Here is a 122,146-nt window from a genome sequence, read left to right on the forward strand (position 1 = left end):
CAGTATAACCACCATCTCTTCTTCCAGCCGTCACGGAGGAAGAGGAAAGAGAGCTGTTTATTTCAGCCAGGCTTTCTGGACAAGAGCACATATCGGAATAATCTATCCCCCATCTCTGCGATGCCCAATTTGTCAGACCACTGATAAAGCACAAATGTTTCTCACTTGCCAGTTTTGATGTCAACAGCTGTGTTTCATCTGCAGCCAGATCCCCTGTTAAGTTAAATGGAGCTGCAGACAAAGCCCAAATGGCCACATGTACACAACCAGTAATATAAAAGTTGATATCTGGACAAGGCACACTTTTCATGATTAAAAAAAATGAATTTGTAGCCTACTTCGGGCAGCAACACCTGAGCTTTCCCCTCTAGAGTTTCTTAAAAGGATCTGGAGGAGAATTGTTTCAATAGACACAGAGCCCACATGAAAGGCTCCACAGAGACTGACTGCATCAGCTAAGCAGTATTCAACCTTTGAAGGCTGTCGGTTGATAGATGCACTGCAGACTGTCATTACAGCTCTGAAATAAAAGATGAACAACAGAAAATCCTTGAGAACAGAGCAGAGGCTTGAGGGAAAATCCTCATCAAAACAACACTCCTGCCATCGGGAGTCGAGCAGATTAATGGAGCTCCGCTTTGTAACTGATCGGCTTTGATTACAAATTCAAATAACGCTTTTGCTCAGTGCCATTTTCCAAAACTCTGCCTGATTAAGAACACATTATTACACCCTGCCATTCTCAGTTTTCTATTGTCCTCAAGGGTAAGGCGTGTTCAGTGCAACTAACACTAATTTAATTCAGGCGCAATTAAATCAAACAAAGAATCATAGCTGTAAAATGTCTTGAGTGTTTCATTTATAAGGCCATTTTTAGATGACGTGATGGATACTAAATGGCATGTGTTTCTATTTATAACACTGGTGTAATTACATGCCAGGTTCTTCCTTTGGCTATGATGTACATTTTTAGCTGAGACATTATTCATTCTGCCATGGCAGGCATTTTATTATTGTCATGACTGGGCTCAAACAGAATGGGAAAATGATCTTTCTCTTTAGAATTCAGAGGCTGAAAGCCTAAGAGAAACCTGTTGTTTTATCTGCTTCAGGTTAACACTGTTTTCCTCTTATCATTCACTAATTATTCTGGTTTATAATGCACATTCACAGCCACCTAACTGCCTCGTCCTCACAGCAACAAGAAGACAGCACTGAGAGCGAAAATGGCAGCATCTCAGGGAAAAGTGAAACGACTGCCTGCATTGTTGGAATTCCGGCTTAACTTCCTGAGTCTGTCCACACCTGGATGACCGCCAACATGCGCTTTTCTCTCATTTTTTGCTTTCCTTCCCTTTATCAAGATCATATGTAGACTAAATTTTACTATAGAGAGACAAAAATATGAGTCTTTCCAACCTCAAAGAGGTTTTCAACCAGAGGTAATACAAAGTTGGATTGTGTTCCCTGTCTCTGTTACATCATTTAACAAGAATTTAAACCGCTTTTTTTTTTGTTGCTGGATTGGTTTTGATCTCAAACTGTGCTGAGAAGAAGTGTTTTTTCCACGTTTTTGATTTAACCTTTATAACTGCAGTAATGCACACAAAATGGTACGTGATATGTTTAATAATTTGTATTTGACAATTCAATCTTACATGCACCATAATTAAAATCACTCGCACGGCAGTGTTTGTGTCAGTGGATACGTTACACTACTACACGATACTACACGATTTGATATGATCCGATGAAATATACTGTACATTACTATCCTCTAGGGAGATTTGACTTGCACTCAAAGTGTTGTACGCATTTAGCTGACCCAGAGTATCATTAAAAAATAAAAATGAACAACAATCCACATGTAAAACAGAAGCACATACCAATGACATTTAACACCACATACTACACAACTCATACAGCCTCAAGAAACATTGTTAGAAAAATAAATTGTGCAAGGCACAAAATAGTTTTTAAAATGGTTCAGTTTGCATCAGGGAAACCTGTATCGTCTGCCTGATGGAAAGTGCACTCTGATACATATATGCTTTAATGGTGGAGGATGTGCAATGCATCAGACAAACCTCTCTGGCTAAACTTAATCAAACCTAATAAAGGACATGCTATAATGTTATGTTTCCCCTGTTTTCATGCAGCGAACACTTCCTTCATTTCTTCAGTGTCATTGGCAGCCAGGGGCGTGACAGACACTTGTCCCATGTCCAAGTGCACCTCTGTTATGAACTGGCAGTGGCACAGCAGCGCTGGAGCTTAGCGCAGTCAACCATCTGTTAGCTTGCATGGATTCATGCAGAGAAAACCAGAGTGGACCTTGTATGGACATGTACAAGTATGACTGTCATGACATCAATGTTCGCCATGAAACGAATAAAAAGCACCATTCTTGTCTTTCTGTAATGGAAAAAGCATGCGAGCAGAGTGTGATTCACAGCCTTGGGACATGATACAACATATATTATATATGTGCGTAAGCACTCACATATGGATCACATTTTGGCACTGGTGAGGCTTTTCAGACAAATCAGACAGTTAGTCAGCCTGGATATTTACTTTTTGATCGTTTGCCACAACCTCGACAGTAACTGATAAAAACTTGTGCCTTGTACAGATGAAATCAAGTCAAGGTGTTGTGGATTTTTTTCAGTATGTTATTCTGAAATGTGAGATAAATTTTGGCAGCTGAGAAGCACTCTGTGATGAAAGCCAAAGGGAATCAAAGGGGTATTCTGCCAGCATGGATATGGAAATGACATGTCAGCTCGTCACCTTTATCAAGCAGACCAAAGAAAGTCTGTCCACCAGTTACTGGACGTTTTCTTTGACAGAGGGATTGACATTTGATCCTGTGGTGAAGATAGTGCTTTCTAGCGAGGACACATAAGGAATTTCTTTCTCTTCTCTCAAGGACAAAGCCCCTTTTGGCTGCAGTTTTTCTCACTAAGTGGCTGAGCCATAAGCCCAGAGGTGAATTGCTGCAGCTCAGCCAGCTCAGATACGTCTCTGCAGGAAGTGCTGAGCTGGACAGACTTGCACTGCTGCATGTAATTTTAAAAGCCTGGCCAGTGCGCTGTCCTTCAACCACAACACTATCTTCCCGACCCTTTGTCCATTGCATGATAAAGGGCTGTAGGTACGTGGGATGGTTACAGTGTTCACTCCCACATTCACAAGATTTAGCAGGAATGGTTCCCAGGAAAATCTGCTGGAGGGAAAAAAGATTTTCCGGGAAAAGGCCAGGAAAGAAGGACAGGGGTGTGTATGGGTTGCCATAGTACTATAAGGGAGGACGGAAAAGAATAGCAGCATTTTCAGTGGGAGAACGGTAAGGGGAGGGGTTCAGAAGAGTGCAGCACCCCCATAAATAAAGCTAATGAAATGGCAGTTGAGTCTGGAGAGAGGTGGAATGGCTGGTTGGGTCTTACCCAGTGTCTGATTTATCCTCAGTGTCCCTGCGAGCACAGCGGGGAGATCCATTACCTCACCTCATCAATAACATCCCATGGACAGGGAAAAAGGCCTGCTTTCCACACCAACTCCCACCCCAGGGACCAGCTCAGAAAAGGCTCACTCAGTGGGGGAGAGGAAGCAGGCGTAATGTAGTCACACATAGAGAGCAGAAATGTCTCAGGTGGGGGATGGGTTTGCTTTAGGGGAGCAGTGCAGGGGGCAGCGCAATGTACAGAACAGAACATACTCAGCACATCGCAGCAGCTCATGCTCACATGCATCCCACAGGCTGTGGAAATTGATGCATTCGCCATTTCCGACATAGACATGGTGCCTTAATTCTCATTCTGTGGGTGGATGGAGTAAAGATAAGCATTCATTCTCCGGATCAGATGACGCATGGAGCTATCTTTAAAGGAAATGTCGACACAGACTGATAAATTGTTGATTGTTGATTCCTCTAATTCATATACATTGCTTTTGATGAACTAGAGCAGGAAAGGTGTACGCATGCCTACGATTATGATGTGCTATAAACAGAGCTCTGAATATAAACGCTCCCATGGGGCATACTGAAAGAATGAAGGAAGTGTTTTCTTCACTGAAAAAAAAGAGAAGTGGATTAAAACGAGGTTTTTGATAGAGATAATAAGGCCTTGGAAGTATTTTACACCAGAATCGAGGTGAAATGTCAACAGAGCTTATGGTCTACAGGGAGTTGATAACGGTGTAGAGATAAGAATAGCGTGCAATAGCAGATAGCGTGATTGAAGTAATCTCTGTCACACACACTCTCTCTCTCTCTCTCTCTCTCTCTCTCTCTATCTCTCTCTCTCTCTCTCTCTATGTTTGGGAGTGATCTTTCTTGTGCTTTTTGCTGTCAGATCACAAGGTAGTGGCAGAGTTGGTGTCAAGGCTGAGTAAGACACCCTGAGGGAAGGGCTTTTCAGCAGGAAGGAGGAGGCTTGACACTCAAACGTGCCACAGAAAGACATCAAATCAAATGCTTGTCACTTTCTATCTCGCAGTCCATGGTTCTTTTATTCCAACTCCAAATGTGAGCCCAAGTGCTGCTTCCGTCCCAATTTCCCCCTAAGAGAAACGTTGCTGTTTGGACTTGTGAAGCCCAGTGATTTAAGCATTCTAGAGAGTAAAATGAAGTTGACTGGATCTCCTCAAAGCTAAGCTTCTACACCGTGCTACGTCATTCACTTCTATCTTTTCTGTGTTTTGAGACGACACTGTAAGCCTTAGCGGGGTTATTCAGAGTTTAGTTCCCCACTCAGTACTCAGCCGTGCCTTTCAACAAACAGACAACCTGATTAGGCAACGTCTGACGATGAAAGCAGGAAGAGTCTCCAGGCATAAAACTGGAGCTCTCCAGTGAATTGCAACAGCCCGAGACTCAGACCCTGACAGGACAATGGAGGATTGAGCTATTTATAAGCAGTTCTGCTGCTGCACAGATTTAGTAGTTTTACTCCCAGCTGTAGGTACATCTTCAGTGCTGTTGCTCCCTACAGACTATCTATTTATATTGTTTTTAAGCGCCAACAGCAAACAAAGGACAAAGAAACCTAAATGTGATACACACTCTTCCAGTTGTTTTGTACTTCAGCCACTTGGGGCAGAAGACACATGCTATAAAACACAACAGTGCTGTATTGTCCCCTCTTACTATAAGTTCATTTCAGATTCTACATAAAAATGTAGAATTTTTACACAGGGCCCGTTATTATATATGTGACGCGTTCTGGTTTCTGCTTGTACTACATTTGTAGTCCGAGCTGTTTTGACCAATCACGTATCAGCAGGCCTTGGTGTACACAGGTAAAATGGGCTTTGTGGATAACAATAAACAGGCGGACTGTTATCCGCACTAGTGACAATCATGTCCCATCGATGGTATTCTTCTGATGGTTTATTTGTCTCTGTAACCAAATGTCATAAATCATTTAAGCCACACTAGTGTTTAGATTCCCTGACTATCGCCATATAGTTGATTTAATCTTTAGACAAATTAGACAAATTGTAGATCAGCATGTTTCTGATTACCATTACTTACTATCAAATTGATTACACATTACTGTAGCTGTAATAATGCAAATAAAACTATTTAGAAAAAATGCATTTCATTGCATCCTTTCAGAATCGTCTGAAGAAACACAAAGGGAGTGTGCTGCTGTAAGCGTCCTTGAGGAAGAGGGAGATATCCTATTCAGCAGCTTCTGTCTGGCTCTGCTGACACCAAGGTCAAAATGTACACAGCCCTGCTAGGGAAGAAGGGGAAATAGTCTATCAAATGAGCAGCGAACCACGCGCCTGCATCCTGGAAAGCGTCGATGCAGGACTACAGGGTCCTCTGAGAATAGAGGCCGCTCTGTAAGCATCTACAACCCTCCCTGAGTATTCACAGTGTTTGTTCCGTTTTTCCACCTGACCTGCACCTTTGTCCTCTAACACAGGGGAAACAACACTCGAGGTGTGTTTGCAGAAACCTCTTTGTCATGCTCCTGCATGCACATGCTCTGAAAACAAGCGTTTTAATAGAATTCATCACTGATTTATGTGAAATAAACCACCACAAGCTGTCAGATGGTGCTCATGTGAGTGTAATCAAACCCTCATTTTAGCACTCGGGGAATTCCTGTAAAACAGTGTGTTCTTCAATATGTCAACACACATCTGAGGCCGGACTACAGTGTATATGAAAAAAAATCAAGGCGGTGGAAAGAGCTGAGTGGCCATCTTAGGAGAGTAACAGAAGAAGAATTTAGCCCTCGACTGCCAAAGCGTGTGAGTCACATCCGATCTGAGAGATTCTTGTCAGATGTGGGAGAGTGGGAGGTGTGTGTGGGCTGCAGAAATATGATATAGAAGCGCTGATCCAGCCTGCGAGCATTTTTCTCTCCAACACCCAGAAATTAATCCATCCACCTTGAAGAGTCCTCAAGGCTTTTCACACTAAAAATGAAAAGTGTTTGTAAGAGACCTATCACCTAGTTTTTCAAATCTGTTTATGTTAGTAGAGGAGACCGTGGAGGAGCCCAACAATAAACCTTATGTGTTGAAAGGCTTGCATTCAAAGCACATTCACCATAGGTTTTTTATTATATATCAATGTTAATGATATTCCCTGTCTCTGTGCTGGTCTGTAACTCGACAACAGCAGATCTAATTGCTGCCTTGAAGCAGCTTTGCACTCAGCCTACACATCAAACCACTAAAGGTACGGACTGTAGACTGTATCAAAGAATTGGATTTACATATGTGACTTCAACCCATGGCCTATAAATCCCCCTTTTGAAACCTCAACTTCAGGATTCTTGTCAGTCACCAGCTTCTCTTCTTTTAAACCAGAAGCATAGCAGACACAGCTACAGAAACAAATGAATAATATTTAATTTAGCCACAAAACACAGTTTTGGTATATTGGTTATTCTCAAATGTTTGCATACTAAGACGCTTAACAAAGATGGTGAACATGTTCAACAATTTACTTGCTACATATTAAAAATGTGAACACTGTCATTGTGAGCATGTTGGCATGTTCCTATAATGTATCCTCCTGGACGTCCCCCTTTGGTTAATGAAGTTCCCCTTTGAAGCCATAAGTTCTGGGTGTCACCATCTTTGTTTTTGAAACAAGAATACTTATATAAGGATGACAGGTTGAGTATATATTGTTATGTCCTCTTGCAATGGCACTGTAACAACTTCTCAATTACATGTAGCCACACCCTATAGCAAACGCTGCTTTATTGTCGGTTTTACTCTAAATGGGACCATAACTTACAAACAAACACAATATTGTAAACAAAAGACTTAAAAATATGCATTGAGAACCAAAAATCTCACTGGTTAATGTTTGAGATAAAACGATTAGCACAGTAAATTTAAATCTGTTTCCTTACAAAGAGACTAATCTTTGCATTTAAGAGTATCCCCCTTGAGACCTTCAGAAAGAATGCAGGATTAAGGCATGTATAGCTTCCCTTTTAAAACAAGGGGCTATGTACGGTCTATGCTTGAAATATCAACCTTGCATGTGCCTAATCTTAATTATCAAGTCCCCCTCCCCTGCCAATATCCTCTCTCTCCTGTCATTGTTATGCAGAAAATAAACATAAAATGAATCTCTTTTATTCTCTTTTATCCCGCTATTCACTGTCTTCTCAGAGGAACAGTCCTCATTTTGATCCTGGCAGTGATTGGTGCCCAGCCAGGTGGCAATAATGTGCCCATTCTACTATGTTTCCTTCCAGGGTCAGGGGTGCTGGCTGATTAACACACAGGATGTGACCTTTAATCCACTGGCAGCTCCGTGCAGCATTTATCTCCCCCCGCCAGCATTCAGCTCTGATAATGACATGTTAATTAATGACTCTTTTGAGGTGGCTTCAGCCGGCACTGGAAGCTCCAAGAGCTGGTTTTACACTTCACAAATGTTCTCAAGCATTCCAGTCATCTCCTGAATATCAAATACACACATGCACACACAAAACTCTACATGTGACACACAGATGATATTAGAATTTCTTCCCAGGGACCAGTTTGTCAAAGTGCAAACTGCAAGTGCAATTTATTTGTTATTTCATACAGGCAGCATCGTTTTGAATGTACATTTTAACAGGCAAAATGTCAACCCAATATCTCCCTGATAAAGACACTTCACTTTCAATCACACATTCATGATCAACCCAAACGGCTCTCATGGTCCCTGCTTATACAAATTTAATATGAACAAATATGAACAATTCCTTGTTCGTTTTTCCCTGTTGGTGTTAGAAGAAAAGACAACTGGCGAGGTGCAGGCCTGGCCGCAGTTTAGTGTACACTCGATGAGTCAGGGCGAGGAGGAAGAGAGGCAAAGGCCAGACCTGTCACTGTCTGGGAGCTGTGACAGGATTTATGGATCTCTTAGTGCCTCAGAGGGGTGTGTGTGTGTGTGTGTGTGTGTGTGTGTGTGTGTGTGTGTGGTTTGGTGATGGCAGCAACCAAGGCACTGCCCATCCCCCGCACTACTTTTGTTGTACACTTTCTGACTTCATTGCAATGACTGTTCATCAGCATTGTAAAAAGCAGAGCAGACAATAAATATTAAATGTTCACACTTAAAAGATTCCAACCTCAGTTGACCCATTAAAACAAAATCACGTATGCACTCGTAGTTGATTTGTCTGATTAAAACCACACATGTCTCAAGAGATGTATTTTGGCATAGTAGTGCTTTGAGCTAATGCTAAGACACTCATAATGGTAAAATGGTCACAATGACAACATTAGCATGTTAATATTTAGCAGCCATAATGATGACCATGTTCTTTGTTCAGTGTCTACACATGCTAATGTCTGAGGAGTGCCACAAGTTTAGTTGAAGGTCAAAGTATTGGATTTATAAAAAATGTCCTGATGATGACGATGTTTGAAGAATGAGTTAAGGCGTCACCATATATTTTGATGACTCATTCAACAGGTGTTAATAAAATAAAAGACAAATCAGAGCTTGCCAGTGATATAACAGAGTTACAAAAATGTTCTGTGAGCAGCTGAAAGTTAAATGTTTACACTTTTTAAGCATTTGACAAAGTGAAAGAAGATGTAGAGACAGTTGAAGTACTTTAAGAGGACAAGGATAAAATGGCTTTTAAGGTGTAAATATTAAGAGAGGTTGAAGCATTCGTTAAGCACACATTATATATTAACACCTAAAAAGCCATTTTATCCTTGTCCACTTACATTACTTCAACTGTCGCTACAACATGTTAATTTCCTCCAATGGCTGATCACTAATGATCTCTCTCATCTCATCTCATCTTTTCTCATCTCATTTTATTTAATCTCACCTCGTCATCTTATCTCTTATCTTATCTTTAGGGAGTTCATGATTTGGTCAAAACTGAAGCACTGAGATAAATTGAAGTTGTCTTATATTGTTCTGAATTGAGCTGCAAGTGTCAGCTGAAGAGTGAATTTGTATTTTCAGTCAAACACTAAATAGACGAGAGTTGTTAAATGATCAGTGATTGAACAGAATTACTTTATTTGACTATCTAAAGCTGCTTGATTTATTTAATGGTTTTAAGATGGCTTACACATAAAACAAACATTTTTTACCTCCTACAGTTGAAAATAAGTAATGCAGAGGAATCAGAGGACATGAGATCACTGCTACTGGAAACAATACAACAGCAGAAACCAGGTCAGACACACAGTCTGTCTTTATAAAGAGCATGTTTACCACAGAATGCAGAAGAAAAGCTCAATCATAAGATATGACTCATAAAGTATAAATCAGAATAAATGATTCATTCATTCATTTGGGTAGGCTATAAACATTTTCATATGAAACTTCATTGATGATTACAGAAATAACCAGCCTGACACATCCTGACTGTTCCAGACAACACAAATATGATATATCCTTCCTCCATCAGAGCCTCCTCTCTTCCCCTCCTCCTCCGCAGCTCCTCTCCCCCCTCCTGTCTCTCCCTTCAGTGGTTTGAGAGAAGCCGCTCTTTTGGCTGCTGGATCTGTTGGCCTGTCCTTCATCTGTAACTTCCTGGCCATGGAGCTGCTCTCCTCTGAGTTCAGATCTGGTCCCCAGCTGTCGTCTGGTCTGTGGCTGAGTCTGGCCGCTTCTACCAACACGGGAGTGATGGAGCAGAGTCAGTGAGGACAGCTGCCATGACACACAGGTACAGTATATATCATTTTTGTTCTCGAAGAAATTTTGAATCAGGTAAATAAAATGAAATATATTCTTCACCTCATAGCGAAAAGAAAAGTCATCCCCAGGTGCAAAGGAACATTTTCTTGGTGTTTATAACAGCAGAAAAACACTTACTTTACTTATGCATTAATGATTACCAGTACCTTAAACACCCAATTTAGACTTTTCCTAGTTTTCTGTTTAACCTGTTTGCATGAATACTTCCCCTAGTTGTTGCATCAGAGCACTGATTCTCAAGAAGCAGTAACCTGTTCAGATAGGTGTTGGCTATACTGTCAATGAATACGTGATCAGACAAGAATGTATAATCCATCTACACCTTCAACTGGCTAGTCAGTGCAAGTAATGAAGGCCAGATAATTAGTGTCTTCTATGTGTCACTGAAATTATTGTTTTTTATATTAAAGACGTCAGGTAGAGTGCTAATATCACAGAGAATTTGCTCTGCAGCTCTGAAAAGCGTTTGAGCCCGCTGATGGTTCTTGTTTTTATTTCATGACACCGTATGGTTCAGTCTTATAGCATTCAATCATTAGATTTTTCTGACTTTCTGGGACGCATTAGAAATCAGCTCCTTTTAACAAACCAACGTTTTAAAAGTTGCTGTCTTGTCCTCTAGCAGACCTGAATCTTGATGTTAATTCCGCAACATATGATTCTTTATTTGTCACTATATCAAAAGACCGCTGTAGTAACCTAGAGTGAAGCTTCTGTGTGACTCACTATTTACAGCACTGAAATGCCAGTAGGCCTGTGTTTGGATTCTGTCAGAGATCATCACCTCTGGGGGATTTAATGAACCATGAACTGACAGCATACACATTAGCGACATAGACAACAAGAATGTGGCTGATTTTGTCTTTGCGTTTGAGTTGAAAAAACAGAAACAATCCTGTGCTTAAATTTGCACAACTAACACAGCATATTTATTAGTGATATTTTGTTTTTTATTGTCCGTTTTTTTTTTTTAACACATCTCGTCATAAATCAAGTAAAACATCAAACATAATTGCTAGTAGCCCAGTCTGATGGCTTCTAAAAACTAGTTTAATCATTAGTCCTAATCCCAAAGATATTCTGTTCCCATTGAAGTATATAGCAGTTTATGGAGGTTCACACTAATAAGTCACCCTTCTCCCTCCTCTTTTTCTTCCTTGCCTCTCTTTTTTTCCACCCTCCTAACATTTAAGTCGAGAGAGGAGGCCCCTGGCCCAGATACCAGACCCCCATCTCCTCATGACATAGCAGTACTTGCATACACTCTTGCGTGTGTGTCTGTGTGTCTGATTTATGTGTCTTGTCCAGACTCAGTGGGAGCAGTGAGTACCGACCCCCCCATCCTCCCCCTCCTAGCCAACAAAGCTCTCTAAAAATGTGTGTGAGAGGTTTGGGGGAGGTTCCCCTGAGAGGCAAATAGAATTAAGGAGCCGACTCGAGTCAGTGAAACTATGCTATAGCTCCTCAGCTGACAGCAGGAGCACACACCCAAACCAGAGAGTATTCCCTCTCACACACAAACCTGTGTTTTTCTTTCTCATACCTGCACATTTAACACCACACTGCAGTATAAACTGTGAGAACACTCTATCTGGATCATTAATATGACCACTATTCCAGGCTAAACATCCAGAGAATATATCATTTGATACACTTAATTATTATGCCTCTAATCTAACATGCTGACACAGGCATTGAATAAATCAAGCACACAAACACACATACACACACACACACACACACACACACACACACACACAATAACACCACCAGAACTTCCTCCGGCTTTAATCTCACACATTTATTCTGGTCAGTCTTCTTACAGCCAGGAATCCACCAGGACATCTCATGTTGCATATCAACACTTCCATTTGTGCAGCGTGGGGCTTAAGTAGGTTAGAGGCAGGCATGCACACTCCACTTTCGTCTCCATGCCCTCGAGGCAGTAAACGATTCTGTCAGAGAGGCTGCTGCTCGTTATCGACATGCTCACAGGCTGAAAGTTGCGGGCGCCAAGGCAGCACCCGCACATTTTAATGCAGCCTATGTGTGCCACACAGCATCCATGATCGAGTACATTATGGATCAGCTATAATACCATGCATCGAATCATAGACAAACCCGTGGACCTCTGCAGTACAGTGAATGTGTATTGATTCTATTGTAGAACACAGATATTGATGGTAGAGGCTGCGTGGCTTTGGGCTACAAATGGAAGGGTGTAATGGTCAGAATTGCTTGTAATCAATGCTTAATGCAGAACAAACATTTAGCAAGACTCCACATCCATGCTTATATTAGCCTAGCAGATCTGTGAGGTTGTACTAAGTGACTGGGGTGTCATGCAAGTCAAAATTGCTAATATCAGCAAGCTAACGTGCCTCTGCTCATATTGTATGTCAAAGCACTTTAAACACCTGTTTTTTAAAGTTCTATACAAATCATATTATTATCATTATGATTACTATAATTATTAATGCTATCATCCTTACATTTGGCACATATAGTGAGCATAGACACCATCTCAGTGAGCTTTTTAGTATACTAACAGTAGGTCGTAGACTATTCATTTTTCAATGTTATGCAGATGACATTTGATTGTACTTATCAATGAAGCTAGGATAAATAACTATATCACTATAATTGGATGGGTTTATTAATTGATTGTTGGATAGTTGAGGGCTACAATTGAGGCTTATGAGAATATTTTTAGTTTTGCATGTACATAAGTGATAAAAACAGTGTGTCTAAAGGCTAGAAAATCGAGTTGATACAATAGATACAATCAGGGGAGCATGAATGTTTTTATCAAATATTATGGTTATCCAATCAATAATTTACTATATATATCAGGAGTCGATGTCAAGCTAGTGCGTGTTGAAAAGACAGGCTCACCAAAATCACCAGGATGTGTCAGATTGCTTCAACACTGTCAGATAAAGTATGAAGTTGATGAAGTTTGAAAGAAAACAAAAAGTGCCTAAAAATGGTCAATAGAGGAACCATAAGTTAAAATGGCAGCTACCAACACAAACATTCAGTAAAAACACCTTCCGCAATTCTCTTGGCTACCTCATATCCCTTCACAAAATGTCTGAATATCTATATGCTGCACAGCGGTTTGGCTGTGCAAGAGAACAAAAGAGGGAGTGATAGAGAGAGAGATCTGCCAACAAAAGCCATGTAGAAGTTTGATGATGCTAGTTTGTACAGAGTAGCTGTGATTGGCTTAATTACGCACAAGCTAATTGATTGATTGGTCGTTTAATTAGGACCAAATCTGTTCTTTTTTTCTCATAGACACATGTCAGAGATACATTTAGAACATTTCAATTTAAAATTGTTAAGCACTTTTCCCACCGAGCGATACGTTTCACTTCAGCTCGGTACGGTACACATTTCTTGACGTTTACACAGTCAGAAGTTGGAAATGATACCAAAATAACCGATCTGTACCATCCTACTTTTTTGCTACCCTTTTGATAGGTTGCCAATCATACCAATCCCACCCTAAAGGCTGGAGCTAGACATAGTTAATTGTTCAAAAAAATCATCACTTGTGCACCATGTGCCAATTATAATAAAGGACAAATACATATCGTGTCATGTTTAAATATCTCGTGGATTTCAAGAGAGTAATTTCAAGGCTGTTTTTTGCACATGATATGAAAAGTAGTACTGAGAAGTATGCTGCAGAATGTGGAGTTGTTAAACAGTTTGATGGCCACAGGTAGAAAGACTCCCTGTGGCCATCTGGGCTAATACTTTGTGGTCTGGAATATCAGGAAAATAAAACTTTTACTTTCTGGTGGTGCTCGAGGAAAAGTCAAGGGACAACTAAATTCATTACTATAAGTACCACTAATTTTTGTGTAAAATTTAAAATGTTCATGGCATTGCAGCCAACAGTTTATGTGATATTTTAGCCTGTACCAAAGTCTTGGATGAACTGACCACCCAAAGTGGCACCAGTGTGGCTGAAAATGCTAATTTCTGCTGCAGCTAAAGCTACTCCTCACCTAGCCCGAGGCCTTTTACTGTATGTGCATGCTTCTCAGGCTGTAATAACAGGGATGTTATTAGATAGTTTGTCTGCATTCTTGAATCCTCAGTACACCAGCTGTCCAGGGGGCTGAGCTGAAGATTTGTGGAAGCTGTTGGACCAGAATAACAACAGTCAGATTGATGACCCCTGTTCCTCTGCAATGCACTGACTCGTTGTATTTCACCAGAATTTGTAGCCGTGATGTGTGTATTTGCAGCCTGTTTGTACTGTACAAAGGCATAGGTTAACTGTAAAAGGGAGCCTCATCACACACACTGTGGCATTTACACAGAGGAGTGCACACTGTGAATGGGGGTTGAGGTAGTTTATGGGGTAAATGCAGCTGAGTTGTATGATCAATGTGTTGCACCTGAGTTGTCTGCAGCCCCCAAAGGCATACATGTGACAGTGAACCCCATTATCTCCCACCAACCTCCTCATCAAACACACGTGTTTCCCATCATAGTGAGGACATTCCAGGCGTTGCACAGCATTCCACAAAACACATTTATCATGAACCGAACACGTCCAGATAGAACAAAGATAAAACACACTTAGGAAATATCCTAGATTTCCATGTTTCTGTACAAAATGTAGAGTGATAAAAGTCATTCATAAGGTGCACTGGTAAGAAATTTGTACTGAACACATAATCTCCATGGAAGCAAATTTAAAACTATCTCAAACTGGAGGTAGGAGAGTTTCTTGATGTGATCTCTATCCCAGCTGTGTCTAACTGTTTTCTAACATGATGCTCATGAAAGTTAAGTGCCAAGTGTTTGACAATTAATTTTCATTTAATTTAAGGTGAATATGTCTAAAAATAATTTGATATATCAAGAACCCAGTAACAGGTAAAGAGGTTTAGAGACCATGGCGCTCTAAAGGCCAAAGCTCTTCTGAATTCAGTTGTTTGGACTCAGACATTAATTTTAGGTAATTATTTAAATTTTTTCTAATTTACTTTTGCTCTATTTTCAAATTAGAATGTCTTTTTTTAAGTTGAAATCATTGAACAGTTCATTTTTCACAACATTGTAGAATTTCTCATTCTCATTGTTTTGGGACATAAGTGCAAAAGACTAAGTACAATTGTCTGCGAATTTGCACAACAACCACTCTGACCTAAATCCTGTTCAAAAATGATAAGTGGATTCTCTTAAACTTTCAAAGTCTTCACAACTTCTTAACTTTCTTTCATCATTTGAACCGTCGTGTAACACGCTGAAAATGCTATTTCATATTTTCATGTTTGTTTCTGTCATTTTGTTATATCAGTGTGTCTAGTTAAACTAATTTAATTTCCAGAAGTATATAAGTTGATTTACATTTCTAAGATCATTAGTAAAAGAGAACAAGTGATAAACAGTAAATACTGTGTGTTTTATCTACCTTTTAAGATTACGACACTGGCCCTTTAAAGTAGGCTCAGTGAAGAAGACACAGAGGTGTGTGTAGGCTGAAAAACGAAGCTTGTGTAAAGCTGTGGGCATCTCTTTAATAAAAGTTGCTAAAAGTGAAGATGGACGAGTTCTGACAGGTTCATCTCAAGGGTGCAACGGTCGCAAGAACAATGTCCCATTCAGTTGTCAAAATCAGTCAGATATGTATATTTCATTAATATCCAAAACATGGGATGCTTATGGTCTCTGCTAAATTTGCAAGTGAGCCGCCAGCTGAGAGTAAGGAACGAGGAAACGCATGGGAGTCAATTTGTGGCAAATTTTCTGTATATGACTTTACATGAAAGAGCAAAGGATATTTTCTGTATACAGTACATCAAACACATTGTCACACAAACTGATTTACTGCATACATACAGATGTACTGATCTCTATGTGTACTGCTGTATTGTACTGTATGGATTTTTCCCAGTAAGCTTTTACGAAAGTAAGAAAAACATGATGAAGTGGCTTCCTATCGAGTTTGCATAGGTTCAACATTAGTGAAATGAATTGGTAATGAGAGTATTGTATTTTAAGGCCAGTGTTTCTTTTCGAACAAAGTGTGCTAAATTATGCAATTTGTGTTCAGAGATTTGCAAAACTGTGATCTGGAAGGGTATTTGAGTGAGAACAATGGGATTGTGCTTCAAGTTTTCAGGATTGTGTGCATAGTTACAGTTTTTGTGTGTGTAAAAAGGGTAAACTGTTGTGGCCAAGTAGTTGTAAAATAAGATTTAGGCTACATGTAGCAGAATAATATATAGGCCTAATTGCTGTATTATTTCTGATATAGAGCCTGCATGCCATTTAAAATAGGCTACTATTTAAATGCTTAATGTTTCAAATGTGCACCTTAATAATAAATAATATATACTGTAAAGTGTTCCCAAAATGCGTACAGTCCTTTTTCCCAGAAGAGACATCTTCAGCACTCTAGTGATCTCCAGTCATTTTTTCTAGTGTTCGTTGCAACATGCTAATCTGTGTACAAAGTGAACAAAACAATTGCTAGCATCAGCATGTTAGCATTATGATTATGTCCATGTTAGCATTAAGGTGTTAAGGTTTAGTCTACAGCAGCAGTTCAGCCATGTGATGAAGACCAAACAGAAGCACAGAAGTCACTCCTGCATGTCTTGCTACTCTCTGTGGCCATAACAACAATAATAGTAGCCTAAGCTAGCAGAAGTCTGTACATGCTGTTAAACATATCTGTGTGTCATTTTTAACCATTAGTGTAGCTTCTAGGATCCTGTGGTTACAAAGCAAGAAATCAAAGCAATAATTCATATATATATACATGTGTATATACATATATAAAGAGAAAATTGTATATACATAATAGACAAAAGAATTGCAAAGAAGCTAGCTAACAATGCAACAGTTATGTAGCTAGAAGTGGAGGAGGTTATAAAGCAAAATAAGTTGAGGTCAAGCCGGTCTTTTCTATCTTCTGAATACATAAATGAATCCTCAGAATTTTATAAGACTTGTTTCAACATATTGATCTATATAGATCAAGGTTCATATATGAATAGCCTACTGTTTTTGGGAAACCTGCAATAGGGATTTTCTACTTTTTTGCTTCAGGCTTTCTTTGTTCATTTTGGGATAATATAAGACACAAAGACTTTTCTGCTTTTAAGTGTATTTATAGGGGAAGTCAATCCTTTTATATAGATTTCTCAGTGGTATAAATAGAGAAAAATCGTGAAAGTGTGATAGTGGGTTCATACCTCCTTAAACCTTGAGGTCAACACATATTCAATCTTTTTGCCACCAGGTCAGATCCCACTGTTTCAGCCTATTACAAGCCGTAAAAAGTTATGACTTGTGAACCTACACACACTTTTCTCACTCAGTGTTCACAGCAAAGCAGCTTATCCCATGACAAAGCTAGAGGCCATGTCTGGTATGTAAACAATGACTCAACTTTTATAACCCTAAACATATAAATCCCCCATAGTCAAGGGGGCTAAAATAATGCTAAAGCACTTTCTCAGCTCCCTATGGACGTCGAGCCAGGAGCAGAAGGCTCTTTACATGATGTACATCATAGGAGGAGGAGGAGGAGGAGGAGGAGGAGAGACGGCCATCAGTGGGGGCGGATCAGGAGAAGATCAATGGGAGTGACAGGGAGTGCAGGAGGCAGCAGGAGTTTCAAAATAGGCCAATAAATAACATCCTAGAGAGACAGAAACTGCCTCCTCCTCAGCCACCACTGCCCTGTTCCTCCCCAGCCCCCCTGGCCCCAAAGACAGGGCCCCCTTGATTACTGATCTCTGAGGGGGGGAAGGGGCCCCCGGCTGCACAATACAGCTCTCATATGGGGCCCTCACTCACCCCTCGCCTCCATTTGTTGGACATTCATCTTTCAGCATGTGTGTGAGTTTGTTTAGGGGGTGGGAGCTTAGTGAAAAGATGGGAGGGGGTAGGGATATATGTGCGTGTGTGTGTGTGTGTGTGTGTGTGTGTGTGTGTGTGTGTGTGTGTGTGTGTGTGTGTGTGTGTGTGGCATTGGGGTCTTCCATGTTTTTTACATCTTCTCCCATTTAACATACCCTCCCCCTAAACACCATACCATATTCTATCTCCCTCACCACTGACGTCTGTGTTGTGGTTTCACTGGGTGAGCTGGGTGGTTTAAACATTAGCCACTTTGTATTTTTTCTCACTCCAGAGTAGCCAAGAAGAAGAAGAAGAAGAAAAAGAACCTCTTCAGCTCTTCAGTCTGGTTGCCATGCAGAAGCAACAGTTCTTTCTGAAATATAAGCCACTTTGAGTTCATAACAACGTGTACAAATAGCCCTGTGATGTTTTCGTCTCATTTGAACAGGTTGCAAAAGTCAACCGAAGAATGTCATCAGGGTAATCTCCAGTGTGGCTCAAGATTAAACATGTTTTTAGCCATGCTACTTGTGTGGATGAAAATGTATGGATGGCTAGCTGTCGGGTATGTTTTACATGTGCGCCACTTTCGTCTGGACTGACATATCCAAACTACTACTGGGTGGATTGCATTTTGTGCAGACATTCTTTGTCCCAAGTGAATGAATCCTGAAGACTTTCGTGATCTATAGACTTCTCCTGTAAGTTGCATATGTTCTTTGTAGAGAAAGGTCTAACTAATTAGTGATTGGATGCCATGACACTTGGAAGACTTTGATGTCCTCACACTCCTCCTAATACTTCAGTAATGAAGTGGACTATAGATTATTGATCCTCATTGGATGATTTTCAGTGTGGCTTGTACTTGCATGGGAAGAGTTTTCTTCAAACAGGAGAAATGTCATTCAGCCTGTTTTCTGACAGACGATACAGATTAGGACAGATTAGGACCATTTTTTGGAAAAAGGGGAGCAGGTAGCATAGTGGTTAGTGTTCACGACCCATGTACGGTCGTGTATCCCCCTATAGTCTTTCAAAAGGGCGGCCCAGGTTCGACTCCGACCTGTGGCTCCTTTCCTGCATGTCATTCCCAAATCTCTCTCCCTGATTTCCAACTCTATCCACTGTCCTATCTCTACAATAAATCAGCCCCTGCTTTATTTAGTATAATGAATCTCTCAACATTTTCCTAATTAATCTAGTTTGTGCAAGTAGGACACATGCAACAACTGAATAAAATTCAACACACTACATGAGATAAAAATGGATATGAAGCACATGAAAAAGGGTTGGTAATTTTCAAAAACTCTGTCATCGGTGGCACGCTTTGAGTGTGGGCTCATGCACGCAAGGGGTAGAGAACGAGCAGGGAGACAGGGAGGCGTGATCGGTTCATCAGATTGGTACCTCGTGGCAGACATTGGTCAATGTTTTTACATGCTTCCAACTTCTACAGATGACGGATTTTCTTTGTCCCTTTGTCAGAGCACATGAGTTAATAAAGACAAATTCAACCAAAACCAAAAAGAGAAACTCAATATTTTTTTTTGGTTTAGAATGTTTTGAAATGTGACGTCAAGTCAAGAATTTTCCCAGAATTTCTGAGTTGAAGTTGTCAATATAGAGACTCGTCACATAAATGTTCCCATTCATTAACCACATTAATACAGGGGTAGTCTTGTGAAAAGAAATCCTGTGTTGAGAACAGAGTACAATGTCTAATGAAAGATTCTATTGAGTTGTGGGAACGCAGGATCCCGTGGTTTTGATACATTACATACTAGTGACTGAAATAAAGAAAATCTGCTGCTTCTGCTCGACCATCCCTCAGAGCACTCCCTGCAGAGCTAACATTTATGAAGTGCCTCTTTAATATGTATGCAGTGTAAAAAAACAGGGGAATATGACTCATTTTTCACAGCATTAGTGGCAGTTTGCCAAATTCAGGTCAGTGTTCATAAAAATCTAACTCTTCATCACGCTATACAAGAAGCGACAGCCTCAGACTGTTACACATCCTGAGTGCTAAAGAGGAGATTATGATTTATGCTCCAAACCAGGATAGTGGATACGTTTAATTATAGTGGAGGACTGAATTTGGCACCTGGAGAAGGAGAAACTCACAGTGAGGAGTGCATTTCAGGTTGACTTTCTTCCTTCGCTTCAGTGAAGAGAGTCTAAATATTTGACAAGCACACACTGTACAGGACACAGGGGACAGACAGTAGCAGGTTGAGGAGTGGGTTCTGCAGGCAGGCAGAGTGGGGCCACACCTCAGCCAAGGTTATCGCCAGGGCTCAGAGGGGGGACTAAAGAGATCCCCTTTGTGGTTCACAGCCACTCGCTTACATGACTGTCACACCACGAGGCGTGTGTGTGGAAGATGAGAGCAGCCGAGCGTACTGAGCTGACAGAGGAGCGAGAAGGAGAGAGCTGTGAGGAAAAGAAGGAGAAGACAGGGAGAGAGATAGGAAGTGAGAGAGAGAGAGAGAGAGAGAAAAGAAGTGGGATGTGGCAGACATGTACTGAAGACCTCCTTGGTACCTTTTCAAAGTGCTGCATGACACTTCCTATCACTGTGTTGGAAGAAGTGGAGCGTGTCAGCTCTGGTGCTCTCTCACCCATCTTGCCTGCAGAGCAATTACCATGGCACCCCCCTTTTGCTCTCCCCCCAGGCCACCATCATCACCATCATGGCCCCCCTCCCTTGCAATTCAGAGAAATCAGTGAGCAGACCTGTGACTCATCATTTAGAGTAATAGGCCTGTCCTGCATTCGCCTCAGGAGTCTCGTAGGAGGCTTAAGGAGCTCAGGGAGAGGACTAACCAGAGCAAAGTCATGTCACCTTTTATCCTTATTAGTATGATTCAGAATGGAAGTAATCTCTAGATTCTTAATCTGTTGGTGGAACCAGATTTAACAAGTCTTCTGGTTACTGTTGGTAGTAGTAGGATTATTGACCAGTAGTGTTTCTTTAGGGAATAGAGATATGCAGGAAAACAGTCCATGTGGAGAGGAAAAAGGGCTGAACACAATACACTGTTGTGCAATCCCAAAACACATTGGTGGTCATCTGAAAAGGATTAAGCTTTAATTAACATATTTAAACAGATATCTTTATACAAGTGCAGCTTCTAAACCCTTTCAGACTGAATTTGCCATCACCAATTTTCGCTTCTGATGTTGCTAGTCAGACTGAACAATGGCAACATTAGGGGAAAAACAAATCTTGGAAGTCTTTCATGGCGAACAGCTAGCTACAGTGGAAGCCCCAGAAAGCTGGGCATGGCTCCCAGAGGCTTTACATTTGTCAGTGTGATAGCTGATGGGTTTCAGTTTCGGAAAAAAAGTCAAGTCAGCACCATTCAAAAAGCAAGAAGTACATTCTAGAGATGTTCAGAAACCGATAATAGTGTTGCTATGGGTTTATGATAAAATGCAGGACTGTGGATATCGCAGGAATGTCAGTCATCGCACAGCACTGATAATATAATTCATTAGAGCCACAAAGAAATTAGTTTCAGGTAAATTATCCTGAAAACTGAAAAACCTTGTGGAAAAGAAAACGCTTAGCAATAAATATATAGGTTTAAATATAAGGTAAGATTGATATTAGTTAGTACTCAGGTCTAGGTATTAGAAGGAATACTGGAAGGAGAGAATGATAAAGATTGTCTCTAGTAAATTCTAATTTGGAAGATATTGCAACTAAAACATTCCACTGACTCCCGCAAAGCATCTCAGCATGACTACAGGATGCTTAAGGTCACATGAGCAGCATTTTGACGTCAAATCAAATGTGTGTTTGCTAACGCTCAATAGCTGTTTATACACTGTGATTCCCTTATTTACAGAGAGACTGAGCCGAGGCATGACTGCAGAGCTGCATGTGTAATTTCTGTGTGTGCTACATAACACTATTGTTCCACCAGCACTGTGGTTTTCACTAAAGGGGTCGCAGTGGGTTTCCATGGCAACCTTTCAGTATAGATGGCCTGCTGCTTTTCCAATAGCGGTGATCATGAGCATCATTGGAGCAGCATCATTAGCAGGGCGCTCCCCAGGGCGGTGTGATCAGCACCAGGCCGGGGCATTAGAGAGCGTGCACAGGATGAGGGACGGAGGATTTGGCCTTTATCGTCCAACTGATGAGCGAACCTCCACTGCTTTTGTACCTGGGTGTTTATGTTTTTTTTCACCTGCATCTCTTGCCTTTTAGCCCCCCTCGTCTCTGCAGTGACAAACAAAGCCCCCTCCGAGTTGATCCCCTCACTGTTGTCGTGTCGACACACGCAATAATTGAATCATCCCTGCTTCCTGCGGCTGTCATTCACATGGCTGGTCTGCTCTGCGACATGCTTAGAGGAAGCTCGTGTTCACGGCTCTCTGCAAAGAGAGGAAAACACACACGGGAGTGAAAAATCCGCCCTCACACATTTGACTCTGCTCAGAGGCTTTAAAGACCCTCCTGAGGTAAACACTCACATGGTGGGAAAAGCTGCGGGTGTCTGAGAGGGAAGATGAAAACGATTCTGACAGCCACAGCCACCCTCCTAATGCATGACTTTTTCTGTGGAAATAAAGATATCCAAATAAAAGCCTGCACTCCAAAGAGCTGCCATGGGGGCTCCTAACACAGTTTTCCTCCAGCTGTAAACGTCTCACCGTCAGTTCTTGGATCAGAGTTTGTGTTTCTTTTACCTTGGTTTGAAATCAAAGTACAAACACTGAATGAATGCATGTTTACACTTGTGCATAAAAGGTACACTTACACCCACCCCTACCTGCTGTAAAGTGACATTTGAATTAACGGTGGCTGTAGGGAGAAGAGGAAGAGAAGACGTTTCATGAGTGCTTGAATTTCCTTTTTTATCTACAGCACTTTCCATCGAATACACACATTCACAAAGGAGGAGGCGTGAAGCATGGTAATCTATGAATTAAAGTGTGTGATTCATCTCCTCTCCTTAACCGCAGCATGACAGCTCCTGTGCTATGAAGTCTGCCAGCTGTTCCTCCCTGCAGATTGAATAAAAGCACAGGACTATTTTATCTCCCCTCATCTCTGTCAAATGGTTAAAAAAAGTCTCCATTCACAACTCCTGTATACAGTAGTAGACGTTAAAAAAATAAAAAATAATATACATAAAGGATGCGCACAAGGATGTAGGGATATCTGAGCAAAAGAAAACCAGCCCTGCCCATCTGTTCATCCCTCAGCCCGCTCTTCCACCTCACCTCCCTTGTCTCCCTCGTTTAGTGCTGAATGTGGACGCATCGAGTGCCAGCGGAGACAGAGGAGACGCAGGGTGATCTCTGAGGAGCAGATGGAGAGTTTCAATGAGCTGGAAAATCCAGAGTAGTAGTAGGCCTTTCCTCAGAGAGGACGGAGCTTGATACTGGTTAAACAGTGCCTCCCCGTGGACAAATACAGAATTGCGTCAACTCGTCGACGCAAGTTCGAAAGGATTTTGTTTTAAATTTGGTGTACTAGAATTTAAGAAGTCCTATCTAACTTATTAAGAATGTGATTTTGCAAAGTTAAATATGTAAAAAGAAAAGTTGATTTTGTCAACACTGTATTGCATATTAACACCTCTACCTTTCTGTAAAGTACATTTTGGATATATTTAATACTTATATTTTAGAGTGACTATTTTTGAGGCTATTATTTTGGACTGTAGAGTAGAATTTTTTCTCCAATCTTATGTATTTACTTTTGTGGTGCTTATTTGCTTTGATAACCTGCTTCTGTCACCTTCTGTCACGCTATATATTTATGTTTATATGTCCATAGAGGCTCAGGCTCAACAAGCTGGTGAGGAAGGCACACTGTGGTTGGCCTGGAACTGGACAGCTTGGAGACAGTGGCTAAAAGGAGGATGAGGGACAAAATCACAGCCATCCTGGACAACTCCTCTCATTCTCTCCATGATGACCTGTGGCAGATGGGCAGCAAACGTCTTATACTGTATCTAGACATATTTCCTTTGTTGACTGTGATTTCTAAATGTCCTGTGTCATTAACTAAAATCACAACTACGCAGTTATTCTTGCCGTACTAATTGGCAATTTAAAAGAATTATAAGAGCCCTTTAATTCATTTGAGTAGTGTATTTGCAGGAATCAGCAGCCAGTCGGGCCAAGCAGACAGTGCTGAGAGAAGCTTTCTCGTCTTTAAAGCTACCCTCAGACTGTCTAAAGGCAAAATGTCTTAAATGCAAGATCAACAGCACACCAAACCTAAACATTAACTGGGGAGCCAGGAATGCCCTGTGACTCACATTTTTGCTTCATTAGGTGCTTTTGTGTTTATGAAACCTACTGATCCAGATTCTGCCCTCCTCTGAGACTTCTGGTAATTAATATCAGGAAAAAAAGGAAAAGTTATTCAAACAGGACTAAAAAACATTTAGATCTATGAAAGTCCTAGTTCACTGTTCAGGCTGCAAATACTACACAGCAAACATTTAAAATCAGGTCATGTGTTTTAAGAATTCACAAGATTTCCAAGTACTTACATCGGATTTAATGAAAGGAAAAGATGAATTTGTGTATAAAAACAAAACACTTTATTACAATTAGGCTGAAAAAACCCAATGAAAACACAACTACTTTACAAGTACAAATGTTTTTCATTGATATTTACATTTTTTTTTCCTTGACATCAATAAAAAAAGACAATTTATGAGAAACACAAAATACTAAAGTACATGTATACAGTGTATTTGCTGCAATAAAAAACAAAGGACTAAAGGAACGTGCATTATTCTCCATTCAGTATCTATAGACAACAAGGGGAATAGACATAAAAGGGACTAATTATGGATACACTTATTCTAACGGACAGCTGCAAGATTTCCCATGAGCTTCAGCCTCAGATATCTGGTGATTCAGTGATAATTGTCACTTAGAAGTCATTGATGTTGTCTCTGTTGCTTGATCTATCGGGGGACAATTTTCAGTTGTGGTATTTTCAAACATTCCACATTACATTAAACAAATAAAGAGAAGGAACAATGTTGACTGTAATGCAAATTTATGGATCCCACCAGGAGTTACAGGAGTGCTGAGATTGAGTTGAAAGTTTAGAAACAACCACTGACATGTGTGTCATGTTGAACAGTTAGAATCAGATTAGAGATGGCTGCAGTGTGTGAGGTAAAGGTTTTCTGTGGTGAACAATGTGACAGGATCCGTAAGAAAAGCTTCAGCACAACGTCAGAGCTGTCACATCTGTACTGCAGGAAACAATCGCTCAATCCATTTCATTAGCTGCTCCCCCCGCTGGGCTTGGCGGGAGTTTTGGCCCTGATGCCACCCTGGCGAGCCTGACCCTTGGTGGGCTGTTGGGTCTGAGTTGGCTGCTGCGCGGTGGACTCGGCAGCAGAGGTCACTGCAGGCTGCTGGGCGGGGCTGTGTGGAGGAGGAGTCTGGATCTGAGGTGACGTGGCAGCAGTTACCACCTGCTGTTGGATGATCTTCTGCTGGACCACCTGGGCTGTTGCTGTTCCAGCGGAGATCATCTGCACCTGAGCAGGAGCGGACGTGGCCGCCTGGGTCAGAGTCACGGTCTGAGGCTGGGCCTGGATCTGAAGAGGAACATGAGCAAAACCTTAAGTTGGCTTGTTTTATCCATTCTGTCATGCATGGCGCATGTATAACGAGCAAAGAAAGTAATTGTTAAATCAGAATATACCTGAAAATTGAAAAAATTTATTGAGTCTATTACGTTTCCTTGATAAAGACATTAGATTAGGACAAAGTATAAAAAGATAAAAGATGTAACATAAAGGCATCATTTCGAAAAAAAGATGAACTGAAAGTGAATTTCTTAGTCCTCTTTCCTCAGCCAGTTCCTTGTATGTCCCTAAGACTACAGTAACATTTTTAAACTTGGTTGTAAAGACCGCCTGAGGATACGAGGCTCATAAAGAGGTTAAAGTCTGAGATAGAGAACAGACACAACCTCACATGGAAGTGATCAGCTACACAGACCTTCAGGAGAAACACTCTTACAAAGCTCCTACCTGCTGAGGAGAAGACACGATTTGTTGGAGATTTGCCACAGTGGTTTGCTGCTGCACCATTTGTGGGAGCTTAGCCACCTGATAAGAGAAATAAACAAGAGATTGTATGTCAACACACAATATTTATGTAACACTATACATACTGTGACTCACAAATCCATTCAATGATGTTCCCTTTCTTTCTGCCTCTCCCTCTGTCCTGTCACAACCTCAGCACAGTTTTAGGCAAATGGCCGTTCACCATGAGTCTGGTCCTGCACGACATTTCTGCCTCTAAAAGGCAATTTTTCCTTGCTGCTGTAGCTTTGATAAATGTTGCTTAGTGCTCTGCTCATGGTGGATTAATTATGGTTCTTTATAGATACTATAACAAAGAGTATGGTCTAAGCCTACTCATTTTGTAAAGTGTCTTGAGATAACAGGATGATTGATTAATGTGTAAATATTGATTTCTAGACTTCCACTGATGGTGTACCTGGATTTGTTGGGCTCCAGTGGGTTTCTGAGCCTGAGCGATGGATGTAGTGAAGAACTGGGTCTTGATTCCAGGTTGGAGTTGGGTGGTGGCAGCGTAGGTCACCTTCTGCTGCTGCTGAGCCGGCTGGGCTGCCTGCACCGTCACCTGCTGGGTGCCGATCTAAGGGGAATGACATAACTACAGTTAATAAAATCTCTCACCACACTTTATCTTTCTAATAGAACCATACCAAATGAACAACCCTGAACATAAGCATTAAGCACTAACGACAAACTTGTAACAAATCATGAGCTAATAAAACATGAAAGTTCATCGTCCCTGTTTGTGTACCTTTTGTTGCACAGTGGCCTGCCCTTGCTGCGGCTGCCCTGCTTTCTGCTGAGCAGCAGCTGCTGCCTGAACTGCTGCCGCCTGCTGCTGCTGCTTCTTCATCTGAAGCAGCTGCTGGACCTGTATCTGGGGGTATGACTGCGTCAGCACAGGTCCACCTAAAGAGAGGAGAAAGAGCAACTAATTAGAACTTCAGACGTTTGTCATGATGAAAAACACATGTTGAAACAACAGCATACAACAAGAGGAAATGCAACACAAACCATGCAGGCCAAATCACAAATGAATATAGCTTGATTTGTTTCTGGCTCAGTGAAAAAACTACAGGAGATGATTCTTCACATAATTTAAGAATTAGTTCAACAGATAATTTGTAAAGGCCACATGGACCTGAGAAGGAAAAAAGGAAAGGTTGCTCACTGTCAAAGAGATCTTATGAGTAAAGCAGTGAGTATATATTAATTTATCCAACACTTTTAAAACCTACAGTTGTAAAGTGCTCCACAAATACCAAAGATAATACTCATTTGTGAAAAAATAATTCATTACATTATAAAAACATGTCTGTAAGATGGCTTTGTCTACAAGGCTGAGTTTGTAGAAATGTTTACCTGTTTTCTGGGCCTGACTGATAGCCATACTGATGCCAGCTACAGTGACTGGCAGCGTTGTGACTCCAGCTGATGAGACCACAGCTGGCACAGAGACCACAGGAGGCTTGGTGAGGGTCACCTGGGCTGTCTGTCCTGCCTGGGCCTGAATCTGGCCCTGAGTGGGTACTCGAGTCTATGAAAGTGAACACAGACAGAATTAATGCTAATACAACCAGAAGAACAGGACGAGAAAAGAGGACAGGATTTTAACTGGACAATACTTTTCAATGTCTGTCATACCTGGTCTCTGGATCACTGTTGTTACACACCAACCATGTTTTGAGATGCTTTTCTCTAGATATATTTTTAGTAATATGACCAATCTTCTCTTTTGACTCATACGTTTAGGACCCATGGCGAGTTTTTTTACAATGTATTTACTCCCAAAAAGTGTGGAAATTCTCTGTCTATAGACAAACAAACCATTATCTGCTCAGTCTTACCAGTCTGGCCACTTGCAGGCTGGCCACCGTGGTGCCAGTCAGCACCGCTCCAGGTCTGGGTGCTGCCACAGCCGTCAGCTGGGGATTAGCCTGTGCAGCCTGTGCAGGTTGTACCTGAGCAGCCTGCTGAGCTCCTGCAGCCTGTTGGCCCTGAGCTGCTGCTGCTGCCACTGCTGCAGCGACCTGCTGCTGCTGTTGCTGCAGCTGCAACTTGTGCTTGTGCATCTTCAACAACTCCTGTAAACACAGATCAGCAGTTAAAGATAAAGTAACTGTTTTCACAAGCCGTTTGTAAAGCCCTTACATTGTTTGACAGTATTGTTTCATGAGGTCATTTGAAGTATTTGTTCCATTTGTATACACTCCAAGCTTTAATACCTAAAGGTCAAACCCAGATAAGAGGGTTTTTTTTTCTAACTAACAAAAACGGAGGTTGTATTTAGGGGTGACCCTTCCTTTTGAGCTTTCTTCAAAGTTTTGTTCGACAGAGCCACAGTGGACTGCCAATCTCAATTGAACACTGCTTATGACACAAGGATCATTCCATTTCAGCTTAATGGGGGTGCTAATTTTACATAGATTTGTCTGTTTTCTCCAAATAAACCATGGCTTATAGCCTATCTTGGTATAAATGTCAACTTACAAATACATTTAATGCATTTCTGAAAATATCTAGTACTTTGAATTGATCTCCTTAGTGTGTGCATGAATAAATCACCCGAAGCAGCATATCCACCTCTTCAGAATTTAATTGGCTACAAGAAATGACAGTCATCTGCACTGTTGCGTGCAATTGGTCGTAACAGAACAGGGGCAGGCACCTCCTTTCAACTCAGGCTCTCATTGGCTTTTAAAGGCCGGGAACAGTGAAAATGATTTCTATAAATGAATAAAATAAAAACCAGCTGTAGAAAAGGTGAATCAGTCCGTGGATCTTTTATGGTTATAATTTGTTCAGATTAAATCTTTCAGTGGATTTGTGCGGAAGACAAATAAGATTCATTACATGCGTCTTTTCTTATGTTGCAAATGAGAATATGGGTTGTATCAAGAGGGCTCATATATGGCCCTCTATATCTATGCTTGTATGTTCTTTATCGACCTGAACAACTGAATCAAAGAAAAAGGAGAAAGATTCAAGACGAAACACAACAATGTTATTATCTGATTCCCCTGCACCCTAATATTGTGCATGTAAAACAACCTTCTCAAATGTTAGTTTGAAACAGATCCAGAACTGTGACAAAACTAATACGCAATCTCAAAGTTACAACTGCTAGTATTTTCCACTTTATCCCACGTGGGAGAAATTGCAGTTTGTGTAGCTGTTGTGTAAAGATTGAGGTGGTGTACCTGGGGTTTGCCCACTGCTTTGATCTGTGGTGAAGCACCCTGCTGCTGCTGCTGTTGGTGCTGCTGAAGCTGCTGCTGACGGAGCATCTGCAGATGTGCCGGGGTGAGAGGCTTTCCTTGTGGCAGCTGCATACCTGTGGCTGAATGGAGAACAGCAAACACATCAGATCAATAAAACAACAGTACATGTGCATGAGGCTTTTATAAAAAGAAATGCTTTTGTTAAGTCCAGTACCTGGTGTGACCTGAGTGACCAGAGGGCGGGTCTGTGACTGCCCGGGGCTCAGAGTCGTAGAAACGACTGCAGACGCTGTCACTGGGGTAACCGCTCGAACACCTTGACCTGTAGCTATGGCAACCACTTCTGCCGGGGCAGCAGCAGCTGTGACAGCCCTCTGTTGTGCGTGGACCACCTGGGCTCCGGTTGCACTAGCAGGCTGAACAAACAACAACAACAACAGCAACACAATGAGAAACACTCAAACAGTAATAACTAAGCTGTGTACTGAGTAATGTGGGTGTGCTCTCTGCTTCATCCAAAGGCTATTTGCATCAAGAATTCCTGTTAGTCAGTAGGTGGCTGATTTCTGCCAGAGCAGCAGTAATAATGAGCTTGACTCACAGACAGGGTGCCTGGGATGACTGGAGATGCCAGGCGTTTGTTGGCCTGGAAGGGACTTGGAGGAACTCCAGCTACTGTGTTCACAATCACATTCCCCCCTACAGTGGCTGAAACAAACAAAGAGAAATGAATCAAACACTGGAACACCAACAGATCTTTAATATGAACCATATGAGTGTCATCGTACCCGCCTGGATGGTTGTGCCCACGGTGGCATTTTTTATGGCTCCCGCCTGAAAATCACAACAAGTATGATTAAGAGCTTTGGCTATGTAAAAGGCTTATTCAAGATCTTAGTATATGTAGAAAAATATCAATGGTGGATGCTTTGATTCTAACCAGAACTGCTGCATTAGGAACAGCAGCGGTTCCAGCCACTGCGGCAGTCTGGGGGACCTGAGCCTGAATCTGACCAGCAGCAGGAGCCTGAACCTGGCTGGTTGCAGCCTGAGCCTGGGGTGCTCCGGTCTGCTGCTGTTGTGCCAACTGAGCCTTCTGCTGCTCTGCAAGGGCCTGCAGACACACATACACAGAGACACACATTACACTAAATTAAACACAAATGCTGTTAGGAAGCGAAAAACAAGAACTTCTTTTGTCTGAAACACAAAGCAGATGCTCCTGATTGCTCTCCATAACAACAGTTTGGGCACAGAGTTAAATACCCTCATTGTCAAAAATAACCTTTTTCTCCTTAGCAATCCTCTCAGCACGTTGAGATGCCACCTGAATGGGAGGTAGAGGCTTGTCGTAGCTGATCCCGCTGAAGTAAAGAAAATCACATGTAAGAATTGAATCCTAATTGGAATTGGAAGAAGTCATTAGTAAAAAAAATAAAAAAAATAAATGGAAATATTAAACACACCTTTCTGCCAAGACTGAGGCATGTTTAGGATTCTTCTGGAATGGATTCATGCCAAGCCTGTAATCAGTCAAATTTAAAGAGATATACTTCAGTGGTTGGAAGAGAAAACAAGACGTTTATGCAAAATGCAGCAGCACGACTGGTCTTCAACCTTCCTAAAAGAGCACATGTCACTCCCACACTGGCTCCCAGTTACTGCTCGCATCAAATTTGAAACTCTGCTGCTCGCTTACAAAACAGCGACAAAAATGGCTCCTCCTTACTTTAACTCTCTCATCCAGGTCTACACTCCCTCCCGCCTACTATGCTCTGCCAATGAAAGGCATTTGAAAGGCAACCATCACAACAGGGTCCTAAGATGCTGACTAGACTCTTCTCCTCTGTTGCCCCCCGGTGGTTCAATGAACTTCCAAACTCCATTCGATCTACAGAGTCCCTCTGCACCTTTAAGAAAAAGTTAAAGACCCAGCTCTTTCATGAATACCTACTAACTTAATGATGATGGTCTCCATATTATTGATGATGATGATGGTAATGACAATGGTTTTTGTTTGACAACGACGACTTATAAGATGGTTTCTATACTGATTAGAGCTCTTAAGAACTGCCGTCAATGTTGTGCTTTGCCTCTGTGCACTGCATGTCAGCACCTGTGTGTCCAATCAGACTCAAAGCTGATCGTTTGCTCTTACTGACATTGGTTCCTTTTTTCTAGATCCTTGCTTGTGTTGTACTTACTCTCTGATGTACGTCGCTTTGGATAAAAGTGTCTGCTAAGTGAATTGTAGAATTTATAACGTTTCCACTCCTCAGCTAGAAACGACTCAAACTGTGGATTTTAACATCATCACTCCATGTCAAAACACTTCTTCATAAGTTGAAATAATGGATCACATCCGCTATAGGCTTACACATTGCTACATTTCCAATAAAAACAGTAGAAGCAGTTGGAGCTGAACCTGAAACCTGAACTTTCTTATTTAGAAAGTGCTTTTAAAATCTGAATACAGCTGACAGTAATATGAAAAACCTGCATCATTCTAAAAGCTGTATTTATAATTCCACATTCAGGGTCATCAATTTTACAAACACTGAATAGCCAATAAAACTTTTGGTGAATCACAAGTTTGCTGTAAACTACAGATGTTTTTTTTTTGTTATCCTGTTTACTTGCACGAGCTACAACATTGTTGAACATGAAAAAAACATTTGGCGGAGGTGTGGTAATCGCAGACAGTACTCACAGTGGTTTGATTGGTGGACTCCTTTTACTGGCGATGATCTTCATGAGCTCAAAGCGGCTGTTGTAGAGCTGAATGTGAGTGGCATTGTCATCCTGTGTGTAGATCTGAGATGTTCTTAGAGGACGGCTGTTCTTAGACTGAGAGAGGACACAAACAGAAACACACAACACAAAGAAACAGAAGAAAAGTGAGATCAGGGATTCAAGGGCAGGACACATTGATCACAGAAAAATGAGCAGGTGAAGGTACCTTGTATATGCTTTTGGTTTTCTTCTTGGGGTTAGCCTCATACACCAACTGAAAAATAGAAACAGAGACATGCTTTAGGTAAACAAGCACAATCAGAGTGAGTTCTTGTTTGAAAGAAGGTTGACTCTGTCTGTTACCTTGCCCTCTTCTCTGGGTATGATGACATTCTCGTAGCGGTTGCGACACTGTTTGGGCGAGCGGTAGATGCGGCTGCAGGAGTTCACAACATCGCTGACAAGATCCCAGTTCGGAGTGTGTGCAGGAGACACGATTGTCAGGTTCAGAGGCAATTCCAGCAGCTGCTTCACAGCCTGTCAGACAAACAGCAATGATATTAGTATTTTAAATATAGCTTTAGTCTTGCATGAGGATGTGAACTTCAAGGTTTACTCATATGTATTAAGAAAGCTCGGAAAGTAAGAACATCATAAGAGCAGGTGAGAGGGGCAAGTACCTGAAGAAGAGCCCAGTCCTCACTGATGAGCCATTCTGGGTTGTCCTGGCCAGCCTCCATGGCAGGTTTAACCAGCGAGGGGAGGGGCTTGGCAAAGGGTGCTTGCTGCTTGAGGGAAAAGTTCTTCTTTTGGTCTTTGCACTCACGTCGAACTTTAAGCATGCTGGCCTTTTCAAACAGGGAGCGTGGAGGAATGACAGTCTCCCCGTGGCCCTTCTTCTTCTTCCTGGCTGCTACTGGACAAAAAAACCCAAAATGTTTCTATGCAAGTCAATGTATATGTAACTAAACATGTAATCAGAGAGAGTGAAGGGCTCATACATTATGGTAAAGAGGCTCATGAAAAATGTTCTCTCACCTGAGGGGTCCATCTTGAGTCTCTTGTGCTCCTTGCGGACGTAGACCGGAGGCAGTTTGGCCTCTGGCATGGGGGTGGTGTCATACATCAGCATCATCACAGAGTCGATGTAAATGTCGTTGTCATCTTGTGGAGGTGTGGGAGGAGTCCAAACCTGTGACGAGAAGGGAAAAGACAGAATGTGACTTTATGATATGTCTCGATACAAAAAATGTTGATATGGAAGATGGGAGCATATCCAAATTCTACAAAATCCCACAGAAAATAGAATCATTTTCCAGACCATAAATGTTAGACTTGGAGATTTCTTGGACATTTTTTGACAGTAGAGCAAATAGCAAACATGTTGTCACATAAATAAATGTTATTAAATATAATATAAACTTCTCGCTATGTTTATTTTACTGTCTACAAAAAACAAAGATGAACACAGTTACAAATAAGTAAGTGTTACTTTGCTGATATACTACATCAGAACTCTCAAATGACCAGAGAAGCTAATATGGTCATTTTTGACACCATTACAGTTGCAAAGAAATGGGTCAAAGTGGGAATCTAGGGGCTTAAGTATTTTAATACTAATGAAGACCTAAAAATTACTAAAATACATAAAACAAATAAAAACGCTTTTCATACTGTGATGAACCCTGTCTCTTACCGGCATGATTTCTGTGTGGCCGTCCTCTGCATCAAACACATACTCCTGTTAAATCACAGAGAAAAGATTATTGTCAACAAAGGTGCAATACAATCCACACACCACTCCTTGTTTGATTAGCAGAGATCTCAATGGCCACCCACCATGTTGTAGGCATCCTCTCTGGTGTAGGTGAAGAGGTCTTCATCTCCCTCTATCATCAGCCGCTCGTCCTCCTCCTCTTTCAGCTTCTGCAGCTGCTTTAGCTCCCAGCCTCTCTTAAAGCTCTCTAACTGCTCCTGAGGGGGGAAAAAAAAGGCACACAAAACATTAACAGTCAGATAATGACACCAAAGGGCAAAATGTACAATGAAAAGCCATCATCTACGGGCAGAAATGATTTACACGAAAAAGAAAATGTATTTGTTACAGTAGAAGTTACCTTGAGAGCAGTTTCATCGTCACTGATGTGGAGGTACTCAAGGTAATGCAGCGCATACTTTTCAATAGGTGTGAGCTATTGAGGTAAATATAAGACAGGCATTCAATGTATGCTTGTACATCCAATTTTTAAGTAACAGTGAACAAATTAAGCATAAAGCTACCTGTTCCATGACTGCGTTCAGCTCCTCTTTGTGAGCGGGCTCTCCTTTAGCTACACTCTCTGACTCTTGGTCCTCCTCTGTCAACTCCTTGCCTTCTAACTCCTCCTCCACCTGCTGCTGCTCTTCTTCCTCTGCTGGAGCATCCAGATTGATGCTGTGCAGAGCTTGGATGTAGGGCCGAGCCACTCTGGGAGAGATGGCTTCAGAAGATGACGGTTCCTGATGAAGTACCACAAACTCCTCCACCTTCTCCCCTGAGCCTGCCTCCACCTCGAACAGATCCTGGATAGTCCGCTGCAAACACAAAATATTGAGACAATTACTACACCTCATGGGTTTATTAACCTTTTCTATCTGTTGGTCTTGGTGTAGAAAAAAATTAATTATTTTCTTATATATGCATAAATAACCTTCAAAGTTTGAATAAACGTAAAGCAATGACAACAAATAAAGGTGTGCGCAGTTTCTGAAAGTCTTACTTGTGTGAGGAAAGCCAGGGTGTAGTCAGTACCCTGAGCAGCCACCTCTCTGATCAGATCCTTGGTGCCGTTCTTCAGCAGCTTCTCTTCAATAGAGTTCCCACTCTCTAGCCTGGGCAACACACAGAAAATGACCAAACTAGTATCAAGTTTCTTGGGTTTTTAAAAAAAGGTTCAAAATGATAGCTAGAGTTTTGACACACAAAGTAAAGCAACATAGAAAAGGGGACGTCAAAATTGACTTCCCTGTGTTGACAATATTACCTGTATATGTGTATATCCTTAGAACGGCCTATTTTTTCACACCACTCCTGTGTGCGGGCATCCATGCTGGGATTGAGGTCTGTGTCATAGAAGATGATGGTGTCTGCATCAAACATAGTCCCGACTGCAGAACAGCAGCGGTTTGTCAGGATACTGCAGAAAACCCTCCTGTTCCTGTTGAACCTTTTTATATTCTCCTGCAGGGACATGACACCAACACATGAACAAACTGAGTCAGAATTCTGAACAGTATGATGAACTTTCATAGATCATGAAGAGAAAAGACAAGGAACCCACACACACTGCCCATCAAGGCGCATGCTCTCCCACGATTGGTTAACCATCACGATAACAGAATTCATGACTGTAACTATATAAATCATTTACAGCCTCTCAACAAAAGATTTATTGTGAGGCTGTGGTGTTTGTAACACTGGCTGAATTACAATTTAGGAGCTTGTTATAAATATGCCTAGTCAGAACCACTTTAAATAGTATTCATTTTACCTGTCGTTCATCAGGAGTGAAGCTTTCATCCACTCGCACATAAGTCAGCTGCCTGTGATCGAGGAAGGCTTCCAGGATGTCTAACATCTTCACCATCTGAGTAAAGATGAGGACACGACGGCTCTCTGATCTTAACTTCTGCAGCAGAATGGCGAGAGCCTCCAGTTTACCTGTGGAAATGAAAAATATGTCAAAGTGTTATTCTTGGCAAGGTCAGTTGTTTTAGCTTGTGGTGTTTCAACAAGGATTATACTGGCTGCAGAGACTCTGAGAATAGTAGATCTAAAGACCAAAAATGAAAATATTTTCATCTGCCAAAGGGGGACCTGGCAGAAAAGGTTTGGTCTGGTCTAAGAGATGGTTGGAAATGGAGGGCCGATTACTCTCATACTTGAGAAAGGTAAACTAAGCAAAGTGTGAGACGAGTGATTGAACATGTGTGTGCAGACTGATTACAGTGATGTTTTTACATGTAAAACATTTAAGTTTTTTCTCCTCTTGCCAGTCTTAGCGTGCTAATAAGAAGTAATGAAAACAGTAATTATGCTAACCTGAGTCCATCTGCATCAGCTGCAGGTCAGGAAAATGGATGAGACTCCTGGATGTAAATTGGTGGATATCAGCACCTAGGGGTGCAGAGGCCTCTTGTAGCCGACGTTGAAAGGATTTCTGATCCAGCCGGTAGGGAACCGGTGGATTGGCTGCATACAGTTGAGGAGGTGGGGCTACAGCTCGAGGCACCACACAGACCAGTCTACAAGATGACAATTGTAGTCAGTGGTTGATATATACAATATATGTACATAAGATAGTTATAACAGGAGTTGATAATAAAATATCTCAAATTGCACTTTAAATAAAACTATCTCAAGTTTTTAATATCTGCTTTTGTGGTGCATATTCTGCACGTTTAATATTGCAATGAAATTGTTTTACCACACCCTCACAGTTCTTACTATATGGCTATTTAGCCAAATATAACCCCAAAGAGTTGATAAGAAGAGTGTTTAATGATGGTTAAAAACATCCGCAGTACAGGACAATGGAGATTTTGTGTTAAAGTACCTCTTGGTTATGTTGTTTGCAGCCTCCAGGCGGTCCTCCACAGAGAGCAGAGTGGACTGCAGTGTAGAAGTGCTAGTCATGCAGGTTCTCTTGGCCCTCAGGCAACTCTCTATGCCCACCCACCTCCAGCCTCCAGCTGTCAGGGCCGAGTGACCCGGCTCTGAGCTAAGAGTGCACGCCTGCAGCAGGTCGGAGCCATACAAAACTCTGCGACTGCAGCGTCGCTCATTCGCTTCAAACAGGCGGCCCAGACGCTCTTTCAGCTGCTGAGTCTTCTCTTCTGATGACTCCTGAAGATTACGGAGGGAGATGTTACACACAAAGGTAATTAGTCATTTTTGTTGAAGGCATAAAAAGACTTCAAATTGAAAGCAAACGTTGTCAACATGATTTTGACTGAGATTTAATGAACTTACCTGAGAACCAGCATTAGTAGCAGTAGTGAGCTTGGTTGGGGCTGATGTGGCATTTGTAGACACACCCAGAGCTTAAAACAGAAATATACAATGTCCATAGATTACTTACTTGTACTGACTTACAAATACAGTACTATGATATTTTCCCCCCAAAAAACAATCCAAAATAAAATATGTGTGATTATACAGGGAAGGTAGTATTTAATAGCCTTATTAAATGTATATCTATTTTTCATTCTAATAATACAATGGAACTGGATGATGTTACTAAATAACTCAAGAGAATTCAGTTAATCATACATAGTAATGTCATCACTATAAAAGGGGCACCTTGTTGGCCTGCTGACAGCGCAGGATGAGGTGTGCCAGGTGTAGCTGAGGCATTGGATGCAGGAACAGCTTGTGGCATTGCTTGCATCACCATCGATCCCTGGGGCCTGATGAGCTGCTGCCCGGGAGTCGACATAATCTGCAGGATGTTACCTAAATAGACAACACATACTATTAGGCGTACAATATCAGATGCATTTTCTCAAAACCTAACACTAGTTTGAATAAAATTTGAGACCTGTTTGGCCATCAAAATAAATGTAAGAGAACAAAAACACATGAATGAAGATGAAAAAAGTTTACATGACAAGGTGGAAACTAGTGGATACTGTGGATGAATTCGATGCTGTTGTAAAGTGGTTGTGTATTTGTTATTTCTTAACAGATACTTGACTCTGTCTCCTGCCCAGGGACTACAGAGGTAAATTAGCTTATAGCGAACGTCTAGTACAGCTAAGTGGCTGTACACTGTCCCTGTCAAAATAAACAAATAAAAAAGTGTCTCTTTTGTTAGTTTTCATGAACTTTGCTGAGTTGATTTTTATTTTTTTTACATGTAAAAATCACAAGTGAGTCACAATTAAAATGTCATAACTGCTTTTTGTTTCTCACTGTTGACATTGGTGATGTCAGTGTGGATATGCATCATTGCTGACTACATATTACCTTTCTTACACCAGATGTGCATTAATTACTTTTAATGAATGTCTTTTTAAAATGCAATAATGTAAAGAATTTACAAAATTCATATTGTGCATCCCGATATAAAAGTCTTCAAAGTTATCACAACTGATAATTAATAAAATGCGTAACATGCATGAAACTGAAAAAAGAAGAAGAAGAAAGAATGAAGAGAATTAGAGAGTATGAAAATGGGATGTACATTACCGAGGGTACCTTGGATCTGCAATGGCTGCCCGGTGGTGAGCTGACGGAGCTGGCTGGGAGACAGAGTGAACTTGTTTCCCTGAAACTGCAGAGTGACTGGAGTCTCCTGCTGTGAGATACGATTCTGTGTGCCGGCCATGTTGGCCAGTTGGGCAATCTTCACCACATCTCCACCTTCAGAGGAAAGAAAGAGCAAACACTTCATCAAAGACGGCATTAATACGTCTGCAGAATTTTTGGGACATTTCAAAAAGTAACACTTTTTTTTACTCTGCATCAGTTAGTTGAAGGGTGAAAAGAGACAAAACATGCAGACCCAGGGTGGATTAATCAGAGAGTGAGCACAGCCGCCCTCCACAACAGAACCATAGCAGCCTCTTACTTTAAAATGAAACTAATCCTGAAGGGGGGGAAAGAAAATGTCTAGAAGGCAGTCCTCAGGTGAGACAGAGAGCCTAAAACATGACACAGGTAAATCAGAGCACTCGTCTCCCTACACGTTACTGCTCAACGGGAGGCCCACATTAGAGTCGGCATCCTGAAATTTTTAATTCTGAACAACCTCTATCATTTTTTTCTCATCTCTGATATGGCTTTCAATCAACCTAATTTGATTTAAATAAGACAATACATAAGAAGTAATTTAAATGTTGTAATTAAAAATGACATGATGTCTCTCAGATCTCTAAGGCAAAAGAGTATGTTTACAACACAAAAGTATGAAATGATGTAAGATGTTTAAAATCTTCAGAGCTAAGCAGTAATCAATGGCAAATGATAAAAATCTATCTTTGATTAAATAACTTTTGGATTAGCAACACTTTGTGCTTTAGGAAGGGTTCAATTTTACTTTGAAAAATTTTAGCTTTTATGTCTTTGCTTCAAAATTACACTTAAAGGGTTTAACAAATCTTTAGTTCTGCCATTCAAAACGCAATTATTTCATCTTATACATCTTGTTGATAAGGCTTCTCCGTACATGTAAAAGCAGAAAGGGTTGGCAACTTCCACATGCTTTGCAGTGATGTACAACTTCAAAGTGAAATCGTAACATTGGCAAGAAAAAAACAAAACAACCAAAGCGTTGGGATTTCTTCCTGCAGCTGGGCTGATGCAAGAGACAAAAGAAAATTAGTAAACTGGGAAAAAAATAATTAAAAAGAAGGGGGAGGAAATAATAACTCAGTTAAACAGTGTAGTGGTGTGCGCTGAGTCGGCCACAGTGTTCATGCAGGTTTCGAGAAAGAAACTGAAGAATACTCAGGCTGTGGAGATGCTGCTGATATGGCTATTATGTAATATTAAGGGATCCTTTGTAGGTTTATTGTTTTATGCTATGTTATTTTTACTTAAATCTTCTGTTACAACAAATTCTGCACAAGTGCCATTAATGTCGAGCCCAATTACATAGCCAGTACTCTGAGGGAATAAAGACTGAACACATATCAGCAGTTCCCCAAGTGAAGGCCTCAGTGAAGAGCAGCCCATACTGTTGTGCCAGAGGGTGGAGGGTAATTCTGAGAGGGAGGGAGGCCACTTACTAGGCAACCGTGCCTGGGCCTGGGATGTTAGAACCAGCCTCTGGGACAGTAAGCTTGGCTGGATTGCATGGCTGGGGGCTAGAGCTGGCCTGGGGACCTGTGTTAATCCAGGCTGGTTAATGGAAGCTAATGAGCCCATAACTGTGCCAGTTAAAGTCTGGCCCAAGGCCACAGACGCTGGCCCCAACACATGCTGCCCAACGCCAGTGTTCCCAGAGGAGGCTACAATGGAGGCGGCAGTGTTGCTGCTGCTGATGACAGGAGGGGTAGTCAGGGCTCTCTGAGAGGCTGTCCCGACCGCTGTGAAGTACAAGGCACCGGGGTACGGGGCTACATGTTAGCTGTGACCCAATATTTGGTCTAATTATCAGTAAGGTCATTGAACATCCTTCATTTATTCAGCTGTTGAGGACGGACTAAGCAAGCAGTATTAGGGATGTAATAATATGAACCATGGTATTGATATACTGGATAATATAAATACATATTTAACCTAACATTGAATTAAGTGGGTGTGTCTGTAGAATAGCAGGCCCTTCTGTGGGTGTGCTCAGTGCCAACAGAACTTCCTCCAAGCAGTAATTGGTTTCTTTTTCCTGCAGCTTGTCATCTTAATAGTTTACTTTGAGCATTGATTCTTCTATAATACCCTCCACTATTACATTCCCATTTGCATAGCTTTAGTATTTATTTGATCAATAAGCTGTTACAGGGGATCACAGCATGTAGTCAACAAACAAAGTAGTAACATGGAATCTGTAGTTGCCTCATATTTATTCTTGCCATAATTAAATGCAACCTTTAAAGAGGAAAATGGCAAGCCCACCAAGTATAAATGTAAACAAATGTAACCTCCGTAGTATGATTTTATGATGCTATGTGAGTCTAATTGGTGTTAATGTTTATATGTTACTAAAGCCTCTAACCAAAGGTAATTTTCTGTCACTGAGATAGACAATACATTTTTTTTAAATTTTGAAACCTGCAAGTGAAGGTGTCTGTACTTCTCCATGAGGTTGAACAAGTACCTCACCTTTCAAATTTACAGCACTGTTTTTAAAAATGTACAAAATATAAATAAATGCACATGTCCATTGTCTATGTTTTCTTAAAGTCCCTTCAAATACATGTGTTATACACATGTACATTCTTTAACGCACACAGTGCAAGCACATTTTAAACCAACACAACAGCTATGGGTGTTTACATTTGTCATATTAGGATTCCATCTTGACTCCTTTGCCCAGTGTAATACAAACAATCCTGTCATTTACTGAAAGGGTCTTACCTTGAGAAGTGGCTGTAGTAGTTGCAGAGGTGACAGGGGACTTGCCTCTAGCCTGAGCTGCTTGGTTGGTTGTTGAAGCAGAGGTGCTTGTAGCAGGAGAGCTTGTCGGTGGGCGCTGGCCTGCTGTACTCGTTATTGTAGCAAGGCGGCCCTCTGGCTTCGTCCCATACTGCACCGGCTGGAACAATCTGATGCAAGAATATCAATGTTATGATAATAAGTTAACATTTAGAGCAAATCAAAAGATCTCCACATGAATCCTGCATTGTGAGATTTTTATCACATCTTATAATCTGTAATCAACTCTGACTGAACATTAATGCTTGTATCATTTTTACTTTTTATTCACTTCTTCAATTGTATTGCTTTTACTTTACTATCATTTTTTTTTTTTAGATCTTTTGTTTCTAATTTAATTCTTCAATCTCAATTATTCTTGCTGACCTTTTGCTTTTGCATGTTGTAGACACAATGTTTGGCTTGACTATTGATGCTTATTCTTTTATATTCCTGAATTCTTGCCTTTGCTTGTCTGTCAAAGCACCACATAAACATCTGTTTTTAGAGGTGCTATGTTAATAAAGTTATTATACTGTTCTTATTGCTGACCTCATGGGTTTTATTGGGCATGGCTTTGGTCGTGGTGGTGGATCTGGACCAGTGTAGATCTCCTCGATGAGCTGCTGAGTGACCTTCAGTTTGGGTACCGCCTCTTCAGTCTGATACCGAGTCAGTCTGTTCTCATTATTGATCAGATCGAATATCGACATGCTGGCGATCTAGGAGGATAGAAGACAACAGCAGAAGTGGATAAAGGTTGATTGATTATTAATTTGTTATTTGCTAATATTCACATTTTAATCATTGAAAAATATTTGACATATGCACAAGGTTCTTTGCTGTAAAATATTGATGATAACAGGCAGGTTCAAAATAAGAATTTAAAAATTTGAAATCCTTTTCATCTAAAAAACAACAAACACTAATCATTAATATTAGTATTAATAAGTGGAGCAACATTTTTTTCAGTTCAATTTATAATAAAGTCTTTCAAAAGTTTAAAAATATAATGACACGTGTCCATCCCATGTTGCTGGAATCCAAAGTGATTTCTTAACACTGCTAGTTCTTTCTGTATAATGTAAACTTCAATCCATATATAAGTTGCACCGGTATATAAGGCGCAGTCTGTTTCTGATTTCTATTGCGTTCAGTGAAGTCTTCAACGTGCAGTTTGTGTACAGCTGTGTCGCTCTTTTAGTTCAAATTGTTTGCGCATTGTGGAGATTGCACTCCTACTAGCTACAGTACTGTAGTTGAGCTCTCGGCCTACAGGGAAAGTGGACACTCGTTAACTTTAATATAGGACTTCTTTTAATCAAAAAGTGCTCCTTTACTTAACAATATGCCACCGCTTGCAGGAGGGAGGGAGAAAAGATGAAAATATGTTAAAAAAGTAGCACAGCCAGTCTGCTCTGTGTTGCTATGTTTCCCAGCACAGCAGCAATCAGCTTGTATTTCACAATGAATGGGGATGAATTTTTTAATTGCTTCACCTCTTGAGTAGTGTGTGATGGTGGCGCATCCAACTTTTTAGATTAAAAGAAAAAGGTATTAAATGTGCGTCCTATACATCAGATTTTAAGGTAATAAAAAAGAATGGGACAATCTTTAAATTTTATCAACACCACGATCCTTATGTTTCAAGCTTTGACAAATTAACCAGTTTGAAGAAAGATCATGGATGAATTCTCTTCATCCCCTCACAGACTGATCCTCTTTGCAATGCTGAGCAGGTGTTTGCAAACATTTTTGAGTTTCAACAGTTCAACATCTTGTTGCTCATCCATGATGCAAAGCACTCGTGTTTACCTTGCTTGATTCCTTCTGAAGAGCTCCCAGCACCTGTGATGGGATGTTGTATTGTAGGGAGGATCCAAAGTAAGAGCTGTTGTTCTCTCTTCGCACCACCAGCTCAGGGTGGTTACACACTCGCTGTAACTGCATCAGAACCTGAAGCACACTGACAAAATGACCCGTCTTCAGAGCCTCCTGAGATCTACAAGAACAAACCCAGAGAGAAGACATGGTATTAAAAGCTTCTACATTTGTACAGCTTGACAACTTTAACCATTTTGTTTATATTTCTTTCTACACAGAGAATTATAAAGGATTTAGTCCTTAAGTATTTCTTCAGTGAACATGAAGTGTTTTTGATACTGTGGAGAATAAAAACATTTGTAAAAGATTTATTCAGAAAAAAAAGGTAATAAGTCACAAAGTAGAGCATTAATTGCATTTGGTAAAATACATTTGAGGACTGTCACACAGCAGTAATACCACTTTTGATTAACATTATATAGATCTCTGATTTACAGCTTTATGTCTGGATTGTACTTTGTAAAGCCTGATTAGTTTGTGATCAAAACATCAGATAAGCGCGATATAAAACTGTATTCTGACATCACAATAACTAAGTGCAAATATCTCACCCTGGTTGAGTGAGGATATCCTCATAAAGGCTCTTCTGTCTGCTGGAGAGACGACACTTCAGGATGTGCTCATACTTCTTGGGCAGCTGTTTCTCCACGTCCCTTTTTGAGCGTCTCAGGATGAAAGGCTGGATCATCTACAGTTAGGAGTGATACGATTTCATGAGTAACATTCATTTAAGGATAGCATGTGAACCAAACATGGTCTTAACTTTAACATGGCACAGTTTAAAAAGCGGGGGAATTTGCACGTGTAAAACCCACCCTGTGTAGGCGGATGACCAGTTTGTGGCAGTAGTCCTGGTTCTGGTCTGTTCCTGCCTTAACAGGGAAGTCTGAGTAGGGTCTGGTGATTCCTGGCAAAAGGAAGTGGATCATGGTCCACAGCTCCTTTAGAGTGTTTTGTAAAGGAGTGTTGATGAGGAGAATCCTTTGCTCGCTGCAAGATACACATAAACCTCACACTTAGTTAAACAAGCTTTTTTACAAGCAGAATATTAAAGAATTACACTTCAGTAGGGATGTAATTAGTCCTGAACCGTCATGGTACAGATGTCAGGGTTCTGTGCATGCAGTTATTTCACAAACACGTCCAAACTGAGAAAAAAGGCAGTCTAACATAGCAGTGTCAACCCCCCAATTCATATAGTGTTAATGTGTGTAACTGCCAACCACTATAAAACAACGCAGGAGAAGAAGCAGACACAACAAAAGAACAAGAACAAGGCAGAGCTAGAAAAAAATCTGCTTCTTTACATCAGCTGTGTGGGGAAACTTCAGGTTCACAGTGCAGTAAGTCATTGGAGACACTACCAGCATGCTAATGAATATTAGACAGCATCAACGTGCAAATCAAAAGAGCTAGACAAAAGAACACAGGTGTCTAACAACTTATCCCCTGCTGTGTTTAAGACAGGACCCCGGCTTCAAGTATTTGTTAAAAGTGCTCAAAGAAGTCAGTCTGTGGTTGCTTCCTTTACTGGTGTACAAAAACAATTATTCATACTTTCAGGAGTATCATCAGGAGATGTTATTCATTTCTGAATTTTATTGAGCATAATTTTGATGTTAATGTTTAATAAACTGAATAACACAAGATGAAAAAAACTGTACCTAGCTCTACTGTTGGTTCAAAATAAATTAGAGAAACAGAATTATGCTTTGGGGACTATTTTTTCTAGCTTCTACCCTGGCTACACCAAAGCTGTACAGAACTGTGACTCCACAATCAGGTATGAATGGAATTGTGACCTCTGTGTACAGTTACACGCCAACCATAGAGACAAAAAGTCCCTCTGATGGATCAGTCAAGTGATTTGCTTATACTTCAAAAGAATGGTTAGTGTTTCATAGAACAGATGAAGAATTGATAAAAAAAAATGTTCCCAAAATCTTCTTCCTGAGATCTGTTCTTCATATTATATTGATGAGCCAGCTTACCTTTTGAGAGCAAAGACTGTTTCCCAGTGTTTCTCAGTCATGTTTTTGAGAAGTTGCACCTCATCCAGGACCATGTGCCTCCACCTTCTCCTCAGAAAATGGCTTTGGTCTTTCATCAGCAATTTGTAGGATGTCAAACAGACATGGAAGCTGTTGGCTTCTCCCCACCACTGTGTTAAGAGATCGAACAATATGTTAAAGCATTAACCACCGTCTAATTAGGAAGTTCATCAGAATGTGTTTGTTCAAACACAAAAACTACCTTTCTCTTAAATCTTCTCTCCCGCCTGTTGCCGAGATAAAGGAGGATCTTCAGGCCAGGACACCAGCGCTTGAACTCAACCTCCCAATTCAGCAGCTTGCACGTTCTTACCACAATAAGGTGGGGTCCCCAGATGCCTGTTGAGGAAAATTAAAACATTTTAATGACATTAAAAAAATAATACAAATATTAAAATCTTGTTTATTTAAATAAACAGAGGTATACCTTCTTGGCCTGCTAAGTGGGCCATATATGCGACTGTCTGTACAGTCTTGCCGAGGCCTGTCTCATCTGCCAGGATGCCGTTGAGGTGTTTCTTGTTGAGGTTTACCAGCCAGTCGACACCGATTTGTTGATACTCACGCAGGGACCCATGCAGTAGAATAGGAGCTGGGCTGCGGGTCTATTCAAGTAAGAGAGCAGTTAAAAAAATGATTTCAGACATTTTTAATTTGTTCGTTTTGTAGACAAGTGTGTGTCTTACAGAGGAGGTTGTCCTGAAGCTTCCTTTGGGCAGGATGAGCTCTGTGGTGGCAGCAACTTCAGCTATGTCTCTGGCAGGCTTCCCATCAGAGTCAGAGGAGGTGGATTTGTCAGCTCCTCTGTACTGGTCTACACTGAGCAGAGAGTCTATCTTCACTGCCTCAGGTGGACTGCTTGCAGGACATTCTAGATAGATATCGATATACTTTATTAATCCCAAACTGGGAGATAGTGGTGTTACAGCAGCAGCAAATAAAGCAACAGAAGAATAAAACCCTGACAAATATAAATACTACCATATTATACTTGAGGAATATGAAAAATATCAACTATTTTACAGTCATATTATACAAAAACATCAGACAGAAAACCTGAGATAGATAGAACAGGTATCGAGATGAACATGTTAATACTTTTCAATTAAAAACGCACCTTCACTCTCCTCCATGTCTTCCTCCTCACTGTGAGGACTTGGCTGAGGCCACTCAAAGCTGTCAGCGTAAGCGCCTGCATACTGCTTCTTTAAAGCATCCAGAGTCATCTCAGCTAAAATACAAAAACATTTGAGTTAGCAATGTAGACACAAAGGAAGGGAATTCTGATGCTAGTGTGGCATATTTCAATCAGCATACAGGAAAAAATGTTTAAACAATTTGATTTGTGATCTGTTGTTATTGCGACACTATCAGCCATAACAAATGTGAGGACGTGCTGCATACCTCAGTGAAATGCCAGAATTAAAAAAAATGATAATCTTTTCAGCTTAGTTCGCTGACCATGTCATACAAATGAGGTTTAAGAATAAACAAAGTTCTCCTCCAAAATCCTTCATCTCCATATACACAAAGACCAAGAGAAAAAGTAAATGAATACCATCTTTGGCAAGGTCAACCAGCTCTGCTTTGTGGTCTGCTTCCCCCTCCATCACCTCCTGCTCTTCTATGGTGCTCTCTTCATCTGGGACTAAAAGACAAGAGATACATTATGAACAGATGAAAATAGTTTGGGGTGATGCGTGAAACTCACCCTGTTGTTCATATGTCAGCAGTTTTAAGGCTACTGAGGAAGGAAAGCTGACTGAAAAAGACACTGTGTCGAGTTGCCATATTTGTCCGTCAAGTAGTGCTCCCAGTAAAGAAGCACTTTATTTTACAACACTACCCACTCCATTTGTGCTCTGAGGGAAACGGAAAAAGGTTTTGATACTTTTTAATTGAAACATTTCAGATTTGATGAGAAACAAAATTAATTCTTCAGGACTAAGAGAGCCATGTCAAGCTTTGTGCCCTCATCCATCAGACTCTTAAATAGCTTATCTATCTATTTATGTATTTATTTATGTTTAACACCACTCTTTTGAACCTTTCTGAACATTATTCATGACCTATTTATCATGGGTTGAATATATCTCACAACTTAGCTTGAATATTTATTCATTTTTAACCTTTAAGAAACGTAAGCTTTATTTGTTGCTAATCTGTCATGCCTCATTTTGTATGGCTTTACAAGCTTCACTCACTCAGGACTCTTTGATTGCACTTTGGATGTTGATATGTGATACGTGTGTGTGTGTGTGTGTGTGTGTGTGTGTGTGTGTGTGTGTGTGTGTGTGTGTGGGGTTTGTTTTTGTGCTGGGCTGTCATTCCTGTGAGCTCTGTGTGACTGATGCTATTTTACATGACTGAAGTTCCTAATGGATAAATAAAGTTATTTGAATTTGAATTTATAGGCACATTAAGTTATGAGCATAATGACAAGAGCCCAGAATGGTGACTGCACGAACATGACAGATGCTTTTACAGCTTAGGTAATATATACAGGTTTACATATAAACTAGTTTTATGCTTTAAAAAAAGATTGTAGTATAAAATGTTTACGTTAAATGGTGTCTTCTTTTAGAGATGTTTTTACCCATATTTGTTTTGACAGGTCTATAAATGTAATTTACAGACTGAACACACAAATCGTTTCATCTCAGTTGTTGTGAAATTTTGTGAAACTGACCCTGAATTGCGGTGGATAAATTAATTAAATCCTGCACTTTTTAGGGGTATGTTGTATTCTTTAGTTCATCAGGAATCTGAGGCGTCATGTATTGCTATAAACTGATTCTTGCTTTATCGTGATAATATTGTTATTGTGTGTCATGCATTGCATATCAAATCTATACCCTGTGATCACCAACCCTAGTGTAAAGCTTTAAAGACTGTTTTAACATCTGCTTTATTTTTTTATGTTTGATTCTTTGGAACTTACCATCTTCATCAACAAAAGATGAAGTTGATTTCCTTTTTTTAGCTGAAGTTCCCACCTCCTATAAAAAACAAAAATGTGTATTAATAATATAAATAAGATGAAAGAGTTTCATTTTGGTTCTGAAAGTGTCAGCGCTGCACTTACCTCTTTATCACCTTTCATGACTGTTGACTGACCAGGCACTGTAAGACAAGGAAGATGAATTCAAAACTGTGGTTAATAAAAAGGCAGTTTAGGTTGAGTAAGATTAGCGGAGTTTAGCTTTAACCCAGAGTCAATGGTTGGGTAATTAAATGCTTTGTGTATAAAAATATATATATATATATATATATATATATGACTTTAGTTTTTGATAGCTGATTTGAGAGACATACCTTTGGCTGAGGCTTTTTGTAAGCCGAGTGCTTTTAGTCTCTTCTCATAAAACTCAAATTGCAATTTGATTTCGACAACCTGACAGAAATAAATACAAAATTAACACTGTTAATATATGCAAATCATTAGAAGGTTAAACGATAAAGAAAATGTATAAATAATTAACAAACCTGCTCAATGTTTGACCAGAAAAATTCCACCTCTCTGGCAATTGTGCTGGCAATGTGGCGATGATGAATTTCCCTTTCTCTCTTTGACCTCTCTTCACTTTTCTTCTGCTCTTGGTGGTGACGGGCACAGGTGCGAACAAGCTGTAAGGAGACACAGATGAAAGATAAACATGACATCTGTTTTTTAGGTTAGGCTAATTTGTAATTTGAATTATTTAATGAATCATTCAATCTCTGTCTTACCTTCTTAGCTGCCGCGACTTTCCATCTCCTCTCCTGAGCAAAATCAGCGGCCATCCACTGCATCTCCTCCAGGAGGTAGTCCCAGTGGGACTTTGGACGTGACGCTTCAACAAGCTTTGGGAGTCTACTGGCTGACCACTGGCCCTCCTTCCGAAGCTCAGAGATGCGCTGATGCACTTGACTCTCCTGGGAAAATAGAAACAGCATGTGACCTCAGTGTAGAAAGCATGATTACTCAATTCAATTTAGTTGCTCAGATACAAGATGGCTAAATTCTAATGTACTGAAGATATTCAAGCCAAGTTTGTTTGCAGTAATCTGTTTGCAAAGAAAGGCCCTGATTGGCACCAGACAAAGAAGCAGGAGAGCATGTTATACAATCCAGAATTATGAATTTATCCTGAATAATCACATCCCTGGTTTTCACCTTGCCTTAGCATGGGTCTCCACATGCATCTTAATGCCTGCTCCATGTCTCATTTCCACCCTATTGAACTTCAGTCAGCGAGCCTTGTTTACTCCAATCTTATAAATTCATTGTGCACATTTGGTCCGACTGATAGCATTTCAAAAGATAATCAAGACATTTTACGTGCCTTAACACCTTTGCTTTGGTCTGTCCAGTTGTGATCCCAGTATTAATATTAATACCAGGTGTAAACAGGGCCTTATTGTGCTTATTGAACTTACCAGTTTGGCCTGCTCAACATGCTTGTCTTGGGAACCCTCCTGAGAGGTCTGCATGGTTGCACTCTGACCAAAGCCACCCACTTTGACAGTGGATATGCCATTGGTTCCACTCAGTTTGGACTGGGTGCTTGGGTTGATGTTAGCACCATGAGGGCGAAGTGGATTGGCAGTGTGGGGGGTTGCGACAGGATTGGTAGAAGGAAGGGGAGCAGGAGAAATGGATGTCATGGATATTGGGTTGGTCATTATCCTCTGAACTGGCTGGTTTGACTCTGTACCAGGGCGAGCAAGTGTGACCGTCTATAGAGAAGAGAGAAAAGTACATGTTTAAAGGTCACCTGCAGTCTTATGATCCAGTAAAAAAAAAACATACTTGAAAACTGTATTTATACTTTTTTAAGTAGACTGACCGCCTGTCCTGACTGAAGAACAGCCTGGGATTGTTGCTGCTGGGGCTGCAGCTGGATATGAAGACCTGGCTGCATTTGTTGTTGCAGTTGGGCCTGTAGCTGTGTGTGGGGGTTTACTGTGGTCAGGACAGGCCCACCTGCCTGCACCTTCACCTGTGCCAGTTGACCACCAGCCTGAGCTGTGTTTTCCAGTAACTGAGCCTGCTGGGAGAGTGTCATTGACAGGCCTGCCATAGGGAGAGTACCTTGGGGCAACCTGCCAGGTAGCTGGGGAGGAGGTGTGTGTAGACTGGCTGCATTCTGCACTGGAGGTCCTTTGGATGGGTCATATTGTTGCTGGTTCTGCTTCTGTCCTGCAATCTGGATTGCTTGAGGAGTAGGCGGCATCCCGCCTGTACACATAGTAACCAAATTATAGGACAAACAAAGGGGTGGTATAGAGAGTAACACACAGAATGATATTAAGATCAATCTTGTCGTCCCAAGTCAAGTGTTTTTCAATGTCCATTTGTAATTTTAATAAGATAAAAATGTTTTGAAAGTGCTTGATAGTACTCCTTATATCTTATAGAGAGACGACTTTCAAGAATTATATATTTACGCTTCTAAGTAGATAATTAAAAAGATGTTTTAAACTTTAAACGATGGTTTAAGTTTCAGCTATTAGATCTCATTGGGTCCTTTTGCCTAAATGAACAAGATGTACTGTATGATTTGACAGTTGTTTACTACTTCCTGATGATCAGAGCAGAAACTAATGAGTCATACAGCAAAATGGTCACAGAAGAAATGAAATCAATGTGAAAATCTACATGTCTCTCAAATAAAATACTACTTTGATTAATGCAAAACCAAAACATTGTATTTCAAATGTTGAGAGAATGTGGTTAAAAACATCAAAGAAATTATACATGCAATAACAGAGGTTTTTAGAGAAGAATATAGAAATCTTACAAAGGAAAATTGTATTAAAAGAACAGCGGAAACAAAGAGACAGGGAAAATTAAGGGAAAATACATATAGAGCAGACACTCACAAAAACACCATGTTTGGCATGCATGAAGCAATGTCACTCTAGCGGTAAACCAAGGCATCTAGATGCCTCATGTAGCGACAAAGCACAGAGGTGAGCAAAAGGACACACATGGGGTCTTGCAGACAGCAGGCCCTGAGCAGAGCTGTGCACACTAAAGCAGCACCTGCCTTACCTCCCTGCACGTCACACCACCTTGCCTAGAAGCCATCAGCACCTGGCCCTGACTCACCCACACCATCGCAAAAACCTGTGCCGTGAACGCAACTCCTCCACATGATCCCCCTCCTACTTAGACTGAGGGAAAGAGGCCAAGTCAGAACAAAATGCCATGAAATAACATGGAAGGAAATCAACTAAACGAGAACATGACACAAAGAAAAGACACTCTTGAAGATGTAAACGTATGAATTTAAGATTGATGATGTTGAATCCTTGTTGATTATACAAGGAGAGACACGCGGAGAGAGGGGAAGACTTGAGAAGGAATGCAATGGGAAACCAAAAGGAAGCATGGCACGTGGATTCATAAAATGGGAAAACAAGCAAACACCCATTGGAGAGTGAATCTATTCACACAGGGCTCCCACTTTCTGTGATCCACCGCCACATTAGATGAAAATCCATCTGAACGGACAAGAAGGTCGGTCCAAACAAAGATGACGAACGGGAACAAACTTCAGAAAAGAAGAGATGGATAACGACTGGTGAACGATAGATATAACAAAAAAGGGAAATCATAAGACATGGCATCTTCCCATTGAGTGGCTACTCTTCTTCAGACTTGGATTGCCTTCTTCCCCATTAATCATGACAGAGTGAAAGAGCTGCTGCTGGTACAGCTAAGCCTGAACTTCCTGTGGACTGCTGAGAACTCCAGCACACGGATGAAGAGCTGTTTGCTGATGCTGCTTGAAGTTTGTTTGTAGAAGATGAAGTTGTGATTCACTTTTTAAAATCTCCTTAGTTTGATGGAGGGGATAAGTCCAGCAGCATCGAACAGAACAAAGAGCGGCCTGGTAGTAGCACTCCTACCTTGCGCTGTTGGCATAAGCTGCTGGAGTGGAACGCCAGGTGATCCTAAAGGACCTACACCAGGATGCTGGAAAATCAGCCCATGGCGACCAACGTCAATCCGGGACCTCTTAGCCTGATCTGGGATTTAAAACACACAATACCCTCATAACGCAAAACAAAAGCACTCTGCACAGAGCAATGACCTTCTGCAGACCTTACAGGTCACCTCTCCTTCCTCCGGTAAAGACTTCAACATAGAGCTCTAGTAGAGGATGCCAAATATCTAAAAGCAGAAGCAATTAGAGGGAAAAAAGAAAACCAACAGAAAACAAAGCAAACGGGGAGGAAACAAAGCAACATAAGAGAGGCAGCAGTTTACGATCCTTGCCCTACCTGCTTGCACCATAGCCTGCTGCCTCTTAAAGGCATCCATGTCACCAGGGTTTGTAATGGTGCCAGCAACCCCTTGGTGTACCTGCAAAAACAACATCTCAAAGAATTAATGAAGGATTTTCTTTAACAAAAGATTTTTTAAATACAATTAAGGAAATAAACTAATGAAAATGTTATCAAAATGATTGCTTAAAACAGTGTTGCGACTATCACCTGGAACTGCTGCTGGACAGAAAAAGCTGCAGAAACATTGGGAGGAAGCTGTGTTGCTATGGCAACTGGTGTTACTGCTTGGCCATCCTTTCCAGTGACAACCTTTACCTGAAAAACATGCAGATTTTAAATAAGAAATAAATCAATATTCAGTTTTTAAATAGTAAAAATCCAACTTGGTTTCACAAAGTGAGCTAGACAATGTATTACCTCATCATTAATGACTTCAGACTGTTCTTCTTCTTCCTCTTCATCTTCCAGGTCCAAGTCATTCTGTCTCAGATAAGTATACAAGGGGACACAGGGCTTCTTCTTAAAAGCTAGGTAGTCCATCATGTTACCTTGGAGGTGCTGCAGAAAGAAGAGCTCAATCAAGTATTCTTTGAACACTTCTTTCAGGCTCTCCATCTTCTTGTTGTGGTGCTCCAAGCACTGTTTCCTAAGCTGGGCAATCTCTGGAGACGAAGGAGCAATTTCTTCTAACTTCTTGGGAACCTGCTTCTTCACAGTGCCCACAGTCATGCTAGTGAGTCCAAGGGGATTGTTGGTCATCCCTTGGTTTGGACTAGTGAGGGATGGGCTAGAAGGTGGAATGGAGGTGGGTATACTAAATGATGCTGTAGCTGTGGTTCCTACTCCAGCAACAACACCCTGTGACGTCTTCTCAAATATCATGGGGCGTGCCAGCTGTCCTTGAATGATACTGCTGATCTGTGGAGGTAGGTTGGATGTGGTGATGTGACCAGGACTGCTCAGAGTGGGGACAGCATTACCAGTGGCCACAGGACTTTGAGGTCCATGATGGTGGATGGTGCCTCCAGTCTGTGAGTGAGGCTGAGACAGCCTGCGTTCCCTAACAGAGCCTGGTGCTCCTGGAGAAGCCAGCTGTACCTGGCCAGGTGTTGCCTGTGCAATCTGAGCCAGTCCCGTCCCCTCCTGGTAAACAAAGTGGCCGCTTCCTGAAGGACTTCCTAAACTGATTTGCCGCACCAACATACCGGCTTCAACAAATCGTGTTGGACTCTGTCCACACAGTGCTGATGTAGGTGCTCCTGGCCTTGTCAAACCTTGCACCGGGACTGGGCTGTGCTGCGTGGGACTCTGGGGCTGCATGGGCTGGGGCACAGGTGAGGTAACCTGAATGTAGGAGGATGGAGCATGCTCAAACCTCCACTGAGGTGTAGTATGCTGAAAGCCAGGAGAGGCTGGGTTCTGGATGGGCAGTGGGGTTAGGGTGATCTGCTGGTTACCGGTCACCATCTGTCCCATATTTTGTAATGTGATGTTCATGTTCTGTCCGGTGACTGGGCTGCGACTCATGATTATTTGATAATTGGGTGACTGAGGGGCAGAAGGACTGGCAGCAGAGGAGAATGTGGTCACAGGCGATTGAGGATGGTTAATTGTAGCTTGCTGCTGTGTGACTGCCATGGTGGGCTGCTGCTGTGTCTCCTCTGCTTCAGACCCACTGACAGATTTTGATCTCTGGAGCTGTCGTTGCATATTCTGCGATCCACTTCCATGGTGCATTGCGTGACAATGTTTCTATGCCTAAACACAACAATCTGTGGAAAGAGCAAAGCATATCAAAACAATTAGTGATTTTTGATGACTAAACATGATAGTAGCAATGCAAGGGTTATTATTATGGTAGTTACAAAAAGTTATACACCAAAATTCATCTGATTAGGCATAAGTATGTAGGCAATATTTATATTTTCAGAGATCATACTATTTTATATCTTTAATATTCCTGTGTTGATTAGGTCGTACTTGAAGCCTGTAGTGTTGTGAGTTGAAGAGCACGAGATATTCATGCCTATTTATACATTCAAAATAAATTCTCAAATGGCTAACAATTTAAGTCATCCCAAAATATCTATTGCTGTACATAAAATGATTTGCTCTGTCTCATAAAGTCTTCATCATCATCATCAACCTTTATTTAAGTTGTCGGAGAGATCACTGAGGGCGACCCTCATTTACAATGATGCCGAGAAAACATACATAAATGATAAACAACGAGAAATGAGATAAAGCCACTGCAGAAAATTAAATCAATAAAAGAGCAATAAGAACAATAAAATACAGACACTAAAATACTTAAAAAGCTTGAAATGACTACAGTGATAAGTCAGCAATTAAAATCAAATAAAACAGTTACAGTCCAGTTGTTGGGCAGTTAAAAATAATATTTCTAAAGTGTCCATAAGGGATAAAAGTGCTCAAGTTCAGGTCCTGTTGTAAAATTCTCCAGGAGTTTGCAGCACTAACACTAAAAGCAGTTTTCCCAGGTCAGACCTGGAGAACCAGCCTCTCTCTCACCAGGGTTCACATGAAACAATGAGGTGATATATGATGGATCTTGAGTCTAGTTCTGGTTTATATAACGTATTTAAATAAATCAAACCAGGGGTATGTACTAGAAATAAAGAGGGCAGATCAGAAGTGACAGCTGGCACATTATATTAAAGATATGATAATGAAGAGATTTCATTTTATTGACAATAAATGGTTTCGTTGAGCCAGAATAAACATCTTGCATAATTATAAGATGTTTTAGCAGTCCATCTTTAACACTCATCATTACATCCGTGCACATTTAAGATGAACAATGTTACAGAATATGTTTTATAATCTCTCATCCTGGTTCAGTGATCGATACAGCTCATTTATCGATAGTCTATCGGTTTCTATATTTAACAACATAGAGAGATAAAAGATGTTTAGGGAGAACTCGTGTTAGTTCACACGGTGTTGATGTTATATTTGTGGTTCATATAACTAATTTAAATCATTGTTTTCAGGATGTAAATGTTCATTGTTTGTAGCTCCCACTGGGGCGTAACGTCGGCTAACGCTAGCTAACGAAAAGCAATTCAAGAGAATATAAGACAAAGCCTTAGAGCTGCGGTGACATACAATACAAACACGTAAATACGATAGTATTGTGTTACTGCTGGCATGCTGTTACATGTGTCGTTACGTTTAATAAAATCAATCTTAACACAGAACGCGTGCTACTCAATGCTAATTATGTTAGCTTGTTATTGCTAGCAGGCCGGCTGCTAATGAATAAACACATTTTATCCCCTCAATTGGGTTACTTACAAGGAATGGGGCTTCTGTGGTAGCTTCATAAATCCTAAGTCATAGTTACAATAAGTCAAATAGGGTAACAAAAATTATTCCGCGAAAAAATAAAATATCGATATTGCTAACGGCTATTCAATGTTTTGGAGCTAATTTCATTCAGCAACATGGCGACCGCGGCGACCTTTAGCGTGACCCGGATGTAGAACAATCTCCAGGAAGCCGTGAGCCCGGAGTGCGGTGTGGTGTTTAATATTTACTGTCTTGTTCTAACCTCATTATTTACAGTCTATGGTTTTGGTTTTAACAAACAGCCTCTCAGCATTAACAATCGTCCCATTTCATACATTCATTTTATTTGTTTTTGAACACACTAAAACGTATTGTTTAAGTTATAATTCAATGTGTGTGTGTATATATATGTATATAAATAAATAAAAGACAAACTGATTAACAATGCAATCTTTCACAAAAAATATACAGTATTTTTCTACAATAAATATTTATTTTTTATCAAACAGTGTGTAACAATTAAATTTTGCAAATCTCAACGGCATTCACAAAGTCAAAGTAGAAAAGAGCAAATTCCAATCCTAACAAACTTTTGTTTAACCAAAAAATGTACACAAAAATTAAATGTGTAATTGTATTTAACAAATGGACTATCAGGCAGAAATTATGTGCAAATTCATTTATAAACTATCTAACAAAAAATACAAGATCTTAACAAAGATCTTTTCCAACAGCTACAATATAAAAAACCAAATTTGCGATCATACACCAAAACATCAGATAACATGAGCTCTTGCAGTTGATGTACCTCCAGACTGGAAACATTTCAAATGACAGAGGACATCAATGAATCAGTTTTAAAAAAACAAGATCTCAATCAAATGTCAAATGTACTTATTAAAGGCTATGATGTAAGACAATCTATCTCATACTTACACCACCTTTACTTTCACCCTGTGCTGTGATTAAAAACTAATTGTAGAAGAAAAGCAGGCACATTTTTCCACTACTTCTGCTCATTTGTAATATTTGGTCATCTTATCCAAAACAATCTGGCTCTCGATGGCTGGTGAGCTTTTTTACTCTACACATAACACATATGCATCACAACTGAACAACCTTTGTTTCAAGTAAAACCCATTAAATGTCAGTTATATTTAATCTGCTTATTCTATGTGCAAACACAAAACACACTAACATACAGTCTTTAACAAAACACATACTGAGAACTAATTACCTGATCAAAGTGTCCAAACAATCATAGCACAATCTTCCAGTCTTTTCTGTGCATTTATGTAAATATTACAGACTGGCTGGGGGGATCAGAGCAGATCCTCTACTGGTCATTTCCCTTAAGACGGATCAAAGTGCTTTGTGTATTGACAGACTAGAAGAGTCCATCAGCATTGAAAAGATGAGGAAAAATAATACAGTTGCTTTGGACGCTTTCCTGGGGGTTCATGGATATTGTTAAGACTGCAGAGCAGAAAGGCGTCGCTCAATACACTGTTTACCTGAGAACAACAGAGAGATTGAAAGTGTAAGATTAGAACAACATCTTGTGAAGACTAAGGCAAGATTCATGTAAGGAAATCCATTTCTGTTTGGTAACTTAGTTTTTACTGCCACTTACATTTATCAACGCTGTCAATGTCTTTTTGCTCAGTGATGATTCGAGACAGACCCTCCATTAGCAAGAGGGCTTTGTGGTAGCGCTGCACTGATGCTGTGCCATAGTGGAACATCTCATCTAAAGCAGCAGACTGTACCTGAATACATCAAGAACACAGCACAGATGCATTAATATAATGATGCCCAGTGGGTAGAATGTAATTCGGAGTGAATATCAGTGTGACGTGGTGTGCTGTGCGCTCACCATGTGCATGGTGTGACTGTAGATGAGTTTCTCTGCTGTGAGTCCATTGAAGCGCTCCATCAGTTTCTGTTTGTCGAGCAAGAAGGTCTGCAGCCGATGATTGAGTGAGCGACAGTATGTCACACAGTTCTTGTACAATTCGTTCAGCTTCCTGATCACTGCACACCAAAAGTAAAGTATTTAAAAGAAATGTAATCAGAGCCTTGTTATCAAGCTTCAATATGGAATCACTCTCACTTAAAGTAGAACAGAAGAAAACCCTGAAAGGGTCAAGCTGTTCTCTGTAAATTATCATTAATATTTTTTAAGACCAAAAAGAAAAAAGTCTTTATCCGTCGTAAAACAAACTACAAGTATAACTAGGTAGTTGTAGATTCTTGATATACAAAACCAGAGTTTACAAGTCTCACCTTGTTTGACTGTAGCAGAGGGAACGAGTCGGCCTTGTTTGATATTGTCTTTAGCTGTGTGCAGTGCCGATGACAGAAACTCCTCAGCCTTCATGTACAACACTAACTCTTCTGCATAGCTGGAATAGGCACATAAAAACAGAAAACAGTCAGTCCCATTATAATTAGTGAAGAAAGGGACAAGCTGAGAAAATACAAATAGCTTCATGCCTCTTACCTCCATTCTTTACTCAGAAGGCTGATCTGATCAGTCACTAAGCTCTGCTCTAGAAAGGAAACATCAGGACTGCTTATGGTTTCAAGACTCAGGTCCTTAGAAGAAGCCAACTCCATGACACAATGGACAAAAGCCAAGATGAAACGCAGTTCACTCAGGACATCTGTATGAGCCTGCTGTGAAAAGATGAAATCTGAAGTCTGAATTTCTCTTTTTTTTTGGTCATTTTCATTCTGTCTGTAATTTGAATTCACCTCAAGGCATCAATATAGTATTTGTCTGTACCTCCATCAGTGTGTCTTCAGGGAGCTCCGGAGGATGAAACACCAGACTGCTGTGAGGAGTAGCGTCCATAGATTCAGTCTCACTGTTTCTGCGGCTTCCTCCCTGAAGCAGACGACCGTTGAGAAGCCAGGCTGAGTTCATGTAGCTGGGAGAGCCTGCATTCACAAGAGTTAAACACAACGAACAAACAGAGAAGGGGAATACACGATTACACATACAGATTTGCAGTTACCAAGGGACTGTTATTTTTCGTTGGAGTAAATATTTTTTCATGAAAAAAATAAAAACAATAATTCAAATATGCGTCTCTGCTTCTGGTGCCTGTTCCTGATGGCTTCTGGTCTCTCCTGTATTTTTTATCTAGCTAATTAGATGTGTGTCTGTTATTTCTTATGTAACAATTGTGTCCATTTTCTGTGTAAAACTGTCTGTGAGTTCTTTTGTGTGCTGCCCTGTAGACTGTCCTGTGAGATGTCCTGTGAGATGTCCTGTAATTGTAAATTTCTTTTGTATTTTTTGTTATTACCTGCATTAGGACTACGGATGAAATTTGGCTTTTGTGCTAATTCCCGCATATTTACATAGATTTGTATTGCTTATAGGTTGATTGATTTTCACTGTCCTTATTGCACTTTACAGAATAAGCTAAAGACACAGCTCTTTCATAAATACCTACGACCTTAATGATGATAATGGTTTTGATATTATTGATGATGATAGTGATGACAATTATTTTGTTTGGTAACATGTTTTAAGATGGTTTCTATACTGATTAGAGCTCACAAGAACATCTGTTAATGTTGTGCTTTGACTGTGCAATGCCTGTCAGCATCTTTGTGTCCAATCGGACTCAAAGCTGATCGTTTGGAGTTACTGACATTGTTTCCTTGCTTGTATTGTACTAACTCTCTGATGTATGTTGCTTTGGATAAAAGCGTCTGCTAAGTGAATTGTAAAATTGCAATTAAATCCATTAAATGCATAAATAAATGAAATGCTTTATCTAGCATGTTAAAGCACTTTATAAATACTCGATTTTAAGATGCTATAATTGAGTTATTATCAACATAATAACAATCACAGTCTGATCTTTAACCTACCAAATGTTCCTATGGTTTATCTCAAACAGATTTGTTCCACCACAAAGGCTCTCAGTACTTGTAGTTAGCAGTGTTATTTTGTAAATGCACAATAACTTACTCTTCAAGATATATCTTAAAAACTATACACTGAAAAAAACAAACAAAACCAGAAATCCACAATCTACAGTGAAGTCAATATTGGGACAATGTTTGGAATACTAACCTGAAAACATCCTAGATACCACAGCATCAGGAGGAGTGTTTCCTTTGGAGGGAGAAGAACCCATTATGAAGATTGTAGGAGGGGGGCTGTCTGTGAACTGCAAGCCTCTGTGATAACCAGTAGGTGGAGCTGTTGCAGAAAATAAAAGGAGTTTATGTCAGATGGAAAGATGTCTTTGGAAAATATACTAAAATACCTTGAATTAGGTACTATGTTTCCAACATTTAATCACTGCCTCCCAAATGATATGTGTTTATTTCTCAAAATTGTTTTCATTGTAACATAAAGGTCTCCATTTACATTATGTTCTGGTGCAGTTCTAATACATGGCCGATTACTATAGAAGCCTTGCTACTTTTTGCTAACAAATATGTGCCGATCTTTCTAAATCGAGACTAGCAACATAGTCTCAAACACGTGAACAAAGACACACAGTATCTGTAAATAATTCTAATGCTTTGATGTATCCTACTTTATACTGGTACCTGTTATATCCATGCTTCTGTCACAGTTGAGGCTCTCGACACTTCCTTCTTCAATAAGATGAGCTCCAAAGGCGGCTTTAAGTAGCATGTCAGACAACCTGCCTGTGCTCAGCGATCTAGAAATCAGATACAGACACAGACACCATTGATAGCACTTAATCATTTAACAGATGTAAATCATTTACACTGTGTGACATGACTACATGCCAGATGGCAGGTTTACATATGAATGAAAAAGTCTTGATTAGGTGTTGATTACTTACATAAATTCCCATTTTATATAAAATTCATATCATAATTATTACATGTATTCTAATATATTAGGAGTATGCTGCTCATACCTTTTAAAAGGGCCCTTCTTATTGGCTGACTTCCTGCTGAAATTGGTCTGGGAAGCAGGAGATGGGTCGAGGGATTTCAGGTCTGGGACTGTCCTGGTTCGGTTTGGCATCCTTGATTTAACCTAGAAATAAAAAGATATTGAAGTTCTGCCCACATGTACAGGATTTGATTTCCCCTGCATTAGCAGAATGTATTTTTGCTATTCTTAATCATAAAGAACGAGCCACTTGTGATGAATTGGGCCAGGTAATGTGTGTGTCTGTAATAGAGATCTTTTTAAGGCTGACCTTTGGGCTGCTGGTGTCCTGCATGTCAGGGGAGCCAGTGAGCAGTCCAGTTCTTGTGCTGAAGGGGAGAGTCTGCTCTGAGGTCTTTGGGGTCATTCCCACTGAAGCACAAAGTATCATATCATCAAGATTATGCTGTAAGAAGTCAAAGTGATTTAGGCATGTTTGAAGTGAAGCAAGCTCAGACATGTTCTCTAGGTGTTGTCACAACACTTATGAGTCATCAAGAGGGAAAGTTGGTTTGGAGAAAGTAAAACTGCAACACTTCATCAAAAAACATCTCCAGGAATACAGCTAACATGACATACTTCAGATAGTGGAACTGAAGGAGTTTGACAGATAGCGTTGCTGTAGGTGACGTCTGTTTTGAAAAACTCATTGGACAGAAAAAAACAGCCATAAAAAAAATAAATGAAAAGAAGCCATATCAGATGCCTACCTAGTGGGGAAGACGGATGTGGTCGCGCGCCTCCAATTGCCAGTCTTGGGGAGTCGACGACAGATCCCACACCTGCAGACCTACAACCTCCATATTGGGGGGAGTTTTCCCCGCTGCTGCCGCCACAGCAGAGTGTAACCCTAAAGGACATGAGACACAGTCAGACACAGGCAGGAAAGAACAGGTGATAACTAAACAACACCAGTAGGAAGCAGGTGCTGAGAGGAGACAGCTGAGCAGCTGTACGTGCCTGGTGGAGCCGTGCAGGCCGGCAGGGTGCAAGTTCTGCTCCATACGCTGGTAGTTTTGGATCTGAGTCGGGACAGGAATGGGCAATGAAGGGCTGCAGTTTGGGCCGACTAATTTAACAGGTTTGCTGCATGGTTTAAGGAGGAAGCAAGAGAAAAAGAGACAACACAGGAATGTGCAGTTAGGAGGGATTTTAATGCAACTACAAAGAGCAGTGGGTAGCATCATTTCACAGATTGTACTTTAACGATTAAACATGCAACACTCAAGTTAATAATTTATCACAGATATATCTACAAGGAACCAAAATCTGAGCCTGACTCTTACCTCGGTTTCGGGGGAGAGTGTAGCTGGGGAGAGGCTGGTGGTGTCTTTCCTGCAAATCCAGGGCTTCTTTCAACCAGTCGTGAACTCCTAAAAATAGTATACGTTAGCTCTATCTGTCCAGCAAATAGAGCGTTCTAATTTTACTCAACACTTTATAATAAGAACTCAAGTAATAAGTCTGTTTAGAAAATAGTTGTGGAAAATCACGTTTATTATAGTAGTTACTTACCCACTGTAAATCAGGCAACTCTCAATAGGTGACCCGACTTCAACATCACATGTGTCCTCATCTACACAGCAGTGAAATAGAAATAGTCAGACACCGAGTACTGCTGTGAAGAAAAACCAGCATAATAAAAAAGATAAGCATATATAAAGGCTGAGGCTTAAAAGTCTTACTTGGAAACTGTGCAGGCACCATGACATAGTCCTCTGTGGAAGAAGAGGTGTTCCTGCTGTGCTGATTGGCTATTTCTTTTATCATGAGGACAGGGGAGTCCTGTGGAGGGAAATACTGCGCTTTGGGCTGCAGTCGGTGCATCTCTCCATCGGAATGCTAAAAGAGTGTAAAATAAAACACTGCTTAATCAAACATAGAATCAATCACAGCAGGGAAAAAGATGTGCTCTGGGTGTGCATTTCATATATTTTACAGAGGGATTTTGGAGTTTTAAATCCACAAAAGAAAGTGTCACGCACTTGAGGGGAGGCCAGATGTGATGTGGAGGAGCTGCTGGAGGAGCTGACTGAGCCTGAACTGGGGTAGGGGAGCGTGGGAGCAGGAGAGCCTGTCCAAAAAAACACAAACGCTTTAGTCTTGCACCATTACTAATTAAAAGACATCCAAAGACAACATATAGTCCGTACATTTCTTTGTGGTTGAGCTTGTCTCCAAGAAAGGATGGTGGAAGAACTCATCTGCAAATGCAAAAAGAAGTTGATGTCAGAGTCTTTTAAAAATGTACTAATTAGAAGAGCTTCTGACTATTAAAAGAGTGGAGGTTTACCGAAGCTGATCCGTTCTTTGTGGTTTCTCTGCAGCAGCCCCAACAGAAGGTGTCTGAGTTTACGAGAAGTCTCCTTTGGGATGCTGGGAAGATTAAAGTTTCCAATTTAAAATAATAACAAGGTAGAACACTGCTCAAATAAATCATGTGAGACAGAGATGGGTCATCGATAATAATCTTCTATGAGGGAGACTATGCTGGATCATTCCAAGAATATAAGAAAGAAAGATCAATCCAGGACAAACTGGAAAACATTTGGTGTGTTAATCCTTACTCGCAGCTTTAAACAGTGTGGCATAAGTGCATATAGCATTGTTGCCTGTGTGCATTCTGTTGAGGTGTTAAAATAAATATTGAGGTCACTTACATAAACTCAGAGTGAGCTGTTAAATATGTGGATTTTTAATCTAATTTACAGCTTCAGTGCAAAACCGCAGGGCATCATGACTACCAGAGCCTATACAGGTTGTGTGTGTGTGTGTGTGTGTGTGTGTGTGTGTGTGTGTGTGTGTGTGTGTGTGTGTGTGTGTGTGTGTGTGTGTGTGTGTGTGTGTGTGTGTGTGTGTGTGTGTGTGTGTGTGTGTGTGTGTGTGTGTTTACGTCTGAGTGGAGCTATTTGGGTCATGTGGAAAATGATAGCAGTGCAGACTGCTAGCTGGCAGTGCAGAGCAGGTTATATATAGAGTGACAAGAAAACAACAAACCATGCCTGCTCATATAAAAACAGGGGCCTGTGTTATAACCTGGCTTTATCACTGCCAAAGATAAGCATGACCACGAGCGAACACACAGGCTGGCTACAGCAGGAAAACGACCCACAAGCCCTTTTGAATGCTTGTTTGGTTCAAGTTCTGAATGTGACAGATCCAGTGTTTAAATCACTCTCATTAGCAAAACCAAAGCTACGTGCTGAGTGATATCAGGGCAGAGACATTGGGTTTGACGTTTCACAGGGACAACACCTCATGGTTAGATTGATCAAACCTGGCACACTGGATTTGGCGCAAATACCAACCATGTTAAAGGGACTGATTTCAGAAAATTCAGGTCAGGTGTCTGTGTGTTCTTCCACATTAGGATCATTTCTCGTCGTCATTGCGGTTCATTCAAAGAGTTGGGTAAACCCTCCATGTGCATACGGAACATCTTGCACAAACTTAAGAGCGTTTACAGTGTAAATGAACCTACAGTAAATAATCAGAAGACAGAATCCAGAGAAGACAGATCTATAAGTAAAGCCTGTTTACACTTCCTTCTTTCATCCGTCTGTGTGTAACGTGTGTGCTGAGTGTATTTACTGTACATGTGTGTTTGCGTGGGTCCGTTCAGGTTTGTACTAACCTGGGTAAGAGGGTCATGTTGCTTTCATAAAAAAAGCGAAGCTCCTGCGGTGTGCTGGCCTGTACAAACACACACAGAAAAAAGGATTAGTGTACCAGTCGGACACACAGTAACTATATTTATCAATAAATCTCCTGATTCTTTTCATGGCTTATCAATTAATCATCTTTTCTATAGAATTGTACAAAAAAAATTGGAACATGCTTAGCTCATCTTCTGAAAGCTAAAAGTGATGTAAAGTTTATTCTGAGGGGGGGAAAAAAAACCAATACTCGTTCACTATCATGAATAACAGAGAACTTCAAACAAGCCAATCTTTAAGATTTTTGCTTGAAAACTGATGAAACAATTAACCATCCAGTCATAAAGAAAGTTGGCAATTAGTTTTCTTCGACGGACTACATGTATATATATATATATAGTAGTTATTGCACAGTGCATACAATCCAAAGATGAATAACAGGTGGGAGTCTAATGATCACATTGAATGCCACGTGGAGGGCTTGGAGACTCCAGGTGAGCCAGCTATGCAAACATCATCAGCATCATCATCAGCCAACCTCATGCTGACCCTTGGACTCTTTTCACTCACTGCCCTGTCAAGGTAAAAATAGAAGCCCATCTTCCCTCTCATCACAGGGAAAATGCTTTCAAGGAAACTCTAATGTGAATAACCTCAGTGGGGCCAAAAGGTTTGAGACACGACATGTTTTTTCTTCTTTCACTGCTCATACAGTGGAGAATAAAATGGGTTTCAGAAATAAAAAAGGGCTAAACTAGGAGACTAAATCATTAGCATGTGTTATTCGGAAATCACACCTGAGTCCTTCTGAAAATAACTGCTCAGGTTTCATCTGAGCAGCCACGTGAACAGTAGAAAGTAATACCCAGGGTTGTGAAACAATATTTACCGTGGGCTCAGAGAAATGGCTGACAGCCACTTCCGCATGCCCACCTCAGTCTGTAAACAAGGCTCTTTACAAACAAGTAGTAGACAAACTGTTCCAGCATTTTCCAGCAACACTGGAAACTAGGCTAAGTGTCACCCACCAGGCAGGTGGTACTTAAAAGAGGTTTAGTGTATCATGTTGTTTCTCTGAGTTGTGAAAGGGAACCATCATGTGCAATTTCTCAAGGTCGTGGTTATGTAAGGGGCCTTAGTGAGCATTTGATGGTTGAATAGTTAAATCCACTTTCCTTAACACCTAAAATGAGATTATACTCACATGAAATGGAGCCTTCCCAGTCAGACACTGGTACACAATAGTACCGATGCTCCACAAATCTGCCTTGGCATCGTAGGTCTTGGACATGATGACCTCAGGAGCCTGTGACCAGACAAACACAGCTTGACACAATGGCACAATGACATGTTGGCACAAGAGACTACAGCACAAGATATTAATGCTCACCATGTACATGGGAGAGCCGCACAGTGTGGCTGCCATAGTGTCTATCTGGAGATGACGTGCAAAACCAAAATCAGCTGCAGGGTGAGAAACTAATGGTGAGCAACATACAGAAGAGTACATGTACTGCTAGAAACAAAACCTGTCATACCTCAACATATTGAAATGTATACAAGTAGTACCTAATTTGATGCAGGTATTTGTGGGACTGGACCTGCGCCCCTCTGGTTGGCAGAGCAGGATATTCTGGGGTTTGAGGTCTCGGTGGAGGATGCCTTTGCTCTGCAGGACCTTCATGGCCTGAGCAATCTGCTGCAGGAAGACTCGGATGGTGTCCTCGCTTAGAGTGCCCTTAGCTGGGGATCAGAGGGATAAAAGACGATCGAGAAAGACGTTCGCATGTTAGGGTTTAGATTCAAAAGGTTATTACTGTATAGATGTTATTAAAGAAGAATCAACCAGGTAACTAACAATCCAATAATTAATATTAACAAATCCTTAGTTACAAATCTCATGCACTTTGTTTGTTTTTACACTATCATCCAAAACTTAAATATGATGTAAGAAGATCATGCATGACTGTAATCACACCAGCGTCACGGCTGTCAGGATTCATGGAAGAGAATTTTGTTTACGATGTTGCCTCATTTGGGAATTATAGTCAAAGCTGTCTGACTTGCTAGCACCCCTCACCCTCCCAGTACTCCCAGTATTTATAGCTGCAGTGTTTTTCCACCGGAGGACAGGGGATAAGTGAGTGACAGATGGGTGAGGTCATGTGGGTGCTCCATGAACCTTGCCAAGTGTGACTGTGTGTTGTGCTGCAAGAAGCTGGATGAGCCTCCTTGGCAGAGACACAGAGCGGGCTAGAGATGCTGCTGGCACGCTGGCAGAATTACACCAGCATTTAAATAGACACATTAACAGTGATTGGGTAAATTTAACCTGAAAATAATCAGCTCCATGGGCTCAGATGCGTCATCATCTTTTGAAACAGGAATTGGAACTTGAGGAGTGGAAAATGTTGTCATGTGAAAAAGGTTTATTTATCACTATGAGAACTTAAAAGTGGAAAAAAAAAATACACGAAAGCCAACAACATAACAAAGCAGCACCAAAGCTGGTTTCAACATCATTTGTAGGTAAAACATATTTTTGTATTTTTTTGGCTTTGATTTCATCTTAGTTAAGATTTTTGAAGTATTGGTTAGTATTTACCCTGTGACCTTTCAGACTTTTAAACCTGAAATTGCATTATGTACTGCTGTTTCCTCAAAATCCTATTACTCCTACAAAATACTAAAAAAGCTTAGCCAAGCCTCTTCTAAATGAAATAGCCCTGCCTGTAAGTAAGCAGCTCCAACATTTTACATTAAAGCAACAAGCTAAAAGTTTGATCTGGTGTAACAGTGAATATTAGAAAGAAAGAAAAAGTGTTACATTAAGTCTTCCAAGATGTAGCAAACTTACAGTGAAGATACTCTGCTAGGTCACCTCCATTGCAGTACTGAAAAAAAAGAGAGACAAGTTTAAAAGGAAACCACAACAACTCTGCATTGTGAGTAAATGGGATCTGTATTTGCACAACATACCTCCATGACAAGATACACACATCCCCCAATTTCCTGTATAAAAGAGCAGATAATATTCATTTTATTTGCAAAGGAATAGTAACAAACTTAAGCTGAGAATATGGTCAAAATTTGTCATGAATCACATATAGGTCATGTAGAAAAATAGAAATAACGCAGATTTATAACAGAAGTCCCTTGGTGTATTTTCAGATGTACCCTAAGTTACACAACAAATGTCACCAGCTCATTTCTAAAACTAAGTTGACTCTTTTTTGGCCCTTCACCAGAGCCTCTTCTAGAAATTTTGGACCTCCTGACGACAGTAGACTCAGGGAACCTGAAACTTTATCCAGTACTGACACCTGTCCAGCTCCTCGCCCACTGGATCATCCTGGACCCCTCCCCTATTTAACACTATTGATATCAAAGGAGTCACAAGAGGTGACATGAGGTGGGCTAAAAGAATGGGAAATTTGAGGTGTCACTCAGTCCCAGCTGACTTACATGTAGTGAAGCAAGTTCCCTCTTGTTTGTATTTTACACAATCAGGTGAAGCCAGCAGGGTTTGTCAGTAAAAGAAAACGGGTACAACTGAATTAATAACACCCTATAGCTGTTAGTGTTACTATTACAGATCATTGAAAGCATGGTTTGTGCTGATGCAAGTTGGAATTAACACATTGCAGTATATGAAGGCTTCACCAGCCTGAGTCAGAGTGTATGATCTGAGTTCATTAGCCCTGCAAGCTGGTGTGTGTCTGAGTGAGACTCTGTTTAGGATCTGTGTTTATTAAGTCATTATTAAACCTGCTGCTCCCTGCCATCTGTTTGAAACACAGTGAGAGATCAGTTCACCCCCGTCTGGATGTCTGACAGGTGTTGGTAAGGTGAGAACAGGAAGGAACCCATACTATCACGCATACTGACATGCAAGCAAATGGTTAATGTCCTGTGCCATGTGTGACCTGTGAGAGGGTTTTATCTAGTTTAGTGCATGCAGTAAACACAGTGAAACATTTTCAGAAAATGATCTTTCACACTACACGTTTCACTGTTTTACTAAAGTGAGAGTGAAAGATCTCTACATAAAACCTAGAGCTTCCACAAAAACTACACCTCCTGGTCACTGGGTTCGCATGCTTCATAAAAAAACTACAATATCCTTCAGCCAAATCTGTAGTCTATCACATGAGCCAATGGCGCTCAGTATTGCAGGAATATGTACACATTTGCAACATGTGTCAGCAAAGTCGACATCATAGTGTGTTCAATCTTTTGCGCTTACTGGCAATGTGTCATTTGTATCAGACAAAATAAATATGGAAAAGGAGGTAATAATCTTTACCTGATAGTCAAGTAGTCTGACGATGTTTTCATGTTTTAGTTCCTGGAGAAGTTGGGGGGAAAACACTAGTTTAAGGTACACAGAAAGTCTAACACGGGATGTATAACATTTAAAATAAAAAAAATGTCTTACCTTTAATATTTTGATTTCTTTACCCAGCAAACACTGTGACTTGGCCAAGTTTTTCTTGTTGATGCACTTCACAGCAACTTCCCAGTCACGTTTCTTATTACAAAAAAAAAAAAAAGTATAGCCTATAAATACACAACAATGAGCAGGCAGATATAACAACACACCTATATAAAAAGTTACCTCTTTATGTCTTCCTTTGAACACAACTGCAAATGCACCGTGACCAATCAGGTCTTTCCTGTTGAACTCAAACTTCCCAACAGACTCCATGGATAATAAAAAATAAAACTCGTTAAAGTGTCCTGAGCAGGTTCAAGAGGTTTATTTTAAACAGATGTACAGTCCCACGAGACTTCCCTCGTGCCGGTAAATCCCATTTCATTGATTAAAAACACCGTCCTCGCATGTAAAATGCTCCATGGACGAAGATAATAACGATGACAACGTGACAAAGTTTGTCAACACAGAAACTTTAAACAGCGTGGGAATATCTGTATGTTAACAATGTATTAGCGACCAACAGCGCTCACTATACGGTAAAAAATAATCATGTAAACCTACTACGACCGGTAAAAGTTAAAAAAGTTCACGTTGGTCTTAGTCGCTGTTTATATTTAGACACTGAGCTAAGATATTATTGTCTTCGTCACCTTTCTACCCATACGCTGGTGATATTCATGTCTCACGGCGAGCATGCGCAAACAGTGTGGCAGCTGTTCGACGGTGGGGCATTCAGGGACACACTGTAAAATTGTAATTCAATGTCTTCATTTGTGCTACGACTTATTCTAAACGCTATATCAAGATGATGGACCAATTTCTATAAGTAGCATTATGGTCGCTAGTGTTCTAATTTTAAGTGTCGCACCACACTTCAGTTTTTCTCTGAAATATTTTTATAGTTCAAAGGTGTATATGACAACCACTTAAAGCTCGAAGACATTTGAAGAAACAAATGACCAAATGCATACCAAACGAGTGGGATAAATTCCAGTTCTCCTTAACAATAATTAACATATTTATATACATTTCATGCTCCATATCCAAAGCTCCTGTCATCAGTGAGTCAAGACCAGTTGAATCCCCAAAAAATTGTGAAAATGCTCAGTTAAAATTCCTGATGACAGGAACTTTGGATATGGAGCATGAAATGTATATAAATATGTTAATTATTAATTATTACAAAAAGGTCACAGCTTAACCCTAAGAAATGTTTGTTATTCTCAGCTCCTATAGTAGCCGTTAAGGTCTATTGTTTTGTGTTAATACAACAATGTACATAGGCCTATGACAGAAGTCTTTGAAACCACTCTTCATGCATTGGTATTAGTCAAAGCATTTTTTGTTTTACAAAAATTACATATTAGTATAATCCAATTCACGATCACATACAAGTTGGACCAGCCTGCAATCGATATTAATTTGAACAAATTGGTTTAAAACATTTGAAAAAGGATGACACAGATTTCTTGTCATAAACGTTTTATAATAAAGATAACTTGAAGCAAAAACACAGTACCATAAGACAACAATCAGTAAAGGAGCATAGAAAAATGTATACAAAATTAAAACTGACATGAAAAGTGAGCACAGAGTGACATACAGTAAATTTAAATCCTGTTTTAAGGAACCGAATGTTGGTACAGTGTAAGATCAATAGCATTTTAAAATATGTCATTTCCCTCCATTCTCACAGTATGTTTAGAAAAAAAATCACCCTCATCACATCCTTCTATTGTTGATATTTCATTGTACAAAAATGTATGAAATGTAAAAGAAATAAGCAACAAAATAAAACTTCACAGAATTGTGTCTGGAACACAATGAATATTCACTTATCCTCAAAAAGCAACACAGCATACTGCAGCTTACAAAGAAGTGAGGTACTGCAAATATACCAGAAAACACAGTCACAGAATTTAAAATGAGAACATACTGATTGTTAAGCTGTGACACTCTAGAGAAGACATGATACGGATCTCAAAAATCACAAAATAAATAAATACATTATATCAGAATTACATAAGGTGAAATGCACTGTTACTTTACTAATTATTGTTGTGGTGAAGTTGTGTTGTGCTGTCCTTAAAGTTGGATAAAAGCTGTAGGAATCATGTGAATGTTGAAAAAGTTCATTCAGGTAAAAAAGTAATTTTTCCTCTGTGATGATAATACTGTAAAGAGCTGGTGAATTGTTTGTAAGGCATACATCTAACACTATATTCAAGGAAAAACTCCCCTTGGTCTTTTCTATTCTAGTAATGCATTTTTACCCAACCGTGCTCTGAAAAGACTGCTTACCACCTCAAGTTTAATTTGTCATCTACAAGCAGATGTAATGACACAACTATTTTGTGAGACAAATTGCATCTCTAACATGATGCTTTGATCAGAGGTTACTCTTGGGAATTTTTGGGCGAGAAAACTTGTTAGCTTGCCAAGTGTTAGATGAAAAAAAATTGCTTCACAAATAATTTGTGCACGCTGAGTATGAAGCAACAGGTCAGCTACGCTTGGCACAAGTCCTGGAAACAAGGAAATACCTAGTTTAAATAACTGTTTTGGGTTTGTTTTGCCAGAAGATATAGCTTAGCAAGTTATTAGAAGGAGATAGCTTGGCTAGATTTGAAAAATGATCAGCCTTAAATTAACATGGCTAGTTATTCAAAAACAAGCAAATGACCATGAAACAGTAGCAGGCTAGCTGTTGCCTCGAATTCAAATCTTTGTGCTAAGCTAAGCTATAACCAAGTCATGGCAGCCACAGTAACCTAATGTTTGAAACACACTTAGCAATGGTTGTAATTGTTTTTTATCTAACTCTTTGCAAGACAGCAAATTACTCCTCTTCCCCCAAATCTTAAACTGTTCTGTTTAATATATTCTTGCCAGTTCGTAAATCAACAAAAATGTCAAAGGTGGATGGTGTATGCTATCCTCAAGGATCTCTAAGTAAGTCTGGTGACCTCCAAAGAAATCCCTAATCTTGATTTTGGGAACAGTGTGTTTTTTTCCAAGACAATACAAGGCACAGTCCTCAGAGTCTGTTTGTCTTAAAAGGTGAAGTGATTATTTAGCCACACACCTCCTTTGGTATCATGTTCACTCGAGCGGATGAGTGTCCAAATCTTTACATAACATAGTGGGAGAATATTCTGGCCAGTGTTTGTCAGTCTACACTAAAAGATTTCTCTCCTGTCACGGACAGAAAGCGAGTGCGATTCTGTTTTTCTACACGGCAGAGAGGTCGATTCTATTGGCTGAGTTGGTGCTTTTGTCCCATGTGTTCATCTTGGTTGGAGTCACACCCTCCTTGTTTCCATTCATCTAGAGGTGGAGAAAAAGTGTTGTGAGATCAGAGAGTTCGGCTCAGTTTTTGTTTCAGTAAATCTTTAACCACAGCACTCACAATGTCAGAGTTGAACGGTTTCACATTGATGTTTCGGATGGAGCTGCTGGTAAGAGACCACACCTTGGTCTTGTGTTTGAAAGCAGCTCTGACCTTCAGAAAAAAAGGAACAGACAACGATGAGAAATCTTTGGCAAAACATCTTAGCACTCAAAATATTGGATATCCATTTTGCATATAAAAATAAAAGTCTGTGAAGTGCATGCACAATTCAGCATAGTACATACCTCAGAGTTGAGCAGACAGTGAAACAAGAAGACAAAGAACCCCTTAAGAAAAAAAAAAAAAAAACAACAACAACAAAACTTTACTGGACATACTGTACCTCATAAATTCCATGTTTGGAAAAGAAAAGGTCGAGCAGTAAAGAACTTACTTGTAATGAGTTGAATACAGCAAAAATGTACAGGAATGGTAAAGAGTGTTTGTTGACAGCGAGAACGCCAAAGATCCAGGATATACCAAGTATAGGCAGGAGCACTGCCACTGCCTTTATAGTCAGCCTGGAAAAAGCAGGATAACAACATGTGGTATTAATCACCTTTGTTGGTAGGTAGGTAGGAAAGTAGGTAGGTCGGTCGGTAGGAAGTTTGGTACATAGGTAGGTAGGTAAGTAGGTAGGTCGGTAGGTAGGTAGTTAGGAAGTTTGGTACGTAGGTAGGTAGGTAGGTAGGAAGGTAGGAAGGTAGAAAGTTTGGTACGTAGGTAGGTAGGTAGGTAGGTAGGTAGGTAGGTAGGTAGGAGGTTTGGTACGTAGGTAGGTAGGTAGGTAGGAAGTTTGGTACGTAGGTACGTAGGTAGGTAGGAAGTTTGGAACATAGGTAGGTAGGTAGTTTGGTAGGTAGGTAGGTAGGTAGGTAGGAAGTTTGATACGTAGGTAGGTAGGTAGGTAGGTAGGAAGTTTGGTACGTAGGTAGGTAGGTAGGTAGGTAGGTAGGTAGGTAGGTAGGTAGGTAGATAGGTAAGTAGTACTAGGTAGGTACGTTATTATTGTTGCATGTCCAATAATTACATTTTAGTTTGGCAGCAATCCACTCCATAGCAGCATAAAGTTGTTTATATGAACTAACACAAAAGGTTGAAACTACAATAACAACCTAAAGAAGTAACCTAATAAACTCACTTGACTGCATTGGCGTCTCCGTGAACTTTGTAACTCTCTCCACTGATTCGAGATATAATCCTGGTCACAGATACCAGAATGCCAATATTCACCTGGATATCAGAGAAAGGGTAAATAGTTTTTTATAACAGTGTCACAGAAGATTTGACTTTTTGTCATTCCTCACAAATAGATATGAAGACAAGTCTGTAGATTAAATAATGCAACAAACTGGGAAATGTAAAAAATGACAAATGCTAATGGATCCTAATTCCTCACCATGATGACAAACAGAGCCGGTGCCACAAAGGCCCAGATGGCTCCGTTCTTCAGCGACAGCCAGCAGCTGAGAAAGCAAAGGAAGGGGCATAAGAGAGAGAAAAAATCACAGTGGGTTCCCTTCCAAGTGAAAAAGCTATAATGTAAATATGAAATGACGTGTGTTATTACAGTTAACCTAAAAGCTTTTGCTCGCTGGTTCCAATTTTATTCCACAGGTGATGTAACTCTCATGCAATGCCACCAAGATTTGATGGAACAAAATCAATTCCACATTATTTCTAAGATTTTTTTTCTTTCATGCCATACTTACTTGTCAACCTCGCCGTAGCTATCCAGAGCTGATGTCATGGACACCGCACATATTACCAATGGAGAGCCTGATAATGATGACAGAAAGAAACACACATGTTACACATTAACTGAGAATGTCATACAGTACCCATGACTAGATTTATGTGTAATGAGGACCTGAAGCAAAAAATGTGATGTGAGGCCCTGTTGAACCCGTCTTTCTTTTTTGTATTGCACTGTTCATGAATCCTGTTGTGTTTGTGTCAAATTCAAGTGCTATCATGGCGGCTTCACCATGCATGCTGTATTGATAAGTTTATGTTTTTGACAGTTGATTCAACACATAAGTATATACAAAAGTGCACTAGGCCAAGCTGGCCAAGTGGGATAATAAATAAAGGAGTTAAAAAAAGGAATAAGCTAAAAAGCACTTGTCTTGACTCAGGGCCCGTATAAATGTCATCTCCTCAAACACAAGTTATTTTTGGATGTAAGATCATCTAAACAACCAAGAAAACGTTAAATACTTTGACTAAAGCAACAGACACCCAGTTCATGACGGCTCTAGGTCATATAGTGAGTAAACATACTATAATTGAGAGGGCCTTTATTTGAATCAGGAATATATTAGAATCAAGGGTTTATTTAACATACAAAAATATATAATTTGTACATAATTCCTATCTTAGTATGTGGCCTTGTTTTTAGCCGCTTATGTTTGTCCAGAAAAAATACTTTCAACTTAAAAGCTGTCTATAAAGAGATCATTCAATCTTCAATAAGATTTGCTTTGATCCATAAGGAAGCAGAGTAAGATTTTCTGGCACAACTTCACCAACTAGCAAGGTGCATGGAGAGTGAAAGGCTCAAAGAGGTCAATAAGCTCCAGAAACACTTGTACTATGAAGCTCAACTTCATTAACTTTATTAGACCGAGAAAAACGTGTCAGTCTAATAAATATCTTCATACTACAAGTGTTGCTGGAGCTTTTTCACCTCTTTCATCGTAATGGGCAGTTTGTTGCACAACTCCTGCTGAGAATGAGAGTATAATAAATAATAAACAGGCAACCGCTGTTAGAAGCTTTCTTAGCATTTCCTTTTGTTATTTCGGCTACTTTGGAAATTCATCTTCCTTTTTGAAAGAAATAAAAAAGATACTGTTTTTACTTTTTTTTTTTTAAAGCTTTTTTTTAGAGATTTTGGGGGCTTTTTTTCCCTCAATATTTGACAGGACAGGAAATCTGGGAAGGGAAAGCGGGGGATTACAAGCACTAAACAGTGTCCGGATTTTGAGTTGAGCCAGTGCCCCCTAAAAAAAATGTATTCACTGGACTGTAACATCTTTTAGACAATTGAATGTCTCTAATTATAATAGATATGGTTCATGGAGAATAGTCAAGGGGAAATAGATGTGTGTGTTTGTGCACACAAACTTCCCTGCATAAGTCAGTGCCCCAGTTGGGACCCTGTCCACATTATTCAAGCAGTCTGGATTTGGGCCTTTTCTTTTTGTTAGGGTGAAATCAATATAGCGTGGCTTTTATTTGAGGAAATTTGGTATTTCATCTTTTTAACCTCTATGTCATCATCTAGAATTACAGTATGTCTCTTAAAACAGCCTCCTGGCCTTTGGTGAACTTCTCCCAATGTGCCATGAGACTTTTCATACGTTCAAACTCAGTGCTGGTCAATTTATCTGCTTTTCTGCTAATTGCTCATTTCCCTGAAAGTGACACTTTTGTTCTTTCTCTTTGCTGCCTTTTTTACGAGCATTAATTTGGCATGCTATACTACAAGGAAATAGAAGACCAAGTGTTCCGTAGCCTTTATCACATCTAATAGCAGCAGCCATTAATTACAAACCAGGTATTTACTTTTAACGTATAACAGCTATACCTCTGTCACACAAAGTCTCCAGCACATCATTTGCAGTTGGCCACACAAAATGAAAAATTACTCAAGCCAGAAGAAGGAAGTAATAAAAAAAGATCGTTTTTCCACTAATGGGTCCAACATGTGAAGGAGAGACTTTGCATTCCTTAGCAGCCGAAGACACTATACGTAAGTATGTCCCGGGTTGTTTTTCCTCTGCCCATCAAACTGTGGGTCACTGAGATCGGGGGGGGGGGGGGGGCAATTGTTTTACCAGGAACTGACTCAAAGCAGATTTATCTAATAGGTTCAGAGTTCTTTACTTTTTAAAAAGCAATATTTTAGCAGAAAGGTCACCTAAGAAACGCAAACAAGTCACATCATATTTACAGTAATGGACTAGCGTGAGGTAGAACCAGGACATTGGGTGAAATCAGGAATGAGAAAATATGATGACATGAACAGAAAAAAAACAATTAAGCGAGAAAAAAATCTCATATAGGATATAACAGGTAGCAGTGTTATGTTCTAAAACAGATTTCCGATGTAAGTGTTGTTACTAAACCGTGATGGTCAGACTTACCCCAGCCTATGCCGTAGTAGTAGAAGTGTTTGCTGCCTTCAGAGCCGAACACCTTGACCACCATACTGTAGAGGTGGAGGCCCTCCACCAGCATCCAGGCGAAGGCACTCAGAAAGAAGAAGTGAAGCAGGCCGGCCATTATCTTACACGGCAGCTGGGAAACAACAAAATCAGACTTTAATACCGCACATTCTCTTTACTGTTATTACATGTATCCTTTAGTTTAAGTAAAAACTTCTAGCTGATCAGCATTTTAAGTTTCTTTGTTTTGCTATAATAGATTTTTCATCTTTCATTCCTGATTTTTATCATTGTGTGGTTGTTGTGTAACAAATTTTGTTTATTTTTATGTATATTTTCTAAAAGGTTTTGTTTTGGCCTTTAGGGTCCTACATCCAAAAATAACTTGTGTTAGGGTCTGAAAACGAAAACGGGGAGTACTATAGAACTCCTTACATTCAATTCAGTTCAATTCAATTACATGGCGCACACACTAACCACAAGGCTACCGTCAAACTATATATTTGTATTTTAACTTTTTTCCTAAATCACTTTGAAGTTACACAAACATTCCCTGAATATTTATTTTTATAATCTATTCACTGTCACAATAAAGAACAATGCCTTTTACTCCTTATCATAATCATAATCCTAATCATCTATTTTACCATACTTCATTATCCTCTCTTACTGTTATCATTATTGCAACCATTAAAGTCATTACCAACAACATGATCGGTACTGTGTACCCACCGTGCCAGGGTCGAAGCGGGCGCTGATGAGCAGTAAGATCTCAGCCACCAGGATGGCGAAGGACAGGTTGGCGTGGATGTGGTAGCGTTGGTTGCGGATTGTACTCACTGACCTGCAGAGCAACACAAATCACACCCTGTGGTTTTATCACTTAGTATATAAAACATAAAAGGTTGTGTGTTTGGATGAAGTTTACATTTAATATTTGGCACAGAGCAAAGACTTGACATGTAAATCTATTTGTAAAAAGTGTGAAATACTCACGACAAAACTGCAAAAGTGACCAGAGTAATGGCAAGACAGACAATGGATATAGAGCAGCCAACATAACCAATGGTTGACAGTGCCACCCTGTGGCCAGTAGTGAGCTGTGGACAGACACATCATCAACCATGGACAAAACAACATTGTGAAAGATTTGTATTTTGTGTACATCATGGGTGAGATGATTGTGTCACCAGTACATCTAAAACATCTATCCAGCTTGTTTCATTGAACCTGTTTCATCAGCCAGGTGATTTCACTCTACAGGAGTGCTGTAGAGTTTTTAACACAAAACTGATATAAACTATCTCTCTGAAAGGTCATTTTTCAAGTCTGGACACATCAAACCATGGGAGATATGGTTCATTTTATATATTATGCCTCATTTGAAACATTTTATAGTGATAAATGACATCATCTTTACATTTAACTTGTAGCACTCTAGTATTTCTTCTATGTATATTCTTTATTCTTTATTAATATTGTGTTCTCATCTAGCAGATCGTGATGGATATCCGTGCTCTGTAATTTGTCCTGCGATCACAAATTGATTGTTCTGCCATTAAGCGCAGTTAAGTGTAGTAAAGATATGTGTATCTGTTGGCACTTGTTCTGAGGAGACAAGACAAGAAGCAACAGTTTTTCTGATTGTCACCTGTATAGTAACAGGCAACTTGTTTCTTTTTTTGTGAGTAAGTTGACAGTAACAAGAGCGGTTTGATTTTACATCTACCGTGTACTGTTTCCTTTTGGATTGTTTGGAAGTCAGAAACTTTACATTTTTTGACCATACATTGCTTTTTTCCCTGACATGGAGTTCCTGTAATCAATCTAAAGCATGCTTTTTTATGATTTTGAGAGGATTGTCTTTATTTATATGCACATATCCTTAGTATGCGACCTAATTCATTGATGTTTTGGAGTTCAGGCTATTTTCAGCATTCGGGTTAGATTCTTCATTAACTGTCTTGACATGTGCCTTGTCATTACGAGAGCAGAAGAGTCTCAGCCTTCCAGAAAAAAGGATATGCTGGATGCTCCCTTGCAGCTGAGCAATGAGGCTGACCACTAATTAGAGACTTGCTAAGGGAAAGTATAGCATCAAATAGACTTCTGCTCCTAAAATACAACACTGGCCCTTTTAACTGCAATATGAAGTCCTCTTTTCTCTTTCTATTCAAGCCATCAAAGATGCTGACCATACTCTGATTGTTCATATTCTTCGATAACAAAGATTTAGACTTTGGTGACAGTGAACACGGGGTAGGCATTTTAATTGCTCTACCTGTGGAAAATATAACTGTCAAACACTGAGCGGGAGAGAGGAGAAAAGGATGTCCAGATGTTTTCACAAAACAGTTTTTGGTCTCTTGAGGTGCTGTGGTCTTGGAATAAATGGACCACTGACCTTTGCAGCGACCCAAAAGAACCACATTTAACCATAGTTGTCCAAAGTACTTCTACGTAAACCACCAGTGAAACCGACATTGTGACAATGGGAAGGTCTGCATACGGTTGACCTAATGGGAACAATAAACTGTCCAAAGGCTGCAGGGAGGCGGGAGGGGGGAGGGGCTTTTGATTGATAAGTATGTGGTAAACCAAGGCTTCCTGTCCTATTGTGCTAAAAAAATAAAAACGTCTTAATATGTGACAAATACTCAGAGAAAGGAACAAACTTATTGAGTATGATCAGAGGAATAAACCTTCCTCTAAAAAAGTAGCTGAGTGGGAGCTGCTTCTGAGGGCGTTTTCACATTAGATAGCTACCGTGCAGCTCAGAGGACAAAACAGGCCCCATTCTGCCCGGATACAAGGGACAGGAGCCGTTTACAATTATGTCATATAGCGGTCCACTTCCTTGTTTGAGCACGGTTGTGTTCACATCTCCTGTAGACTGTACTTGGGTACAAATGAATCGTTCATGAAACCAGCTCTTCAATGGGACTTGGGCACAGTAGGTACCTGAGTACAGTATCCTAGTATGGTACGTTTGTGATCAAACTGATCAAATGAAACAGAGTTTGGGGTTAAGTGTACTTGGATCCGGGCCTGGCTCCCTAGCATGAAACTACCTTTAAAGTTTCCCTTCAACAGATAAAATAAAAAGCACTGTAGGGAAAATCATCATTTGGCTTTTTCACAGCACAAGTTCAGACTTTCATGACATAAAAAAAGCACACAAGTAAATGATAATTACAATCTGTTCTATTTCAGTACATGCCGTGATCCTTCGACAGAAAGCTAAAATTCAAATCACTAGGACCAAGGATGATAGAGATGAGGAGGTGAAGAGGTGTCACATACGGTCAATGATTTGAAGTAGTGTTTTTAGTGACGCATATTCACTATTCATTAACCTGTTAGTAGTCGCCACCAAGGAGAAACCTCTCTTTTTTTGGCTTTTAATGCTCCACAGTGTTCACCGGTGAGTTACTATTTTGGCCTGTGCTGATTATTTTCCCTGAATTAGCTTCCTGCTTGGATCCATTGTTAGAATAAAAATAATAAACGAGAGGCTTTGAAAGGGTATCCAAAAGGTCATACCTTTAAGGGCACCACTTGCATGAGAATGGCAAAGTTGGTGAGGTGGTTGCACAAACACACAGAGTACGACGCGTTTCCACCTGAACGTACACAACCTTGGTTGGACCACACGCCCTCATTTGAACTGAAAAGGATGAAAATCAGGTATTACATTCAAACAAAAGTATATGCAGAGGTTTCATAAAAGTACTATCAGGAAGAACAAATATAAAGAATATGAAATGTTTTCATAGGAACTGTTGGACGGGATCGCTCAGTGGGAGGTACACAGAGAAATGTCTTTGCTGAGTGTAGCAGAGCAATCTGACAGGGCAATCACATAATTCACATTTCTCTTAAGCTTCAGGGCAAAGGGGAGTAAGAAGAGAAGTCTTAGAATCCAGCTGAAACACACTCCCTTTTAAAATGAGTTATGCTTTCTAAACAGTGTTTTGGCCTCATTTATCAGCATATCACCATATTTTTTTTTTATGGAGGGCTGTTGCTCAAGACAGTCCAATATGAAACATCAACACATGTAGGGCTGGATGTTTCTGATTTAAAAGAGTAAAGGGAGATACACTTTCTCCAAATCATTGGTCATTTCTTATGATTTAAAGCCTGGAAGAATACATTCAAGTCAACAATGAAGATAAAAATCGTATTTGGCTTTGCGTCTTAAATCCCAAATACAAACCCACCTGTAGTCCAAGAAGGCACAGTAAAGGAAGACTTTATTGCTCTGGTTTAGTACTTGTTCCTGCTGTTCTTTATTCTGAAACAGAAAAGTCAAATCAAATCAAGATCTTAGGAAGCGATAATAAAGTATGTGGCATAGGAAAACATGTGCTTTTGGATTGTTCCTTCTCATTAAATGACCAGCTTTGTTTTGTTTGGAAAAAGTGCTTTGATCAAGAAATCGTGGAACATTTGAGACGCACATTAGCAGCATTTTTTCCTTAAGGATCTCTGATTTCTTTCCAATCATATGCTTAACAGAAACATCCATTCTAGATGTAATTAGGCCAAGACAAAACTCATATCAAGTAAAGAAAAAATAGCAAACCATCATATAAATGTTGCTTCACTGACAAAATTAAAAAGCCCTATCTGTGCTTGAATGTCAATTAATGGAGGATTGACATCATGCTTAAACACACATATTGACACTCAGCAAAGGTGATGATTAAACTGGGCTAGAGTCCCAACTGTCTTCAATAATCTTATTTGATTATAACTCACTTTTTCCGAGTCGTTCCTTAATAACAGATTTGGAGTCCTCAGAGACAGTGAGCTAATGGCTACAGTGCAAAAATGCAGTAATTGGGGCTTGCCCCTGGTTTCAGGTCAAACCACTTCCCTCCTCCTCCTTCTGTCATGTGAAGAAAACAACAATTTGCACACCTCTTCCCATTCCCTCTCCCGGCTGAATAAGTGTATGATTAGATGGAGTGTGTCTGCAGCGTTTCCATCTGGAAAAAGTGAGAGTGAAACTGACAGTCAGCCTGTCTGTTTCCTGGCCCATAGGCTCAGTGGTTCATATTACAAGGCATACGTTGACTTCATTGTGTAACCAAATCGCTGCTCTCATTCTGTCTGTTTTGCACATGCAGATCTTCAGTCATCATGTATGGGGAGCCTGGAGATGAATGCAGTGGATTGATATTCATGTGGCCTGAGAGTATTTCCAAGATCCATGGAAGGGCTGTAAATGCAGGCCGTCATCACAAGCCTTGAGAAGCTGCAAAGAACCAAGTGCATGAATTTACTGCTCCCCTGCGGCCTTTTAATAACTAACATGTCTTGTTGGGTGTAAATGAAAGCAGATGCAAGAGAGACAAACTGTAATTGTCAAACTGTAACAATTGTAACACTGTAACTCTTTACAATTTCTGTTTCTGTGCAATGAAGAAAGACTGACGATCCACATTACACACAAAATATAAACCCTGCCATGTAGGAAACAATCTATCATTATCAATCCCTTATATGTACCAGATACAAGCCAAACTATAGAGTGACTAACAGACCATCACATCTTTAGGGAGCGCTGTTTGGCCATGCTTCCTCTATAGCAACTGTATGTCTGCGCTACATGCATTGTGTGTTTTCCTGTCTTTATCTGATGAGAAGTGCAGGAACCTGAAAGTCACTGCTGAGTGTTACAATGAACTCAGAGATCGGGCCAAGCTTTGAGAGCATGCCGTTGTTTCCCCGGGTGCCCCGAGGCCTCAGCCACCAGCCAAGAGTGGAGCCAGGTCTCAAAGTCTTTATTAACAACAGAAGGCCAGCAAACACCGCTTTGGATCTCACTGCTCACAAGGAGAACAGACGGGGAGAGGGAAGGAGAGTGAAAGATAGCGACAGGATAGTGATGAAGAGTGGCAGGCTGATAATGGAGAGGAGTCAGAGAGAGACAGGCTGATAAACCCCGGATAGTCAAGGAGTTTCTGCCGCGTCTCTGTTACTGTGTCCCAAACAGTGCAGCCCATGGCACAACAATGTAGAAAAAACTGTATTTCAAGATAAAGTCCTGCATTCAAAACACGACTAATATACAAGTACAAAATGCCAGAGCACTGTATAAAATTTGAACTCTAAATATTGACCATTTTACTGAAGAAGCTAGTGATCTATTTTATAAACATTAAGGTTGTTAATCCAGTCGTTCCAAAGATGGGGTAAATAGTCAACGCCATTCTCAACGGGGATAGAAAGAAGAAAAAGAAGTTAAAAATATTTGTCAGAATTCCTATTAATTTTTCTGGCTTTCTCTAGTCTTTTGCTATTTGATGATTTTACTTTTGGCTAAAAAGCCCCCAAAAAAAGAAAAACAGGCCAGATTTTACATTTATCATATAAATGAAAAATCGAAATCCAAAAGAAACTTCAACTTTTTGTCCCTGAGGGGAAATTTGTTTTGCTGCCAGGTGAAAAGAAGAAATATGTTGAAAACGCAGACACTTAGACTCAGACATTAAAAACAACATAAAAACATTGATACAAGAGTTCATAAAGTGACAACAGGACACAAAGAATATATAAAATTGTCCATAAAACCATTATTAAAACCAGAGTAAAACCCATCATAGGTCATCAGTGTCATCATTAGAAGGCAGCAGTTTGATGGCCTGAGTTATGAAATAAAGTTTCAAGCATGTATGAAAGTGACAGTCGCTTTAAAACAACATGCGGGCTTCAGACAAGGAAGAGGATTGCACCGACCGGATCTTTACACCAAGGAACATCATTGAGAAATGCTCGGAGTGGATCAATCCATTTGACATCAACTTCATTGACTTCAGGAAAGCTTTTGATAGCTTACACTGTGACACCCTGTTGAAGATCATGCAATCCTATGGAGTCAGAATTGACATTTAGGACTAAACTGTATACTATTTAGGTCATTTAGTCATATTCTGAGATCAAATCTTATCTTCCTCCTACTTCGATCTCACCCAGGGTCAATCCCCCCGACAGCAGCTCTGACACACACGCGTAGGAGGCGAGAACATGGAGAAAGAACAAATAGTATGAAACGTTTCTTCATAACCTTTAAAAATGAACTTTTCACTGAGTCACTTATACAACATCAACAATTTGTAAGACTGTTCAAAGTTACGTTTAGTCTACATGACCGGCCCTGTGATTGTAACTTCTAATTTAACAAAAGTTCACCGTCTTGAGCTGCCTTTGACTCATAAAGCACTTCACCTGCAGGTGCTGCTGATAGGTCTGATGACACTCATTTCAGATCTGTGATTGTGCATCTGTCTCGAGCTTCATGCTGTGGTATCTTTGACAGCAGCAGCATCCCCTAGAGCTCAATTTCAATGACGATTTTGTCTTCCCATGATCTTGAAAATACGATCATCAGATTAAACAATTACATGTTGCACAAGCTTCAGATGTTGTAAAATCAAAGTAATCAGGATCCAAAAATCAATCAAAATAATCATAACTATGATTTTTGCCATGATTGAGCAGCCCTACCTAGAGCCATTACACACAGACTGCATGCACAGGGTTCTCAGAAAACTGATGATGATATCAAACATACTTTCATTGTAGATTGGGTTTAGAGTGACATGAAAAGATCAATGCATTCCACAATGGTCATCTTTGGAAGATTAGACCAATCTTTATTCCAGAAAAGCTCTCCAACAACGGCTTTCACAGAATAATAAACTGTCATAATGTGGTGGTGGGAATCAAACATTGAAGGCTCACACTTGGACATGTCCTCAGAGTGGACCAGGACTGCATCCCTAAAGTAACTTTGACATGAACCCGGTCTGGATAGAGAAAACAAGGGAGGCCAAAAACAACCTGGCGGAAAACTGTGACATCAGAACGGAAACGGGCTAACCTACCATAGAGCGAGGCACAACATGCTGCACAGGATCAAAAGGAAGCAGATAGCTGAAGCCTAAAACGACGGTAGGATAAAAGTGAAAGTACTCCAGTAAAGTATTTCTAAAGGTTACGTTAGTATGATACGGGACTAAATCTAGTTACTTTATACCACTGACAGCAATAACACATGAATTTAGAGTTTTGCCAAAAATAGATCTTAAAAATCAAAAAAAAGCATTTCAGTCGTAGATGACACACAGAAAGCATCTATTTGTTCAAATGTGAGCGTAGCTTTTCCTCTGTGGTGTCTCTCAGACCTCCAATGACTGGCAAAGCCTCGCTGTGGTTGAGCTCGCTCCAGCAAAATAACTGTAGCTTATGTCTCTGCAAATCCTAAATCATTAGGCAACTCCCAGCCAATTTAAATCTTAGCTTTTGGCAGATAGAGTTTGTGCAAAAGATGGAGATAAAACATTCAGCCAATTATCCTTTTTCGAAAAATCAGTGCTTTAGAAATACAACCTAAATCCCGGTGAACGACAACTGCAACATACAACATCTTAAATCTATTTTTTTTAACAATCAGCACTCTCCATGAAGGGCTGTAAACTGTTAAACACATGACTAAAGAAAATCAAATAAATCCCAGGTATAAAATCTTTCCCGGCACAGCTTACGTTCTGGCTAAAATAAAACAGAGCTCTTCTCATTTATAGCTTATTGTAGTTTAAAATGATTTATTAATTGTGTTGTGTATAAAATGTGCGTATTTTGGTTTGTGCATTTCATTTATATCTTAGGATAATTATCGCTCTAAGTTAAACTGGATGTGAAGGCCTAACAAGAGGTATAAACCATAGACTCTAAATATTAGTGGACAAAGCCTGAGTGACGTCAGCCATCTGTTATGGCAGGGGGCTCTGGAGACTCATCGGCAGCCTCCATGCTGGAAATGCCGTCTCAGCCTAACTGTCAGTCAACCTAACGACAGGCTGAGAGGTGGAGCTGATGTGGGGTTTAAGCCTCTTGACAAACCGCTACATCGCCTCCACCTGTCAATCATGTCAGCCTCAAGCGGACACTCGATAAACTGCAGGATTTTGCACTTCCACATTGGCTTAATTTTTCAAGATCGGAGGTTGCCGTTTGGTTTAAACCTTAAACCAGCAAAATAAATAAGCTTTCTGCATTACATTAGTTTAATGCTCTATTGCAGCACTATTACTTCTATTACTATTGTTTAATTGCATCTGTTAAAAAAATAAGGACTTGACTCATACAACCCCCAAAGACAAACAAAATAAGAGTGAACACTATCAGCGGTAAGCTACTGTTAACCAACTAAAATGAAGATAAAAAACATTATGTAGTTGCAGGTGATGATACATTTTAATATAAAATATCAATACAAATGTGATTAGACTTTTTTATCATGGAATACAAACGTTTGAGTGTGTCAGCAGTTTGACAAAAGGAATACACTTTTTATCCATTCACAGGCTCTCAGAGCACAGGATGTAGCAGAAAGAAACACTGACTAGACCTTGAAATAAATACGAAGTATCACTTCTGCACCCACTCATTTCCAGCATCCAGCACTGGTACAACAATATATGCAGCCACAAGAGCAATGAAGCAGAGATGTCTAAATACAGGCTCTGGGTGTACTAAATTTAAAAAGCAGCAACAAAATTACACAACAGCGTGAGTGAATAAGTGAGCAATCTTCGTCTTTTCCCCTCGTACTCCTTCACTATGCGAAAGCACAGAGCGCCAGGCTGTAATTTGGACAGAGCTTTGTACATTTGGTATTGATATCAGTCGTTACGGGCGCATTTGCCAGCAGAGCCAATCACAACTCTGAAACTCATCAGTAAAACTTTAAACAACTTTAAAATTGAATTTATAGCAAAGATTATTTTCTGTCAGTATAGCAGGTGAAAGTGTTGCAACATTAGGTCAAGTGAAAAGCTAGCCAGGTGCTGACAATGGCTAAATTGTTCTGTGTAAAACACAGAGAGCGACCATACATGCATTTCTCAAAAACTACAATGACTGCTGTTATATTTAGCAAGGGAAGGAAACACTTTATTGTAGTATGTCTGGAAAAGCCACACGAAGCTACGGTATGGTGTTACATTACTGACCTGAAGATTGAGAAGGGCCGATTAGACCACCTTAAGATCACAATAGATCACACCCTGCAGCTCTGATAAGTAAATATCGCTGTGTTTTTAAAACAGGGCATTTCAGTCAGAGGTCAGACCTAAGCATGTGGAGTAACAATCTCAATTCATGCAGGAAAACACAACTGGCCTTGAGTGAGATCATGCTGTCAGGGGAAATGAAATAAGATGTGCAGCTGTGGTCTCAGCTCAGTCTCCGAGGTAGACACAGAAAATATGGAGACGTGCTGATATGTATGCAGGGTGTGAGGAAAACTGGGGTCCATTTAACAACCCAGGAATTTCAGATTTGTTCTTTCCTTTTTTAAGTGAGTGGTAGACAAAAATAGTGTACTGTGGCAAATTCATAGGTTCCAAACAACATGTTTTTTCCTTTTATAACTGGACTGACATGACAAGGAGAGAGGTTCTCCATGCATGGATCCATGTGTCAACTTCCCCAAGGATTTTACAAGAGGCCATTGTAATGTTTCTCTGGTTTCTGGTCTGTTTCTGTGGGAACTACATGTTTACATTCACATGTCAACGGCTGCGTTTAAATCTTTGCAGAGAAGTTCCAATGTGGGGAAAGATGTGGGATCAAAAAAGGATAAAAGAAGCCACTTTCACAAATGCACTGCACTCGTGAATATGTCAGGATATTACCCAGAGCCAGTGAGAAGGCCAACTTTCACCTGCTAGCAGCTGGCAGCAAGTACTCTTATGATCTATTCACAGCCATTCACAGTGAGAAAGGTAACATGTTGAAGACACTATCCAAGTTGCACTATGATCAGCTGCTTCATAGCTTGTTGCCTCAGTTGTATGAATATTGTTTTTTGCTCCTCTGTTTATAAATTGTAGTAACATCAACTCAACAAAGTCATCAATATGCAAGAGTCCTCCCCTCAATACTGGACTCTCTATCCAGATGCCTCTCCTCCCCTCAACTCAAGTTTTGCCATTAAAGTTTTGCCAACATGTTTCACATGGACAATCTCTATCTTATTGTGTGGAAACTGTGGGCAAAAGTTTCAAACCTTATAACCCTATAATCTGGTATATTTACATTTTTATGTTCATTAATGTGCACTGTCCCTATTTTAAATAAATAAACAAAATACATAATTTTAAGGATGTCAATAACAAATGCAACCACTTGGTTTAATATTGTTTAGGACCATTGTTTCAAAAGTTGTACCTCTTTCACCCTCTCAAATGGCACCATATAGAAAGACTCTTACAAACACAACCAGAAACAAAACATTTCTACACGTTTCTACATGGAGCGCTAAGCTGAGGGTCTTGTGGTGGCGAGTCTGGTGTGTTGATAAAAGGGGGTGCTAAATTGGGAGGAGCCGCGAAAAGAGACTCCAAACTCTTCTGACACGAGAGGGATAGCAAAAGCCAGACCTCCATCTGTGATTGATCAGTGTGTTGGCTCATACAGTCGGTGTTTGTATGTGTGCTGGTGTATGGATGGGTGTGGGTGGCTGGGAGGGATTTAGGAGAGAGTTTGCCCACAAGATTTATGCTGGGTGTGTACTGGGAGTTATAAAAAGACTGGCAAAACAGAGCGGTTCTTATTGTGGTTGAAAGGACTGATACCAGCACTGGCTGGCATGATTACAAGATAAAGAGTGTGGGTATGTGAAAGTGTTAAATGTTTATTTATCTTGTTTATTGTCAAAGTTGCTGAACAATTAATCATTTTTACATGTAAAGGAAGCTCCAACAAAGTCTAGACGTCTTGTGAACAAACCGACCAGTTTCCCTTTCATCCCCAGATTTCTTACTCAATCTCCAGTCAATTTTTTCACGTCCTCAAAGATCAATAGAAAAGTGAGTCACTACGGTTTTGGTTAAGTCCCCTTGGTTAATACATGAAGTGAAGAGTAAGGGAGAGTCATCTGACTCAATTTGATCAGTACAGTATTCATATTTTCTTTTTTATATGTTTATCTAAGAAGATCATGATTAATTTTAGTGCATGTAGAAAGATCAAAGTGTTTAAAGTGAAAACATTCGTTTCAGAAAATAATCTTATTTCCATTTTGGCTGAGATTGACCAAAAGGCCAAAAGGAAATCATGATTTTATGAGGTGTCTGTAGAAAACAATGTGTCATTCAATTTAGTTGGATATTTGAGGACATACTTTTTTATGCCTTTTAGTTGAGAGTTAGAAATGATGAGTCTGTTGAATAAAGCTAGCTACCAGTTAGCTTAGCTAAGACTGTTTAACAGCTGGCGAAGAAATTGTTTTCTTGGGTGTAAAAGTTTGAGAAAAAATAGATGTCAGTAGATTTCGTTTTGGACAAGTTGGATTCTCTTGTTTTTAAGCTAAACTTCACTTATTAGCTGTTAAAAACACATCGATAAGAAGTTGAATGATAGTTAATATTTAAGCTGAAGAAGTAACGATAACATTACCGGTGTCTGTTTGTTAAATTCAGTTGTTTAAGCAAAAGCTTGATATTGTGGGAAATCCTCCTGTAAGCTTTAATGATGAGAGTTAGACACAGAAAGTATTTTAAGTATTCAAGTTTTAGTTTTGGTTTTATCTGGACGGAGTCAGGATAGCTCTTCCCATGTCTCCAACAAAGCTTAGCTAAACTAACATACTGGCATGCAAGCTTCAACAAACAGATGTAAAAAAAAAGGTGCCAGTTATATCATAGAGAAGCTCCACCAATGAGCAAAGATTAAATGTTGCACAACTAGTTTGAAGTTAATATCTTTTGGTTTATTTAACATCTTAAACAAAATAAAGCACAAACTAAGGACAGTTCCACAACCCTGTTAGACCCCCCAAACTAACATATAACGCTTTGTAGGCCTGTAAAGTCAAGCTCTAATGTCATAATCTGTTTTTTCAACTATCTTAGTTTTACCCTTATAAATCATCACCCCTTTTGAAATCAATCTTTCCATTCACTCACCTCATACCATCAGCATGATGAGTGGGCAGAGGTTAAGGACATGGGGGGAGGTTAGCAGTTTCATATATGTATTAATGTTTAACTACAGACCCCAATGCCTCCCAACCTCTATTTTTCTTCCCTTCTTCTGCGTTCAGGCTCTTTCAAACTGAACCTGAGTCAGACAGCTGTAATAACTCACTGACGGAGCCAGGGTCCACTCAACACCACAGTCCTATGGCGTGAGAAAGCATGCAGGCCTCCAGCAGCCTTGATAACACCTTGTCTGGGTATCAATCCCGCTCTGACTGTGCCACAAAACGTGGGATGGCCGCATCTCAGCTTAGCCTGAGTCCGCTGGGAATAGCATGACTTCACAGGGATGTTTCAGTGTACTCAGAGGGCATTAATCAAGACTGCAAGGTCACCCTGCCCCCGACAACATGCATTCTGACCTTCAGTGAGTGGTACCTGCCATGGCACAAAGTTCTTTATCATTTCCATCAATCAGCTGTACAATTCCTTGTATCATGGCAGGTGTCAGATAGGAAAAATAGATGACATCAGTGTCTGAGCCACGATAGAAGGTGAGTGTTAGGCACACAGGACTTATTGTAACCATGACAGCATGAAAAGACAGATGAGGAAGCTGACACATTTCTTCCTCAGACACACTCACGCCTCCCGCTAGCTTTTAATGAAGTCACTCAGTGCCTGTCTGCGCTCGGTTGCAAATCACTTCCTCTAAGCAAACTGAAATGGTGCCAGTGAAGGACATCTTTGAGGTTGAACTTGTGCAGACAGTAAAGAGCAACATAAACAATGATGGGAAAAGTTTGCCACATACTGTGTGAGCCGCCCTCCCTGACTCCGAGCAAGGGAGGTGATTAGTATCCACCAGCTGCCCAAGACGTTCAAACTCCCAAAATAGCCACTTTTTGATGAAATCCAACATAAAGTCTGTGGAGCAGCTCAGTTATAGCAAAGCAACCCTTTTTCTGGACACCATCACAGCCAAAAGTACTGCGTGCCAAATTACTATGCAGCTCCTAAATATAAGTCCAAACTATGCAGGCTGAGTCAACTTGAAGTGTGCTGGCATGGTGCGTTCCAATCAGTATTCGTAATAATAAGAAAAACAGATTACTCGATTTGAATTCGGGTTAAAGAATGTAATAAGCCTGATTTATCCTTACATCAAAGTTAAAGGCAGTTAAACTAAAATAGAAACACAGCGTCACAACCGAGCTGGTTAGCATCCCCTGCACTCCCAGAACAAAGGCGATTGTAAACCCTCTCCCATGGTGTCTGCTTAAACAAACACTGTCACAAGAACGAAGCCAGATTATTGCAGCATAAATATTTATTTCTCCAGGGAAATTGAAGGCAAACAAAGAAATATTGCCATGGTTTCATGAAGCTGCATGGCTTAGATTTGTGCTCTTCACAAAAAAAGAAATCTGGTAATTCACTTCAATAGATGGTGAATAATTCCTTTTAGGGTTTGAATATTATAATACATTGTTTGGGATTACTCAACAAGTTTTATTAACAGCCTCATTAGTGCTTTTGTATGATAGCCAAACAAACTTTTAACAACACTTATTTGGACTCAAGAAAATGGCCCAAAAATCTTGTCATTGTTTAAAAATATTTAAAAACCCCCACATGGCTGTGAAGTAAACTGCCACATTGATGACTTTACAAGGATGCAAGCTAATGTGATACACATTTTTCACTTAATAATCATTTGGAGATTCAGCTGCATTTCCCATGGAAAACTGGCACACCATCTTCCATAAAGCAGCAAAGAAAAATATGTTGTTCATAAAAGAAAGTTATTGTTCCTTTATAGAGCGCCCTGAGCCTGCATTTCAAACGTCCATAATCAGTTTGCTCTCTGGATGCCACATGCTCCATGAGGAAAACTTTAGGCGGGCTAATGAAAACCAAAACAGGCGTCTCTCCTTTTTCTGGTGGGTGCCCAGCTGCACAGGCCTCAGCCAGTGACAGATGCTCATCTTCTTACATAAGAGAGCACCAAAAATAGAGCTGATAGGTTTCATAAGGGGGGGGGGGGGGGCAGCTACTGTAGCCACAGGCACCACATTAGTCTCTTTCCTCTGATAAGGTTGCTGTCCCACACCCAAAAACTGGAAATGAAGTTCCTTTTCCAAGCATGGCTGACTCACATAGAAATTTGAGAACGATTGGGATTAGAAGAAACTGGGACATTGTATGGGCTGACACTTACCAGGACGTGGGTGAGGACAATCTTGATGAGTGGAGCTCCAGAGAGGTTGACTGACAGGGCCGGTGAAGGCTCCACTTTCAGAGAGATTAGAAAACTTGCTACTTGGATTTTGTGATCCTTGAAATCAGCTGCTTCATTTATCCTACAGGATAGAGAGAAGAAGAAGGAAACGGACACAGAGAATATAATAAAAGTAAGGCGAGAAAAGAGGTCAAATAAACCAGAAAGAAAACACTGTAATGTGGCAACAAATCAACACTTAAGTGTTACACATGGGCATAGAGAGGTGGCATTCATGTGTGACTTTAATCATCCGTCTATGTAAGCTATCACACTGACAACAGGCAGTGTTGCATCAAAACTTTTTCAAGATAAACTTATATGTGACATTGGGATCACACAAGTGCCACCTCTCCTTAATGAAACAGGGAACAAGAGGATAGAAGATAGAGGTTGGGCAGCCTCAGTAAAAACATGCAGTCACAAACATCTCCATACAATAAACATAATGTACTCTAACTTCTAGGAGGTAACGAGGAAGGTTGCTTAATGGCTGTTATGTCATGTTTAGTGAAAATAAACAATGCAGCAGAAGTGGAACAAGCTGGTCCATGATTAGACAATAAATGAGGAGGGGGGGCATCTAGGGCTAATAGCAGGGTGTATCAGTCAGTGGAGGCTGAGTGGTGAGATGAGAGATAGGCCAGAGGACAGATAAGGCTTTGGCTCCAGGCATCGACTGTTCTGAGGCGCAGGAAGCAGGGGCGCCTCAGCGCCAGAGGACCTGGTTCACCACACAGGAAGTTCAGAGCACGAAGACTGTTTATTCCTTTTTTTTGGTTGAAGGATGTTTAGAATCTATTCCCTCAGAAAAAAACTTGTGAAATAAACAAAAGTAGTGTGATTGCCTCGGACTGGATTACCAAAAATGTCAAGGTCACTTTTCTTCTTGTGTTGTCTCGTCTTCTTACCTGGTCCTAGCAGGGCTGATCTCTTTGTAGTAGCTGTGCATGTTGTGGTAGAAAAGGCCAACGATGGTGGTTTGAGCTGAGAAAAAGACAACACACAGTGTTTGAACATGACCGACATGGGCAGCAGGCTGGGAATGTAAAGCAGTCCTGTTAAAATGCTCACAAAGAAGAGAAGTTAATTAACGCCGTCCTGCCGCCGCACTCTGACACCGGCAGGCTAATAGGACGGCAGTATGCTCGCACAAGGGTGAAAGGGGGAATGCTGCAGACCACATGGATGTTGGGAAATCTTATGAAACCTCTAGATGACTTCACCAGGAGAGCAGGAGGTCTGCTCCCCCTCCCCTAATCTGACCTATCATCCAGCTAGGTCCCACCTCAATACTGCAAGATAAACAGTGAAATTGGAGGAAATCCTTAATGGTCCTGTTCCTCCTTTCAAAGGGCCTCTACCCGAGCCCCGCTGACTGTGACAACAAAAAGCTTGCTGATGTCAAACAAATGTGCGGTGCGTTTGCTGCAGGGGAGATTTGAACCTTCCAAAATATAATTTCAACATTAAGACCTTCTGCAAGTCCCACAGGGGAGCTCAAGGTGGTCGGCTTGCTTGTACAACTCTCCTTAGGAAGAGAGAAAATAAGGAAAAAAAGTCCCAATGCAGCTTGCTCCCTCCTTGATTAGTATATAAAAAAACTTTCCTTGGAGTGTTTCATACATCCAGGTATACTGAGCTATGCCTTAATTTGCTTCTGGCTCAAATGTGTCAAGCAATTTCATGTATTTGATTCCTCTTAAAAGCCTTATAATGGATTATTAAAATGGTTTATTCAACTAATTTTAAGGCAACACTGTATATTTAGCTGCCAGGTAGAGCCAAGGGAATCTGACCTGAACATAAAGTCAAACAAAGAGAGTTTTAATGACCAAAGTAATCACTGCCCTCCCTCACTCCGCTATGCGAGTCCATTCGTTTTAACGACAGAGGAAAGTGGAGAGAAAGTGCTCTCTCTCTCTGGTTTTGGATAAAAGGGTAACTGCCAACATTAAAGTCATAGCTGGATTTCTACGGTGCACCGTAAAGTTAAACAAAAGCTCTCATGGCACTCTTGTCCTGCACTGTATGCTATGTTAGTAGTCTTAAATCTGAGTATAATAAATTAAGGGGCCGATAACAAGAGACTCCCAGCTGGACGATTTTGTCTTGGCAGAATCAGAGCAGGACTAATGTGCAGTATTTTCACACTCAACTTAGAGAGTCCATTACATTTTATACAGTGAATCCAATTTGTTCATCGCTACATGTCACTTCAGTTTGCACTATTTGCACTTACACTGCATGGTGAAAGCTTCTCCAGGTACGGAGATGTAGCTCTTCCCCAGTTCAGGGAAGCGGTAATGTGGAAGGTTGTAGTTCTGTGGGAATTTCATCAGAGAGTAATCTGTGGGGGTCAGAAGTTAGAAAAAGCAAGAAATGTTTAGAACTCATAGCATGAAGAACAAGCAACAGGAAATGTGTTTTTTATCAGGGGTGGACGAAGGTGGTTGAAGCCACCCTATAGGGAGAAAAAAACAAGCAAACTTAGGGTAAAACTAAATATTATGCAAAATGACCCACACCAAACTTGAAGGGGTTGTTTTCTGTTTATCTGACCTGCATGTATCCTCTGACTGTGAAAACGTATGACATAAGCATGTATTTCTACCCTCTAAGTGAGTCCACATAAACTAAAAACAGTGAGTCACTTTATGGAGAGCGGAGAGAGTACTGACCAGCAACAAAAGATGTTCCACCAAGGGAGATAAGAGAGTTCGGGGTGGGCTCCAGGTTAGTCACCATATGTTCCATCACTCTGTCCACAGTTTCAATCAGACCGCTGACCACAGGGATGGACTGCTGCTCCAACAGATACATGAAAGTTAAAAAACCAATTCATCGTTGCTGCTTTTCAAAGTCCAGTGCTGCCTCGTGCTAACCTAAAGGATGGTGTCACATCTTATTAACTATTTTAAAATTCGATTTTTAAACCAATGCTTCACAAACTTCAAATAGATACTGTGCACTCCAGTTTCCATTTCAAGAAAATGATGCAACTTTTTCTAAACAGTAACTTCCCTAGAGTTACAAAAACAACTACAACGGTAATGTATAATACATAAAGCTAGAGTTCTTCACAGTGTTTATCTGCTAAGTTAACCATGTCACAGTAGCTTGAGGAGAGAGGTGTCATAAAATCAGTGAATTTACATATTTATGTAAAATTCCTTTAGCATTAGCTATCTATAGCTTAGGACCTACTGTCCCAGCTCTGTAAACAAGACTAACGGGACGGCATAACAATTGGTGCCACAATTTGTTACCAAGTGCTGATATACAACAACAAAAAATCTCTATCATCAAAACACAAGCAATCAGAATATCAAAGGATTTCTTTAGCAATTCAATTGCCACCACGTCAAACCATAATACATATATATTTTAAACTAAGTGTTGTCGGTCCGTCTCAGTGTGCTTTCTCTTGCTTTTCTTTGAGTGAATGAAAGGGGATGGTTGGAAATCAGAGACTTTGACAGCATGTACCATCTGGTTTAATCGTCTGAAGAGCATTATTATATGATCTAACAAAAAATACAAGCATGTCTTTAATAGTTAAGCTTCAACCTCACCAGTTGCCTTTTGAAAGGATCCATCTTTTTTAGTTTGGATGCTTCAAAAAACTTAATTATGGGTTCTTTACCCTATTGTTAGTACACCCACACAAGCCTTTCACACAGGTCCATTGTTTTGCTAGTAGGCACCTTCATGTAATACAAAGTCAATGGGACGCCATGAGTTATTTTCCCCTCAGGTGTGGTCAAGACCTAATTGCACTCTGTGTTCATAATCAACTGACTAAATAGTGCTGTAGCAACAAAACTACTAAATGTATCTAACTGAGCCATTAGTTTCATGGGACTTGAACTTTTCATTATCTGTAGAAAAAGAATGAATTATATGTCCTCGTACGAGTGACATTGTCTCGTTTTAACATTTCCAAAAATGAATAATAATAATGTATACTGCACAGCCATCTGCATCCTGAAATGTACGAGATATACGCAAAAGTCCAATTAGCGGCTGAAGTTTGAAAAGTGAAGCTTTTTGACACTCAGCACAAATCGGATCAGAAAGATCATCGAAAAGGGGATTTACTGACACTAAATCCATCCCAGTTCTGCGTTCTCATACAAGCACATCTGTTTCAGCTTGTTCCTACAAAAACAAGCAGGCTTGTTCTGAGCACTCAATGTACTGAAACCACACACTCACTGAGAAAACTTGCTCTTGCTTTTCTTCTGGCAACAATGTGTTTGTATATAGGCGCCCGGAGATTGGACTGGGATGAGTGTAGAGTACAGGAAGCTGCGAGTTTACCTTCAAAAATGTAACTCTAGTGTGTGTACTCTATAGTCAAGCTTACATTACTGGTATCAAACTATTTTCACCAGCTTATTTGACCACATACTGTAATCCAGAGTGGGTCCGCTGCCCAGTCTTCATATTGCTGTTGGCATCACTTGTTCGAAATATGCAGCATTAAAATCTCATACGCAGAAATCTATTAAATGCCTTGGATTAAAGTATTCACCAAATTGCATACGTTGCATTAGGTAGAGTTTGAACGTTGCACAACAGTGTGAACTCATTTACCTCTGGCACCACTGGAGAGGAGAGCACTTCTTCCACACTTTTGAGAAAAGCCTGAGTGGAAGAAAACAGACATCTAGGAACTGTTGCATCATACGTATACACATGGGTGGGCATTGTGTTTGTGTGTGTCTGTGAACAGTTCTGTTTCAAGTGTTATATGTGTGTGTGCTCCAAGACCTGTGTGAGGTTGTTGGCAGTGTTGTGAGGAATGGTCCTATTTGGCATCCCCTTCGGGAAGCACAGCCCTGGCATGGCCTGTGAGTCCTGAGAGCTTTGACCCTCCACCTGCTGACTGCTGTCGACAGGGGGGCTCACCTCAGTCGCTCTCTGGGGAGAAAACACATCAGGCGGTGAGTTCCAGCACACACAGGATGTTAGTGACTGATGCTGACCAATGCTGAGTTTGGGGACTGCTCTGAAGGAGTCATTCTGTGTGGTGTGAAACAGCTGTCTCTTCTTTCCTTCACTCTCTTTATGTGTCCGTTGTCCACCTCCAAAGTCCTTTAATAATCAGAATGACTCTATTCACATGTGCCCCCAAAAAGCCATGTTTTCTAGCTATTTTATCTTAAATCTATGCAAATGTGTCTTACCTTTTTCCAAAACACTTTTCCATTTGGGGACAATAAAGTATATCTTATCTTATCTCATATATTTTTTATTTTAACATTTAATTTTTAAAGAGTACCTGGATGATTTACACATTGATAAACAGAAATGTAGGTACAGAGGTTGGAAATAACCACCAACAAATACTTTATTGTACTAAATTAGTGTTCAGGTATCTGTGCTTTCCTTGATTATTTATTTTCTCACCTCTTTTTTAATTTTAACCCCTTACATTCGATACAAATATGACTACCTCCTAAAGGGGTGGTGCTATCACAGACTATTACTCTCTACCACACGTAGAGCTGTTCAGGCTGTCTTTAGCCGTTTGTTTACACACGCACTCCTGAAAATATCTAGATCATTTCAGGAGGACTGCTTCTAAAATATTCTCCTGACCTGGCTGTTCACATATGCCCCTCACAGCGGGTCTCAACTTTAAAAAAACAGGCTTGTTACTCATTATGTTATTTTGCAAAATTTCCCAACATCAAGATCAATTTAAAATGAATGAATGGGACAGAGACATGAAGGAAGAATGTGTCTTGACCACACAGTGTCATGAAGGAAGAATGCACTACAAATGTAGCAAAAACAGACAAGAAAGAAACTTCATCTGCATAAAAGATACTTTCCCATATTGGAGCAAAATATATTTTCATTATCTTTTGTTTATTGTTTTTTAAAATTTGACTAAAAAGTCTTGGTGATTTTGGTTTAACAACCTCACATGTATAACTTAAACTTTAGTTAGCTTTGCAAAGAAAATCTCTTTTAGGGGGTGTCTTTAACTTTTCTTACCGTTAAGAGCCTGTACTTATTCACTTCTACTTCAGTGAAGAAGTTCTTCTTCTTTTGTCTTTTTTCAGAAGTATCTATGCTGATGTATGAGTAAAGAAGGTGTGCTCTTTGTCACCACTGCTTAGATATCTCATCTGTATTTCTAAATGAACAAACCTTTCAGAGTCAGAGAAGACAGACTTACAGATGCTGGTGTAGTTGAAGTGACCTCTTTGGAGACTCTGGGTGTTGTGGCAGATACCATGGCCTGACCTAGAACATTAATTACAGAAGACTTCATTAGAGTTAGGTTAGGCACATCACTGATGACAAACATTGTGTCACACTTTCTTGTTTGGATATCCCTTGCTTGCTGTTTATGAAGCATCTTTATGATTTTGTTATTAGGTCCTTTGTTGAACTTGACCAGGCTCGGCTGCTGTGATGTAGCTGGGATTTATCACCATACAGCTGACTTTTTTATGAGGCCCCTGCACAGGGCCAAGTCATGAAACCAGATAGATTACAACCTGTACAAAACTGGGTAATAAGCTCCATACTGTAGAACAGCTAGCTTCTGTTCAAGATTAGGATATTTTATGTCTTTGCTGTCTTTTACTTAAACAGCATAGGCTACAGTAGCTACTAGAAAAGCTTTGTATATGGACATACATTAACCTTTCTTACTCATCTTTGGTGCGATGCAACATTTGACATGTGTGCTCTGAAGAAGTTAACATGTTTAAGCTGTAACCTCAACAGTAATGGTGTGAAGAACTCAACAAAGTATGAACTCTTTGTTTCATATATTGTGACCAGCTGAAGCTAACAGAGCGTAGTTTATATACTTTTGGCATCTTGTCACTCACTGATCAGTGATTATTATATACTCGCTAAAAGATGTACATTATAACAGGCTTTGAACATTACTCAGGGTGGCAATAAAGCTTCATTATATGAATTTTCACAAAACATGTCTCATAAATGTCAATTTGTTATCCTCCATTTAGGGTGCTCTAAAGTCCAAATGAGGTAAACAGCAAGCGAACAAAAGTGTGAGTATTTTGTCTTAGCGTGTTAAAACCTGTCAAAGTAAATCAAAATGATTCCCCCTGCAGCCTCTAAAATGCCTCTGCACTGTTATAAATACTTATAAGGCAGAACTATGTGAGACGTGCTACTTTTATGGTGGAAGGTCATGAAAATGTTTTGTACAATAGCCTTTCTGACAGGGAGCTGGAGTATATTTGCACGGTTTAGTATCTTTCCATTCAGCTTAAATGCTGTGGAAGGAATCGAATGAGGACACGGAAGGAAATGGCTTTTTAATCCTTCTTTCTTTAGAGCAGTCAATAGGAAGGAAGCATTGAAATAGATGTCCAGAAATGAGAGGAAATACTTTCCAGTAGAGCGTGATGTCTTACCCATGGCTGCACTGTAGTAGAGTAAGATGTCATGAGGTGAAAGAGCCCTTTCCCAGATGACAAACTCATCGAAAGCTCCTGTGACATAGTGACCGTATGCTCTGTCGTTTCCTGTTCCTATGACCAGGTCAGGGTAAGGGTCACCATAGTTCTCTGACACACTTCCATCTGTGTCACTCGTGGTGAAAGTCCCGTTGATGTAGACCATCAGACCAGCGTTTTTTGTCCAGGTAAAAAGAATATGGGTCCAGTAAGGCCCTAAAAGAGGAAACAGACACAGTCAAAAAAATATACCAGTAATATATTTTAACAAAGTTTAGCATTGAACTGAACAGAATAAATACAGGTAGATAAATGTGATATTAATTCAAATTTGAAGATTCAAAAACCGAGATTTTTTTCGAAATCAATCAATATTAATGCTTTTCTGAATCAGCAACTACTGGACATATTTACACTAGAAATTCTCAAATAGAAAGCTTTGTCCAATTATATTCAGTTTAGTGTCATTTATCTTAAAGAAAAGTGTTATAACGTCACATTTATCCTGGCTTGAACCAAGAAATGTTTGCTAATGCTAATTTGTTGTGATAGCATGCGAGCTAAAACACTAGTCGATCTGTGAGATGTATCATAGCTTCAAGCCTCAACATTTACATCTAGCTTTAAGCTAAATGTTAGCCTACTAACATGCATGAACATGCTAAGAGTTAGCAGAAACATTGTTTACCGTCTAAGTTCAGCAAATTAGCATAATCACGCTTCTTAAATAACCCTAAACACAAAGAAAAGCTGATGCTAATAGGAATGGTATATTCCTTTTTTTTCAATAATGTGCTGGACCATTTGAATTTCCTACCTAATGTGTTTGATAAAAAAGTGAAGGTGCCACCAAAGTAAGTATCAATCTCCTTGTTAATGTTGGCATTAAAGTTGTCCTGTACTTTTTTTTTTTTACCTTACGCGCAAATTTTCACCTCCCATGAGAAGTCAAGACTATCTGACCTTCTTCTGCCTGCTTTTATCCTGTCAGTTTTATAAGACCAGGATCTTGCTCTCTCTTGTTTCTTCCAAGAAAATTGACAAAAATAGCAGTCCCAAAAGAGTAAACATCCACTGTCTGAAAACATGTCAAAACAACCAGAGCACCTCTCTTTTGTGTTTAGAATATAACCCATCCGTGCCAAAGACCAAACCCATCAAGACAGAAACTCCCCTGTAGGCTACCTCATTTTATAGAGATTTCTTTATGTAGAATGTTAATATTTCTGGCCTTCTATTAAAATGTATGTTTATCATAAGGCACCTCAGGGTTTACTCCTTCATGCTGTAAGCTTTTTCTCACACTTGCAGCAGAGAGAAAATTGTCCTGAAACTTCACTCTTTATGAAAACCAGATCGCATTTGATCCTCTGTGACTGAACACTCCAATGCAAATTGAGTTATGCCGGCCCTTGAACACAACCCTCACTTAGTGCAGCAAAGACACAGATGACAAAAGTCATTTGAGAACAAAATACGGATCTGTAACAGTTTCACATAACGGTAAGCCTCATTTGTTTTTTCCCCATTTTGTCAAAACAGTTTACAAAATCTTTTAATCTCATTTCGTTACAGTTTTCATTCTCAGAGGCGAATAGAAAATATTAGTCACAGTCTGACTTGTATCAAGTTTCAAATTTCATGTAAACTTGACATTTAGTCTTCACAAAACATTATTGTTTTTTAAGAGGGAAATGGCTGCGTAGCATTACATGTCCGTGATAATTGTATGTTTTGTGAAACAGCAAATGATTTGATGAACTTTATCCCTGACTTGCCAAATCAACTCTCTGTACCTACATCTGATTTCATTTAACAAAACCATGACTACATAACTCACAACTTAAGTATAACAAAAAAATACACATTTCCAGGGAGAAAGTACATTCCTCATTATAGGAAACTAAACCAACATTCTCAATATAAAGGCAAATTCATTCACAATACCTGGAACTCTGATGTTGGCCTTCCATCTGTGATGGTTTCCTCGAGTGTAAAACTCCACATATCCTCCAAAGGGATTGGTGTAGACTGAGAAACCATTGGAGATAACTTTCCCTCCAGAGGCCACAGCAAAACGAGACTCTTGCTCGTGGTTTTTCCAAAAAAAGGAGAAGGTAATCCCTGGAGAATGAGGAAAAATCCCCTTGTATCCACCAAGACAAAACACTGAAAGATCTCGTTCCAATTTATGTTAAGCTAAAATGGCCGCACACTTACCCTCAGGACCACACAAAGTGGGGTCACTAATGCAAGAGTTCTGGTAGCTTCCAAAGTGGAGAAAGGTACCACCGTTATCTCCATTCAGAAAGATGCCCTTGTTGACCATTCCTTCAACAATATCTGCAGAAAACCACAAATCACTGTCATGATTCCAATTGAAATAATGAGCAGAGATTGTTTGCCAAGAAGGTCACTCAAGTGCCAAAACGTGTAAAATATCAAGTTCTCTGTGTACGTAATAAATCAAATTGTGCAAAGTCCCTTCACAGTCAATTAATCACAAATTGTCTTTGTAACTAATGAACATAAGGCTTTTACAACTTGTCTAGTGTCTTGTAAAATAAATAACACAAGGCTTTTAAACAATTGAATTAAGTCTGATGTTTATGATTCCTGGTATTCACTAATGAACACATTATTAAAAGGCAGAGAATGTCTTAACTTGTGCAGCATGGACAAAAGAATGAGCAGATTGAGAAGTGTGCAATGGACAAGGGAGAGCAATGGGTGATGCACTGATGAATTTCAGAGAGCAGAAAGTGATCCTCACCTACTGTCGCAGAAATGTTAGTGTAGGCAGAGTCATTGGTATACACATAAGAAGAGTTATGGGAGGAAGGGAGCACAGTGTGGTTGTGGATTCTGAGAGCTGGACAAAGACAGCGGAGAAAAACAGTGATTCACACCTAAACAGACACATAACAAAAGGACACAGGTGAAAGGAGACAACAGGAGGGACGTGGTGCGCAGGTATGAGACAGAGTGATGCCGGGTGCACAATGGCAGCGCTCAGAGGTTCAGCTTTTTTCCTCTTAACGCGAGGATTTCCCTAAGGTCAGAGTGACTCCACACATCATCTTCAAGTCTATACCTGATCCCTCTTCATTTTAACCACGTTTTAAATTACAATAACCAGTTTATTAATAACAACGTCTGCAAACTCAATGTTTTCTTAACAAATTGAAATGTACTTGCAGCTTAATGATCAAGCCCTTAAATTTTCTCGAGTAGCATGAATACAGATGAATGGGATTTATGCTAAAATGCATAAAGCACTGGCTACTATGCAAATCAAAGCACCAAAAGTACAACACAATATATTAGCCTCCTCCAAAAAATAACTCTATCTATTGCTTTTGGAGCAGCAAGACAAGAGTACATTTTAGACAAAATATCAGGTGACATAAGCAAACAAACACTATGTGGTACTAGAGCTCTAATTTTGAGTTCAACTTTAGACTAAGCTTAGCAAAATGTCATCAAACCAATGTTTTTTTCCCATCACATGATATAGCCTATGAATGTGTTTCTTATGTATTTGAAGTCAAGATAATTAAAACTGTTGAATCTACAAAATACAAAATGTTTCAAGTTAGCTGCTGCTTGTTTTTTTAAGGTAAGCATTCTTTCTGTGCAACTTGAAACAGGCCAGAAAACAATAAAAGCAATCATATGATGCTGAGAGTTACTCAGCACTGGCCGATAGGGAATGTAAGGAGTGAAAAATGTAGGCTATCAGAACATTACCTCCGCATTACAGAAATCTAAAATACTGCAGTTCTCTCACATACTGAATGTTCTGTTTTGTATCTCACAAAGCTTTGAAAACCTCAACACATTTAAAAAAAAAAAAAGCATGAGGAACGTTTGATGGTGCTGAGAAACAGCTTGAGATCATGCAGAGAACAATCAGACAAAGGTATTAAGTTGGTGCATTCCTGTGAGCTAATGCAGAATACTTAATGTGTGCACATACTTATGTTACTGCCGTTAACATAACCTGGTCTGTTTCCAATCTGGTCCCACAGTTCATGGATCCCGTCCACAGCATCAAGAGGCCAGTAATGTGAGGCTGTGGCTAACACCTGCAGGCCTGCAGCGAGAGTTCATGGGTAAACAAGCATCCAGAAGGGTTTTCCCCCAATCATGCTCAGTCAAGAACACTACAAGTATTTTCCAGCAATACATTTGGGATTTTTAGGGGGATTAAAAGAGTGATAATAATGAAACTAATACTCGTAAAAGCTATTAAGACTGTTCCGGACAATGAAAAGAGAAAATGTTCTGATAACATCCCCTGATTTAAAAGTTAGCAGATGGTTAACTGCTCCAATAGCTGTACAATGTAATCTTATTTCAGATTGCTACTAGTAGTGTAAAAGCAGCACACAAACTACCTGGATGCTTCCCAGCCTGAACCACCTGAGCAAAGACCTAAAATAAAAAAGAAGTCAAATGTATTTTTAAAGAATGCTATGCAAAGGTTGATCAGACTGTAATGAGGGAGAAAGTTATCTTTCGTTTGACATCTTACCTTAATACAAGAAATAAACGCAGTTAAAAAGTGAACTTTCAAGGGAAATTCCATAGCTCTTGGAAATTAAACCATAGAAAGCATTTAACTGTTAAATCCCGGAATAAAGATCAAGCCAGGAAAAGTCAGTCATTATTTCAGCACTTGCACACTCCTGATCAGTCCATGTGTCCAACCTTAAAGAAAATGATCAATAAAAATAAAAATATTGGAACAAAAATAATTTAAAAAAATGTATTCCTTTGGCATGAAACAAAAGAAAAACTAAAGAAGGTGCCTTATTGCCTTTACAAAATACAAATCTGAAAACTCAAAATTCACGTCCACTCAGAAAACTGTAATCCGTGATCTGTGTTCCTACGGTCAACTTGTGTCTCTGAGTTCCTCTGCATGCATCTGGAAACTGCGATGAGAGTAGAGGAGCTACGTGGAGGCGGACTGGTTTGTTGGACTGAACGTGGGAATTGCAAAACGTGATGTCATTTTCTGGATCTTCTAAAGATGGGCGTTACAGCTGTGCGTAAATGGCATTGTTTGTGCGTAATTGGAGATTGCGCGTGGAATTAATTAGATCAGGATCTGCACGGTGCGATCCAAGTATTGTTTTTTTGAACAAAAATATACGTCCAGAAAATGTGATATGATCAATCGTTCTACTAGTGGACAACACAACCAAAAACTGAGAGGGATGCTGCTGAGGAGGAGTTGGTCCAACGACAAGCACACAGACACAGAATTTACAAATTATAAATTTTTATGCTTGACTTGGTAGATTTTAGTGGGTTTAATTTAACTTAAACATGTATTTAAAAAAACCCAACTTAGTCTACCTCACTGCGCAAATGAAGAAATATCACACGTCATGAATTGAGATGTGAGTCACTCGTCTTTTTTGTGTTTGTATATGTAATGGAATTTTCTGATGGGTTGGAGAGTACACACACAGGTGGGGGAGTCACTAGAAGAAGTATCACTGCTCGCTTCAGAAACTGCCAAGGTCAACTTGCACTCATGTCCGGGTAAACATCGCCCCCGTGTGGACAAACAACCACTCTCTCACAGGCCACCCAGCCTTGCTCATCAATTATTTATCGAGCCTTCTCGTCTAACTGCATGAGGGTGTTTTCTATCAAACTAAACTTCATCGTCTGATAAAATAGACAATAATCACTGTTGTTTAAAAAACAAACCACAGAGGACTCATGTGTCACGATGTTACACTTTAATGAAGTTGATATCAGCCTAATATTTCCTTTCCCCTCCCTTCCAGAAATATAATAGGATTATCTTAATTCAGTTTGTTTATCGTGGTGGACCGATGAAATTTAATTGAGGGAGGACTGTTTTCTCCCCCTTGAGGATGAGAAAAAAAAATAAGGAGGGAGGGAGGGATAGAGTGGGGTGGGAGAAAAGGCGTATCCCGGTGAAAGAGATACTGTGGATCAGCAACAGGTCGTTGGCGCTCCTGCGGTGAATATACCAGGAAAATAGTGTTATTTTGTGGAGCTTTTTCCTTTTTACATCTGTAGCTTAAATATAGTTTTCGAAACAGTTACAACGTTATCCCCATATCTGTCGAATTAACGCTGTTACTGTAGGCCTGGGTAGTGTAGACTATATCCCAGCTCTCGTACAGTGCAAGGTGGCGTAATGTTACTCTACGCACGGAGACTGCCAGGATGACCCGGCGTGTGTAGACTACTAGTACAATATCTTGGCAGAAGTAGAGTCGATTGGTGGGATGAAGGACCGACTGGCTGAATTAGCTGCTGTAAGTGTTATGTCTTCTCTTTTAAGTATTTACACATTGACAAGTGGAACAAAAACAGTCTCCAAACGCGTACTTTTTTTTTTTATCCGCACAGAGTAGGACACAAGCGGAGGAGGATGTTGCAGTGGTGGTGGACAGAGATGACTTCATGGAGAACTTTTTCAGAAGGGTGTGTACCACTTCTACAGTTTCTAGTATGTGCATACATGTTGGGAATTCAGATATTGATGTTTCATTGTTGCATTAGGTGGAAGAAGTTCGAGGACTCATTGATAAGATCTCCTACCAAGTGGAAGAGGTGAGGAAGATGCACAGCATGATCCTGTCTGCACCAAACCCAGATGACAGTAAGTGTGTGCTCACAAAATACTAAGATGGAGACCTGGGAGGATTTGGTGTTCAGAGTTTATATATCTGTAGTTTGAAGGGTTAATTTTGTCTTGGCTGTGGTTTGACTTTAGAGGCGCAGAGTAAAATACAACAAACGTCTCACTTCCTTTGTTATATTTTCCTTCTCATTGTAAATGAATGGCTGCTTGGCAGGAAACTTCTGAAGGAAACTGGGGTTTTTTTTGGTCCCAAAACTCACAAGCCATTGTAGTTTGTCTCTGTTTGGAACTTTTTAACAACCAGGGATTCAAACATGCCGTCATTTGGAGATGTTTCGAGGCACCAAATAGTGAGCTTAAGCCAGTTTGTTTCAGAGTATTATTAAACACTATTCAGGTGCTTGCAGCACAGTGTTATTACTGAATGTTCTCAGTTCCTGGCTCTCTTCAGTGTGGAACTGAGGCCTGATGATCGTACAAGACAAAGAGTCCGTTTACAGGGACATGGCATCATCAGTCATTATGTTTAATGTAACTTAGTACAGTGCATACATGGAAGGAAACAAAGGGCTTGTGTTTTGTGATGTGTGGCCTTTATGCTTTATTGCCACAGGATTGTTGCCAAGTTACAAGAGGAAATCAGTGTAAATTCAATATTTGCTGTAAACAGAATCACAGTGATTAGCTGGATGACATGATTTTTCCTCATCAGCAAATCAAGTCTGACATGTTTCCTGTGTGTGTGTGTGTGTGTGTGTGTGTGTGTGTGTGTGTGTGTGTGTGTGTGTGTGTGTGTAAAGGAACAAAGGACCAACTGGTTTCACTGACCAACAATATCAAAGGCAACGCAAATGTGGTGCGGACTAAACTAAAATGTGAGTTCAGCCATAACCTGATTGCCACACTTTTTGTGTTGTTTTGTATTATGTTATTATGTAATGTTTATTCGTGACTTTTTCTCCCTATGAAGCCATGGAGCAAAGTATGCCCAAAGATGATGCAGCTAACAGATCCTCTGTGGACTTCAGGATCCAGAAAACACAGGTTAGGAAACACATGAAGGACTGCTTACGACTCAAACATAGATGATTATCACCACTTATCTGTCAATGGTGCACAAACATCAGCAGGGAGAATAGGGGTTATGTATAGAATATATAATTAGTAGAATATATATATATATTCTACATATTCTATTCTAGATACAGGCACATTGAATCCAAAGTACATTTACAATATCAAAGGAAAAAAAATAGGAATTCCAGAAAAATAAAGATAAGAATATGAGAAAACTAAAATCTGCACAATGAGCATAGAAAACACACCGCAGAAATGTACTGGAATAGACTACAGCTAAAACAAGCGGTAGAAAAGTGCAATATACACATTTAAATTGACATTCCTTTTTATTATGTTTTATTGAACATCGTTTAATAATACACATTTAAATGTACCCCACACCCCACACACACATGTTGTTACTGTGTACATTCTTATCCTCTGTCCTTGTGTTGTCATCTGTCCTCAGTACACAGTGCTGTCCAGGAAGTTTGTGGAGGTCATGACCCAGTACAACGAGACTCAAGTGTCCTTTCGGGAGAGAAGCAAAGGAAGAATCCAGAGACAGCTGGAGATAAGTAAGTGACAAAAGATGGAGACCCCCTCACACCATGTAAAGGCCAGGGGTATTGCATATTCTTTGATGCTTGAAAACGTTTTTTTTTCTTTTCAATATGTATGATCTTTTTTTTTATGCATCAAAGGATTGAATTTAGTTGCATGGGAAACATTTTGAGTTTAGAATTTAGAGATAAAAGAGTGGACCACCAAAACCCTGAGGCTTTATCAGGACAGGATCCAGGAAACAGACCACACTGGTTTCCTCTCCGTGTCTCTGAACATAAACCTGACTGTTAATAAACAGGCAGCAGCAGGATGGTATGTTGTATTTTTCCTTTAAGATGTCAGGGTTTTTTTTTTGTATTTACCAAAGTCACAGTTAATCGAATCCAAACAATAATTTTCATTGTCTTACAAATTTGAATTAAACCTTAATGAGTAGAAGTTGTAAAGAAAGAATACAGGAACCAATCACTACTACAAAATTTAAAGGGATGAATATGTGGGCGCTAGTTTAACCTAGTAGTTATCGCAGGTGCCCCATGTCCAGAGGCTATCGTGTCCCACACATGTTGGTCGCAGGTACGAGTCCCATCAACAAGCCTTTAGAGCATGTGTACTCCACTCACTGTTCCCAGCATTCCTGTTTATCTTCTTCAGCTATCCTCTCATGTTTGACAAACAAACGTAAAGACATGGTGTATCAGGTGTTTCATATTATGCACATTTAAGTTTCACAAGACTATAAAGAAAGGTAAAAAATAGGCTTCACTCCAACAGTCCCTGCGGGCAGTATTAATGAGAGGCTCCAGTTATTTGTGCTGCAGACGGAAGAGTCGCCTGATACTGGAGATGGCTTGTTGTGTTTGTGTTGCCAGGGCAACGGGCAGAGGGCTCAGCGGCCTGTGTAACAGTAGTTCACCTGTCTTTGACACGGCCACCACACAAGTCACCTCGGCCTTTTGATGCAGACTTACACCTTTTAATCTACATCATTCAGAAGGTGATACTCTGTTTGCTCGAAGTGCATGATAAGCTGTGATGGTGGCGTGTTTTTGCAGTGTTTGGCTGCGCCCTCCCTGAGGAATAATCTCCTGAAAAGGTGTGACACTTACAGTAAGCACCTGCCCACAGATCATGTCTCTCTGGGGTGCTGCTTGCACAACAGAAGGCACAGCCTCAGGAAGAGAAAGCTTTCTGTTTATAGAGTTTCAGCAACTGTTTGTCTACGAGGGCTGCCGGGCTCCTTTGTTCCTCTCCTGATCCTCTAGACACTTTTAATCTTAGACCAGCGTAACAACCTCACCCACAAATAAACTGGAAACCACAGCAGGAACTGACTGTAGTTAAACATGAAGTTATTTAAATTAGCAGTGAACCGATAAATACGTTGCAAGCGGCGGTTTGCATTGTGATTTGTAGTTTAATTGTAGTTTTTGCTATCAACATTTAACACTGTTAACTTGGAGCCCCTCTTGTGCATTACTGTAACACTTTAAACGCTTCCATTAGTTATTTCAGTATCACGTTCAGATCTAATTCTTAATGTGTAAATTCAATACAATATATCTCCCACCACTGCTTAGGGGAAAGTCTGGATCGTGCATGTAACAGTGTCCCCTTGGTGACTATCCATCAATAGAGCTTCAAGGAGGCTTCTCCATCTAACAGAGCAAGCTTTATACACGGCCGTTTCAATACTCTTATGAGACAAATGTATTATCCTGGGATTAAACAACACAACGGTATATTTTGTACATGGGATATCCTAGGCATCATTCCTTTTTTTCCTAGTTATTTAACCTGTTTTCAGAACAGAGCAACAGTCAAATCATAATTAAAATGTTCCTGTTCTTAAATAAATTAAGCTTTTGCGTTAGGTGATGCAGGACATGGAAGTCATACGTCCCAGCAGAAATCACATGACAGCGATCCGATCGAATCATTGTTTCACTCACTCACACACCAATCACAGCTTATTCTCAAATCAAGGCGGTCCATTTAAACACAACCTCTGTCTCACTGATCTCTGCTACAACAATGCTGCTCACACTCCCTCCACCAACCCAGCCGCCTCCTTTCCGCCTCAATCCTTTGGTTTACCCTTGTTGGGGGGGTTTAGCACTGTGCTACCTGGTAACCTAGCTGCTCAGCTAACCCAGGGACCATCAGTTGAGCAGAGCCTTTGACACCAAGCAAAAGTGTGTGTCCATTTTGTAATGAAATGGTTAAATTTATGACAAGAGTGTTCCTCTCTGAATTAAATTAGATAGAATCAAACGATAAACAAATAAAAGAATCACAAAAAAAAAAAGACAAAAAGTGATTATTACCGAGAGGAAATACGATAGACAAGTTATGTCATAAAAAAACAAATTCTTCTTCCATTCTTCATGGAAACTGTTATGAAACCCATGGTTAACAAATCTGATCTCATCTAAAGTCAAGGACTTCCAAGTTTCTCTGATATTGTGGGAGGGGTGTCTTTTTCCAATGCAACAAGATGAATATTCGTACCTGTCGGTGTCACTCTTGACATTATTAAAGCACTCACTTTTTCAGGAGTTTCTTCTTACCAACCTCAAAGTTGTGATTTTTTTGAGCAGGCTACAAGAATGATGATCAGAGTAATTACAACAGAGTGCACCGGATAATCAATCTCTTAATTGTAAACAGCTTTTATAAATCATAAGCCAATGATTCATCAAGATCTAAGTACACAGGCTCTCAATGTTGTTTTCTGCCTGATGATGCCTGATGATGAATCAAAGGTTTAGACTAGAGGGAAAATAAAAAGGTCAGAAGAGGTGTAATGTTAAAAATGGCAGGTCTCACTTTTCTCCCAACAAGCTTTCAATAGCCGCTGCCTTTTAGTGTTAAATCGTCACTCGAGGCCAGTTATCATACACTCATTTTCATATTTAATGAGTCTCATGGGCTCATCATGTATGTTATTCCATGTATTCACTCTGTCTTTGCTAAATATGATTTGAATGTTTTTGCTCCCTCAGATTAGTCTGAGCTACAGACTCACCTTCAACTGGAACATTGTGTTAGTTTTTGAAGATTTTAAAACCAGGGTGAAGAACGGCTGCTCGATCTGCAAAACATCATCACAATTATTTTTATTATTGACATTGAGATCATTATTAAACATGATTACTCTTTGATTTTACAATATCTGCATCACGAGCATTTATCCCACTTTAGCATTCTGAAGACTGAAAAACAATATTTGCATGAAAAAAATATAAATATATACAAATGATAATTTAGAATAATATTAATCAAGAAATAAAATAAGAAATAACTCTGTTTGATGTATAGCGGTGTTGTTCTCTGGTGGCTGAACTAAAACAACAAGAAAGACTATATATTAACTACTATATTAAGACAATATATTTAGAGGATGTGCATTCAGGTCCATCTTTAGATGAAGTCTTACTGGTACTCAATAACAGCCTGTTGCTTAAAAATCAATTATGGGAACTCATTGAACTTTCAGAATATAAATTGATAACAGTGTAAAGGAAAAAGGTAAACAATGATATTTGTCTTATTTCTGCTGAGAAAGGACACAATTCCTAAAACAAAGTACAGTGTTTTTGCACACTCACAAAATTCAAGGCTTGTTGAGTGTATATCCACCAATAATTAGAATATTTCCTGACTTTAACTGACAAAAAAAAAAATCAATGTAATTATTCATTTTCAGTTGTACCAGGAGCTGAGGGCATTTTTCTCATCAATCATTGCCTGATATTTATTATTCCAGCTGGAAAAGTGACCACCAATGAAGAAGTGGAGGACATGTTAGAAAGTGGAAACCCATCAATCTTCACTTCTGATGTAAGTTCTCTCATTTTTTATTTTGCAGTATACACCATATACTTTATATTTATTGCAGGGCTAGCGGCTGATACTGCCATCTAGTGGTGAGGTAAGAGTGGGTCATTTGGGTATGGGAAGAGCGCTGACAGGTCTTTATTTCACTCACAGCTGGGAGGAATAATACCTTGTTTCTGGATGACATATTTCATTTTTTTTCTCCCTTCCTTTTTGCTCCTCAGATCATTTCTGATTCCCAGATCACACGTCAGGCCCTGAATGAGATCGAGTCACGCCACCAGGACATCATGCGTATGGAGTCCAGCATCAAGGAGCTCCATGCAATGTTCATGGACATGGCTATGCTTGTAGAAACTCAGGTAAATATAATGTGAAACGTTGATAACGTAAAAGGAAAGCAGCTCTATCTCAATTTTTTTCTTCAAACTACCTTATTTAATCTTATAAGGCGGAGTCTATGCTTCATCTTAGAGACACACCTCACTTGTAAATCAGAATGTAGCCACTGTTATTCTTTACTAATACTCAAAGACAAAATCCACTATTTGAAACTAAAGCCCTCTGATTCACACGTTTACAGGGGGAAATGGTAAACAACATAGAGAAGAACGTCTCTGATGCGGCTGAATATATTTGTAGTGCAAAGGAAGAAACCAAAAAGGCCTTGAGGTACCAGAAAAAGTCTCGGAGGGTATGTGCTCCTTTCTAATTTTTGTTGTGTGTATAATGTCAGTTAGCTTCAGGTCCACATGCGACCATATTATAATGTTTTAACCTTTTTGACAGACTTCATTGGAAGTTGGAATAACAACCTCTTCTTCACTTGGCAGAAATACATTATCCTTGCCTTTGCTCTGTTGATCCTGCTTGCTGTCATTGCACTAATTGTTGGCCTGTCTGTTGGACTAACCAAACCCCCTGTATGAGAACTTCTGCGTGAGGTAACACTTCATCCACTACTTCCAGCTCCTTAAAACACAAAATGCATCCATTCATTGTAATGTATACAAGCCTGTGATTTCATGTGAAATAGTAGAAAGTGTTTGTCATGCAGCACCTCTGACTCCTCTCTTTTTTTCTTTTTCACAGAAACTTGTCCGCCTTGCCATGTGTGGGGCTGCAGGTCTCCTCCTTTTACTCATCATAATAGTTGGAACCTTTGAGTGACAGAGTTCATGGTTCACAACCTCACAGCAGTCAGCTGTTAGTCAGTGATGGAGCATAACACGGCCTCGTAATAGGTTGAAAAGTCATTCACTATTCCACAGCATTACAGAGAGGATCTCCTGAGCACATGAATATAAGTATAGTGAGTGTGATGCACCACTTACCTCATACCTCATGATACACTGTTTGGGAGTCTTTGCAGCTAGAGTAGAGGGTCTTATTAGAAGACATCCCCTTCCCTTTGTGGTGATATAATGAACAGTGATAGCTAATTTAATTAATACACTGGTGTACACACTGCAGTGCGCCAAGGAATTTAAAGAAATAGTTCTAACATTTTGGATATGAGATTATTTAACTTCTTGCCAAACGTTAGATAAGAAAATTGACTCTCATGTTTGATGTAGATGTAAAGCTGTCACCAGCAGCAGCCAGGTAGCTTAGCTAAGCTTAGTACAAAGACTGGAATGAGAGAAAGCTCATCGGCTCTTTCCAAAAGTATCAATAACACAACAGGTTATTTCTCGGCAAAGCGGCAGCCTCATGAGGGAAGTATCATCTTTGCGTCTTACTCTTGTTTGAAAGCTTTCCCAAAATGCTGAAACGCAGCTTTAATATTGAAAATATATTGTGCAATTACTAAAGGATTTATTGAATCATTGTAAAATGTGTGTTTACATGTTTAAGCGTATGCGCTATATGTCTTCTCCTCATTTTGTATATTTACTGTAACTCACGTGAATTGAATGTAAAACTGCTACAACTCAGGAGACATTTTGAAATAGAACAGATAAAAGTTCCACGTACTAGGAATACTCAAAATCAGACCGGCCTCGAGACAACTATTTAAAGGTCTTGGAATTGAAAGCATTTTTACTTGATCTCGACTCAGATTCCAGATTTTAAGACCGGTCAAGACCACCACTGATAGGCTTCTTTCTCATGTCATTACTGTAATTAGAAGAAAAACACTTCTTCCTAAGGCAAAAAATTATTTAAATTAATTTCTAGTTAGATAGTTAGTTACTAGTAACACGCCCCCTGAACACAAGTTGATTTTCTGTGATATTTATGGTCTTGGTCTTGTCTCGGTCTGGCCCTGTCTTGATCTTGGTGTTGACCAAGTCTCGTTCCCTTAATGTCTTGGTCTTGTCTCGGCGCACTCTGGTCTCGGGTAATGTCTTGGTCTCGGTTAGTGTGTTCTTGACTACAACACTACCACGTCCTTGTTCTCTATTTGTTTTCGATCTGAAGAAATATTTTCCGATTTATTGAATGAAATTCCTCACTTCACGTAACAACTGTCCACCAGTAACCTTAGTGAAGTGCCTTCTTGAAGTTGAAACGTGAAACCTTAACTCATTAAACTGTATTTATCACGACCCCAGTGTGTGATGACTGAAACATTTGTTTTCATTATGATTTCAAGAACACACTTTTTTCCCCCAACACAATGTAACCTTTTTTATTTGTTTTTAATTTATATCTTGTATTTTGTATTGAACAGAATTATTCAGCAATGTAATTCAAAAATAAACAAATTGAAGTCTATAAATATTGCATTGTTTCTTTACTGTCATGTTTAAGGAAATACAGTTCTTTTGGTTGGCCTTCAAGAATGAATCCCTCCAAGTACTTTCTACGGTCCTGAGCTTATCAGGCAGAATAAATATTGTCCTTTAACACTCTAAACATGCGCAGTTTCAGTTTGTTTACACGAAAACAGAAAAGAGAAAGAGGCTGCTGTTAACTCCAGGACTAATGAGCAGTTTGCACAAAGCGCTTGACTTCTGTATAATCAACCGAACAAGATTAGTGAAGAACATGGAGGGAAGTCCCCAGAGGGCAACTTCCTCTCTGTCTTTGAATGAGATCAAAGAAAACTTCAGAGGCATAGAGAGATGGTGAATGTCCTTAAAATATGAACATGGGGGGTATTTTAGGTCACTGATTAAGACGTTCAAGATTTCAATTGATATTCCAAATAAAACAGACATGAAACTGGGATGAAGCAGCTTGTTTAGGTGAGCATCTACAGGATACACTGTGGGTTTGGTAAAGAGAACAAATGTATTTAATAAGATGTCACTTGTTTATTTTAATCATGTATATTTGTTCTGAATAATACTTGGAATAGCATTAGTGTACACATCAAGCTGTTTCCTGTAATCTGAGATTTTAACTGTGAGATCTAGTCATCTATTTACATTTTTTGGAGGTTTTTCCGAGATTTTCAATCCAAACATTTTTTTTCTTCAGTTGTAGACCACCTTCACCATCTGCTTTAACTTCTCTAAACAGCAGTTTGCTTTCTTATTGTTGTTTGCCTGCTTTGTTCTTGGCATAGTATTTTCAATATGCATACTTTTAAATTGTGTAATAAATCTAAATGACAATTCTAAAATGGCATTTTGTCCTCCACACACATTTAGAACGCACAGTACACCTTCTTACTGACCTGTTCTCATTAATTATGTGATCATTCAATTTCTGTAAATATATTTACCGTAAGTTTCTACAATATGCCCAACAGTATAACTTTATTGACACTAATTACAATGACGTGGTAGAATGGTCTAATGAAAAGTTCACTTTTCATCTTTTTGTGAGTTTGACAGTCTATTGTTTAATTTACTCTTTTTCATCAGTTCCCCTATAACCTCTACCTCGACCATATTTTACAGTAAGTGAGAAGATCCCAACAATATGAGTATTTTGGTTGTTCCCCCTTTTCAACCTAACAGCATTTGCATAACAAACAGTTAAATAATACTCTGTATATAGTTAGATAATCTGATGTTATTTTACAAACGTCCCACCTGGTAGCCTGAAATCAAAGCTGGTTCACCTGTCTGTGGATCATTTGATCCAATACAGATTGTTCATAATGAATAAACTGATCAACACATGACTGGTCTGATACTAAGACAGGGTTAATAGGCCATAATACAATAGACAGGAACAGAAGAAATGTTCTTATGCACTCCTATATTTCTTGTCCTAACAGAATAGATTCTTGTGCTCTTTATTGCTTTTAGTATATCTGTAATTCCCCTTTTTGATCATCATCATGATTTTGTTGCAACAAACTTAACAACACATTTTCTACAATGTCAAATACAGTTATCCATTGAAATAGTTATGAATGTGTAACTCTCATAACATTCAATAAAAAAGGACCTCCAACCCATAAACTGAGGTGTTCCAGTTTTAAAATGTTAATATCATGCATTTTGTCATCATTTCACCTGAATAGATAGTTCCTACACTTATAAGTGTAGAACAACAAATGAAAAAAAAAAACATACTTATTAAGTATACCTTTATCAGCAGCCTCTCCCTCCATAACACATAATGTGCTTTTAAAAATCAAATCATAGCTGTCACTGTTTTGTTCATCGACTTAAGCTTTTCTTATCTCATCCTCCAGACGTGACTGTCTCCATAATCTGCTCTGGTTCATTGCCAACATATATCTTTTTTTACATTAGCCTCTTATTAGCCATCCGTTCCATCAATATACAGACGTGTGATGTAAAGGTAATAGACTTATAAGTGATAGGCTTACTAACACTTTTCCCCAGGTTTCCTTATCAGAATTAATGTGACTTCTCCTAACCATTCTATATTAAATAACAGCAGCTTTTTTCCCCACAATGAATCATTTCATCATGATGTAACATATTTCATAATTCCACGGTGTAGTTGTCCCACTTTAAGCCAATGCCTTTTTTTTTTACCTTCCCATGCAAAATGTCAGGATTCTATTTGTTCTTTTCATTCTACTTGATGGCTCCATGTTTTCAGATTGAGTTCTCTTTTGTTGCATCTGTCTTCCTTGAACAAATTATTAGGACTGCGTAGCTTATACTTCAACAAATTAAATTACCATTGACTTAGCCTAGTGTTAAATACATTTTTCCATAACTCAAAACAAGGTTACTTTAACCCTCACCCCCTGCTTCAGCCATCTTAGGGCCCCTTTGATCATTTAAATTAAAAGTTTTTTTGTTTGACATTATATAAAGCCTATCAAATTGGAGATGTAGAGCTTGTTCTCATGATTTAACTGAGGAAGTTTTTTATTCATAAATGCAGATATTTGCAGACAAAAGCCTGAGTTAAAACTAGTCATTTTATCTTGTTAAAGACAAGAAAGCCCTTATTGTTTTTCATTATTGAATAGGTTTGACTTAATTTGAGACAGCCCCGTATTTTATTATTTTATTTTATTTTGTACTGCTTCCACGTGATTGAAAGTGCCTTGTTTGCCTGTACCTGTAATATGTTCAATAAAGAGTCAAAAAAAAAAAAAATTTCCTGGTTCACCTTTAGATCAGCAGAAGAAGCCATTGGACAGTTCGCTTCCATCACCTGTGCGCAGGCGTGGTTACGAACAAAAGGAGCGGGGACTCACATAAACTGCTCTTCAACACTTCCAGGGGTCAGTAAACTTCACATATTTTTTATTGCAGCTACGTATGTTCATATGTATTTAAGTTACATGTTTGAGAAATGTTTTTAGAAAAATATTACATTTTGTTGAGTGACAGGCTAGTGCCCTGATCTCAGGTCTGCTGCCGCTCTGCTGTCCTATCTCAAACACAACCATTTATATCTCTTTTCCATAGCAGATTAATGGCTTAAGCAGACATTAATCCACAGCGGGAAATTCGGATAAGGGAAAGCGTCCTTTCATGTCCATTATGGTTGTATGGCTTTCATATTGCTAAGTGCAGCGACCGACTGGTCTGAGGTCAGTAAATTCACAGAAATGACAGAGCATTCAGTATGTTTAAGAAAACAACAAATATGTGCAGTTATAGGCCTGCGCATTCACAGCACAGTGGAGATACTACTTAACCTGCTTTTATTAAGACTGATACTAAATTTCACCACACATTTTCTTTGACTGAAAGTAATGAAAAAGGGATCACACCTGTTTTAAATAGGACATTAATGGTAAAAACACATTTGTCTCCCAATTAGCAAATCTATGTCTAACACATTTAAATATGATAAGTGACTCATCGGGCCACTTAATTTAACCATAATGTCTTCATTTAAGATAATTGGATGTGATGGCTGATGCCTGAGCTGTGGTATATAGGCTATTCTTTTAATATATTCTGATTTTATCAGGTTCATACTTTTTAGCACACTTTCTATTTACTTTTTGGCATCGTTCACTTAGAAGCCTACATGCATATATCATTTCCTTATCTATTTGCAAAACTTAAGAGGACACACAAGCAGCACAGAATATTAAAAGACTGTGGTGTAGCTGTCTTAAAAGTGGGGATAGACAGTAGTGTGTCAGTGTTTTGTTTTTCTCTCTAACCAAATTTACCCACTGCTCAATTTTTTTCAGTGGATACTTTTCCACTTTTATCTAAGAGAGTTACCTTGACAACTATTTCTAATTAGGTCTAGTGTTGTGGCTTCTTAACCATCTCTCAACATTTCCATGTTCATTTCTCTCAAGGACTAGGAAAGCTATACGGCGATTGGAGGCAAATATGTTGCTCAAACCCGAAAGACTAACGCTGCTGGATAATTGGTAAGTAGAATCAATCCCAATGAAATTCATGTCCTCTGAGAAGAAGACATTTCACCTGGTAATGCAGTCTCACACTGTTATGAAGGAAGATTCACATTATTTTGACTGTTTAGAAGCAACTTTCAATGTAAACGATATTTCTTGTTTTAAAGCGATACAGGGTTAAATGCATATTACAATTGTGGGCTTACATTGAAGGGAAATCCCTTTAGCTATTGGTCTCTTTAACAGGCATTTTAGAGCACAATGATCTGGATGAGCACACTGGTCCGGATGACCCAGCGTAACCTGTACTTTAACGGATGACCGAACCTCTGGATGTTTGAAATGCCACCTCATTTCTACTGGAACATGCACCTCTGCACTAGAGGTAGGTGGTAGCAAAAATAACCCTCACATACACAAAAGTATTTGTTGAATCACAATTTTATGGATTAGCAAAACTTGAATTGAGAGTCTCTAAGTCATAATGAATGTACGGTCTCTTGCAAATGAGCTTTACTATCCATGAATTTATAAAGCTTTTACGTTTAAAATCACAACAAAAGCTATGTATGTCCTAATTTATGCACTCTGAAAACTGCACTTTTAATATGCAGGTAAAAAATAATAGCTGTAAACTTACTGAAGAATTATGTGTTTAGATTTTTTTTTATACTTATACTATATCATACAGTACACCTCTTTACAAGCAGCTGTTTCCTGATCATTTTCTTCTTCAAATGACTAAAAGGTCATTTTGGGTGGTTTTATGTATTTCCAGTGGCAGCTGCGCTGTTTTTCCTGTCTGTACTGACAGTAATCCAACATCCATTATTATGTAACGCTGCTGGATACAGATATTTATAATCTGAACATGCTGGAGTTATGACATCACCCAGCACTGATGACCATGACAAGCGTTTGGGGAAGCATGCAAACCGAGTTGTCATGGTAGGTTATTGCTTGCACCAAACAGGAAATGTATCACTAAGATGTAATGTGATTGATGCGTGGCTTAACTCGATATCCGCTTTCGTGTACCAGGGGACAATGGGTTGTCAAAAGACTTGCAAGGTGGATAAACTCTTGAAGCAGCCTCAGAGGGAAGTTGTGTGGAGCCAGAAACAAAGGATAGCCACAGCAAAGAAGAACAGCCGGATGAGGGACACGGATAAGGTGAGCGTGATGTGTCGTCCTGCATGTTTTTTTAGAGTGCTTTCTATGAATAAGCTTTGAATCAGCCTTGTGTGGACACTAGACGGATAAGCACTTGTTGATGCCTGCAGCCACAATGTGACCTTTCTCTGCACTCCTCGGCCAAGGCTCCTTACTGTCAGGGAGGCTCATTATTAACAGACGTAACCATATGAGGCACTCGCTGATTGTATTTTCATCGCTTCTGAGGATGATTTAGCCACAAAACAAGCAAGACATCATAATGCTTTATTATTAGTGCTGTCTGCTTGTTTATGAAGAGATTACCAGGCATGCCATTATGTAATATGCAAAAGTAAATAAAGCAACAAATGTACAGTGACAACACATTAATTGCATCCCGGCTGTTTTGCATTATTTTGCTACAGAGGTGTAGAGCCCCGCCATGACATGTATTTTTATATTTCTCTCAAACCTTTTCATTTATTATTTTTTAACTAACAAATGAGTTGATTCAAATTTTACTTTTTAAATTTAAAGATTAAAAGATTATAATAATTGATAGGGGTTCATAATGCACCAGGAAAGTTTTTCTAACATAAAGTTTTGGCATTGAACTACTGGTAGTGTGTTCATAGAGACGACTAAGAGAAGATCTAAGTAAACAATTGATTTGAAATTGTTATTCATGCTTCAGCAGTGCAGAAATCAGGCTGTACAAAATAAAATGCAGTTCTTTTCCAGATGCACAAAATGCAGCTGGGTTGGTAAATAGCCTGAGTAGCTTACATCTGTACCCATGTGCAGATTAACATTTAGTCTGTCATTACAGGGTGGTTTGAGTTTTTATATTGTCAGTGCGTGACTATTTCAGAAGCTTGTTAATGGATGTGGTGGATTTTAGAAGGGGACTCTGTAAACCCATCTAAGCTGGTTGAACTTAAAAATGTAAGATCCCCTGCTGCATTCAAAATGTGAGTCAACCAAATGTAACTAGTTTGAAGCCATCTCGTGAGTGGTAAGAATGTAAAACTTACTGAGTTAGATTGCTGAATATCAGAAAACTATCAAAATAAAATTAAGATGACAGGTTCAGTCACATGGACAAAACAATGCATCATTTGCTTTTCATTAGTACATCTGTTTTAATGTAGATCTTTCCTTTGATTTGAATAATTAACAGCTGCAGCAGCTCCTGTTTAAGCCTCTAAAGAATGAATACAAAGAAAATCGATATGTTTGAAGTGAATCTGGGAAATTACCATAATGATAACAATAATAATGGAACGTAACTAACTATCCTTATAGCTAGAGAATGCATCATAAACATTTTGACTTCAATAATGCTGTCTCAAATGGAGCTGACAAGGGGGTACGTCCCCTTTTTGGGGCTGAATATCCCACAAAGTTTACTGTAGACTTTTTACATCTCCATTCTAAACAATATTAGAATAAAACAACTAACATTATGACGTTTTTTTTCTGTCAGTGATATATATTGTGATTTAAAAAAAGAACAAAATACACCAGATGTAGATAGTGTCTGTTTTATTAACATAAAAAACATTAAAGCGAACAACTATACTTTTTATTATTTTGGTCTTTATCTCATTTTGTGACATTCTGTGTATATTTTGTGATATGTGTCGACTCTGACACACACACACACACACACACACACACACACACAGAGGGGTGGGAGGAGGAAAGACGGAGAGAGAACAGGTGGAGCGTCATGTTTCTTCTTAAACTTTACAAATAAACTTGTCAGCTTGTTATTTTGTCACTAAAGCAAAATCAACTATTTCTAATTATGTTCAAAGTTACGTTTAGTCCAAATGACCAGCCCCGTGACTGTAACTTCTAATTAAATGAGAGTTCACTGTCTTGAGCTGCCTTTGACTCACTAAACATTTCAACATATGCCCTGCAGGTGTAGCTGCTAAAAGTAAACACCCTGTCCGTTTGTGGCTACAGTATTAACGAGCACTGAGACAGTCTGCTGCTGATATACGGGCAATACACTCATTTTAAATCTGTAATAACTGACTGATAATGGTGATATCAGACAGACTTTTATTGTGATTTAGTCAGAAACAAAAAAACTGGCGTTTTGGTTTGCATGAAAGAACACAAAAGTGTCAGCATGACATGCTTCAGGTCACTCGACTGACATCACTCTTCCTGCGATATTACTATTGGGCATGCGCACATTGCAGTTACATGCTAAAATGATATATCATTTAGCTCTAATCTTCATCATCTTTAAGGTGTTAGATCAGAGTATATTCATGGAACACTGTCCTATCAGTGGACCATATTACCACTTTACATAATCTAGTACAGCCTGACAAATGACAGCAGGTGGATTCTTATGCGTACAGGGAAAAAAGAAGAGGAGTGTAAGTAGCTGAATCAGGTGCATGCAAAGATAGAGGATTGTGTGTGTTTTCACATATGACCTGTTTGCCTCCTTAGACAATTCACTGGCGTTGCTCAAAGATAGTTTTAAATGCAGAATTAGACAGGACTCTCATTTAAAAAAAAAAAACAAGAGTTGTGCAAGTTCTCAGTGAAGGCTGATATTGACCGCATCTGAGTAGCTCACTCTGAATGTACAAGGTAGGATGCAGGTAAGGACCTGCCGTGCAAGGAACTAAATGTAACTTGAGTCAGTGACACCGGACTGTAGCCATAAAAGGTAGCATTTATGCCATGATTTGTAAAATGTAATAATACACTTTTAATATTCATTTAAAATGTGTAGAATAGGATTAAGACTAAATAACGTGTTTTTTTTGTAATCTGTGAGACAGACCTCTTCCTGTTAATGCCACCATCATGTAAATCACATGATTTTTATTTATTTTGTCTGAACACATCTTGTGTAAATCTTTTCCCACTGCATCAGTAATTATCTCCAAATCATCAGTGTTGTTGCTCTGGATTCTTTTTATATTCTGCCTCTCATCATTGAAGATATCTTAGCTCTCATTTATGTTGTTGTTGCTGCACCTCACACAGCCTTTTTTTAATCTGCAGAGGCTTTCACAATAGAGAATGTCAAAACAGTTATTCACACCTCCAAATGTG

The 122,146-nt window shown here is 39.8% G+C and overlaps 4 protein-coding genes and 1 long non-coding RNA gene across 14 annotated transcripts; 2 read left to right on the forward strand and 3 right to left on the reverse strand.

Annotated features, from left to right (window-relative positions):
- The first annotated feature begins 9,958 nt into the window (after window positions 1-9,958).
- LOC136182776 (uncharacterized) lies at window positions 9,959-24,923 on the forward strand. Its single transcript, XR_010668801.1, has 2 exons — window positions 9,959-10,169; window positions 23,877-24,923. It is a non-coding gene; the product is annotated as an uncharacterized lncRNA (long non-coding RNA).
- ep400 (E1A binding protein p400) lies at window positions 24,586-55,913 on the reverse strand. 7 transcript variants are annotated; one of them, XM_065964067.1, is made up of 53 exons: window positions 55,767-55,913; window positions 52,866-54,220; window positions 52,656-52,763; window positions 52,443-52,524; window positions 49,982-50,391; window positions 49,590-49,889; window positions 48,900-49,085; window positions 48,657-48,797; window positions 48,486-48,564; window positions 48,256-48,293; window positions 48,112-48,169; window positions 46,729-46,818; window positions 46,288-46,401; window positions 45,857-46,041; window positions 45,598-45,775; window positions 45,373-45,509; window positions 45,111-45,280; window positions 43,935-44,109; window positions 43,671-43,807; window positions 43,051-43,237; window positions 41,788-41,957; window positions 41,179-41,366; window positions 39,891-40,190; window positions 38,350-38,523; window positions 37,462-37,614; window positions 37,132-37,202; window positions 36,716-37,005; window positions 36,202-36,404; window positions 35,651-35,820; window positions 35,144-35,340; window positions 34,880-34,991; window positions 34,401-34,694; window positions 34,238-34,312; window positions 33,960-34,094; window positions 33,817-33,861; window positions 33,159-33,312; window positions 32,801-33,036; window positions 32,484-32,657; window positions 32,347-32,394; window positions 32,098-32,234; window positions 30,854-30,910; window positions 30,673-30,751; window positions 30,328-30,501; window positions 30,176-30,221; window positions 29,989-30,095; window positions 29,602-29,803; window positions 29,367-29,506; window positions 28,014-28,250; window positions 27,529-27,703; window positions 26,918-27,075; window positions 26,585-26,746; window positions 26,110-26,187; window positions 24,586-25,671 (listed from the first exon to the last, which is right to left on the reverse strand). In XM_065964067.1, exons 2-53 carry the CDS (start codon window positions 54,183-54,185, stop codon window positions 25,351-25,353), a joined length of 9,357 nt encoding a protein of 3,118 aa, XP_065820139.1. In that variant the 5' UTR covers window positions 54,186-54,220; window positions 55,767-55,913; the 3' UTR covers window positions 24,586-25,350. The 7 variants fall into 7 exon arrangements, with proteins under 7 accessions (XP_065820139.1, XP_065820157.1, XP_065820154.1 ...); XM_065964085.1 differs by having other exon boundaries at window positions 32,801-33,033; window positions 50,000-50,391; window positions 55,767-55,912; XM_065964082.1 differs by having other exon boundaries at window positions 50,000-50,391; window positions 55,767-55,912.
- A 320-nt stretch (window positions 55,914-56,233) lies between these two features.
- On the reverse strand, window positions 56,234-69,770 carry ulk1a (unc-51 like autophagy activating kinase 1a). Its single transcript, XM_020633037.3, has 27 exons — window positions 68,971-69,770; window positions 68,791-68,883; window positions 68,659-68,700; window positions 67,332-67,364; window positions 67,210-67,246; window positions 65,922-66,095; window positions 65,743-65,816; window positions 65,557-65,658; window positions 64,331-64,389; window positions 62,990-63,072; window positions 62,850-62,900; window positions 62,682-62,770; window positions 62,382-62,538; window positions 62,212-62,272; window positions 61,983-62,069; window positions 61,657-61,782; window positions 61,407-61,546; window positions 60,968-61,068; window positions 60,680-60,801; window positions 60,339-60,454; window positions 59,854-59,982; window positions 58,549-58,703; window positions 58,264-58,439; window positions 58,047-58,165; window positions 57,637-57,794; window positions 57,394-57,529; window positions 56,234-57,274 (listed from the first exon to the last, which is right to left on the reverse strand). The coding sequence occupies exons 1-27, from the start codon at window positions 69,058-69,060 to the stop codon at window positions 57,231-57,233; spliced, it is 2,754 nt and encodes a 917-aa protein (XP_020488693.1). The 5' UTR covers window positions 69,061-69,770; the 3' UTR covers window positions 56,234-57,230.
- Window positions 69,771-70,255: 485 nt separating this feature from the next.
- Window positions 70,256-104,060, reverse strand: adgrd1 (adhesion G protein-coupled receptor D1). Of its 2 annotated transcripts, XM_065964119.1 has the most exons (26): window positions 103,621-104,060; window positions 103,484-103,520; window positions 103,063-103,179; window positions 101,857-101,955; window positions 101,304-101,426; window positions 101,031-101,207; window positions 99,042-99,299; window positions 97,823-97,890; window positions 96,406-96,555; window positions 96,229-96,279; window positions 94,311-94,434; window positions 93,872-93,979; window positions 92,541-92,616; window positions 91,570-91,711; window positions 80,577-80,650; window positions 79,897-80,020; window positions 77,350-77,453; window positions 77,086-77,197; window positions 76,333-76,486; window positions 73,894-73,960; window positions 73,581-73,647; window positions 73,323-73,414; window positions 72,576-72,702; window positions 72,427-72,468; window positions 72,200-72,292; window positions 70,256-72,117 (listed from the first exon to the last, which is right to left on the reverse strand). In XM_065964119.1, the coding sequence occupies exons 1-26, from the start codon at window positions 103,672-103,674 to the stop codon at window positions 72,022-72,024; spliced, it is 2,736 nt and encodes a 911-aa protein (XP_065820191.1). In that variant the 5' UTR covers window positions 103,675-104,060; the 3' UTR covers window positions 70,256-72,021. The 2 variants fall into 2 exon arrangements, with proteins under 2 accessions (XP_065820191.1, XP_020488692.2); XM_020633036.3 differs by lacking the exon at window positions 101,857-101,955 and having other exon boundaries at window positions 103,621-104,059.
- A 976-nt stretch (window positions 104,061-105,036) lies between these two features.
- On the forward strand, window positions 105,037-114,063 carry stx2b (syntaxin 2b). Of its 3 annotated transcripts, none has more exons than XR_010668803.1 (11): window positions 105,037-105,391; window positions 105,486-105,560; window positions 105,639-105,738; window positions 106,521-106,595; window positions 106,691-106,764; window positions 107,249-107,357; window positions 111,116-111,189; window positions 111,411-111,548; window positions 111,770-111,858; window positions 112,020-112,130; window positions 112,279-114,063. XR_010668803.1 is itself a non-coding variant. In XM_020633015.3 (11 exons), the coding sequence occupies exons 1-10, from the start codon at window positions 105,362-105,364 to the stop codon at window positions 112,113-112,115; spliced, it is 882 nt and encodes a 293-aa protein (XP_020488671.2). In that variant the 5' UTR covers window positions 105,037-105,361; the 3' UTR covers window positions 112,116-112,130; window positions 112,279-114,060. The 3 variants fall into 3 exon arrangements, 2 of the variants coding, with proteins under 2 accessions (XP_020488671.2, XP_020488672.2); XM_020633015.3 differs by having other exon boundaries at window positions 111,770-111,880; window positions 112,279-114,060; XM_020633016.3 differs by lacking the exon at window positions 112,020-112,130 and having other exon boundaries at window positions 111,770-111,880; window positions 112,279-114,053.
- Window positions 114,064-122,146: the final 8,083 nt, after the last annotated feature.

Source organism: Labrus bergylta, chromosome 2 (genome assembly GCF_963930695.1).
Source record: "Labrus bergylta chromosome 2, fLabBer1.1, whole genome shotgun sequence".
Taxonomy (NCBI): domain Eukaryota; kingdom Metazoa; phylum Chordata; class Actinopteri; order Labriformes; family Labridae; genus Labrus; species Labrus bergylta.

Coding starts and splice junctions, on each gene's coding strand:
- ep400 (XM_065964067.1), bottom strand. CDS start 54,185: ATGCACCATGGAAGTGGATCGCAGAATATGCAACGACAGCTCCAGAGA. Junction 49,086..49,589: donor ATGTTGAGCAGGCCAAACTG/GTAAGTTCAATA, acceptor CTATTTTCCCAG/GAGAGTCAAGTGCATCAGCG. Junction 30,502..30,672: donor GGATTGCTAAGGAGAAAAAG/GTTATTTTTGAC, acceptor GTGTGTCTGCAG/GCCCTTGCAGAGCAGCAGAA.
- ulk1a (XM_020633037.3), bottom strand. CDS start 69,060: ATGGAGTCTGTTGGGAAGTTTGAGTTCAACAGGAAAGACCTGATTGGT. Junction 68,884..68,970: donor TCAAAGGAAGACATAAAGAG/GTAACTTTTTAT, acceptor TTTTGTAATAAG/AAACGTGACTGGGAAGTTGC. Junction 59,983..60,338: donor CAGAAGCATGGATATAACAG/GTACCAGTATAA, acceptor TTTCTGCAACAG/CTCCACCTACTGGTTATCAC.
- adgrd1 (XM_065964119.1), bottom strand. CDS start 103,674: ATGGAATTTCCCTTGAAAGTTCACTTTTTAACTGCGTTTATTTCTTGT. Junction 97,891..99,041: donor CTACTACAGTGCAGCCATGG/GTAAGACATCAC, acceptor TTAATGTTCTAG/GTCAGGCCATGGTATCTGCC. Junction 72,293..72,426: donor ACTGTCTGCTCAACTCTGAG/GTATGTACTATG, acceptor TTTTTTCTGAAG/GTCAGAGCTGCTTTCAAACA.
- stx2b (XM_020633015.3), top strand. CDS start 105,362: ATGAAGGACCGACTGGCTGAATTAGCTGCT. Junction 106,765..107,248: donor TCAGGATCCAGAAAACACAG/GTTAGGAAACAC, acceptor ATCTGTCCTCAG/TACACAGTGCTGTCCAGGAA. Junction 111,190..111,410: donor CATCAATCTTCACTTCTGAT/GTAAGTTCTCTC, acceptor TTTGCTCCTCAG/ATCATTTCTGATTCCCAGAT.